This window comes from Puma concolor, chromosome E2 (assembly GCF_028749965.1).
Source record: "Puma concolor isolate L17-30 chromosome E2, mPumCon1.1.hap2, whole genome shotgun sequence".
Classification (NCBI taxonomy): Eukaryota; Metazoa; Chordata; class Mammalia; order Carnivora; family Felidae; genus Puma; species Puma concolor.
In genome coordinates this window covers 62731073-62868081 of record NC_141681.1, presented here as the reverse complement: position 1 = coordinate 62868081, position 137009 = coordinate 62731073, and the positions used below count along the sequence as shown (strand labels likewise).

Sequence of the window (137009 nt, the reverse complement as noted above, 5' to 3'; positions counted from 1 at the left end):
CGGTCTCCTCCCTCGGGGCTGCTCTCCCCGGTCCTCCAGGCCCGCGGCTGCTCACCCCGGGCCTCCTCGCCCGGGGCTGCTCGCCCCGGGCCTCTCGCCCGGGGCTGCTCGCTATAGCTCACTCTGGCTGAAGCCACTCCCTGTACCTGAGAGACAGTGTTCACAGAATCCCAAACAGCCTCCAGAACCTGGGGTCTCAGCTCAGAATCTCCCGGGGATTGTCCGAGAAATCGGAAGGACACAGAAACCCAAGCAGCACATCCAGGGCTGGGCAGCAAGCACAAAACCCCAGGGAGACATAAGCTAGAATCACAAAACCCTGTTGTCTTAGCTCAGAAACTCCCGGGATAGGTCAGATGGATGCGAGACACACTATCCCAATCAGCTGCTGCGAGCCCCGGCTTCGAGGCCTGGAGTCAATTACCATGCCTTTCCATGGCTGTAGCCGCTCCCTGTACCTGAGAGAATGGGGTCACACACTCACAAACACCCGCCAGACCCTGGGTTCCCTGCTCAGAAACTCCCGGGGTAGTTCCGAGGAATTGGAGACACAGAATGGGTAGCGCCCCTGCTCGCCCCGGGCCTCCAGGTCCGGGGCCGCTCGCCCCGGGCCTCCAGGTCCGGGGCCGCTCGCCCCGGGCCTCCAGGTCCGGGGCGGCTCGCCCCGGGCCTCAAGATGTCTGAGTTATCCACACACATGTCACATGGTCACATACACATATGTGAGCAATTGGCTGTGCCTAACTCTTGTTACCCAAAATGTTTATGTTACAGAGGCTACAGCCCTACATGCCAGGTGACATTTAATCTCCTGTGATTGATGACCCTGAGGAACAGTTGTTTCTGGGCCATCCCAGCTCTTGTGTCTGACTCACAGAATGAGAAGAACGCAGGGTTTGTTTGCTGCTTCCAGTTGCCTCCATAATTGCACGGTCCGTCGAAGGCAGGCAGGAAGTCTCCTTCAACCTCTGGAGCACTGGGAGGAGCCGTAGCTGAAGGAGGTGATGAAGACACCGCTTCGTCTCCTCCAAGTGCATTGCCGGACAAGCTTACCCCAGAGGTCATGGAAGACACAGGCTCATCAACCAAATTAGTATTCTGGAATCACAAAATTCCTTAAGTAAATTTGAATGGCACAGTGAGAAGCAGAGGGGATGAGACAGAAGGAGCACATTACCTGATACCAGGGGTGTAAACTGTCACATGTCCAGTCTCTCTCTGTCACATTAGCCTTTCCTGTTTGTGGGGACCAGAGCTCAAGTATGAGCAGAAGCCCCACATCTGGAAGGGCTCAGAGCAAATGGCATACACTGGCTCCATCAGACAGGCATGGGGACAAGGATTCCTGGTCACAGCATACCTGCACAGCCCTGAGTGCTCAGATGAACACCTGGCCTACATTGTACATGAAATATATGCCAGTGCAGCAGCTTTACCCCCAACAAGAAAGGTTGTGGCTTTGAAGACATGACTGCAGGGAACAGAGGACAGGTTCATCTGGGACTTCCAAAAGCAGTGTCTATGGAAGGTGGAGACCCCTTCGTGAGACAGCTGGAAATGAGACTGGAGATACCATACCTCTATGGTCTGAATGTTCGTATGCCCCTCAAACTCATGTTAGAATCCCAACACCCAAGATGATGGGGTTAGGAGAGGAGCCTGTGGGAGGCGCTTAGGTCAGGAGGATGGAGTCTCTATGGGTGGGAGTGGGGCCTTTACAAAAGAGACCCCACAAAGCTCGCTCACCCCTCCACCAAGTGAGGACATGACAAAGAGGTGCTGTCTGTGAACCAGGAAACATGCTCTCACAGACACCTGATTTGTAGGCATCTTGATCTGGGACTCACTACTCACTAAGGGCAGACAGGGGTAACAAATAGATATCTCCTGTCCCCATGAGGAGAAGATTGAGGGGTTCATGCAGCCCCTTGGGCAAGGCTCTGCACTGCCTGCACTCGGGGTCAGGCCCCAGCCTAAACCAGACCCTGCTCTCTACTGTCCTGGGGTGTGTCACCCTGGGCCAAGATGCCCCCTACACCAACATCCCACAGAACATGCAGATGGTGAGGTGGGGGTGGGGGTCTCCAGGGCCCAGGCCAAATGTCATGGTGGTGCGGCTCCTCTCCCCGACCTGGTCTGGGCAAAATCCTCAAACTTCCTGGATGTGGGCAGCCTGCAGGGCGCAAGCATCACAGGCAGCACGACATGCGTGGAAGGGCAGGTGCCACTGCCTGAGGACTCTGAGCTTCGCAAGGTGATCCCACAATGCAGTCCTGAGAGATTTTCCAGGGGCCTAGACACCCTTAAGAAGCAGTGAAACAAGAGACAGTGTGTGCCCTGTGCAGAAGTGGAAGGGGGTCTACGTGGTGATGTTTCTTCCCAGTGAGCACAATGCTGTGTGAATGCTCAGTCTCCCACTGTGAAGGCACAGGGAGGAGACTGAGGCTTTCAGAACTAGCTTCCTTCTCTCATGCTGCAAGCCCTCGTCCCATGCTCTGCAAGAGCACTTCCCAGCAAGCCTGTGAGCTCTGCCCCCTGCACCACAGCAGAGGGGAGGAAGGCCTGGAGGCTTCTCTGGTCAGGGCCCCACCAGCCCCTTCTGGACACAGTGCCACACTGCCCTGTCTCTGTTCCTGTGCATCCACACGAGGCTCCTGGCGGTCTCCTCTGGGGGCTTCTAGCTTCACTGTGCACGTGGCATCCAGCACAGGCACACAGCTAGGCAGGGCTCTAGAGAAACAGCACTCTGCTTCAGGAAGGACAGATAATTGTCTCATGTTGGCAGAAGAGTCAATTTTCTGGGTCTGAAGTTTGCAAACAAAATCCCTGTCTTTGAGAAGGCAGATTAGCAATGGAATACCTTCCACATGGTTATCTGTGTAAATGATTTGTCCTGAAATCAATCTCTCTGTGTGCCAAACAGCATTCTAGGTGCATCTGTGAGGTGCTTCTGGGTGAGATTCACACCTGAATCTGCCCTCCCTAGTGAGGGTGGGCCTCGTCCAGTGCACTGAGGCCTGAATACAGCAGAAAGGGTAGTAAACCCCTCTCCGCCTGGCTGCTGAGCGGGACCCGGTGTTCTCTGCCCCCGGACCAGAATGTGCACCTGCTGTGCTTGCGCTCTCGGGCCTCCTGGCTCAGGCTCTGACCCCCACCACCAGCTCTGCAGCAGGCAGGCTGCACATTAGGGGGCTCCCAGCCTCTATAATGTTGTGAGCCAATTCCTTATAGTACACACACAGGTATACACACACACACACACACACACACCAAACACACAAAGGTACACACACTACACACACACAAGTTCACTTTCACACCACACTCACACCACACACACACCCTACACACACACACACACACACACACACACACACACACACACATCACCAGCTCCCGGGTCTGCAGTGGGCAGGCTGCAGGTCAGGGGGCTCCCAGCCTCCATAACTTTGTGAGCCAATTCCTTGTAATAAATGTTATACGTTATGCTTCCCCGGAAAACCCACACTAAGACAACTGTGTTCATTATAAAAGACAAGAACCAAAATTACAGTTGTACTTTCCCAATTTTCACAATTTTATGTACACACATACATACATACACGCACATGACACAGTTGGGGAAGAAACACAGCAAAATAGTCTGGTGGTTACAACTGAGTAGTGGGACTCTGAAGAAATATTGCTTCTTTATCCTTTATTTTAATTTCTATGTGTGGTATGAGCATAATTTACTTTTTTCAGAAAATAATAAGCATCTGTTTTTTCTAAACTCGTACTATTCACAGTTAAAGGCATTGATTTACAACCATCACAAACATGGAAACCACCCAGTGTCCATCCACTAGTAAATGAATAAACAAGAGGTAGGACCGTGCATATGAGAGACCACACGGACATGAGCAAATCGCTGATGTGCGTCCCCTCGCATCACAGTGAAGTTCAGATGTCCTGCAGAAAGTGACTGTCCCGTCCCACGACCCCAAAGTCAAGAACAGGGAAAGCTGGTGGACAGGGAGGGAAAGCAGATGTGAACTTGTCTGGCATGGGGTGAGGGGGTTACTTTGAATGGACATGAGGAGACTCTGGGGGTGAAGGAAATGTCCTGGATTGTGGAGGTGGTCTCACAGGTGTGTACCTCTGTCAAAACTTACACAAAAGACACAAGAACAGTAACCATCTGTCTCATGTCAACATCTGGTGAGATTACATGTCAGCTGTGCATTTCATGCTAATGCCTATTCACTCGCTGGTTTGACGGGGTTTGGGGGTTTTCTGCTAACTATTGTTTCTCCTTTAATTTTATTCCTTCCAAAAATGATGATCTGTTATATGTACCAATATTAATATGTTCTTAAACAATACGAGGGTTAGGGCAGTCAAAAACCCATGAATAACTTATGACTTCCCCCAAACCTAACCGCTAATAGCTACTTTTTAGCGGAAACCTTACTGGTGACATCAACAGTCGATTAGTACGTATTTTGCATGTTGTATGCATCATATGCTGAATTCTTACAATAAAGTAAGTCAGAGAAAGGAAAATGTCATTGAGGAAATCATAAGGAAGAGAAAACATATTTACAGGACTGTATGGTATGATTTTTTTTTTTAATCCATACAAAAAAAACTTAAAAAATCAACGTCTAAGCAGACCTGCACAGTTCAAAACCCCATCGATTCTATCTGGATAGAGCCTCCAAACTCTCTCCAGATTAAGAATTACTATTTTATGGGTGCCTGGGTGGCTCAGTCGGTTAAGCGTCTAACTCAGGATCTCAGCTCAGGTCATGATCCCAGAGTCGTGGGAAAAAGCCCCAAATCGGGCTCTCCACTGAGCATAGAGCCTGCTTGGGATTCTCTCCCTCCCTCTGCCCCTCTTCCCTACGTATGCTCTCTCTCAAAATTAATAATAAACATTAACAAAAATGAATTAACATTTTAAGGGGTATCTCCAGACTTTATATACACTCTTAGCACAATGCTTATATAAAATCACTCCCAAACATGTTTATTTTATTATTGGGGAAAGAGATGGGACTCTTGGTTGCAAGTGACGGAAATTCAGCTCACAATCATGGCTCACTTACATCTAAAGGTGCTGCAGGTACAGCTAGACCCAGGGGCTGAGACGCCATTGTCGAGCTTCCTCCTCCCCTCTCTCTGATTGCCTCTGGTTCTGCTTGGGGTTGGTTTCCCTCTCCCGCCACAATGCACAATAATTACAAATACTCTCTCTCACCATACTGAGAGTCTAATGGGAGGACTACAGTTGGGTCTCATGTCCAACCTGTGAACTTATAACCCTGAACAGGATGGGGAGCCATGACCACTCAGACCTGGGCCACCTGCCTGTGCCTGGGAAGGGTGTGTCCATCACCTCACAGAACCTCGGGGCTGGGTGGGAACAACACCTTGGTGGAAGGATGGTGCTGAGCAGGCAGAACCAGCAGAGGTGTCGCTGTGTTAGAGCCACAGGTGAATGTCCAATCACAGTGCATCCTTTGGGGCCATGATTTGCTGCCATAATAAAGAGACCTGAAATGCAGTGGCTTAATGAAAGTGGATGTCTCTTTACTTCTAACATAACATTGCCAGAGGTGGACAGGCAGACCGTGGGCAGCGTGGCATCTGCGGGGAGGAAGGACATGCTCACAGATTCAGTGGGACAGGAAGTGGCACGCATCAGCTCTGTCACATACCACTGACCAGAACTTAGTCACGGGGCCACTTGCAGCTGCAAGGGAAGCTGGGACGTGCAGTCGCTACCTGAGTGACCACGAGCCCAGCTACAAGGATACTACATTATGGAAGGGGAAATAGGAGTGCCAAATTAGGAACTGCCCTCAATGCTCTAGTGTAATTAACACTGTAATAAACGTACTTTTTTTTTTTAATTTTTTTTTCAACGTTTATTTATTTTTGGGACAGAGAGAGACAGAGCATGAACGGGGGAGGGGCAGAGAGAGAGGGAGACACAGAATCGGAAACAGGCTCCAGGCTCTGAGCCATCAGCCCAGAGCCTGATGCGGGGCTCGAACTCACGGACCGCGAGATCGTGACCTGGTTGAAGTCGGACGCTTAACCGACTGCGCCACCCAGGCGCCCCTGTAATAAACGTACTTTTAAGCCACTCACCCACTAGAATTCTGGAATTGACAATACCCCATGCTGGCGAGGATGTGAAGCAGCTGGTGGGGGCAAGAAATGGTACAGCTGCTTTGGAAATCGGTTCAGCAGCACCATTCGAGGCAGATAGGCACATGCCCTCTAACCTGCCAGTCTCTCTTCTGTTTACGCAGCAAAACTGAGGGCAGATGTTCACCAAAAGGTGTGTGCAAGAATGCTCAGAGCAGCTTTATTGTAACCTCAAATTAAGAACCATCCAAGCGGACAAAGGAATCCCGGAGTGTTCACATGGTAGAACACCACTCAGCCACAGAAAATGAAGGGTCCACACCAGGAAACAGATGAATCTCTGAGACATGGTTCTGAGTGTCAAGAGTCCCACACAAAAGTGTGCAGTCTATATGTTCTGTCTATCAAGTCTGGTTAGAGGCCCCTCCCCGGAGCATTTCCAGTGGGCAGAGGTAGATGGCAGCCAGCGCTGTGCCCTTGACACCCCGGGGCTTGAGTTCCCCCCCGCCACCAACATGCAGGACGTGCTGGCCTCCTTGTCCAGACAGGTGATTGTCCAAACAGGGGCAGGTGGCTTTAGCAGGGGTGGGGGGCATGTATTTTCATTTGTCCCGGTTAATAGGCCAGGTGAGTGCTTCCCTCCAGGGGAAGCTGCCAGATGCTTGCCAGGTGGCCCAATCACTTACACTCACATTGGCACTCAGCTTCCGCTGCTGGGTCCTGCCCAGTGTGCATGCCCATCCATTTTGGGGCTGAATCCCGAGGAGATGCTCCTGGCATTTCCCAAATGTATATGGTGACAGAAGATTTCACATTTCTGGTGGAGGAACCACACCAGCCTGGAAGGCCCTGCAGATAGGTGGAGATGAGTCCCCAGACACATGGGCACAGGGTTCTGATCCAGATTAGCTGGAAGTCCCATGTGCGGGCTGATCCCCACTTTAGGGAGCTCCCGGAGAAGCTGTCCTTGCAGCTGGCCCTGCCTGCATCCACCTGGCCTCATCTTACCTGCTGGAGAGGATCTGCAAGGCCATCGATGCCTCAGCAGGGTTCTGTTGGGTGGAGACTGGGCATGAATTCCTTGGATCACTTTTGTTTCCAAGACAAAGTGTGAGAAGCAGGATTTAAATGATGGGTTATTGTTGGCTTCATTGCTCACATTTTCATGTTCTTCCTTCTCTAATCCAAACAGAATCGAGATTTGAACTTATTTAGGAGATCTGAACATAGACCTTGCTTGAAATTAGAAGCCATATCTAGAACCACCCCACCCACCTAACAGCACACTCATGGAAGACAAGGGACCTGGAGGGTGTCACATCCAGATGGAAGAGAGGTGGGAAACTGCCCACCGACCCTGAGGATTGTGGAGGCCACCTGCAGGCAGGAGGGGATCTGGCCAGGCAGCTGTGTCCTGGGGTGGTCGGGGGTTGGGCTTTGGACAGTCGATCTCTCCCTGGGCTCCCACAGTTCCCCAGGTGGGCTCTGTGGCCCATGGGACTCCTGAGGCTCCCACTGAAGGGGCCGTGCAGCTGTACCTGCTTCTCTTGGGACACCTGCTCAAGTAGTGTCCATGTGACAAGCTGGACTGTGAGGGTACCCAGCAGAGAGACCACATGGGGGATAGAGACAGAGACAGAGACTGAGAGAGAGAAACAGAGACAGGGCCTGACCTGTGCACAGCAGGTTGTTCAGACGCCACATTCCAGCCTCTGCAGCCCAAGTCTTGGCCACAAGCACTGATGGGCCCTGGGCTGGATCACTGAGGAGTATGGTGGCTGCCCCTGCTGACCAGGGATGTTGCGTTGCATCTCAGAGGGCTGCTGGGGCCACTGCAAAGAGAATCATCTTGGGCTGTTGGGGGTCCAGGGCCCTGTTGGAGCAAAGGGAGCAGATCCATTGCCTGGCCCTCCACCCTCAGGACACCCTCTCAACATCTAGAAGCTTTCTGGGGAGGGCAAGGCTGGCGAGAGAGCCACAGGGATGTATGCTGCCAAGGATAGCTGAGGTTGAACCACGGAACTAGACTTTGCTAGGGTCACCTACCACTGCATCCAAAACACAGAAATGCCCAGATGGAAGCTACAGCATGTATTGTTTTGCACAATTCTGTGCTTGGTAAGTGGGTCCCTGCTGATTTCCCTGGGCCCCGGCAGGCCTAAGTGGGGTGCCTGGGGCTCCACACATGTAAGACTCAACTTCTGCCTGTTCTTCAGATTCCACGTGTAAGTGAGACCACGCAGCCTTTTCCTTGTGTGTCTGGCTTATTTCACTCAGCATAACGTCCTCCAGATCTGCCTGTTCTTTTTTACAGCTGAGCAATATTCCTTCATATATGCATCACTCACTGGATGGACACTTAACCTGTTTCCATGACGGGCCATTGTGAACAATGCTGCCATGAATGTGGGGGTGAGGAGATCTCTTCCAGACAGTGATTTCCTTTCCTTCGGGTAAATCCCCAGGAGGGGATTTATGGTCCATCAGGTGGTTCTATTTTTAACTTTTTGAGGACTCTTCATGCTGTTCTCCACAGTGACTACACCAGTTTGCATTCCCACCAAGAGGGTTCCTTCTTCTTCACATCCTCATCAATACTTGTTATTTTAAAATAATGATGATTTCAACAGTGCCCTCATTGCCTCATTGTCAGTAAAGAGCCAGGATGCTTCCAGGGAGCTGGGCAGTCTTTTGGCCTGGGAGGAAATAGCCAGAATGTCCTGAAATTCATTGAGTGTGGTGAGGCTCTCCTGGCCACCCACTTCCCCCACCACCACCCCCGAGCTGAACTGCTGGCTTATAGGAATACTTGGCAGGAAGTTAGGGACAGGGGATGGAAGGCAGACAGAAAGAGATGAGAGGCTCAGAAACAGGGAAGATGCTGGAGAGCAGGTGCTGTGTGGGGTAGGGAGGCCAGGCTGGAAACGGGTCCCTGCCACCTGTGCTGCTCTGAGCAGGCGGGTTCAAGAGGTACTGTCACCGTCCGTCGGGTGGAAGCGATGACTTCCCAGCCACCGTGAACCTTTATGGGCAGAGGGGCCGTTAGACATGTTGGTGTGTCTCAGGAGGGCTAACCCTAACCTGATCGAGGCCCTGAAACTGCAGATTCTGTGACTGTTTGTAATGATTCATGCCAACAGCCTTTTAGTGTCCATAGGTGTTTCCTCTGTCCACACTCACAGTAGCAATCCCGTGAGCATCAGGTCTGACGGTCCCAAGCACGTAAAGGGACACGGCTTCTTCCAAGTTTCACCGGCTCTTCCATTTCTCTGCTTGTTTCACAGACACCAGGAGAAGGGAGGACAGGAGCAGAGCAGGGACACCGCTGAGGGCAGAGCAGCACCTGCTTGGAGGTCCCACAGCCGCCCACAGCCGCGTGGAAGAACCATCTTGTCACTCATGCAGACCTTCCCTCCAGGGAGGGCATTACAGGACAACAAATCAGAAGTTCCATTCTTGGGCTTTCTTCTGAGGTAAACCTCCAGCAATGGAGGATCTGAATCCAGAAAGATCCTGAGGGAAACTCTCCTCTTCATGTTCCAAGTTGGATTAGAGCTTCCCTGGCTCCAGTCTTGTCGTGCAGCCTCTCAGGGTGTCAGTGGCTCAGCTGCACCTGCTGTAGGCCTAGACACCCATTCTTCCTTCCAGGGAGGTGGTGCCCCGGGGTCCTTCCCTGCCAGTGCACCGGGTCTCCCCAGGAGGGCTCGGCCTCATCTCTTCCTTGCAACTTGCAGTGTCCTGTGACAGGGGCAAGGGGGTGCAAGATCTCCAATCCAGGGTCACCAACAGACCGGGTGGGGGCACTTGATGCCGACAGAATCCAAAGGCAGAGATGTGAGTGGAAATGACACAAGAAAGTAATTCATTTCAGTGATGACACCAGGAAGACAAGAGACCAACATCTCAGAGACTATATCCCAGGAGCTGAAAATACATCCTGGCTTATGTTAGGAAAATGTTAGACAGAGGCCCCCGGCTGCATGCAGGGGAACTGAAGATGGATGGGTGCACGCAGGGGGGCAGGTGTGTGCATGAAGGGGAAAAGTGAGTACGTGCAGGGGGGCCAGTGGATGTGTTCAAGGAGGCAGGGGCAGGTGGGTGCATGCAGGGAGTGGGAGGGAGCATGTGGGGCAACAGATGGGTGGGTTCAGGGGGGCAGAGGTGCATGCAGGGACATGTGGGTGTGGAGAGAGGGGCAGTGGGGTAGGGCTGTGCATGAGAAAGGTAGGTGGGTGTATGTGGGGACCATGTGGGTGTGCACAGGGAGGTGAAAGTGGTTGGGTGCATGTAAGAGGGCAGGTGGGTGCATGCGGGGGGAGTGAAGGTGGGTGAGTGGGTGCAGGGGGGAAGATGGGTACAGGAAGGGGGCATCGGGGTGAATGGATACATGCAGGGGACACACGGGTGCATGTAGAAGGGCTGGGGGTCAGGTGGGTGCATGTATTTTGGCAGGTGGGTGCAGGCACAGGGGCTGGTGAATGTGTGAAGGGAGGCAGTGGGGCAGGTGGGTGTATGCTGGGTGGTACTGAGCACACAACTGTGCAGGGGGGCAGGGGGGCAAATATCTGTGTGCAGATGTACAGGAAGAGGGGTGGATGTGCTCAGGGGGGCAGGTGGGTGAGTGGGTACATGCAGGTGGAGTGAAGGCAGATGAGTGCGTGCAGTGGGGCAGGGGGCAGGTGGGTGTGTGTAGAGGGGCAGGTGGGTGCATGCAGGGTGCAGGTGGGTACATGCAGGGGGCCAGGTGGATGCATGCATGGGGGTGGATGCATGCAGGTGGGTGGGGTGCAGGGGGCCACGTGGTGTTCGGAGCTCAGTTCTTCCGGTACAAACCCAACTGAACGGTGCCAGCAGGAATAAAGTGCTTCCTGGAAAGAAAAGCCTCGGTGTCATGACTCCCTGTGAGAATCCTGCTACAATAAGGGTGTCGCCCTTTTAGAACAGAAGAACGACTAAATCTCAAGAAACTCTTACCAAAAGAGAAGACACACACTTAAATCCTCATAACAACCATACCCTCACTTATTATGCTTGCCTGATAACAACACTAAACTGGCCTTCCCACCACCCAAAATGTTTTGGTCTTTAGCTGAAGATAGCATTTAAGGTGAGGACTGGGCCACATCGGGGAGTTACTCCGTTTTCCTGGGTATCTGCCATATACAGGACATATGCAAGTTAACTTCTGTTTGTTTTTCTCCTGTTAGTCTATTCAGCAATAAAAGTAAATGAACCATCACCCCATACAAAGACATGGATGAACCTTACCTGTATCCTTCTAAGTGAAAGACTCCTGTCTGAAAAGGCTACATACTATGTGATCCCATTCATAGGGGATTCTAGCAAAGGCAAAACTAGAGATGATAAAAGGATCAGGTGGTAGGGGTTTGAAGTATTCCATGGTATTTGAGTGATTTATACCTGCCACTATGCATTTGTCAAAACCCAAGCATTTTTACATCCAAAAGAGTAAATCATAATCCTCTAAAATAAAGTTATTTAGGATGTGGGAGTGTCACAGGATGGTGTAGGGGCCAAGGGTAGGTCACCCCAAATGTGCCACTTTGGCATATTGATTACATTTTTTTTTAATTTTCAAATTTATTCATATTTGAGAGAGAATGAGCAGAGGAGAGGCAGAGAGAAAGGAAGACACAGAATCTGAAGCAGGCTCCAGGCTCTGAACTGTCAGCACAGAGCCTGACATAAGCCTTGAACTCGGGAATGGCGAGAAGTCAGACACTTAACCGATAACCTTGCTGGATAGAGTACTCTTGGTTGCAGGGTAGTGGGGGGGCGGGGGGCGGGGGGCGGGGGACCTTCAGCATCTTCAATACATCATGCCACTCCCTTCTGGCCTGCAAAGTTTCTGCTGAAAAATCAGCTGATAGCCTTATTGATTTCCCTTGCAGATAACTGTTTTCTTTTCTCTTGCTGCCTTTAGAATTCTCTCTTTATCATTTTTTGCCATTTTAATACTATGTGTTTTGGTGTGGACCTCCTTGGGTTGATTTTGTTGGAGGCCCTCTGTATGTCTTGGATCTGGATTTCTGTTTCCTTCCCCAGATTCAGGAAGTTTTCATCTATTATTTCTTCAAATATATTTTCTGCCCTCTTTTATCTCTTCCTCTGGGATCCCTATAATGTGAATGTTATGATGCTTGATGGTGTCACTGAGTTCCCTTAATCCATTTTCATTCTTCATTATTCTTTTTTCTCTCTCCTGTTCAGCTTGATTACTTTCCACTACTCTGCCCTCCAGGTTGCTGATCCATTCTTCTGCTTCCTCTAGTCTACTATTATTCCCTCTAGTATACTTTTAATTTCAGTTATTGAGCTCTTCATCTCTGATTGGTTCTTTTTTTCTATCTCTTTGTTGAGGGTCTCATTGAGGTCCTCTACTCTCTTCTCCAGTCCAGTATCTTTATGGCCATTCCTTTTTTTTGTTAATGTTTATTTTTGAGAGAGAGAGAGAGAGAGAGACAGCGTGAGCAGGGGAGGGACAGTGAGAGAGAGGGAGACACAGAATCCGAAGTAGGCTCCTGGCTCTGAGCTATCACCACAGAGCCCGATGCAGGGCTCAAACCCACGAACTGCAAGATCATGACCTGAGCCAAAGTCGGACGCTCAACCAACTGAGCCACCCAGGCGTCCATCTTTATGAGCATTACTTTAATTTCTCTATTGGGCATATTACTTATCTCCATTTCACCTAGCTCTCCTGCTGGGATTTTGTCCTGTTCTTTTATTTGAGACATATTCCTCTGTCCCCTCATTTTTACTAACTCTCTGTGTCTGTTTCTATGTGTTAGGAAAGTTAGGCATGTGCCCTGCTCTTAAAAGTATTGGCCTTATGAAGAAGAGGTCCTGTGGGGCCCTGCAGTGCAATTATCCCTGTTCACCAGAACCTGGTGCTTCAGGGGTATCTATGTGTTGCATGTGTCCTACTGTTGTGGCTGAGCCACTTTTTCCTTCGGTCTGGTCATCTGCAAGGGCTCCCTTTGCCTGTTGTGGGCAGGGTTTGGTCTCTGTGTTGTTAGTGAGCCAGTCTGGAGCCACCTTAGGCTAGGCTTGAGTCAGACCAGGCACTTGCTAGAGCTGCAGTAGCACAAAACTGCAGGGCATGCTATCTGTCCTGTTCCCTGAGAAGGGGACATTGCCTACTGTCAGGTCGGATGTCTGCCCCCAGCCCACTGCTGGGGCTGCAATCTGACTAGTCTGTGTGGTTATCTTCCCCTCTCCCCAGTTCAGAAGTCACTTTGGAGTGGTGCTGGCTCCTGTCGGGGCCATTTGCACACTGCCAGGCTTGTGGCACTGCTTTGAATGGACTCCTGATGAGGGCAGGTCCACAGTAGAACATGGGGGTGGGGTGCACAGTGTTAGCAAGGTCTATGCCTGTCTGCTGGAGACACTTTTGAAAATTCCTGCCATCAGGCTGGAGGGGACAGGTCTGCATGGAGGTGGGGTGCACAGTGCCAGCAAAGTCCACACAGTGCTGCTGCGGGAGGGGACCTGCAGCTATCCGGGAAAACTGCCTAGGCTGAGATAGAGGGGGTGGATCCACAGAAGAGCATAGGGGATAGGGCACACTGTTGACAAGCTAGGTGGAGAGGGTTCATGCTATGCTGGTTCCCTCAGGTGTCCGTGTATCTAGGCTGGGGGGCAAGGGAAGGAAATGGTGCTTGACAGTTCTTTTGTTGTTGAAGTCTCCCAAAGATCTCGGCCCCTCCAGCATATCTCTGTGATTGGTAAGCAAACCTCCCTCCCTAATAAACTAGGCATTTTTCAAACTGCTGTTTCTATGCTGTATCTCAGTGGAACTGTTTGTTGTGCTAAGGGCAAGTACTCAGTTTCCTCTCACCCTCCACCTTTCCTAGAGCCAAAACCACTGTTTTTTAAAGTCTCAGATGTTAAGCCCAACTCATTGTAAGAACTCACGAAATTAGGACCCTCTGGTTTCCAAAGCCAAATGTTATGGGAATTCAACTCTCCTGTGTGGGTTCCCCAAGCCTAGGGTGCCTATTGTGAGGGTCAGTTTCTCTCCCTTCTCTGTGCCTGCCCACAGTGTCCCTTCCTCCCGCAGACAGTCTCACAGGTCAGTTTGGCTCCCAACCACATCTCCCCCCTCTTACCCTCTTCAGTGTGGCCTCTTCTCTACACTTAGCTGTGGAGAGCCTGTTCTGCCAGTATTTGGATCATTTTCTGGGTTATTTACACTGATGTGGGTGTTAGCTGTTGCATCCATGGGATGAGGTGAGCTTAGAATCCTCCTACTCCACCATCTTCCCCAGAAGTTGAGCTATTGTCATTTTTATAAAGGACTTTTAAAAGTGTACCTACAGGAGCATCTGGGTGGCTCAGTCGGTTAAGCATCCGACTCTTGATTTCAGCTTCGGTCATGATTTCACAGTTCGTGACATCGAGCCCTGCTTCAGGCTCTGGTCTGACAGCGTGGTACCTGCTTGGGATTCTCTCTCTCCATCCTTCTCTGCCCCTCCCCCTGCTCTCACTCTCTCTCGAAATAAACTTTAAACAAAAATAAAAACAAAAGTGTACATATAAGTAATTTGTGGTCTGCTACTTTAATTTTTTTAATATTTATTTGAGAGAGAGAGAGAGCATGAGCAGGGGAAGGGCAGGGAGAGAGGGAGACACAGAATCCAAAGCAGGCTCCAGGCTCTGAGCTGTCAGCACAGAGCCCAATGCGGGGCATGAATCCACAGACCACGAGATCATGAGCCAAAGTCGGATGCTTTACCAACTGAGCCACCCAAGCGTCCCTGTGGTCTGTGGTCTGTTACTTTAACCTAACATAAAAGTGGGCATCTAATTAGGCCACATTATTTTCAACATTTCTATGAAATAGAATGTTGGGGCGCCTGGGTGGCGCAGTCGGTTAAGCGTCCGACTTTAGCCAGGTCACGATCTCGCGGTCCGTGAGTTTGAGCCCCGCGTCAGGCTCTGGGCTGATGGCTCAGAGCCTAGAGCCTGTTTCCGATTCTGTGTCTCCCTCTCTCTCTGCCCCTCCCCCGTTCATGCTCTGTCTCTCTCTGTCCCAAAAATAAATAAACGTTGAAAAAAAATAAAAAAAAAAAAGAAATAGAATGTTACAACCATCGGACATTTGGGTTATTTCTGGGTTTTCTCTGTGAAATGAAGTACTTTAAAGCAACATCTGTGCAGCCAGTCTGCTTTTGTTCGTACTTTATCAGTGATATAACCTTTGGCAATTACATCAATATCATCATCTATAGGAGGGAGATAATGGTGTGACCTACCTCTGAAGGTAGTGGTGTGAATTAATTACACATTATGTGCTAGAAAATGTGTCTAGCCCATAGAAAGCATTTAACTAATATAAACTATTCTAAGTGTGGATTTTAATAACATAATAATGAACACCAGCAGGCATTAAGTTCTGATTTATTACCCCAATCTCATGATTGCCATATTAATTCCCAGCACAGTACTCAAGAGACTTTTTAATGGTTTGTATCTCCCAGACTGGAGGCTTCACAAAGAGGACACTTAGGGTAAGAACTCATCCTTACTCAGCAAGAACTATCTCCCAGATATCTAGGTGAATGAGGCCTGAGAGTGTCAGGGTGAGGGGGGGCGGGGGGGCGGTGCAGAAGGCAAACAAGGATAGAGATCTGGGTCAAGTGACAAATACCTCTTGGATATTAGTGACAGACAGAAAGGCTGCCAGCATTCAGAGTCACTCCTGTGTAGATAAGACTACCATACCTATAGGAAAGAGATTTCTGACATGGGATGCCCAGCCAGCTCAGGGAAGAAATTTTGGGAATACAGTAAATGTGGCAACAAATGAAGTGCCTGCTCAGCCCCCACCACCCCCCCCCCTTTTTTTTTTTTTTTTTTTTTTTTTGGACACTGCAGAACTCAAAATGGAAAGAAACCATGTATATGCAGTAAACATGGAAAAGCCTTTAGCCAGGGAACCATTCTCCTTTTGAAACATGACATAATTCATGCTCAAAAAGATCCTAATAAATGTGGGAAAGTCCCTCATCAGAAAACATTCTTTATTCAAGAACATAGTTGGTACCAGAAGGAAGTTTTTCTAATGCAATGAATGTGGGAAATTTCTCTCTTCACAATGTCTTCTCCTGTACACATTTTCAACTCTCACTGCCTCACGCACCCTCTTGCAGGAAGCCTTCTGTGGTAGATGCCTTTCCATGCCTCCTGAATACCTGCACTCCCTCAAACATTGATGTTTCCCTGCATTCCTCTAGGCAAGGATGCCTGCTGATTCATGGCATGGTCCAAGAGCCCAACATGAGCAGCTGAAAGAAGGGTTGGGCAGGCACCTACGCACTTGCCTCCAGATCTGGCTGAAGATGGACATCCTCACTTTGATGGACTTTATGGGAACTTCCTCTATCTTCAGGCCCTCCTCCGAGGCCCACACTACCTTCCTATAGGCTCACAAGTTCCACAGAGTTCTCTCTTCTGGCTGGATATCTGAAGGAAAGAAGAAAGGAGACTGGGGGAGTGGGAGCTCATAGCAAAAGCCAAGTCCAGGGATCCCTGGAGCCAAGATCTGCTCACCCTTTCCATGAGCCACCTGCCCTATTCATTGTACCTCTAGCCATCTGAGTCTCCTCCCGGAAAGCCATGCTCCATCTCTAGCTGGATGCCACATTCCAGGGACAGGCTCCTCCTCACTGAAGCTAGGAGTTGAGCCTCTCCTCCCTGTCCCAACACCATATTCATCCCTTGCCTGGTCCTATTACCCATGTGTCTCCTCCCAGATACTGGCTATGGCCACTCTTCTCCTGTCCCTCCTAGCTCTAACCCACAGATATGTCCTGATGAAACAAACTCTAGACAGAACCTAATATACACAGTCAAATAAAAACAGTTCTTTATTGAACACAGTTACGCTGAAGTCAACCAACCCCTGACCACAGATAAAGCCCATTTGGTGATCAGTACAACAATGCAAAGAAAGAAAGGCAGAGGCTCAGGTTCCAGGTTCCTCATGTCAGAAGTTTCTGATTCACAGAGAGGAGGGCTGCAGAGAACTTCATCAGCATCTGGTCATTAATTACAGCAGAAACTGAGATGACACTTGGAGGAACAGAGGAAACTGGGAGGCTCTGCAGGGACATTTGTTGGTCCCACACTTGACTTTTACATACGCACTGCCTGTGTCCCTTCCTGCCAGTGACAGACAGGACCCTTGAGAGTTCCCTCAGGGACCATTCCTCAGGTGAGACCTCCTTGATGGAAACCGAAGCCTCTGAAAACATCGTGAACTGTCTCCTCATGAAAAACTGCCCAATCGTTCCCAGTTTGTTGCCTAATCAATAAAACTGCCCATCTTTGATGGAAAGGATCACACACAGGATGTTTCTGAGCTCAGCCTTCCCTGTCTAAATCCAGGACGGAAATTCTGCCAGTGTCGCCAATACCAGGACCAGAAAGTGCTTTGACAGAGTCCAACTTCACTTTCTTAAATGGGAGTGACAGAGTCTTGAGGGAAGCAACAAGGCTCTCCTGGACGCCTGAGTCTCCACATTCCCAAAACCCAGAGTCTTTGCCACAGACACGTACACATGTGTCATGCAGGATTCATGTACATGGGCTTCCCCACAGCCCAGAGGGCATACACCACTCTTGGCACCTCCAGCAAGGGGACAGTGAGGCCACCGTGTTCATTCTCAGACCTCTGAGTATCTATTCTTACACTCTGCAGCAGCTCCTCCAGATCCTCTTCTGTCTCCAGCCTGCCGAGTGCTCCACTGGACAGTGAGGACACTGATAGATCTACTTTGATGTCACAAACAAATATCACCTCATAAGGTGAGCTCCAGATGCTCCAGTTAAACAATCTGTTCTTTGGGCCACCTGGTGGCTTAGTCAGTGGAACATGCGACTCTTGATCTCAGGGTTGTGGGTCCGAGCCACACATTGGGTATACACATTACTTAAAATAAAATCTTTAAAAATGAAAAATAAAACAAAACAACAAAAAACATTCTGTTCTTCATTACTTGGACAAAGTGCAGCCCCAGGATCCAAGTGCTGGTCCCCTCTGTGTGAACCAGGCACAAGCATGCTCTCCATGTGTCGGTGGCCCTTCTCTAGGCTGCCTGGGCTCTGGCTCAGATGGTGCTTTCTGGTCATAATTGTTAAGCCACTCCATGTGCCTTTAAATACACCATTCACCTCATTTGCAAAGTATCTTCCATTCCCAGACTGGAGAACAGCAGGGGCCCCATAGATGCAGAAGATGTCTGGCAGACATCTGGCCACATCCGCAGCACTACTGCTGGTCAGAGGCCTCAACTGGACAAATTTGGTTGTGTGTCCCTGGTAGACCATGATGAATTTGAATTGTCCGTTGGCCTGCGACTGCATGTCAATAAGGTCCACCTGGCACTGGCTCCTGGTCTCCACAAACATCAGTCTTCAACATACCTTTCTTCAGAGGATGCAACTCCTGCTGACAGGATTTGCATATAGCTTCAAGTATAGGAGTATGGCTTCCCGTGTCACATTCTTGTATCTCTTTAGCTCTGCCAGCATCCTAGGCTTCCCTCCATGCCCAATGCTAACATGGGCCTCATGTAGCACATCATACATGTTCTTGTTTTTAATACGGTAGCAAAAGCTCATGTTGCCTCTGACAGGGGGATAACTGGCATTTCCTCGTTCCCAATGCAGAGAACAAATCACTTCAGGCAGCGGAGCAAGAGGGTAGACTTCCTCTTTTGTAGTTTGGTATGTTTCACTTGTTCAATGATCTCACTGTACTTGTCACTTGTGAAATACATGGAATTATCCTCTCTCTTTTTAGACAGCAAAAGGTCAAAACAATGATAACACTGTTTGGCATCACACCCAAGATCCTCCCTGGATGCAGTTGGGAGCTGTGATAACAGTGGGGAGCAATACCAGGTGGAAAGTAATGCAGGCACAGTTTACCAAAAACGCTCAGCCAGGTCTCCCTGCCGGGGCAGTTGGGCACTCACTGACCAGCAGGCTTGGACTCCTAAATGGAAATGGGCCACATGCCCCACACCCCATGGCAAACTAACAGCAAGTGACTCTTCCCTTATCTGATTAACATATCCAAAAATGGTGTTTAAAATCAATCTTTCATCTGACTCTGATTGTTGTTGTTGTTGTTGTTGTTGTTCATCTGACTCTGATTCTACATTGAGTGGTGCAGACACCCAAATGGGAGTAGCTGACCGGCAACCCTGGGATCTCAAGATACACCCACAGCAGCCACTCCCAGGAGAAGCCAGAGCTCTGGGTGTCCAGGATGGCCCAAGTTTTGGGATAGAAGAATTTCCTGCTCAGGTGTGATAGGTCCAGCCAGCAGGTAGTACTCATTTCATGTATGTAATATGAGCTGGAGTCTGGACATATGCCCGCCAGGTGTGCACAGGTGTGTACAGGAGGCAGATGGGAGATGTGTGGGCATCTAGGCTTGACAGCAAAACCTTCAGGCCAAATTTAAACAATAACCAGTCCTCTAGAGCAGCCCTCCATCTCCCGACTCCTGTGGAAAGAAGGTAGTCTCGAGTAAAGACCTTCTGCAGCAGGAACCCATAGCTGGAGACAGACCACTCACCTGAGGGCCTGTATGTCCAGCAATAAGGCCAACCCACTCCCCAAAATCCGCATCCTTACCCAAACAGGTCACATCCCCAAAGGTCACCTTCTGCAGAGCAATGGGTGGCCCCCAGCATTCCCTTGTGGGATCCACAGCCTTTTCTCCAAATGCCACCACTGTCTGGAATGAGCCGTGTCCACAGGGAGAAGAAAGTCAAAAGGGCATGGCAGGTATCAAATGGAAACCGGTAAAGAGAGGAGTGCAAGGCAGAGAGACCAGGGGAGGAGACAAGAAGAAAGGAAGAATTAGCATCCAGTTCTGGCCAAGGGACACCTGCAGCCATGAGGATGCCCCTTGCTGGGGGCTTGGAGATCTGGTGAGTATTCTACCTCTCTAGCTCACCCACCAGTCTCTCCTCTCTCTCCCCAACCAATCAGATGGGGCACAGCATCATTTCAGAGAACAGGACAGGGTGACAATTAGCATCCAATTGCTAATCAGTTCCTCGTTGGACAGGTCTGCCCCAGGGCTCTAAAGCAACTCAACCACAGCTGCCTCTGCCACCTCTCTGAAACCTGCAACATGTGTCAGTGCCAGGATGTCCTGCTGGATCTGTAGTAGAGTTTCCACATGCAGCCTGCTGGCCTCCCGCTTGACGCACTGAGGCCACAGCTTTCTCCACCCCCTACTCAGCGTCGCTGGTGGGACCTCCTCCCAGGACTCAGAGATGTTGTAGACACCATCAAGGATGCTGTGTACTTGCCGGAAGTCAAAGACCACAGACTGCTGGTCCCTGCCTCCCACCCTCAACGCCAACAGGCAGAAGACCCTCCATAAGCAGCAGGCCTTGAAGGTGGCAACAATGCCCTGGTTCCTGGGCTGGATGAGGGCTGTCGTGTTCTTGGGCAAGTACTCCACACACACATGGTCGGAGAGGTTGTCCAGGTTCCCAGGATGGCCAGGGACACTGTCCAAGACAAGCAGTGATGGGCACAGAACCTCTCCACAACTGGGCAGAAGAAGTGCACAAACCACTCCTGGAAGATGCTCATGGTCACCCAGGCTTTCTTGTGTGAACGCCACACCACAGGCAGGTTGGGCTTGGAGAAGCCCTTGAGGGTGTGAGAGTTCTCTGAGGGATACACCAGCAGCAACTTCAATGAGATCGCCAGCCGCACTGCCACTGAGTAGCAGCGTCAGGATATCTCAGGCAGCTTTGCACCCAGGGGCTGATTTCTCCTCCAGGGAAAGGAACGTCCTGTCAGGCAGTCGCTTCCAGAAAAGCCCAGTCTCATCCACGTTGAACACCTACCATGGTGTGTAGCCACCCTCCTGGATCACTCTCTGAAGCAGGGCAGGGTACCTGCACACAGCTGCAGCAGTTGTGCCCATGGCCTCGCAGCCCCCAGCCTCACCACCCACCCCAAGGCATGCAGGCTTTGGCATGCCTTAAAACACGCGAACCACCCACAACTGCCCCGAAGGTCTCCAATTGGGCACCCGCGCCCTGCTCCCACTTGAGGTCCTCGAACAGGCTGCAAGCCTTCTCCTGGACAAGCATGATGTTGATGGGCACATTGAGCTCATTCTGGTCATTGATCCACACGCTTAGCTTCCACTCCATATTCTCCATCACCAGGCTGCAGCTGTGCGTCAATTTGGTGGCCGCCTGCAGTGTGGCCACCTGGGAACTGGCTCGGATCTTCTCCTTGTTGTCACGAATGGTAGCCATGGTGGAGGTGGAGAGCCCCAGCGCATTCCTGATTCTGCTGAGCTTCTCTCCGGCTTCAAAGAGCCACAACACCTCAAGCTTATCCTGCAGGTTGATAGCCTTGTGGTCCCACTTGGTGCATGGGCACTGGCTTGTGCTGGGTGGCCTCTTCAAAGAGATCTTCAGCCCAGAAATGGTAGAGGAGGCTCTGTCTGCATCACTCTCTCCAGACACAGCTAAAGAATAAGTGTGTTCCCACCCTGTGACTGCTGATTTCAGTGCCACTGCCACCCTGGCCCTGACCCTCTGTAAAATGGGAAGAAAATTTTACTAGTGGGGAGTGCAGACAAGTTTGGATAAAACCTGCTAAAGGCCATTGATAAATCTCTTTCATTTGGCCACAGAGCAATGGATGAACTCTGGTCCCATAGACTAAATTAACTTACCCTCAGTAATGGAGCAAGCTTCTGAAAACCCATTACCACTTTACAACAATGCCTCCCAATGGGCACACTGTTCCAAATCACCCACTTCAACCCACCTCCTGAAGGATCCAGTGTGATACAATACATAACACACTGATGTCAGACCAAACACAGAAATCAGAAAGTAATGGGGGAGAGGTGGGGGGGGGGCGCTCAGCACATTGTAGCAGGGTACAAAAATTTACAACAACTGTACATAAAACTGAACTCTGAGCTTCCAGGCATCCAAGGAGGAAAACAAAAACCTGTCCTGCTAGAATAAACACATTTCATGGCTCTGAGCTTGCAGAGACCGTGAACAACGTAATTAAGGATATCAAAATGCATGGTTTTTGTTCTGTTGTTGTTTTGTTTTGCTAGAGGGAATAGCTAACCTTTGAACAACAAACAGGTTTGGGGCACCAACCCCCCTCCAAGCAGTTGAAAATCCACTTATAACTTCTGACTCCCCAAAAACTTGATCACTAATTAACTACTGTTGACTGGAAGTTTTACCAACAGCATAAGCAGTCAATTAACACATATTTTGTGTATTTATTAGACACTGTATTCTTACAATAAAGCTAGAAAAAAATGTTATTAAAAACACAAAGAAAATACATTTACTGAGGTATACTCTATATATAAAATAAAACCCACGTATAAGTGGACTCAGGCAGTTCAAGCCCATTCTATTTAAGGGTCAACTATACATGGGCATGGTAAAATGACCCAGACAGGCTACTGTGGAATCAGGCAAGGGGCCTAGAGGCAGTAGGGAAACTCATTTCCCTAGTAGCCTTCCACAACAAGGCCGACCAGTTTCTTTCAGGAACAGCATCTCTGACAGTTGAGCTTTGCACTACTGACTTGTGACTGGAGTTTCACAGTGAAGCATCCTGGCTATTCCCAAGAGCTACCAGCATGTCAGTGACTCACAGAAAGTCTGTTGAGCCCAGCTTGGGTACATGTGGACAGGGCAACTGTAGGAGTTGTCAGGTTTTGCAGTCTCTCAGGAAGCTCCAGGAATGACAGTCAGGGGTGGGGAGGGCCAGGGTGTGGCCCACTCACCTGGCAGGAGACCCTGGGCATGCTCCTTGGCTGATCTGCTCTCCTTCCCATGTGGGCTCAGTCCATGTCTGTGAGCAACACCCTCTCTCCTCCTGGAGAAGCCCCTGGGTTACCGCTAGGACCACAAACACACAAGTACCCTGTGACACAGAAGCAAGCTTTGGTCCCTATCTCATGGGGCAGAGCCATCCCTGGGGAGACTGTACAATGCCCAAGGACCAGAAGGTCCCTCCACTTCAAGGCAAGCCTGACCAAGGAATGGAAGGTCAGCTATTTGTCACAAAACACCTCAGCTCCCTTTCCTGCCCAAAAGAGACAACCATGCAGGGCTACCATGAGGACTGAAGGTGAAACAGCCCTCCACAGTGCTCAGCACCAAAGCAGGGGATCCAAGGACATCCATGTGCTGAAAAGCCATAAGGGCAGAGGAGGCAAAGAGGAGTGGCAGCTAGGACAGGTGTGGGTGTCCTGGGGTGGGCAAGATAAATGACTCCTAAAAAGCCACTAAAAGGAAAGGGTCAAGCTGCTTCTGACACTGGAAGGGTCCCCAATGGGAGATGGAGTGAAAAAGCAGGTGCAGAGCATTAATGGGGCTTTCTTTAGAAGTGTCTATATACCTACACACACACACACACACACACACACACACACACACACACACACACGTGTGTGTGTGTGTGTATGCTGCATATGTGTATTTAAAACAAGGGAGGAAGGACACACAAAGGTTAACAGTGGCCATCTCCAAAGAGGCAGATCAGGTGTGAGGCTTGACCTTTATATATTTTGTTAAGATTTGAATTACTTTAGGGGCACCTGGGTGGCGCAGTCGGTTAAGCGTCCGACTTCAGCCAGGTCACGATCTCGCGGTCCGTGAGTTCGAGCCCCGCATCAGGCTCTGGGCTGATGGCTCGGAGCCTGGAGCCTGTTTCCGATTCTGTGTCTCCCTCTCTCTCTGCCCCTCCCCCGTTCATGCTCTGTCTCTCTCTGTCCCAAAAATAAATAAAAACGTTGAAAAAAAAAAAAAGATTTGAATTACTTTATAATGCATATATGTTACATTGTTAGATTTAAAACATAATGGGAGGATAAACTGATAACGATCAGCGTATTGCCTTCTATCTCTTTGCAACAAAAACCATGACTAAATTAATAAGAGAAAACTCACTTTGGGGAAGTCAGGCAAAGACAAGTGGTGGACAGTGAAATGGAGAGGAGAAGCCTGCTAGGGTGGGGACCCAAGAGAAGCAAAGCCAAGATCAAAGCCAACCTAGGAGGCACAGCCAAAGCACCCCAGACACAGGAGAAGAATCTCAACCCCCATTACAGGCCAATGCAGTCAGTCCTGCCCAAAGATATGTCCTCTGGACCTACCAAATGCTGTTTTAAACCGGAAACTGGTGGAGCACATGGCTGGCTCAGTGGGAGGAGCATGCAACTCTTGATCTCAGGGTGGTGAGTTCGAGCCCCATGTGGGGGGTAGAGATAACTTGAAAATAAAATATTAAAACAAAAATTTTTTAATAAAAAATAAATTATGTGGGAATGCAAGCTGGTGTGGCCACTCCGGAAAACAGTATGGAAGTTCCTCAAAAAACTAAAAATAGAACTACCCTATGACCCAGCAATTGCACTACTAGGCATTTATCTACGGGATACAGGTGTGCTGTTTCGAAGGGACACATGCACCCCCATGTTTATAGCAGCACTATCAATAATAGTCAAAGTATGGAAAGAGTCCAAATGTCCATCGATGGATGGATGAATGGATAAAGAAGATGTGGTGTATGTATGTATATATATGTATATATGTATATATATGTACATATGTATATATATGTATATATGTGTGTGTGTATATATATATATATATACACACACACATATACACACACAATGAAGTATTACTCAGCAATCAAAAAGAATGAAATCTTGCCATTTGCAACTACGTGGATGGAACTGGAGGGTATTATGCTAAGTGAAATTAGTCAGAGAAAGACAAAAATCACATGACTTCACTCATATGAGGACTTTAAGAGGCAAAACAGATGAACATAAGGGCAGGGAAACAAAAATAATATAAAAACAGGGAGGGGGACAAAACAAAAGAGACTTATAAATATGGAGAACAAACTGAGGGTTACAGGAGGGATTCTGGGAGGGAGGATGGGCTAAATTGGTAAGGAGCACTAAGGAATCTACTCCTGAAATCATTGTTGCACTATATGCTAACTAATTTGGATGTAAATTTTAAAAAATAAAAAAATAAAATAAAATAAATAAAAAATAAATTATGAACTGGCGCCAACAATAAAAACCTAGATTCGGGCTTTCCTGATGGCAATGTTTAGCCATACCCAAAAGCAGCAGAGACCAGGCAACCCCATCTGGTCCCAGACTTACTCCTGTGTCTTTGGGTTTGAGCACTGGGGACCTGAGACTTCAAGACAAGCACCTACTCCACTATTCAGACAGTATAAGCCTGGGGAGACTCCACACTGACAACCAGAAGCTGAAAGAGGCTGCAGGGCAGGCTCCAGGGCCAAACCTGGGGGTGAGGGGAGGTGGGGGGAGGCTGAGCACAGCTGCTGAAGTGACCCTCCATGGTCTGGGGTAAGGGAAGGTTGTGGGGGTGGGGAGTGGTCACCAAGATGTGGCATCTTTGACTTTGGAAGACTCACAGCTTCACAGCTCACCTGAGCTCCATCTGTGAAGAGTTTGGCTGACTCTGCCAGGTCTCCAGACCACTGGTCCTCGGGATGAGACTGGGCCAGCACTGAGGGGAGAGGAAAGTGTTAGTGCCCTCAGCCCCACCCTAAGGACACAGAGGTCAGGCACCCAGGCAGTTAACATGTACCCAGATGCTGGCCCAGGACTCTGAGCTGAATGAGAACAAGGACTGCCATCCAAATCACACAGAACACCCTGCCCTGGCCAACATGCACCTCCTCCTTTGGTCCACATACACATACATACCTTAAGAGTACATCCAAGGCCCCTGAAACCCAAATCACTGAAACACCAAGGAAACAGTCATGAGAGCCTTCCTTTGGCTGCAGCCAGATGTTCAGGAAAGGGTTGACTCAGCAAGCCTGGGTTGTCCAAACCTTGCACATTCCAAAAGTCTGGCCCTTGACCTGCTCCTGAAAGGTAACCTCTTAAGCCCTTGGAATATTCTGTCTCTTAAAGGTATCTCTGTTTACCTAAGGACTTAGGCCAAACCAGATAGTTCATGCTAACAATGTGACTTACAGTGGTGACCCTGGTCCACATTGTACCAACCTGACCTCTGGGAGGAGTTGAGACTGAGTAACTATGGTTAGTATACTCCATACCTATGTAACTGAACCCTCAATAAAAACCCTGGATGCCACAACTCAGGTAAGCATCCCTGGCTGCTACACTGTCACATATCATTGCTGTGAGAATTAAGCATTGTCCACATGACTACCCTGGGAAAGGTCATGTGGAAACTTATGCCCACTATCTCCCAGACTATGCACCTTTTTCCATTGCTGAGTTTAATATGTATCTTTTCGCTATAATAAACTATAATCACGAGTATAACAGCCTTGTTGAATTCTGAGACTCCTTCCAGCATATCATTAAGACTAAAAGTGGTCTTGGGGACCCACACACATACCTTGACATTGACAGCCAAGGAAATAGTTTGAGACATTTGGCTTCTGGAATCCCTGACAGCATCACAACAATCATCTCCAAGGCCACCCACAGAAAGCAAGGGCCAGCCCCTCTACCCTCTCTCACGTGGGGGCATTGGAGGGGCCAGCAATAGGCCGAGACCAGGTAAGGGCATGGAGCAAAGGCAGGAGTCTTCATGTAAATGTGAACTATGGCAAACTTGAAACTGTGTTATTTCAAGGATGAATGGATGTAACCATGCACATCCCACAAGATCCACATGAGTACCAGGCCTGAGTCCATTTAGTGACCTACTAGTAGGCTGCTATTCCAACATCCACAATGTTATGATGCAAAATCTTTCTTCTTTTTAAGTTTTTTTTCTTAGTAATCTCTACACCCAATGTGGGGCTCAAACTCATGACCCCAAGATCAAGAGTCACATGCTCTTCTGACTGAGCCAGCCAGGTGCCCTGCAAAATCTCTTTTTATAGTGTGTAATCACCTAAGCATCTATTCAGTGAGAAGCTTGGAACTGGAACTAAGAGACCTCTAACGAGGAGGCAAACAGTCAGGAGACAGCCCGCCTCAAAACACCAGCAACAGGCTTAGAAAAGAGCACAGTACCACAAGCAAACACCCCACAAAAACTACAGACACATTCATCCAAAATGTCTTGCCTGCACCTCACGTTCATGCCTAGGTGAAAACCTGCATTATCAAGGTTTTCCTTAACAGTAAGTGAATCCAGTTTGCAGCCTTTCCAGCATGTACAGAACTAGCTTCATCATGTCCCCTTCAAAGAGCCCAGCACCACCCAGCACTGGCCCTCTTTTCAGTTTCCAATTGTCTCAATTCCAATCTCTTCCCTTTGTTCCTACATCTGTAGGAGGGTACTATTCCCTGCAGTCCCTACAGCCATGACACCTTATTTTTTCTATACTTTTCTCTTCCTTCAATACCTAGGTTAAATTATTTGCATTAAAATCCTCTCTGTTAAAACGAGTGCTATGTTAGCATTCCTCAAAAGGTCAAACAGCCTCACCAGTCATTCCACCCCCAGGTATATAACCAAGAAAACATTTGTCCACATAAAAACACATAGACATACATTCACAGCATCATTATACATAATAGCCAAAAGGCACAAACATCCCAAATGTCCATTAATAGATAAATGAATAAACAAAATGTGATATACTCATAGTAGATATTATTTAACCATAAAAATGAGACAATTACATGCCACAACATAAATGTACACTGAAAACATTACACTCAATGAATGAGGCAAGTCATAAAAAGCTACATATCATATGATTCCCTTTAATGAAATGTCCAGAATAAGCAAATCCATAGAGACACAAATATTAGTGTTTGCCAAGGCATTAGGAGTAAAATGGGGAGTGACTCCTCATGGGCACAGTTTCTCTGAGATGTTTAAATTATGGTATGAGGCAATGGTAATGGTTATATAATCTCGCAAATATACTAAACCCAGGGACTGTATACTTTTTTTGTATGCAAATTGTAACTTAGTAAACCTGTTTTTGTTTTTCATCACTAGGTTTTCTACTTCTTGATATGGAGGATCAAGAAGACAAAAGACACTGCATAGGTATCTGTGAGCAAATGAGTGAACAAATGCCAGGATGAATGATGGCATCCTATCCAACCATCTCTCCAGCCGGTTTCATGATTATCCCCTCCCCACAGGCATACAGACACATGTTGCCCAAAGTGAAGATGTCACATGGCATGAACTGCAAAGCCATCCCTGGCGAGGCCAATCTCTGTTCACCTCCTCGTGCCCCACCCCCTCCAGAGAAAACAGGATACCCTAATTATGACTGGTGGTCTCACCATCCAACTCTCTAAACAGACCAAGTTCCAATAGGGCAGAAACCTTGCTTGTTTCCTTCCTTGATTGACTTAGATGCCTGGAACATGGCATGCATCCAGTGACATTTTGAGTAAGGAAAGAAGGAAGAGAAAGGAGGCCTGGTGCACCCTGAGAGGGTGAAATGTCATACCAATGTCAAGCTCACATCTCTGGGAGGCTCACAGGCTACAAAATGCTCCAAACATGTTGCAGCTTTTGAGTCTTCTTCCCAGTGATAAGAACACTGGGTCAGGGTGGTAGGTTGTGTCCCCTTCTGCATTCCCCAGCCCCTGGGCCTCCCAACCAGGCCCCTGAGCCCCTGTGGCTCACCAGTTTCCTGCATCATCTGAGCAAGGCTCTCCACCAGCACCGCAGCCTCCTCAGCACTCTCAGGGCACTGGGACTCCACCCAGACCTGGGTGTCAGGTGGCAACACACCCAAGAACTGCTCCAGCACTAACAGCTCCATCATTTGCTCCTTGGAGTGTGACTCAGGCCTCATTCACCAGCAGCAAAGGTCTCATAGCCTGGCCAGGGCCTCTCAGGGCCCTGCTGCCTCTTCATAGCAGAAGCTGCAGAAGCACTGTCAGGGGTCCCTACAAAGCCTGGACAGCAGGGTGGAGGGCTGAGGGTTAGAGAGAGGTTCAGGATCCCATGAGGTGGCCTCATCATCCTCCCTCTTGATGACCACAAGCTCTTCTTGACTGAGGGGTGCTGGGTCTACTGCCATGGCAAGACCTTGGGAAGCTGGTCTCACCTGCACTCACTCAGGCCACACACTGTCTTCCTGGGACAAATGCCCACCCAATCAGGGCCACAGACCATGCACGCCCTTCCAGCCACCCATACCCTCAAGGTCACTTCCTGTTGCAGAAACTGTCCCTAAGTCTGGCTAGCTGGCAACCTGGTAGGGGATATCTCCAGCCTGAACTTCCCCATCTGTGCCTTCAAGAGAACACCTGGCACTGGGAATCTGGTCAAGAGAAGAGTGAACCCACCCCTGCAGGGGGAGTTTACAGTAGCTCATATCAGGCTAGGTAAAGGTACAAGAGTTGTTCCTGGAGATAGAGGGCATGGATATGCCATATCTCAGTGAACTGAGAGAACTCCACCAACAGCCAAGCAGAAGTGCTGGTGGGAACTAGCAGAGGGTCTATGCCCAGGGAGGGTCAGAGCAAGTGAAGGATACAATCTTCCAGACACTAGGAAGAGTGATGTAGGGTGATGGGGGCACATAGGGCAAGCTAAGGGCAAAATACAGGCTGGCATACTGCCCCCTGCCCCCAGGTGGAATATGTGTAATATTCCTGGGCTGGGGACACTCCTGGGTGCCCAAGAACAAAGGAAAGGGGCTTAAGTGCTTGCCATGGTGATGTGGGAAACTAAGGCAAATGAAAAATTAAATTCCCTTACTGCCTGTAGCCCATTGACAGGTCCTTGAGACTGGCAGAGTGACCTCCCTCTAGGAGTTCAGCTACCTCAAGGATGACACTTTGCTGGGAGCAAAAGAGAACCTTGGCTTCACATTATCCCAACCTCAAGGATCCTATAAGTCAACTTCCTTTATTTCAACTGCTTCAAGATATATGCTGGCAATCATACTCCAAGCTTATGGTTCCCCGATATGCATCTAAAGAGTCTCGTCACTGAGGCTTTATTAAACGCTGATAAATGGTGTTTCCCTAGCAACAGCTAGCCCCTCAAGGTCCTGGAAACCTTGTTTCCAAAATTCCTTAAAGACATACTCTATCCCTGACCCCCTCCCAACCTGAGGGTATATAATGAGTTACCAGTCACAACCTCAGTGTAGCTCTTCCTGCCCACAGGTCCTGTCCCCATGCTTTAATAAAATCATCTTTTTGCACCAGAGACATCCTCAAGAATCCTTTCTTGGTCATTGGCTCTGACCCCACGAACCACCCCCCCCCCCCCCGCCATCACCCCAAAACTTCATCATAGAGAACAGACTGGAAAAGAAAGATGGAAACTAAAAACAATTGCAGGGCAGCCAGCATGGGTCAGGTGCAGGGATAGCAACAGCTGACACCTACGTTGGGAGGCCTTCCTTTCCCCCATGGCAGATTCCTACAGAGCCCGAGAGGCTCAGCTCATACCAATTAGCCAAGATCAACAAATGTCAAGTAGAGATGTCCACTCTACAATGTTCAACAAGAAACTAATCTGTGGTGGTCCTCACACAATGTGATCCCACTAATGTTAACATACTTTAAAGCAACAAAATTTTGAGGTGTATGTGTGTATGCATGTATGCAGAAGCTACTGTTATATAATAAATGTTCAGAAACAGGTCCTGAAAAACAAACTCCCAGCAAGCAAATCTGGGGAAAGTAACTGGAGGAGGAGTCCACTTTTTCTTTCATAAATCTCTACACACCGTCTCAATTTTTTTGGCAATGACCATTTGTTACCATTGCAACTTTAACACATAATTTCAGTGCCAGCACATGTTGTTATATGGGTTGGTCAGGGTTCCCAGACTGGGGAACCTCCATCCTCCTCCTCCACCACCACCACCACCACCACCACCCCGCCCCCCCGCACACCCACCTAACCACCAGGTGCCCAGAGGCAGTGGCTAGAGAACATTCTGGCCAGCAGGATCAGCACAGGCAAGGGCCATGTGGCCAGGGCGATCCTACACAGAGTTTGGCAGTATAAGGGTCTGGACTTCAATCGCCATGTGCGGGGAGCACCCCTCCCCATCACTCTCACAGATGAAAGCACAAGTAGTGGGAGCAAAAAGGAACTCAGGTCTGGACTGAGGAAATCCAGAGACTCCCCAGAGGAAGTGAGAAGTTTTGAGGGTGCAGGTTGGGTGTGAATCTAAAAAGGAAGCACCCAAGGGAAGCCCAGAAAATTGGCTCGTGTAGGATAACAGCGCCAAAAGGCTGATGGAACCGCGAAGGGTGGCGAGAGCTGACCTCAGCCCGGAACCACTTCCGGGCCAGGACCCTCACACACAAGACTCTAGGGCCAAGGGGCCCCTGAGCCGCCTCTCCCGGAGGACTAGCTGGGCTCCCAGGGAAACGGGTGGTGCTTCTCTGCACCACCTCCCCTGCTGTCCTCCACCGGCTGCGCACCCTACCTCAGGCCTTTCCGACACTCCTGGCCGGATTGCACCAGGACTCACCGCCCCAAGCAGCCACACGGACCAGTCCCACCGCGCTTGAACAATGACCAACCACCCTGGGGACAAGAACCGGGAGCTTCCGGGCCCTCTACTGACTGCTTCCGGCGCCTTGTATCCCCCCAACACTCCCCAACTCTACTCGACAACCCACGCAAGCAGGCCAAGAGGTGAGGGACACGGGTGTGTTGCTCCTGCAGGTCTATGGCAACGGCCCGCTGCCGGAGTTGAAAGGCGTAGGAGGCCGCCTCTGTCGGCTAGGTTCTCTAGGAAACGTAGTCCCCAACGCGTCAGAGATCCAACCTGTAGAGTTGCAGACAGTGCATTTCACAGGAGACACGGGGCTTCCATGTGGCACCACCAGGGCCCCCCGGAAATGTTCAGGGACCTGCTAAAGGTTGCTAGTTGAACGAATCCAGGGCTCTCCACTCATTTGTTGAGGGCCAGGCGCTGTCCCTGGCTCTGAACAAACGAGCCCTGGAGCCAGACGGGCACACGCATGCCTAGTCTCCGCTATGCAATGTCTGCAAGATCTCCAGTGGCTGCTCATGCAACTACATCTTCCACCCACTGGGCTTTGGCCTCAACGACTCCTGCCTGGTCACCTGCCTCCTTCAGCTGCTGCACCGCATTCAGCCTCCGTTGAGGATATTCCTTCCTCCCATTCCTTAGGCCCTTACAAACCACCCTACCACACTGGGCTGTGTCTGTCAAGCCCTTCTGTAACGTGGCATTTTGAAATGATGGGTTTCCTGATTGTCAACGAGGTCCCTGAAGATGAAGACTGAGACACCACTTCCCCAGAAAGCCTACCCTATCATGTCCATGTCCCCAGCTTGGTGGGGTCCCTCCTGAGTGACCTGTCATAGCCTTGTCACATAGAATGTAACAACCTCCGGACTGGCAGCTCCTGAAGTCAGTCTCACTCACCCTGGAATCCACACCTAGCACATTATAAGTGCTCATACATTGTGCAACCAATCCAGTCTGCCACCAGAATCCTAAGAAAAGCTTCCCTTCTCCTTCTCATCCCCCTTACCATTCTCCCCAGGAAAGCAAGCAAGGGACCTCATCTCACCTTTCTTCCAGTAAGGCTGATCCTTCAAGCCACTGGTCCCAACCCATGTGATGAGTTCACAGCAAGCCCAATAATGCAATGTTAGCTGAGACAGAGGTAGCAAGAATCCTTTCTCCCATCTTTATTTCTTGGCACGCGTGTGCGTGCGCATGTATGCAGACATATGCAGATACCTGTGTTGAAAGGAGTCCAGGAGCCCAGACATCCCTGTCCCACCACCTGTGGCTCATCCAGCTAGAGCACAAGAACACCTTCCCTTGCTGACTGACTGTGGTTTGCTGGCCCAAGCGGTGTTTCGGCAATCAGATGGACACCCCATGATGCCTGTGATTACAGTTTGGGGGGACAGGAAAACAAACTGGAATGAAGGGAGACAACAAGACTGTCAGGAGGTGGGGCAGTGTCCATCAGAATTAGAGCTTTGGGTCTAACATCTGAGAGGCTAGGCTATAACCAGTGCACTGGGAGCTAACTCTGAGGTGACCACTGAGCTCTTAGGAGTGGATGGTATTTTCCAAAGAGCACCAGAACCAGGAGACTGTCAGAATCACAAAAAGCTCAGGGGCGCCTGGGTGGCGCAGTCGGTTAAGCGTCCGACTTCAGCCAGGTCACGATCTCGCGGTCCGTGAGTTCGAGCCCCGCGTCGGGCTCTGGGCTGATGGCTTGGAGCCTGGAGCCTGTTTCCGATTCTGTGTCTCCCTCTCTCTCTGCCCCTCCCCTGTTCATGCTCTGTCTCTCTCTGTCCCAAAATAAATTAAAAAAAAAACGTTGAGAAAAAGAAAAAAAAAAATTTAAAAAAAAAAAAAAAAAAAGCTCAGAGGCTGGAGGGAAACCAAGACACCATGCCACAGAAATTCAGAGAAGAAAACATTTCCAAACCAAGCAAGTGATCCCTGGTATCAACAGTCACAGGGAGCCAAAGTGCTCTGGCACTGAGACAACAGAGGCCGTGGAAGCCAGAAGAGGTAAGGATGGCATGGAAAGTGAGAAAGGACATGCCGAGAGCAGGAAACCCTCATCTAAAGTTGGCTAGGAAGGGTAACAATGGTGCAGGGAGAGGTCAGGTTTGGAAAATGGAAGAGGCTGGTCTCAGTTCTGGCCCCCCACAAGGAAAACCACCGTGGCAGACTGTGCAGGGCAACTACCATACTACAGGGTGTATCTCTGTCATGGGTGAGCACTCCTGGGCCCTGCATCTCATCTGCCAATCAGAAGACACCACCCTTCTGTTCCCCAAGCCTAGAGTCGTGGGTCACTATACAAAGACCACAGAGCATGAGATATGAGAACCATGGGGAAGAAGCAGCAGTATCTGACCTCCAGAAACAAAACACCATCAGACAGAACTCATGTGAGGTCAAGTCCAAGCCCCAAATCATATAGGACAGCCAGAGGTCTGACCTTCAGGACCTGTGCCCTTAGCCACTTGCCCACCCTCTATGGGACCCACTTGGAGCAATGGCAGGCTTCCTGCCGACTCCCTTGCTGCCACCACCACAGGGCCTCCTGAGGATGCAGCTGCCCGAGACTGTCGCCTCCTTTCCCGGTGTAGCTCCCGGAGGCGAGCAAGGGCACAGTGGACACCCCGGGAGACCCGCAGGCTGCGCTCCCGGTTTGGATCATTCTCTATGAGGACCTGTAAACCAGCAGCAAAGTGAGACAGAGCCTGGGCGAGATGCTCAGGGCTCAGAGCACCCACACCAGCTTCCTCAGTGCCTGCACCCACCACAGCCTCTGTGAAATCTGGCTCTTGTTTTCTAGAGACCAGGCCATTCCCTGTCTCCCAGGGCAGCCCAGAACCACTCATGTCCCCATCCTTTGCATCCTGGGGGATGCTGTGGGGTGGGGGCTCCCCATGGGCCTGCAGCAGGCTGGCAACATCAGCCTCAGCTGCATCTCCAAGGCCCACATGCCGAGCTAGTGCCACAATGCTGCGGCGGAGCTGAGGCACAGTGTCAGGCTCAGGGGTGCCAGCAGGGACACACTCAGGCCAGAGCTTCCTCCAGGCGCTGTTCATGGTGGCAGGCTGCAGCTCTGCCCAGGCTTCAGCTATATTGTCCACAGCAGTCACGACAGTATAGCTGCGCCAGAACTCCTGCACAGAGGGTCGGTCTTCACCAGTCGTCTCCTGGACCAGCTGGCTGAGCGTGCGGCGCAGGTAATAGGCCTTGAATGTGGCAATGACACCCTGGTTCATGGGCTGGATCAGGGCCGATGTGTTCTTGGGCAGGAACTCAACCCTCACGTGGGCTGAGAGGCCACCCAGGTGAGCAGGGTGGCAGGGTGCACCATCCAGGAGCAATAGGGCACGGTGTGGGAGGCCATGGCTGGCACAGTAGCTCTCTACAGCAGGACAGAAGCAGCCAGTAAACCACTCCTGGAAGATGCTGGGTGTCAGCCAGTCATTGCGGTTGGAGCGCCAGACCACAGGAAGGCTAGCCTTGGAGCAGCCCTTGAGGGCACGTGGATTCTCCGAGGGGTACACTAGCAGAGGCTTCAGTTTAAAGTCACCAGCTGCGTTGCCACCAAGCAGCAGGGTCAAGTGGTCCTTAGAGGCCTTGAGGCCAGGCCCGGCTGCCCCCTCCAGTGCCAGCAACATGCGCTCTGGCAGCCGCTTCCAGAACAGGCCTGTCTCATCCACATTGAAAACTTGGTGTGGTGAGTAACAGCCCTCCTCCAGAATGGTGCGCAGCACTGGGGGATAGTGGGCAGCAGCCTGGGTGTCAGCCACAGCTGGCTCATCTGTCAAAAGCACATTGTTGCGAGCCTTGAATCGGGCAAACCAGCCATTACTGGCCCCAAAGGTCTCAGCCTGAGTGCCACTGCCCTGCTCATGCTGCAGCTGCACAAAGAGCCGTCGTGCCTTGTCCTGGATGAGCAGTGTGCTGATGGGCAGGTTCTGCCGCTTCTGCTCCTCAATCCATAGGCTCAGCAAGCGTTCCATATGGCCCATCACCACACCCCGGCAGCGGGTCAGCTGCGTGGCACTGACAGGTGTGGCTGCCTGGGAATTGGCCCGGATCTTGTCCTTGTTGACACGGATTGAGGCGACGGTAGAGGTGGCCAGCCCCAAGGCCCGGGCAATCTGAGTCAACTTCTCACCTTCCTCAAACCTCCGAAGCACCTCTAACTTCATATGCAGGGTGATGGACTTTCGGTCCCGCTTGGCACTGTGGCGGAGGCCAATCCCACCAAGGGGTGCCTTCCCCGACACCTGCAGGCGGGAAGTTGTCTTCATTCCGCCTCCCTGAGCCACACACCTTGATGAAGCCTCTCCGCACTGCCAGTTTCCACAGTAGCTACCAGTGTGCCCACAAGGGCAGCCTCTTGGCCTCTCCTGCCACACCTGCTTCTGCCTGTAAGACAAGGACACGTGGGCATTAATGTGTAAGCATATGGAAGTCCCAACCATCAGCTGGCCTTTCCGTGCTCCGACACAGAGCACCCAGCTCTGCTGACCACTGCCTCAGAGGCATGCCCAGTCCCTTCTTTCCGTACTGCTAAAAACACTGCACACTCACTTCCAAGTATCCTTTGCATCTAAAGGAGCATGTCACTTAGTTTTAGCTTATGAGATCAAGAGATGTCTGCTAGGAGACTCTGCTCTCTTCCCCTAGCAAACCTCTTGCAACAAGATAGTCTAGAAACCCTGGCCCACCTCCCAGACACTAATGAGCAAATGAGGTACCCACTTCCATGCTTCTCACCCTTTTCATGCTTCAAACATCAGTGTGGGTTGCTGAATAATGGTTCCTAAAGACATTCACGTCCTAATCCCTATGAATAAATTACCTTACCTGGAAAAAGGGACATTGTGGGTATAATTAAGTTAATAATCTTGAGATGGAAAGATTATCCTGGGTTATCCGAATGGGCCCTAAATGTAATCAGAGAAGGCAAAAGATTTCACTCAGAAAAACGCAATGCAACCACTGAAGCATAGAGGATACAGAAGGAACCAGGGGCGCCTGAGTGGCTCAGTCGGTTGAGCATCCAGCTTCAGCTCAGGTCATGATCTCACAGTTTGTGAGTTGGAGCCCCGTGTCAGGCTCTGTGCTGACAGCTCAGAGCCTGGAGCCTATTTCAGATTCTGTGTCTCCCTCTCTCTCTGCTCCTCCTCCGCTCATGCTCTCTCTCTCAAAAATAAACAAACATTAAACAAAAAAAAAAAAAAAAAGGAACCAGCCCTGCTGATACCTTGATTTTAGCCCACTGAGAAACATTTCAGATTTCTGACCTCCAAGACTCTAATACATCTGTGTTGTTTTAAACCACTCATTTTTCAGTAATATGTTACAGCAATCATAGGAAACTAACACAGAAGAGAACCAACCTAATTTATGCCACAAACTATGGAGTACCTGAGAACAGAAGAGGATGGTGGTTCTCCACACGGCAGCCACAAAGATCCAATAAGAACTAAGATCCTATCTCCCCTCTGTTCAAGCCCTCCCAGCTCTGAGTAAAAGCCACAATCCTCACCAGATTCTTCAAGTGTCTTAGAGCCTCTTCTTTTATTTTGTTCACTCCTGCCCACATCCTTGGGGCAGACTAAGAGTGCTCCTGACTCAGGGCCTTTGCTCCTGTTTCCTTCAGCCCATGCAGGGCCTGGGCACTTCCCTTATCTGCATAGCTTGTTCCCTCTCCTACAGATCTCTGCTCAAATGTAACCTAATCAAAGAGGCCCTCTCCACCTACATTTTATTATATATCTGTCACACGCTGCCTGAAGGCAGGAGCTGTGTTGGCTGAGCTCTCCCTTGTGTCCTCAGACCCAAGAATAGTGAATCCAGTAGTCGCTAGCTGATGAAATTATTAAATTAAGTACAGCGGTGGAAGGCATGCTTTTCACCTTGTCCGTTTTGCATTTTGAATCATGTGAAAGTAGCACTGGATCAAAGAGTATACACACACACACACACACACATATATATATATATATATATATATATATATGTATGTATGTATATGTATATGTGTATATATATGTATATATATATATATATATATATATATGTGTGTGTGTGTGTGTGTAGTGCGTGCAAAATACAAGGGACAAATGACTGGCAGGTTTGTTTCTGCCGTGGCTATGGTATCGATACCTTCAAGGATCCATGGACTACACATGGCTTAAAATAAGGTGGCACATGCCACAGGTCCCCCATGCCTGGGAGGCAGGGAAATGTAGGTGGACATGAGAAAGGCTCCTCTTGCTTACTGAACCACTCACGCGCTGCGCCATTGTTCTTTCAACATCCATGCCTTCCTCTGCTCACCCACAATTTTAAATTAATTCACCCACATGCTCATTCATTCATTCCCTCCCTCCCTCCCTCCCACCCTCGTGCGAAAGCCTCCAAACCCGCCGCCGGTGGAGGCTCGCTGCCCAATGTCTCGGTGGAGCCAAGGGCTCGTCCCCTTGAGACTACATTTCCCACAAAGCCTCGGGACCGCCGGAATCTTCGATTGGCCCATTCGCGCTTGTCCCGGCCTGCGCGCGCAGCGGCCTCTCTTCCTTCTCGCCGTTTCGGACCGAGAGAAACGGTGCCCAAGCCCCCGCCACCGGAGCCCGGGCCCCCGCGCGGCTGACTGCCCGCACCTCCGGACCACGACGCGGGCCGGCTGCTTCGGCTGGGCGGCTGGGGCTGCGGCTCTTCTCCATCTCCTGCCTTACAGCGCCTCTTCCCAGGGGCGGCTGAGCTCAGCCTCCATGTTGTCGGCGGAGGCGGAAGATTGCCGGCGACTATCGAGATTGGACTAGACCGCGCGGGGCCAGTCCCCGACGGCGCTCTAGGCCCTGCGCCCCGCGCTCGCAGGCCAGCCGGGAAATGTAGTTCGACGACGAGGATGCTGCGCGCAGAACCCAGGCGGGGGCGCCGTTGGCTGTCTCTACCCAAAGCTGACTTGCTTTCTGTTTAATTTCTCTCGAATTTTTCCCGCCGCCTGCTTTCTTTCCATTATCCTCCCTACCTCCTTCCATTCCTAGCTTTGTCACCTCTTTCTCCCAATTCGTTCCCCATCCTGGAGAATTAATTCCGCTCAGACTGTCAAATCCTTTTTTTTTTTTTTAAGTTAACAATAAACTCAAGGAGTACATGCCAAACAGTTATTTACCTCATGGAGGGAACTAGCAGGATGACATAGGTGGTTCCGGGAAGATGAGAAAGAACTGAAAGGGTGAAAGAAATAAAGGACACTGAGGGGTGACTGGGTGGCTCAGTCAGTTAAGTGACTTCAGCTCAGGTCATGATCTTACTTTGTGGGTTCAAGGCCGGCGCCTGGCTCTGTGCTGAACGCTTGCTCAGAGCCTGGAGACTGCTTTGGATTCTGTGTCTCCTGTCTCTGCTCCTCCCCAGCTGGCACTGTCTCACTCTGTCTCTCAAAAATAAACATGAAAAAAGAAAATTCTTTAATAGAAAAGAAAGAAATAAGGAACACTGAAATAAAAGCCCAAAGTCGAATTGGTGCCCTACAAGCGAGCAGGCCTGGGTGTCTCAGTGTTGTAAGGTTGATACAACTCTTAACGCCAAGCATTTGCAATCTGGCCTCTGAAGAGTTACTTCTTATAGGGAATCAGATAAGCTGAAGTGGGCTTGGTAGACAATGCTAGGAAACGCAGAGAGGGTCCCCAGTCATCCTTTTTTGTCCTATTGTCAATTTTTGGATAAGTTTCCCTAACAAGTCTCCCTCCAACTGTCTCTACTTGCCGTCTGTCACCCTTCTCTAGGTCTTTGAAAACTCTCAATCCATCTCTAATTTCTGTCCCTTCCTCTCCTCTTGCCTCTGTATGTCTGTATTCCTTATCTGTCTCTTGAATCTCAATATCTGCACTTCTTGTCTTTGTGAATCTATTCTCACTCTCCCACTTTGTCTCACCTTTCATATCCACCCCTTCTTGATCTCCCTCCCTCTTGCTGACTTTACTGACACTCCTGTCTACCTGGCCCTGACTCTCTGATCCTCTGGCTTCTTAACCACATTCTCTAGGTCTCTGAAAGGAGAAATACCTCCCCGTTGACTTTCTTTCCTACCGGTGTCTCGGTCTCTGTATCTGTTCAATTACTTTCACGGTCTCTCCTTGAATCTCTCTGCCCCCGAGTGGGCCCTCATAGGCTTTGGGTCTCTCCCTGCCCGGAAGTCTTCGCGTCTGTCTTTCCTTACTGTCTCGCTCGGTTTCTCTGCTCCGGCCCGCTCCCCAAGCCCTTACCCCACGTCCCCCATCGCCTCTCAGACGGCCAGCGTTTCCCCTGGGTTGAGCTGGAGACCTACTAGTCAGCCCATCCGGTTACCATGGAAACGCCCGGGCCCGCCACGTACACAATGGGACGTCGTCTGGCTGCGCGTACGCGCACGGAGGTCTCAGCCAACTACACTTCCCAGAAAGCACGCGGCCAAGCCTCTCCGAATCTGCCGTCCGGGCGGGCGATGAAGGAGGTGCCCCTTTCGAGGCAGAAGGTTGCCATGGAGACGTAGGTTGCCGGCGCCCTAGCGAGGACGGTGATTGGTGCAGAACCCTGCTAATCCCAGGAACACCCGTAAAGAATTGAGGAAAACGTGGTGGGGGGCATGCGCGGTTGGGAAGGCGGTGCTGCTGTTCGAAGCCCCCAGAGAAGCTTACGCACGTCGACAGGGCATGGACGCCTGGATCTGAGGCGGGGAGCGCGGAAGAGGCGGCCGGGCGTGTGATCTGATCGTTGCGAATGCTACACCGGGGAACAGGGGAGGAGGGTGGAAAACGAGGCGAGGGTGGGGGAAGAGCCAGGTGGCACTCGGGCTGAGTGCGCGGAGCATTCTGGGAGACCTAGTCCGTCCGGGGAGGGGGAAGCCGGCGATTGCGCATGCTTAGGAGCGCGGAGCGGCCCGCTGAGCGTGGAGGTGAGGGCGGGGACCTCTCAAAGAGGAAGGCTTGGGCGGGGACCCGGGCGGCGACCGGGAACTCTTGGATTGCGGCTACCCTGCGGGAGTGCGGAACAGGGACCTAAGCACTCCCTCTCGGTGAGCCCGGTGCTGTCGGCGACGCTCATCTATCACTGAAATGCCACAGCGACAAGCTCTCGGAGCCCCGCCCCCCCTTCCCGGTTGCCCTGGCGGCACTAGACCAACCCTGGGAGTGGGAAGAGGGCGCTCTCCCAAGTGGAAGTTGCCCTCCAAGATTTCTGGTAAATGTAGTGCAGAAACCTTCGCAGGGGCTGGCCGGCTTAAAAATGGTCCAACCTTTTCCCAGGGTTTCGGGTTGACCTGGAACCTTCAGGAACGGAATTTGACTCACGGGATCAGGCGACCCTGGAAATCGATTCTTACTCACGTAATAAACTCAGATTTCTTCACAAAGCCTGCACATTAACACCAGCTGCAAAAGGAGCAGCAATGGCAGGGAGGGGGGAGCGCCCCCACTTACAGGGGATCGGTAAGGATGGGGAAACTGAGGTTCACAGAAACTTGCCAAGGTTATGTAGCAAATAGGCCAGATTAGAATCTCCAACCTTGCTTGCAGGCACCCGGTCCAGTGGTCTTGGGGCCTTTGTGGGCCCCCTGGAGCTACCCCATCACCTCCTAACCCTGCCTAAATCAGGAAACTGAAGAGATGATGGGGCATTATGTGGTGTGATAGTAAGTTCAGCTGGTTCAGAATGGGGCTGAATTGGGGTGGGGGGGATGCTACCTGGAGGCTTGGCCACACAGTTGACTTTGCCCCGGGGCGGGGTGGGGGGGGGGGTAGAGGTGGAGGGAGGCTGCTCTGTAGCAACAAGTTGAGAAGGGAATGGTCTGAGAGACTAGATGGGAGTGTGGGTGGTGCAGTGATGGACTGGTGTTGGAGGCTGAATGGGGGGGGGGGGGGAGGGTAGTGGATGTTGTAAATGTCATTTACCTGACAGCCACAGGGCAAGGATGAGGTGGTGCACATAGAAGGACAGGATTTAGAGGAAAGGGGGTGCCTTCTATTCCTAAGAAGCACCTTGTGTTTGGAGCAGGGAATACCAGAGACTAGGTCCCAGCTAGAGACCAGAGACTCAGGTGCCTGGCTTGTGACCATCTCTCTGTGCCCGTTTTCTTATCTGCCTTCCACTCGGTGCAGGTCTGAATATGGAACACCACAGCATACAGTAGGTGCTTAGTAAGCATTTGCTGTTTGTCCTCCTCCCAGCAGCCTCATCCTATTCCTCCCCCAGGGGAAGACACTGTCCTTGGAGCCCCCAGCCCAGTCTTTCCAATGAGGCCTGCAGCACTAGGCTCCCCAGGTCACACATCCTTGGAAGATGAGCGACCTGTCATGGTGAAGCTGGAGGACTCAGATGAGGAGGGTGACGCTGCCCTGTGGGATCCGGGCCCAGAGACTGCACGCCAGCGTTTTCGACACTTCCACTATGAAGAGGCAGTGGGTCCCCAAGAGGCCCTGGCCCAGCTCCGGGAGCTATGCCGCCAGTGGCTGCAGCCAGAGGTTCACTCCAAAGAGCAGATGCTGGAGCTCCTGGTCCTAGAGCAATTCCTGGGTGCACTGCCCCCTGAGATCCAGGCCCGCGTGGAGGGACAGCGACCAGGCAGCCCTGAAGAAGCAGCCGCCCTGGTTGAAGGGCTTCGCCAGGAGCCAGGAGGGCCCCGAAGATGGGTGAGTCTGTGGCCCTGAGCCAGGGTCCAGGCTGGAACAGTATCCAGCTCTGCCCCACCCTGGGGAGTGCCATGCTTAGCCAGACACCTATTCCTTGTGGTTTAGAAGTGGTCACTTGCAGCAGACCTTGTGTGAGCATAGATGCGTTTCCAGGGCCAGCCTCATTGATCTATCCCTACATCACCTGGAGTCATGGACATGGGAAGGGATGCACGGTGGGGAGAGAGGGAGACCACCGGGCATTCCTGGGTGCCTGCAGCAGGAGAGCAACTGCAGATGGTCCCTTCACTCCTGGCTCAGTCCTGGAGGGAAGTGGGTCCTTGGAGAACAGAGTAGGTCAGGACCCCTGGGGTCCTGTGATGGGGTGGTTGCCCATAAACCCCCCTGCTTGTGCAAAACCCAACTCTCTGCCTGGGCCCTTGATGTTTGGGGGCACCTCCCCAGGTCACAGTCCAAGTACAGGGTCAGGAGGTGCTATCAGAGAAGATGGAACCCTCCAACTTCCAGCCCCTCCATCAAACCAAGCCACGGACTCCAGAACGTGGACCCGGGACACCATCTGAAGCCACACACGAGTCACCGCTGGGCCTTCAGGTGAAAGAGGAGCCCATGGTTACAGAGGACCCAGGTGAGGGCACGCAAGGTATGCATGGCCCAAGGCCTGATTGGGTGGACCAGAGGGGCCTGGCCTCAACAGCCTAAAGGTCCCCTGCTGGATGGAACTGTTCATATGCCCTAGTAGCCCCCACAACCTGCCTAGCTAGTGGCCATCACTACTCCTCACACACCAAGTCTGACTGTTACAACTATGTTTCTCTGCTCTCCCCTAGCATGGAGTAGTAAGCTATTGGGGTTCTGTGTGTGAGGCACGTGGGATTCACTCCCCAAGGGGATCCCTTAGGAGATAATAGCAGTTCTCTGGAGAGCAGGCAGCAGGCTTGAATATGGGTTGGTGTGACTGAGGGAGGACCCCAGGGTGCTGGAAGGCATACCCCTCCCCATTTTACTCCTTCCAGGCAGATGCCAAAGTGGGCTTCCCACACCATCCATCATTCCTGTGTGGACCCTAGTGCAGTGCTTCTCTCCACCCTCACTGGCCATCCTACCCAGGACTCATGCAGGGGTACAGAGCACAGACCTGAGCTTGTCTCATCCTGCTGTAACTTCTCCTGTGGTCTTCGAGGGGGCTTTGCTTTACTCCACCCCCAGGCTGAGCCCTTAGAGATGCCCAGCCATGTCCAGCTCCAAACTTGGATTCCAGCATTTGGCATACCACTGAGGAGGGCAGTGGGGTGGGGACACCCTTGGGCCACCTGACCCCAACCTTCCTCTACAGAGCTTCTGGATTCTGGGCCTCTAGCCAATCCCCAGGAAGCCACTTCCACTCTCCTGCCTAAAGAGGCCCAGGTGAGCCCCATACAGACCATGCTCCCCACCCTGTCTGGGGAGCCTCAGTGGGTGGGGGTCAGATAGGTCCCTCCCTGGACCTAGCTGGGCACAGACGAACAGTGACCACTATGGTTTCAGGATTGTGAGATAGTGCTGCACCAGGCCTCTCCCCACAGCGAGACTGGGCTTGAGGGGCCTTCATGGAGGGAGCATCCTGGGTCCCTGTGGCAGGAGGAAGCTGGGGGCATCTTTCCTCCAGGTGAGTGAGATGGGACATGGTGGGGCAAGGCCCTCTGCATGGTAGCGCCACATCAACCCATCCCACTCCTGGCCCTGCTCAGGTGGCCCTCTCATTCCAGCATCTCCAAGCTTCTCCATTCCGTGGACCATCCCTTGCAGCATGTAACTTTCAGCATCTCCTGTCCTCATAAGTCAAGCCCGCAGCCAACTTCATGTTCCCTCCAGCTACTGCTCCCCACCATAGTAAAACCTCCTTAGAGCAGGGCCTGTATTCCCCACACCCCCGTCCTTTCCCAGCCCTCCCATCCTGGATGGATTCTGGGTTTGCATCCCACTGTCTGGATAGTCAGGGAGGGAGGGTCTGGATCTGGCAAGGATAGTAGGTTAGTAGACAGTGGGCAGGAGGGACCTTGACACGGGTTGACGATCAGGCAGGACAGAGCAGGAGACTAAAGGCCTTCTGCTGTCCACCTCAGCTTTACCACTCTTGGTCTGCCATCATCCAGTCTCCCTGCGTCTTCTTTCTTGTTTCCTGGACCCCTTCTTTTTCTTGGTTTACTCCCTTGTTCTGGGGGACCTTTCTGCGAACTATGGTATGGGAGATAAAAAGTTTTGACATGCTACATCTCTAAAACGCACTGGTCTAACATTCTATATTAGGCTAGTTTGGCTGCTTGAGGAATTCTTTTTATTTAGATTCAAAGCTTTTTCATCATCATTGGTGAGCCCTTTCAACTTGAAATCCATGTCACTCAATTGTGAGAAACTACCTCGAGTAGTTTCTCTCCTTTTTTTTTCCTCTCTATTGTTTTGTTCCCTTGTTTCTGGTATGCCTGTTACCTGGTTCTTGGTTATATTGCTTCCTCAACCCAGCCTTTTGCCAGGAGGGGGGAAGAGATCCAGGAATCAGAGCTACAGCAGTGCCCACTATTTGCTCAGAATTCTGTGCAGACATCCCAGGTCTGTTCCTTGCAGCAGTCCAACCCAGCTGCTGCTGAACAGCCTCCCCATCCTGCTTGGTGGCCCTGCCTCTTCACCTCCATGGCCAGAGCTACCTGCTACCTCCAGCTCCTGAACTTTTCAAGCCTTCTTTGGGGTCAAACAGGGTTTGGGTTTTTTGGGGTTGGTTTTGTTGTTGTTGTTTGTTTTTCCACTTTCTTTACTACTAGTTTAATATGCACTTTCTCCAATCTGCTACACAGTTACTATTTGCCCCTTAGCTTTCTGAAATAGAAAATGTTACGGGGTTTGTTTGTTTCCTTTCCTCTCACCTTTGTGGATCTTATGCGTTAAAAAACAAAAAATGTTGTTGTGGTTTTTACTGTTATTTCAGGATAGAACAAAGTTAAAATAGATACCTTTATTACTTGTAAGTCTCCATTTGCTATGTTTTTTGTCAATAAGGATCCTAATTCATCCTTTTTCCATAATGTCCTTGTTTCATGGATGGTGATTCCTCCTTTGAGGATTTAGACATACTTTAGTGTCCTTTCCAGGCTGTTTAGCTAGTTTAGTTTCTTCAAGTGTGAATTCTCCAGCTGGTTGTACTGTTGACAGTCTGCCCTTCATAGCTGTAGGAGCTTCTCATTTGTCCCCGCCCTAAGCATCATGCTAGGTGAGAAGACTCATAACCTTGAAGTGGAAGTATCATCTGGGCCCCAGGACATTCAGTGAAGATACTTCTGGAGCCCAGCCAAAAGCAAGCACCTTTTTCCTGGTCAGGTATGTGGGTGGACTGAGCTAACCCAGCCCATGTCCTCAACCCCCAGCTTCGTGACAGAGCCTGGCTTTAGACCTGGGGACTAAAGTCACAGGGGCTTCAGAGCTCACTGTGCAGGCTCTGGATTCCTAAGCCCCACCAACTGTCCTTTCTTTCCTTTGGAGCTGTCCAAAACATTTTTAAATATTTTCTCAGGTTCTGTTGTCATTTCTGCATGTTGGAGCTGAGAGAGTAGGATCTGGCACATCCCTAATCTGCTGTTTTAGTCTTAAACTGGCTGGCCAGGCTGGGCCTCGTACTTTGTTTGACCACCACCTCTAACTTGGACCTGCTTCTCTCTCAGTTCAGAACCCCATAGTCTTTCAGCTTTCTCCATCCACACTGGCACCACCACCTCAGACACTTTGGCGGGTTCTTTCTTTGTATCCACACTCTCTCTGTAGACAACCACAGTTCGCATCTTCAAATAACTGATTCCTTCAGCTACCTTGGTCTCCATTCAGGACTCCTGGCTGCTCCTGTGCAGCCAGTGTTTTCATCGTATTTTTTTTTTTATTTTTTTTTTAACGTTTATTTATTTTTGAGACAGAGAGAGACAGAGCATGAACAGGGGAGGGTCAGAGAGAGGGAGACACAGAATGTGAAACAGGCTCCAGGCTCTGAGCGGTCAGCACAGAGCCTGACGCGGGGCTCGAACTTACGGACCGCGAGATCATGACCTGAGCCGAAGTCGGACGCTCAACCGACTGAGCCACCCAGGTGCCCCTTCATCGTAGTATTTTAAATAGCTAATATATTCCCATGTTAGAAAATTCAAAAGGCACAAGGGAGTGTACACTGGAATGCCCCTCCCCTGCCTGTGTTATACAGTTCTTGTCCCTCAACAGCCAGCACTACCATCTTGTGTGTTCTTCCAAAAAGATTTTGTGCATAAAAGAGCAAACACAGATTCAGATACATACTTGTTTCTCTTTAAAATACATGTGAATGCCTAATCACCATGTTTCACACCTGACATTTTTCCTGCATCTTCCCACTTCAGCACACAGCAGCAGGTGCCCTCCTCTCTGGACAGCTGCATGAAGCCCCCGTGTGGCTCACTGTGGACACACTTGTTTATCCATCGCAGCTCCTACTTACATTCCTTTGTGTGGATTTCCAGTGGTGAACTGAAAAATCCCATATATAGGTCATTTTGAACAGTGGGGAACACAACTGTTGAAGTGCATAAAAGTGAAATTGCTGATCAGAGTGTGAGAAATTTGCTATTTTAATGTATTTTGCCACACTAGCTTCCCATTTCGCTTACTAGCAAGGCATGCAAACACTTGGGTCCCTCCAGGGAGGGTGTGAGAATGAGAGATGACTGCAACTCTAATATTCAGTGTTCTTCTCAGGAGTGAATTGAGCATATATTATGGGATTTAGTATTAGTTACATTTCCTTTCCTGTTCACCTCCTTTGCCCGTGTTTTGTCAGGTCATTGGTTTTGTTGATTAATTGGAGCTCTTTATTTAGAAGCTTAATTACCCTTTTGCTTCTGGAGAATCTGTCATTCATTTTTTGGCTCTAAGGTTATCAATGCTGTGCATGAACGATTTCCTTTGACACGGTGTAATTTATGACTTTTCTTTGACAACTTACTGGATTTTCTGTCACCCACTGAAGTCCTTGCTATTCTCTTAGTCTCCTTGCAGCCTTCCTCTTTTTCTAGTCCCTGCTTCTCAGTTGCATTTGCTTACACCTCCTTCCTCACACAGCATCTAATGCTAGAGTGCTCACAGCGTGGCTAGGACCTGCTACTTCTTTCCATAGACACCCACTCTTATTTGATCACACACAGGGCCAGGGCTCTGTGTGCCATGCATATGCCACAGCTGCCATGGTCACACTTCCCTGCAGACTGAGCCCCAACTCCTGAACTCCACAGCTGCATGTAGTCTCTGCCCCTCAGATGTCCCATGCACATCTCAGGCAAGGCACATCAGACCAAAGTCGTGCAGCCTGGCCCACTCCCCTCCAAGTTACCTTCCTGTTGGCTCCACTTCCAACCTCCCTCAGACCCACCCACTTCTGTGTATTTGTGGAAACCATCACCACCTAGTGCAAGGGCCACCTGACCCATTTTTGCCCTAGAGCCCTTCCAGAAAGGCAATTTTTGCAAACTTAAGCCAGGCCTAGAAAGCTTGTCCCCAACTTCTGAATCCTCCTCCTCATGCAAGGTTCTGTGCCCTTGTCACCTCCTTTGGGAAACACAGATAGAGTCCTTGCCCCTGCCCTTGTTACCTCTGTCTGCCTCACTGGCTAGTTTCAGGCACCTCTAGTTCACACTCTTTCCCACCGGCCGGAGTGGGTCGGGAACAGTTCTCTTGGCATGCATGACTGGATCCCCTTGTGCAATGCAGGGTTTGCACTCCAGATGGAAAGTGTCTCTGCTGGCCCAGGCACTGTGAGCCCCCACCTCCATATGCCCTGGGACCTCCGCATGGTTGGCCTCACGGACCAACTCCGGTCACCCTCCCATGAAAGTGGCTTCTCACGTGCGCTCCTGCTCCCCAGTGGCCCAGGAGGTGAGCAGAACCCCACGAATGAGGGTTCCTGCCAGCTTATGAGCCCTATGCTAGGCACAGCCCGCTGGCGTGCTCCCAGGGGCCGGGGCCGGGGTCGGCCCAGCACAGACCCCGGGGCAGGGAGAGGTGGCCACTGTGACGTGTGCGGGAAGGTGTTCAGCCAACGCAGTAACCTACTGAGGCACCAGAAAATACACACGGGAGAGCGGCCATTCGTGTGCAACGAGTGTGGCCGGAGCTTCAGCCGAAGTTCGCACCTTCTGCGCCATCAACTCACACACACTGAGGAGCGGCCATTTGTGTGCAGCGACTGCGGCCAGGGCTTCGTGCGCAGCACCCGCCTGGAGGAGCACCGGCGTGTGCACACAGGCGAGCAGCCTTTCCACTGTGCTGAGTGCGGCCAGAGCTTCCGACAGCGCTCCAACCTGTTGCAGCACCAGCGCATCCACGGCGACCCCCCCGGCCCTGGCGCTGCACCCGCTGCACCTCCCGGTGCGCCTGAGCCCCCAGGGCCTTTCCCCTGCAGCGAGTGCCGCGAGAGCTTCGCGCGGCGCGCTGTGCTACTAGAACACCAGGCAGTGCACACAGGTGACAAATCCTTTGGCTGCGTGGAGTGTGGTGAGCGCTTCGGTCGCCGCTCAGTGCTGCTGCAGCACCGGCGAGTACACAGTGGTGAGCGGCCCTTCGCCTGCGCCGAGTGCGGCCAGAGCTTCCGACAACGTTCCAACCTTACACAACACCGTCGTATCCACACCGGCGAGCGGCCTTTCGCCTGCGCCGAGTGTGGCAAGGCGTTCCGCCAGCGGCCCACACTCACACAGCACCTGCGCGTGCACACAGGCGAGAAACCCTTTGCCTGCCCCGAGTGTGGCCAACGCTTCAGCCAGCGTCTGAAGCTCACGCGCCACCAGCGGACGCACACCGGGGAGAAACCCTACCACTGTAGTGAGTGCGGCCTGGGCTTCACGCAGGTTTCCCGGCTCACCGAGCACCAGCGTATCCACACGGGTGAGCGGCCCTTTGCCTGTCCTGATTGCGGCCAGAGCTTCCGGCAGCACGCCAATCTCACACAACACCGGCGCATCCACACAGGCGAGCGGCCCTACGTGTGCCCAGAGTGCGGCAAGGCATTCCGCCAGAGGCCCACGCTCACACAGCACCTGCGTACCCACCGGCGTGAGAAGCCCTTTGCCTGCCAGGACTGTGGCCGCCGCTTCCACCAGAGCACTAAGCTTATCCAGCACCAGCGCATCCACAGTGCCGAGTAACCAGCGCTCACGGTACCCTTCCTCTACGTCCCTCTCTTTTGGCCTTTTGTTGGGGGGAAGGAGTGTGTGCGTGTGCACGCACGCCCACGCAGAACACTTACCTCACAGGGTTGTTGTGAGGGCTGTGATCAAGCTTAGGTACAGGCAGGTCCACCCAGGACCTGGATCCCCAGTAGGTGCTCAATAAACAATAGACAGAACCTGGGTCTGGTATCCACCCACTCAATGCCTCCCCAGTAGTTGGGCGGGTCCCTCCATCCACCCCACCCATCTACTACTTCTGCAACCACGCAGTCTCTGTGAGAGCCATGGCCCCCTGCAGGGGTGACTCCTAACAGCATCTTGTGGGTGCTGCCTTGTACCATGCCTGCTGTACTATTTGTCTGTGATGCCTTCAACCTGAACAACCTTGGGTCAGGTCAACTACCAAGTGAGGACTGGCCCAGTTTTCCCCAGCCAGCCAAGATCATCAGGTGCAACAGAAGTAGCAAACTGGTGTCCAGCAGGCCAGAGCTAGGGATATGTTTGTAAAACTTTAAACCAAGGAAGCCATTTCTTAGGCATAAAAGCTGGAAGGTTTTATCTAGAAATCTAGATTCTTTCACGCATGTTAACTACCAGCAGGTGCTCAGGTTAGGTTCCCTTTAGGATAGAACCCCAGCCAGTCTGGAAATTGAAGTCAACTGGCCCCAGGCCAGTTCCCCAGCCCTCTAGTAATCATTCACATTCCATGGGCCACAGTCTCCACCAACCCTGGCCAGGTGCACAACCCCCAAAGGCTCCCCCACACTGGATGGTCTCTATGAGGAATGTGTTCAGTGGCAAGCCATAGGAAACACAGCCAGCAGCAGCTTACATGAAAATACAGTTGCTGCCATTACGGGTTCAATGTCCTGCAGATTGTGGGCTGGCATCTCTGGAACCCTCTACTTTTCCTCTTGCCCTAGTTATCTGCCCCCTCCGTCTGATTGTAGGCCCTTGACCTAGCACCCCTGCCCCCCAAACGGTGGGTATACTGGGCGCCAAAAACAGAATGAAAAGCAGTGCCAAATAAAGAATATTCATGCATCACGATCTGGCTTGGGACTTAAACCCCACTCTGGGCAGGCGTCATCTTGCTCTCGTTCTGAGGGTTTCAAACTCATGAACCAGGAGATGACCTGAGCCAAACTCAAGAGTCGGACACCTAACCCAATGAGCCATGCAGGCACCCCCAAAAACAACTTCTTGAGGCTCATGTCCAAGTTTCTTCCAGAAATACACCTGGACTTTCCTCTGCTGCTACAAGACTGGAGTCCTGAAATCAGGGAAAGAAGACAAGCCACCTGGGCCACAGGCTTCCAATAGCCATCCCAGAGAAGGTGTGTTTCCTGCTCCCTTCCCTCTCCTACTCTGCCCCTCTCCCCATCTCCCCCTGGCCTAGCCCCAACCAGGACTAGGGCCACTGTGGAATCTACATCTGGCAGAGTCAACAGGTCCCCATGTAGGGACACTCCCATGTGACACAGTTGGGGGTGGGGGGAGTCCCCTGGGCCCTACGCCAACACTCATTGTCCTCTCCAACTATAAATGGAACTCTAAGGACTCTAATCTGGGATATATGAATCAGAGGGGAGGAGGGCAGTCACTGGTCCCTAGGCGGAGGCTGGGAGTCAGATTAAGGAAGGCACACAAACACTGAGATACCTAGTGCTCTGAGGGTGAGGGGTACTGCCACAACTTCATAAATCCTGTGACATGGATTTTTTTCAAAGCCTGTGTGAATTTTATAATCAGAAACAAAGAGAAGAAAGGCTGCTCTCATGTTTTGATCATCTTGGTTTAAGAAGAACATGATGAGAAATCTGCACACATGACTATTTAACAACTTGAAATTCCACACAAGAAAAATTACAACACACACGAAAAGCATGCAGACATCAGGCCAAGGCCCCATGCCCAAAGTCATGAGAAGTCCATGGACCCAACCTGCTGAACCAGTCCTCTAAGAAACAAACATGAAAAGTGATGTGAGAGCCCCAACACCCCCCGTCCCACAAAAGGCTATTTCTACAGTTGGCTGGGGACAGCTCTGCAAGCCAGGCTGCGGATTGTGAACCCAACGGCTGCCATACTGTCAGCAGAGCTGAGGGCTTAGACAGGATGACCACTTGGCCTCACTCAGCCAGAGCCACAGGGGGAAGCCAGGAGGGGAACCCCTAAGGCACTGGCATCTGGGGAAGCTACAACAGTGCCCAACCAGCCTGTCCCTGGATCATCTGTACCTGAGCCTATACTGTTTACTCCCAAACACAGTCTCCCTATGCTGCATGCATCCATTTATTCTTATTCCCAACCCCAAGCCTTCTAAACCTGTCCAATTCTCTCCATTGGAGAGAACCACTCCTCTGATCCCAACCACCAGCCTGGAGTCCCACAATACTCAGCCTCCCTTCCTTGCCCGCTCCTGCACTTCCTTTCCAAAACCAATCCTATCTTCCCAGTTACAGCTCCCAGAAGCTGTGCTAATACCCCAAGTGCACTTCCACTCTCATTCTTCACCTGCCATGTGCTGCCCAATCCCTCCAAATGCCAGGCCCAGAGGATACAGGCACCCTCACCACCCAAACCACCTGTGCCCCTCTGTCACTGTGTGGCCATGAGAATAACAAGGGAAACACAGCTGCACCACTTCCAACCCAACCCCCAGCCTCAGCACAGCCATCCCCTCCTTCCTGGTCCAGATCCCATGACCCCCTTTACCCAGCATTTTGTTTCATGGCTCAGTGTTCCCCACTGGATGGTTAGGAAGCCATAAGGTCACAGACCACATGAGTCTAGCTTTGGCTAGTGCAGCGCCACCTCTCCAGGGAACCATACCCCATCCTCAGATGGGCCTTCAGCTGATGGGCCTCAGAAACTGGCCTGAGGATGGACACATGGTTTAGTGTGACCAACAGGCAACACCCCTGAGACTGGCTGCAAAAAGAGTGGTCATCAACCTTTGGCTGGAGATAGCCTGTACAATAAATCGGGAGAGCAGAATGGCTGAGAAGAACAGAGAGAAAGGGATAGAGGAAGAGTGAGTCTGGAGGGGCCATGTGAGTCCTGAGACCAGCCATGTCTGAAGCCTGAGAACGCTGGTATGGTTGCAATGTCAGCCCCCAATTTGAACTGTTTGATGCTCCTGAGTCCCTTTCCTCACCCTGGCACCTCTCCAGCACGCAACGCACAAAGGAATTAAGAAAGGATGCTGAGACTGTGAGGCTGGCATAAGGGCACAACCAGAGGAATGAAAGGGGTGTCTGGGAGGGTGACATTGAGAATGGAAGGGCCTAAGAGGAATCTGTTGCAAAGACGCGACTGGGATCAGTCCATGGAGCCCGAGGATGTCAATGGTACCAGAGAACCCACAGAGCAGGGCCTCTAAGGAGGCTGGGGCCAAGATGGACGCCAGCCCAAGATCCGAAGAGGTGGAGGCGACTCCCTGAGGTGAGGATGGCTGAAGTGGACGCCAGGTCGGGTCTGAGGAGGCGCTGGGGATGAGATGGCGTCAGGGCGACTCCTCTTAAGTCAGGACTGCAGGCCTGGCTCCGGGGTCGACGGCTGAGAGGAACCCGTAAACACCCCTATCCAACCCCAGCGCCGGCCCAACTGGACCGCCAAGACCTCTTCCACAAAGCCCCAGGCGATGACGGTAGGTCGCCTTAGAGACGCAAGGGGACGTACAGCGGGAGCCGCACTCGGTCGCAAAAAGACCAAGCTGCAGAGCTCCGGATGCACCCATCTGCCCTGCCCCAAACCCGATCCAACCCTCGCCGCGCAGCTCACCCGCCTGACGGTTTCCGTGGTGACAACCGGAAGTCGCAGAACCGCCCCGCGCCGCTTTCTCCCGCCCTCAGAGAAACGCTGAGCTGTGATTGGAGTGGAGGCTGACCATACTGAGAGCTGAAGATCGTAAAGCGTCCCCACTGGAACTCGGGACCCGCTCTGAGAACACCCCTGCCCCACATTCCCATCTAAGTGTCCACCTATGTGAACCTCCAAAGTGCTTACCACTCTCTAGCGCAATACACGTTTTATTTGCTAGTTTACCTCAGCCAGGATCTCCGCGAGCGGGTTGCGTTTGCGGTGGGACATCGAGGGTACTAAACCCCGCACTCCTTGGGCAACGCCTATGGCCTTGCCGTGGCTCTGGCCCGCCCTGGTCACCCTGCCTCTGTGACCTCCAGGGGCAAGGACCTCGTGTGACGCACCCACTCAGCCGTCTGCAAGGGTGGACTACGAGCGAAGCGACCTGAATCTGCCCCACTTAAAGATGGCGGCGGCACCGCCCATGCCTGGACCCGCGAGCGTCCCCGGAAATGACCGAGCTTAGCCGAAAGTGTCCGAACACCAAGACCTATCGCTGAGCAACGCGGGGTGGCGGCGGCTGCGCAGGCGCACAGCGCAGGCCAGGCAAGAAAAGCCGAAGTCGGCGAGCGACGGAAATATCCGAAGCGGTGGGGCGCCCGAGGCCGTTGCGGACCTCCGCGCCGAAGCCGCTGCTGCCGCGGAAGCCGAGCCTCCCTCAGTACGCGGCCGCCGCCACCGCGGCCGCCGCCTCCTCCTTCCCCTCGAGCCGCACCCCCTCGCGGTGGGAACGAGTGAACGGACAGGCGGCACGGCCACTGCTGGGCCTGAGGGGACCTAGGCGGACGAGGGGGAGGAGGGAGCGGCCGGGTGGGGGCGGGGCCTAGCGGGCCCGAGAACAGCCGAGTCGGCCCGAGCGCCGCCGAGCGAGCCCGAGGCGCTGGGCCAGGCCGGAGCCGGACTACGGGAGCCGACGCGGGCCGCGCGGTGGGCGCGGAGCGGCGCGGCAGGCCGGGCGGGCGGCGGAGGCAGCAGCAGCGGAGGAGGCCGCGGCGGCGGGTTCGAGTGGCGGCGGCGGCGCGGGTGGCGGCAGGGGGCCGGGTGGCCGGGGTCCCGGGCCCCGCAGCGGCGGCAGCGGCGGCGGCGGCAGGATGATCAAGCTGTTCTCGCTGAAGCAGCAGAAGAAGGAGGAGGAGTCGGCGGGCGGCACCAAGGGCAGCAGCAAGAAGGCGTCGGCTGCGCAGCTGCGGATCCAGAAGGGTAGGGGTTCGGGGGATGGGGGTGGGGGTCGGAGGTCAGCGCCTGGGGTGGGATGTTATAGGTTTCGGGAGTGGAATTATGCAGTCATTGGGGGTCAGAGATGTGGCCACAGAAGTGGGGGGCTGGAGGTTAGGGCCTTAGTTTGGTGTGATGGGGCATTAGGGGTGAGTAATGTAGTCACCGGAGGGGTCAGAGACAGGGGTCCAAATGTAGAACATTTAGGATATTTAGAAAGCCAAAGCCAGGCATCTTGCATTAGGGACCGAGAATCAGAGAGTCCGTCAATGGAGGGCGGGTAGGAGGCGGGGGACTCTAGAATATAGGGGTCAGCAGGAATATGGGTGACAAAGAGGAGATTGGATAGTGGGGGACCAAGGATTGGGGATAGGAGTAGGAGAAATTTTAGGGAAGTATGTTGGGATCATTAGGAATCTGAGAATCAGATGGGGTGCAGTAAGTTTTGGGGACCGATTTGTGGGTCTGGGGGTCACACGGCTATTTTCGGGCTTGGGATGACACATGGAGGGGCGAGAGTGTGTGCTAGGAACTGGAGATGGGAGTAAGGTTGCAATTAGACTGTCGTGCTGTAGGCGGTGGGAATCTTAGAGGGGTACAGCAATGAGAACGCATATGTCTGAGGGTTAGATGGGTACCTGAATTTGGGATGACAAACAGAAGAGAGGAGAGACATGGGGACAGGATTGGTGAGGAGACAATGGGGGGCAGCATCCTTGAGTTTGGGTGGATAGGTGGGGACCAACAGTGTCCGCTAGAAAATGGAGGTCATGTTTGGGGATCCTGAGGTTTGGGGTAGTTGGAGGCTCTTGGAGGCCACATGGGAGTGGGAGCATTTGGGAGCTGGGGTGGGGGTACCCCGCTCTCAAGTGCTGAGACATAAGGCTATAAATTCAGAAGAATTGGAACTTACCCTGGGCCAGGAAGTATTGCATAGTACAGTTGAAAATGCATGTTTGAAGTATGCCATGGATCTAGCACCTACACCTGCTCTGAGTGCCCTCGTCTCTCCCTCTTTTTGTTCCCTTTCTCTGCTGTGCAAACCCAGACATAAACGAGCTGAACCTGCCCAAGACGTGTGACATCAGTTTCTCAGATCCAGACGATCTCCTCAACTTCAAACTGGTTATTTGTCCTGATGAGGTAAGGGCACACTAAGTTGGACTCCCAGGCATGGCTGGGGGGGGGGGGGGGGGGGCGGGGGGGCACCTTGTGTTGGGAGACCTGGTTTACCCGCCAAGCCCTGCAGGATGGTGCCCTAACACACCTTCCTCTTTCTTTTCACAGGGTTTCTACAAGAGTGGGAAGTTTGTGTTCAGTTTTAAGGTGAGTCCCAGGTGGGCAGGGATGGCTCCCTGGCTGAGGAGGCAACAGCTGAGGACCCAACCAGGCACTGCTGGGGCACCTATTTTCTCTCTCTTTTTGGAGCCAGGTGGGCCAGGGTTACCCACATGACCCCCCCAAGGTGAAGTGTGAGACAATGGTCTATCACCCCAACATTGACCTCGAGGGCAACGTCTGCCTCAACATCCTCAGGTGAGGGCCCTGACTTTGGACTGCACAGATGTCTGCCTTTTCCCTCTCTCCTGTGCTCTGTGGTATTCTATCTCTTCATCTCCACATTTTCTTCAAGTCTTGCCCTTAGCTTTCTCCTGGGCCTGACCTGTTCAGTCCCAGCAGGCTCTGTGGTGGCCACTCACCAGTGTCTGACCCTGATTCTTTGTCCACAGAGAGGACTGGAAACCAGTCCTTACGATAAACTCCATAATTTATGGCCTGCAGTATCTCTTCTTGGTGAGTAGGGGTGGGGGTGAGGCGGGGGGGGGGGGGGTGGAGGTTGGCCCTCTCTGCTCTTAGGGCCTGTTGACCCCCACCCATACCGGCCACAGGAGCCCAACCCTGAAGACCCACTGAACAAGGAGGCCGCCGAGGTCCTGCAGAACAACCGGCGGCTGTTTGAGCAGAATGTGCAGCGCTCCATGCGAGGTGGCTATATCGGCTCCACCTACTTTGAGCGCTGCCTGAAATAGGGCTGGCGCACGCCCACCCCTGCCAGGGCCACCAGCCCCGGCGTCCCCTGCAAATATTTATTGGGGGCCACAGGTGGGGGGCATGGGGTGGCTGGTGGGGGAATCCCATGCCCTGGCCTTGCCTCCCCTCCTTGCCACCCGCTCCTAGTTATTTTTTTTTTTTAACCACCATGTGATTAAGGTCGGCGCTGCCTCCCCCCGACCTGCTCAGCGATGGGAAATGAATTGGCTTGTCTAGCCCCCAGCTGGGTGCTGTCCAGCCCCCCACTCTGGGCTCTGGGGTGGGTGGCCAAGGGGACCGGGTGGCTGGGGCTTGGGAACCCCACCCCTCCACCACTGGAGGTCCCACCAGGCTATTAAAGGGGAATGTTACTGCATGGCCTCCGTCTCTTCCTTCTCTGGGGGTGGGAGGGGGAGGTGATGTCCACCAGGGCTCCCGCAGTAAGCGTGGTGGAAGATGTATGGTCACAGGTGGCACTAGGGTACCCCTCAGTACGCTATCCAGTGCCTGGAACCAGCCCTAGGGGAGGGAGGGGTAGTAGGGAGACCACACCCCAAGCTTCAGGCTAGATGGAATGAATTCCAATCTGGGACCAGCGAGGGGCAGGATCCAGTAACCACTTGCTTCCTGGCTGGTAAGCCAGCATAGAGGAAAGTCCGTGCCATCTCCAGCTCTGCCCCCTCCTGCTATGGTTGGGCCTATTAAGAACTTGTCCCTGGTGCTACCAGGTGCCTGAGGTCCAGAAATATTAGGGAGACGTCAGGGTCCGTCGGATGAGCTGGGCCCTCTAGTGGGTGAAGTGGTGGGGTGCGGGACCTCTGGGGTGGCCAGGCAGAAGGCGCCCGATGATGCACCAACCCGGCGGGAACTGGGATCCCAGACGTGGCTCGGCTGGAACCTATGGAACACCCTCAGGCAGGCCGTAGAGAGACGAAAGGTGGTGCGCATGCGCCTAGGTGCCGGGCCCCTCCAGAAGACGTACGCATGCGCGCTCTTGTCCCCTCCCATCGTTCCGGGTGCCGGCGGAACGTGTGACGTCAGATCATCTTTTCCGGAAACGGCGACGACGGCAGAAAGAACCGAGGGGCTGTCGTTGGTGGGCGCGCCTGGAATCCGAGTGAGGAGAGTGTGACCCGGAAGCGGAAGCGGATTCCCGTCCCAGCTCCGGTGAGTGGCCCCTGCCGTGCCGAGGGTCCCGGGTGGGTGCGTGGGCGACGACATACGAGGGCCTCTCCACCTGGGCGTCGATTGCCTTGCCCCTCCCCGGGACCCTGGCTTCATCATCGGGCCAACTTGTTCTCGGTGTGCAGGCTTCCCCACGCCCCTCCCCGATTCTGTCCTAAGTGAACAGGGCGCCCTAACGCCCGTCTTCCCTCTCTGGGTGTACAGGGATCCCCAAGGACCCCTAACTCTCCTAGGTCTACAAAGCTCTCCAGCGTCCATCACGTCCTTAGCGTACCGGTTTCTCCCACGCCCCACAACCATATTCTCCTCACCCAGGTTCCTTCTCCATTTGGACCCTCCAAATCCGAATGCCATTCATACGCTGTCAGCTTCAGAACTCCCTGTATCCACTTTGTTATTGGCACTCAGGCCCTCCACTTATCCTTCCATCCCCAGTCGGTTCCCCACAATTGCCCTGTCTTAGGCGCTCAGCGTCCCAATCCAGGTCCTCACCATGATCTGGAGAGAGGCTGAAGCCTTGAACCTCCTTGGGGGCACTATGATGAAAGGCTGGGGTGGGTATATCGTGGAGGACTTTCAGATATTGCTGGCCCACTTGTATCCATGGGGCTACTGTGGTGTTCCAGACTACGTTTTGGCCTTCTGTTATCGCTTCCTCTCCCTACTCACCCCTTCCTTTTTGCAAGACCAACTATCACCCCTCCCCATACACATTGTGATCCCTGCTCTGCTTCTTGCCCTTTTTCTGGGCCCTCCCACCACCTTGCAGCTAGGCTTCACACTTGGCACAGGCCCACTGGTGGGCTCCTGCTACCATGGACCTGTTGTTTGGGCGCCGGAAGACACCAGAGGAACTGCTGAGGCAGAACCAGCGGGCCCTGAACCGTGCCATGCGAGAGTTGGACCGTGAACGACAGAAGCTAGAGACCCAGGAGAAGAAAATCATTGCAGACATCAAGAAGATGGCCAAGCAGGGCCAGATGGTGAGCTCAGTTGGGCAAAGGCTGGGACACAGGATTAGGTGCTGTTTGGTTAGACATTGCTCTAACCATAGACCATGTATGACAGGACACCAATAGATAGGTGCTTTGAGTGAAACAAAGGGCAAGCAGGGCTTCCCTATTTTGGGGATCCAGAAAGACTGCCTCCCAGAAGGTGACATCAGGGCCACAAACCTTGAGTAATAGAGAGTGAGCCTGTGAAAATCCAAGCAACCAGTGCGTGAAACAGATGAAGCAAATGTTCCATGAGTGAGTGATAGGTGAGCTCAGGAGAGAGGATAGGCCAGACCAGTTGAAATCAAGGGCCACAGTGGGAGTGGAGTCAGAGGTGTTAATGCAAAGAGATGTGGCCTGAAATACACCGTGCCCTGGAGCTCAGTAAAAGAGACAGAGGGGCACCTGGATGGCTTAGTTGGTTGAGCATCCAGCTTAGGCTCAGGTCATGATCTCACAGTTCATGAGTTCTAGCCCTGCGTAGGGTTCACTGCTGTCAGTGCAGAGCCTGCTTCATATCCTCTGCCCCCCACCCCTCAAAACTAAGTTAAAAAAATAAAATAGCCTGAAGCACTAGGGAGCAGAGCCCATGACAGGTGATAGAGCTTGAACCTGAGCAGTTGGGTTGAAGACGTGCCAATTCCCAGAATAAGCAAGGCAAGGAAGAGATTTAAGGAAGTCAGGAGCTATGGATAGATTTACATGTGATGTGGGATAAAGAGCTTGAGGTATGAGCCTATGTGAGGTGGAGGGAGAGGCAAATTCATCAGCCAGGAATAGACATCCTAAGTCAAGGGAGTGTGACTCTAGATATGGAGGGAAAAGGATGACTGAATACAGTGAGCTCAGCCTTCCTTCCAGCGTTTGTGGGTCAGAGAAGTAAGCTACAAAGGAGCCTATGGAGTGGTGACCCAAGAGACAGGAGAATGAGGTTGGGAGGAGGGAGGGGGAAGTGACCACTGGGTTTAACCACATGTAAGTTGCTGAAAACATCAATTGGAATGGTGCAATTGGAGCCTCTTCCCTCAGCCCACTCTCCCTGCCACCTTTGTCCACTCCCTCAGGATGCCGTGCGAATCATGGCAAAAGACTTGGTGCGCACTCGGCGTTATGTGCGCAAATTTGTGTTGATGAGGGCCAACATCCAGGCTGTGTCCCTGAAGATCCAGACACTGAAGTCTAACAACTCAATGGCACAAGCTATGAAGGGGGTCACCAAAGCCATGGGCACCATGAACAGACAGGTGCGCCTCTCCCATTCCCCTTCCCTCCGCCCCCAACTAATGTCAGGGACCAGACTCAGACTCACCCTCCCCACACCCCACTTCCAGCTGAAGTTGCCTCAAATCCAGAAGATCATGATGGAATTTGAGCGGCAGGCCGAGATCATGGACATGAAGGAGGAGATGATGAATGATGCAATTGATGATGCCATGGGTGATGAGGAAGATGAAGAGGAGAGGTTAGGGGACACCAGGTGTAGGGAGGGTGGGAATGGATGCGTGGTCCTCATACAGGCCTGGCCCTCATAAAATTCTTCTCTCTTCCCAAGTGACGCCGTTGTGTCCCAGGTCCTGGATGAGCTAGGATTGAGCCTGACAGATGAGCTGTCAAGTGAGTGCACCAAACCTTGGGCCCTGTCCCACCCAACGGTCCAGCCACAGCCCGACCCCTCCCCTCCCAGCATTATTCCTTTCTACAGGAGCTGTCCTATTCCCCCCACTCTGTAGACCTCCCCTCTACCGGAGGCTCACTCAGTGTGGCTGCCAGTGGGAAGAAAGCAGAAGCTGCAGCCTCAGCCCTAGTAGATGCCGACGCAGACCTGGAAGAGCGGCTCAAGAATCTGCGGAGGGACTGACCACCCTATACCACCCTGGTGGGAGGCAGGCAACAGATGCCCGGCAGTTTTACTGTACTTCTTCTGTAATAAAGGATTGGACACTAATTCCTAGGCCTGTGTGACTGGCCTGATGTGGGCCAGGCTGGGGTCCCTTGGGACAGAGGTCACATACAGGCTTGGTAAAGGGGTGGTTGGCATGCATGGCAGGCGGCCAAGTGCCACATTAGGGGGGGGTGTGAGATAAAGAAGGCTGGACTGCTTCCCTGTTTGTGGCAGTGGTTGACAGGTCAAGTGTCCGGGAATGTTCAGTTTGGGAGCGGACGGTCAGCTGTGAGCCCTGCTTCAGCACCCCTCCCAAGGTCTCCAGTGCCTATCACCTTGAAGACAGTGGGTTTCCCACATACCCTGGAAGTCTGGGCTCATCTGCCAGGGATCCTCAAACACCCAGCTCAGTATGGTACCATCTGATTATGAAAAATAGTTATACCCAAGTCTAGGAAGCACTCCGGAAGAATGGCCACCATGCAGGATGTATCTGGGGCTTCACCCTGCCTGCCCCACACATCAGCCTGGACCTTCCCACCTAGAGGGCACCCAACAACCTCCAGCATGTTCACCATGCGACCCTTCCCCCAATCTGAAACACTCTCTCCATTGGGAAGGGCCCAAGAAGGATGCTCTTCCCTATCCCATGGACACCAAGGTGGCTGAGGGCAAATGCCCCCACACCTACTCTGTCCACCAGGGCATGGTGAGGGAATTGAGACAAGGCCCCAGGACCACGGCCCCCACCAAAAGAGGCCTGAAGAACTGGTGAAGTTTTTATTAAATCCACATAAGTAAAAACCATATTGTGAAGGACTGGGGGATGGGGCCACCAAGAAGTAGGAGCCAGGCCACCAGAGGGGGGCGTGGGGGAGAGGGGATTTGACAGGACAGAGAACAGAGCCACGTTGGGTTGGCCTGAGAGGCCACAGCCTCAGGGGCCATCACCAGGACCACTGGATAGCTCCTGGGCACTCAGGCCAGCACCAGGCAGGCTCAGCGGTGGGGGCTCCACCAGCACAGCTGAGAACTTGGTGTCACCAAAGGCCTCGTTCATGCGAGTCTCGAAGAAGCGTTGCAGGCCGATGATGGACTGCACATCTGCCTTGTCCTGAGCCAGGCATATTGCAGTAGGTGGGTCCTAGCTCTCCCTCCTCCCACCTACCCTCCCCCTGCCACCAGCCCCATTCTCCCCAAGCTCACCTCTGTCAGCTTGTTGAACTGCTTAAACATGCGGCCCACATCCTGGGCAAACTCCTGGGGGGAGCTATAGGGAGGTGACAACTTCTCCTGGAGACGGGCGCGGATCAGGGTTAAGTCCAGGGTGCCGCCAGGCTGATCCTGTAGACAGAGGCCAGGCTGAAAGTGAGGCCAGGCAGCCCCACCCCCCCCCCCACCCCCCCCCCCCCCCCCGCTGAAGTCCCAGGACTCACCAGGGAGAAAGTGGAGTCAGTAGCCAGCTGGTGCAGGGGACGGCAGGGCTCGTGACAAAACAGGGCCAGCAGGACACGCTCACACTTCTATGAACAGGACAAGTGACATCAGAGCCAAAGAGGGGTAAGGCTGCTGAGCAACTCTTAAAGGAGCAGGCCCTCACCCTCACCTGCTGGTTGGCTGGCGAGAGCTTGGCCACCACACCAGCGCTATCACCACCATCCAGACTCAGGCTGCCATCTTCCTCTTTCAGATCAGGTAGCACATGGCAGAGAGAGCAACTCCACTCCTCCCTGGATGGAAGGAGAATGAGGGGCTGCACAGTAGCCAGCCAGCCCAGCCCTCCACCCGGCACAGACCCTACACAAGCCTCGCACCCTGGCACATCCTGCAGGGCAGGCAGGTGGCAGTCCAGGTGGAAGCAGAACTCGCACTGGTTGCACATGACCAGATCGCCTGGCTTCTGGCAGACGCGGCAGATGGTGGCACTGTCATCCAGGGCACCGGGGCCACCTGCTGGGGCTGAAGTGCCCTCTGGAGCCACCACCTCTAGACCTGAACTAGTACTGCCACTGGGTGAGGCCAGGCGGGGGCCCTCAGCGCCAGGGCCCTCCGCCAGGGCCATCAGCACAGGCTTGGTCTCAGGGCCTTCAGTGGCAGCAGGTGGGGCTCCAATGGCCGCCTCTGTCTCTTCCTCCTGCAAAGAGATAAGGGGTGTTCAGCAGGATGCTGATGTGGGCGTTCATTTCCCAGCCAGTCACTTGGGGCAGACTCACCTTGACAATGGCCATGCCAGGCAGTGGAGGGGCACCAGGAGCCCCAGGTGGAGCAGTCCCAGGCTGTCCAGCAGCAGCAGCTGCAGCACCACGCTCAATAACAATGAGATTGTAATCTTCAGTGGTGCTGCCTGGGAAGACTTTGAAAACTGGTGGCTGGCTATCAGCCGTGAGATCCAGGTCCAGGCGCTCAAGGCTCACCCGTGGCACCTTGCGCATGAGGCCACTCACCTCGCCCTCACCTGAGCGGGACCTGTGGGTGCGGCTTGGTGTTAGCACACCCATCCCTATCCCCATCTGGCTCCACCAAAGGATAGCCAAACTCACCGCTTCACACCTGACACATGGGGCTCTGCACTCGAGTAAGGATCGTCTGCTCAGAAAATAGAAAAAAGAAGGTTGGGGATAGACCTAAAGCACTGGAGCTCTCCCACCTACAAGGCACTCACCTGAGCCAAAGCCATAGCCTTCCTGCACCTCCATGGGCTGTGGGCAAAGCAGGTGGACCTCAGTGAGCAGGTGTCCCATAGGACCGTTGCCCCTACCCTACGCTGCCAGGGTCCCCCCTCCCCTGCTCACCTGGCTGCTGCCAGAACCCTGCTTGCTCAAGGGCCCTGGAGCCCGAGGAGGGGCCATGGGCGTAGGGCCTGTTGAGTTGGTGCCTGGACGCTCTGCCACGATCTTGCCTGCATAAAGAAAAAATTAGCATTAAGAAGACAATGTCTGGAATGATTGCAATATGTAACACAGAAAAGAAAGGAACACACCGAAAGCCTCTGCACTCTTGGTCCAGGCATTGAGGTCCCACTGGAACTTCATCTCGCCATGTGGCTCCACAGGATCCACAATCATCTTGAGGGCCCGATGCAGCTGGAAATAGATCTGAAAAAGGGGCAGTGCATGAACATACAGACAATAAACAAGGCTCCAGGGTGCTGAGCGGCACCTGCCTGGATCCCATCACCTGAGTGTCCACCAGCACACACCAGCTTCTTGGAGAGCAGCAGAGCTGTGTTGTTGTCACTCTCCAGAGCCCATGAGGCAAAGCGCAGGATATGTTCCTGGTGCTTCTGGATCTTGGTCATGGTCCAGTGTTGTCGCTCCAGGCGCTCCTGCTGCCCCTCTGTCACCTTCTGCAGGTAGAGAAGAAGACCAAGGAAAGAAAACACCAAGGATGGCATCAACAGCCAGCACAAAGTGCTAGTCCCCAAGACCCTCCCACTGTAGATAGGGTTGGCAGCCAGCAGATGGGACCCAGAAACCCTCCCCCCTCAAACGGGGCATACCTGGGCATCGTTGACCAGCACACGGCCCCGCTTGTTCAGTTCCTTCATGATCTGCAAAATGGCCATCTTAACATCCACCTGCACACGCTTCTGTACATCAGACACTTGGCGGATCCTGGGGGAGCAGCAGAGTGAGCCAGGTTAGGAAGGTGCTCAGCAGGAACTGCCCCCAACTATAGCCCTGGCTTCCACACTTACGAGCTGCGAACCTCCTTGGTGTTCTTCTGCAGCGTCGCATGCTTGTCCCCAAGGCGTTTTACCAGTGAGGCCAGGAGCTTGCGCTGGTTCCTCACTGCATCCTCCAGAAACTGATATCTGAGGGCAAACAGAAGTGGGCCTGGGTGCTGAACATGGGAACGGGCAGCACCCAGCCATCCTGCTTCAGTACTCACTGGTGGTCCTTGTGGGTGTTGAGCTGGCAGTCCCTACAAGTGAGGGTGTCACAGCTCTCACAAAACAGCACAAGGGGCTCGTGCTTGTGCACGTTGCAGTACACTGTGCGCTCACCGTCCCTGGACTTGGCTGGCCCTGGGGAACAGAAGAAACCATGAGGCTGAAGCTCATCCTTTAGCTATCTCCAACTCAAGTGGTAGACAGAACTTAAGGCCTCACTTCCTGCCTGTCCTGCAACCATAGGCTGTCTCCTGGGAAAACCCAAAGGCCCTGCATCAGTGGCCAGGAAAAAAGCACAGGCCTGTAAGCCTAGATCCTTCCTCTCAAAACCCTCTGCCCCAACCCTGACCCAGAGAACTACCCCTGCTCCTTCCAGCTTCTGACACTGACAACAAACTCTAAAGACTTTGACAGAGACCTCCCATCTGCTATTCCCTTTACTAGAACCTTCCCTGGGTAGACACTCAGGAGAGCCCCTCCACCTTGAAAACCTCCACCGGGCTCCATTTCTCCTCTCTCACAGCAGGTTCTGTCCAGCAGAGGAGAGATTATGGCTACTGTGGCATCCAAGCACACAGAATGTTTGCTTGCTGGCACACACAGAAGCCAATCAGGGACTAGAGACACTGCTCAGGTGCAGCTTCCTCAGAAGTCATGTCTTGGTTGATCTCTCTTCAGTAATTAAGAAGTCCACAAACCTTTTACAACCCATAGGCCTATGGAAGGTTCTGGCCTCACAAAGCCTTGTCAGGATAGAAAAGTGAAAATGTCAGACCAAACCCCTCACTGAGAGATCAAGTCTCCTCTCTCTGAGAAGAATCTTGGTGATTAAAGTAATACTGCAAAAAGGCCAATACACCGCTACCCCACTCCCAACTTGTCACCACCAGCAAGCTGCTTGAGACCATCTACCCAATCTCAATTACATCTTGGCTACACTATTCCAGCCTAAGACATACAACACTGGGATACAAGTCAACCAGACAGACCACAGTTCCTCCAATATTGCCCCCCTCCTGCACCCTGCCTGACTAAACCCAGGAGCCCTTTGCTCCTGATTCCTCATGCCCCACAGCCACCACCTCCATCCTTATTTTCTTGCCAATGCTATGCTATTCCTCTGTGACTGAGAAGTCACAGTGTAACTACCAGAAGGCCACACATAGTGAGTTCTGAACCAAAAACCAGGCTAGACTCAAAAAGTCCTTTTATGTGCCACTACCAACATTTACAGAAAAGCCTACAAGTACTTTAGCTGAACTTTAAAATGCGTATGATCCGAAGATGAAAGATTTCTAAAACTCACTCTCCGTCCACAATGGCCTTGAAGGTTCTTGCAGTTTATCAACACACTGTGGCTCAGAGGCCTCACTTTCCCATACAGAAACTTAACCATGTTGCCAGTGAATTCTTCAAAAGGCCTCATACCCTTTCTCCAAACTCCCTGGGCTTCCCTGTTGGAATAAGCTGGCCTGTCCCACTGGAGCTTTTCCCCTGAGGAGGGGGTGGGGGTGGGTCCCTGATGAGCTTCCTTGAACCCTCAGTGCAAAAGGCCCCCTGGCATACAGAGCACCCCCCTCCAAACCCCCCGCTGTCCGGGACTCTGCCCACTCCCTGCCTGTGGCCTTTTCCCTCCCACCTGGACCAGCAGGCAGAGACTGGCACACCTGAGCCCCAGCCTCCCCATTTCTGACTGGTGCCCTAAAACCCTTCAGGTCGTACCCCCTAAAAAAAAAAAGAAAGAAAAGAGAAGAAAAAAACAAAAAGCTCCTTGGGACCCATCCGCCATCTGTAACCAGCACCACAAACAGCTGAGAACAGATGTAAGGTAACCAAGGCTTTTCCCCTCTGCCTTGCATACCAGTGGAGCGCACAGTGTGGTCCTTGGTGTACTTCACCCGCTGGTGTGCCTCCACACACGTCTCACACAGCGGCTCAGAGCACTCCACACAGTAGCTGGTGGCAGGGGCGTTATCCTCACAGCTAGTGCAGCACTGCTGGGCAAAGGCAAAGTAAGCAGAGACAGAACCACCAAATAGGTCCTTACATACACCCCAGGTAATACAACCTGAAATAGTGTCTTTACCTAGCCTATGCAGTCTGCCTAGAGCCTTGCAGTATGAGAAAAATAAAGTCTAGAACTAGTACCATGTCCCCAGGCCTCCTAGGGTTTGCTGGAGCAGGACATACCTGATTTGCATCCTGGGAGTCTGTGGCAGCCTTGCTGCCACTGTCACGCATAAAATAATTCTCCACAATGTCTTTGGAGAAGCATTGCTGCTTGCACACAGGACAGTCAACCACTGGGGGCAAAAAAAAATTCCTTTTTGAGACTGTTGCAAATTCACCTCCAAGCTATAACCCCATGGTCCCACTGAGCCTCAACCTCCATCCCAAGGAGGGCCGGATCCTCTCCTCAGGAAGGAGGCCAAACCCTTCCTTCATCGAACTTGAAGCAGACACCCCATGTGAGCGCCAAGCCCAGACTCCAATGCCCATACCCAATTCCGACACGCACTATCCAGGTCCCTATCCTCTCACCCAAATGATCCCCCGCCATCACCACGCTGAGAACCCAATCCCCACACCGAGTCGGGAATGCGGTGGGGGATGGGCTACTTCGGTCGGACCGTACTCACCGGCGCCGTCGCCCGCCGCACCGCCATCCCCCGAGCTGTTGGCGGCGGCGGGCGCCGGAGGCCCGAGGCAGGCACTGCAGGCCGAGTGCAGGCAGGGCAGCAGGCGCGGCTCCCTCTCGGGGCGCAGGCGCTCCCGGCACACACCGCAATGCTCCAGGAGCTCCAGCGCCTCGCCACCGCCCCCCGCGGGCGACGACGCCGAGGCCGAGGCCGCAGCCGCGGCCGAGGAGGCGGCGGCGCGCTTTTCGCCGCCCGCCGAACCCTCGCCCGGACCCGGGCTGGCCGAGGCCGCCGCCGCCGCCGCGGCCGAGGCCGCCGCCGCCGAGGCCGCCATTCACACGCCGCCGGGGGCGCCCAGGGGGGAGGAGGGGCGCGGGGCCCGCCGCGCAGGCGCAAACGCGCTCGCCACCAACGGCTGGGCCGCCGCCGCCGCGAGGCCGAGCGCCGCCACGCGCCGCCTGGGCTACTGCCCGCTGCGCGCGGGGCGCTGCCGAAGCCCGACCGGCCGCCGCCCGCTAGCCTTCCGCCGACGAAGACCGCGCTTCCTCTTCACAGGCCGCCCCGAAACCGAGCCACACGCCACGCGAACAACCGCTCGCCCGCGCGCCCGCTCGCAGAAAGAGCCGCGGCCGGGGGGCGGGACAGAAATAACTGGCGCCGACGCCGTCGCGCAAGCGCGCTGGGTGCCTTGCGCCCGGGGGCGGGGCCCGGGTCGGCCGCCTGAGGCGAGGCCGCGAGTACGCACGCGCCTGAGCCGGGTCTTCTTACCTCCGCCTACACTATCCCGGCGCCGCCTGCGCGGCGGGGGCGGGGCGATTGACATCACCGCCGCAACAGAGTACGCGGGCGGGGCGCGCGCACCTTTAACTAGATGGTGCTCCCCCTCTAGCTCTATCCCCTGGCCGCGAAACTGCGCAGGAGATTTGGCAGTCCAGGCCACCACCTCAATCCCCGCCCCTTAGGCCAGGCCGGAGAAGTCTCCAGTCGCTGCGTCCACAAGCGTTGGGGAAAGAGGCGGGGCCAAAAGCGAAGGGAGACATTGGGTCCAGGGAGCGGGGCGGTGGGTCCCATGCCAGGAGGAAGTCCCCTTCTGAGCCAAGTGGCTGACTTTTGCGTTTTAACTGTTTTATTGTTTAACGTGACAAACACTGAAACCTGCCTAAAGCAAATAGATTCCAAGGGGCTACAGAGCAACGAGTCTTGTGAAATCCCGCCTGACCCCCCAAGCGTCCCCTTCGCATCTTTTAGCCAGCCGCTGCGCTGACTTGGATGCTTTTCCAGGTGGGAGAACTGAATGAACCTCAATAGTGGGAGAATTCTAAGGACGGAAGCACGGTCGGGGCGGGGGGACGGTGAATCCTGTCTGAGAAGAAAACAGAGTCTGTTTAGGGAGAATCCCACCTAAGGGAGGAAACAAGATTCATCGGGGAAGGAATCCTGCCTCAGTTGGGAGCAGGATCTGTGCGGGGGTGGGGGTGGAGGGGTGGAGGAGTCCTGTCTGAGAAAGGAAACAATGTCTGGGGGGAATTCTATCAGATGGAGAGAACAAGGCCTGGGGGCGGGGGGGGGGGGGGGGGGGCGGAATCCTGTTGGAGAGAAACACGGCCTTTCTGTGGATCCTGAGGAGGAAGCAAATTCTGTGGAGAATCCTGGAGCTAGGCAGGGTCTCCTGGGGAGAAAGAAGTCCTGTCCAAGCTGGGCCTTTGGCGGAGGCAGAGAGCTCCAGTTTGATCCAGTTTGAGGTGGGAGCATAGTCTGGGAGGGGATCCTGTCTGAGGACATTACGCACGAAGAAAACTCGAGGGATGGATGCCTCCGAGATGGTCCTTGGGGTGGCCCTTGACCCCTTTTGCAGGGCTCCTTGGTGCTGAGATCTCTAGTTTCAGGACGAGGCTAAAGGGGGGGGGGGGGGTGTTCAGCTTTTGAGAGGATGGAGAGAGCATGCCGGATGGCCGTGAGTCCGGCCCTAAGACCCTACTAGGCGTCACCGAGTTCAAATGCAAAAGCTGCGGGCTGAACCGGGCGCCCACGCGTGGTGGCGGTACAGGCAGGTCTGGCCCCACCGGGAGGGGTGTACCCTTTGTTCCCGGGGGGGTTGGGGGACCGCGGGGCTTTGTCTCTGTGCCTGCCTTTGTTCCAGCCTCGCCGCAGCCCCCAAATCCAGGCCCCGCCCCTCCCCCTTAGATGTATCCGCGGGCCACGCCCCACGATTGAGTGGCCCGCCCTCTCCATGCAGCTAACCCGAGGCCCTTGCCTCAGACTCTTACTTACTTAGATAACAGGGAAGGAAAGTTGACTAGCACGCTGGGTGAGGTGCGAATAGTGATACGTGCTGAGCATTTTCCATAACCCCACCCCTCACTGTGCCCCAAAATCACTGGGAGGGGGTGACTCATACCTACCCTAACCTCTGGGGCAGACACCAGGGTGTCAGGGCCAGTCAAAATATAAAGGTGATAGTAGGAGCGTCTGTGTGGCTCAGTTGGTTGTGTGTCTGACTTTGGCTCAGGTAATCATATCACAGTTTGTGAGTTCGAGCCCTGCACCGAGCTCTCTGCTGTCAGCACAAAGCCCCTTTGGATCTGTGTCCCTCTCTCTCTGCTCCCAACCCCCTATTGCTCTCTCTCTCCCAAAAATAAAAAACATTGAAAAAAGGAAAGTGATGGTAAAGAGTGTAGGAGTGGACTTTCCTAAGCGCTACCCCAAACACCTGTGGGAAGGACAATTCTGGGCAGAAACAAGTGCAGAGGTCCTGAGGCTGACCAGGCACTGAGAGATCAGTGAAGTCAGGAATGGTAGGAGATTTCTGGGGGATCCAAGAGGTTGCTGAACAGCTGCCTAGGGATAGGTTTAGATTGGGTCCTCTGGTATTGCCCTGCAATAGACTATGGCAACTGACCCTGTGCTTTCAGTGATTCCTGCTTTTCTCTCTAAACAGTACCTCCTTCCTCCTGGGCCTAGTACTTTCCTTCCCAATACATGGCAGCCACACAATCAGAGTATAACCACCATATCAGGTACTGGGCCACTGCCAGCTCCATTGTCCAAATGCATAAACCAAGTCTTCTGTAAGTGCTGGGACCATACTGGGGGAGGGGGAATCAACAGGAAACTAGGCTCGGACAGACTGAGAGAAGCACCAGGGGACACCCCAGGCCAAGACAGAACCTTTGCTCAGAAGTCCAGAAGTACATGGCATGACATGGGTACATCTTGGCTCCATACCCCTCAATAGGCCAGATCAAGTAGTCAGTGGCACCTTATATTCTCATCCTCTGTGCTTGTTCACCCTTTATAGCATTTCACACTTCCCAGTCCTGGACCACTGGAAACTGTCTATATTCTGGCCTTGCAGCCAGAGCTCAAGGGATAAAACAATGCGTAAGAGTCACTCAGACTGCACCCATGCCAGACATGGCCTGCCCACTGCTTCTTTGGGGCACCTACTTGCAGACAGCCACTCTCTGTCTTACCCAAATTCCACACCTACACCTGGCTTGCCCTGTAAACTTCAGGTGTCACTGCCAAAGCCACTTCCTGGGGAGGTCTTCTGGCTGCATCATTCCAATCTCTTTCTCCATCTTACAGATCTCATCTGGGAACTAGGTAGTTGTGACAGTTGTACAACATCATGAATGTACTTAATGCCACTGGAATTCTTTTCTTTTCTTTTTTTGAAAGAAACAGAACATGTGAAAGTGTGAGCAGGGGACACGGGCAGAGGGAAAGAGAGAGAATCTTAAGCAGGCTTCACACCCAACACGGAGCCTGACTCAGGGCTCGATACCACGATCCTGGGATCATGTCCAGAGCTGAAACCAAGAGTCCAACGCTCAACCGACTGAGTCACCCAGGTGCCCCTGAATTGTATACTTTAAAATACAATTGTATACATAAAATACAGCACCTGGGTGGCTCTGTTGGTTGAGCATCCGACTCTTGATACCAGCCCATGGTCATGGGATCAAGCCCCACATCAGGCTCCACACTGACAGCGCAGAGCCTGCTTAGGGTTCTCTCTTTCCTCTCTCTGCCCCTCCCCCTGCTCACTTGTGCACTCGCGCTCTCTCTCTCTCTCACAAAATAAATAAACTTTTTTTAAAATAAATAAATGAATAATAAAATGCAATTGAACCTTGGGACACCTGGCTGGCTGTCCATAGAGCATGCTATTCTTTATCTTGGGATTGTGAGTTCAAGCCCCACATTGGATGTAGAAATTACTTCAAAATAAAATCTTAAAGGGGAGCCTGGGTGGCTCAGTCTATTGGGCATCCGACTTCGGCTCAGGATATGATCTCAGTCTGTGGGTTCTAACCCCACATCAGACTCTGTGCTGACAGCTCAGAGCCTAGAACCTGCTTCAGATTCTGTGTCTCCCTCTCTCTCTCTCTCTCTCTGCCCCTCCCCTGCTTGTGCTCTCTCTCTCTCTCTCTCTCAAAAATGGACAAATATTTTTTTAAAAATTTTAACAAGAAAAAATACAGTTACAGTACTATACTGTATTTATAAAAAAAAAATTCACATGTAAATGGGCCTACCCACACAGTATTTTACCACACACATAAAAATCATTTTTGGGCACACCTGTGTAGTTCAGTCAGTCAAGTGTCCGACTTTGGCTCAGGTCAAGATCTCACGGTTCATGGGTTCAAACCCCTCATCGGGCTCTGTGCTGACAGCTCAGAGCCTGAAACCTGCTTCAGATTCTGTGTCTCCCTCTCTCCGCCCCTCCTCCACTCATGCTCTGTCTCTCTCTCTCTCTCTCCTTCAAAAATAAACATTAAAAAAATTTTTTTTATAATTTTTTGGTGAGAACACTAGACTGTCCCTGCTGATCTCCAACCTCACCACTTGACCCCAGCCACACTAGCCAACCTGTTGTTCCCATCTCAGTGCCTTTGCAGGTTCTGTTTATTCTGCCTAGAATATTCCTCCATACCTCTTTCTCACTGATTCCTTCTCTCCCTTCACATTTCAACTAGAGCAAATCAAACTGCTGCATCTACCATGCTGAACCCAGGGCCTGCCCCATAGTAGACACTCAGTAAATGTGTAAAAGAACAAAAAAAAAAAAAAAAAAAAAAAGGACAAATTAATGCATGAAGATGATGACTGTCTTGACCCTGCCAGTTTTGTGAGCTACAAGATGAGGTTAGGGTTTACTGTTTGTTTTTGTTTTTTTTTATTTTAAGTAGGCTCTATGCCCTATGTGAGGCTTGAACTCATGACACCAACATCAAGAGTCACATGCTCTACTGACTGAGCCAGTCGGTCACCCCTGGGCTATCTTACTTTTTAATCTTTTTTTTTTTTAATTGAGTTACAATTCACATAACATCAAATTTATCATTTTAGCTTCTTTTTTTTTAATGCTTATTCACTTTTGAGAGAGAGAGACAGACAGAGTGTAATCAGGGGAGGGGCAGAGAGGGAGACACAGAATCCCAAGCAGGCTCCAGGCTCTCAGATGACAGCACAGGGCCCGATGCCAGGCTCAAACCCACAGACTGCGAGATCATGACCTGAGCCCAAGTCAGATGCTTAACCGACTGAGCCACGCGGGTGCCCCTCATTTTAGCTATTTTAAAGTATACATTCGATGGCATTTCATACATTCACAATGTTGTACAATCACTACTTCTATCTAGTTCTAAAATATGTTCATCACTTCAAAAGAAAACCTTGTATCCATCAGCACTCACTCCCCATTCGCTCTCCCATCAGACCCTAGCAACCACTAATCCACTGTCTCTATGAACTCTTTAATCTTTTGATAAAGGCTTATAATATGGAGAGAAAAGCTTTATTTATTTTTGAGAGTGCAGCAGGGGAGGGACAGAGAGAGAGAGACAGAGGATCTGAGCTCTTCAGCGCAGAGCCCAATGTGGGGCTCAAACTCACAAACCATGAGATCATGACCTGAGCTGAAGTTTACTTAATGGACTGAGCCACCCAGGCACCCCATGGTGAGCATTTCATCACGTATATAATTGTTGAATCACTATGTTGTATACCTGAAACAAATATAATATTGTATGCCAATGACACAAGTAATTTTTTTTAATGTTTATTTATTTTCGAGAGAGAGAGAGACAGAGCACAAGTGGGGGAGGGGCAGAGAGAGAAGGAGACACAGAATCGGAAGCAGGCTCTGAGCTTTCAGCACAGAACCTGACATGGGGCTAGAACTCACTAACCATGAGATCATGACCTGAGCTGAAGTCAGACGCTTAACCAACTGAGCCCCCCAGGCCCAATTTTAAATGAGGGATGGGGCGCCTGGGTGGCGCAGTCGGTTAAGCGTCCGACTTCAGCCAGGTCACGATCTCGCGGTCCGTGAGTTCGAGCCCCGCGTCGGGCTCTGGGCTGATGGCTCGGAGCCTGGAGCCTGTTTCCGATTCTGTGTCTCCCTCTCTCTCTGCCCCTCCCCCGTTCATGCTCTGTCTCTCTCTGTCCCAAAAATAAATAAATAAATAAATAAATAAATAAATAAATAAATAAAATAAAAAAATAAAATAAATGAGGGGTAACTGGGTAGCTCAGTTGGTAGAGCATGCAACTCTTGATCTCAGGGTTGTAAGTTCAAGCCCCATATTGGGAATGGAGCCTATTAAAAAAAAAAAAAAATTTTTTAATGTTTTTAAATGAGACACTAGAGAGCTTGCTGTGGTGACAAAGAAGAGCTTATGTGAGCACACAGTGATATAGCAGCCTCCTACCAGCCAAGAGAAGAAGCCTAAGAATGACATCTACTTTGCCAGCACCTTTATCTTGGACTTCCCAGCCTCCAGAACTGTGAGAAGTAAGTTTGGGTTGTTTAAGCCACCCAGCTATGGTACTTTGTAATGGTAGCTTGAGCAAACTGATTGTCAAATTTCCCTCTGCCTCACTCTGATAAGGATGCGTGTGATTTTACATTAACAGCCCACCCGAATACCTCAGGATAATTTCCCCATTTCAAGATCTTTAATTACAATTGCAAAGATTCCATGGCAACGGATGCAGCAGATCCAGAACCACGACTTCCGCCCAAAGTGGAGGAGCAGGACGTCAGCGCGCTGCCGGTGTCCTGCGCTGGGGAGAGCAGATGAAGCTCCCCCGGCCGCCTGGATTTAACGTGTAGGTGCCGCTCCTGGAGCTGTTAACTTCGAGTCTAGCTTGAATTATGGGATTTGGGGGGACCGTTTAACTTAATTACCACTAGTTTTGAAATGTCTTTGTGAGTAGGGTTGGCACGGATGCACCAATACGGAAGGAGAGGGGTCACTTATCTGTGTTCCTATGGAAACTATTTGAATATTTGTTTTATATGGATTTTTATTCACTTCACTAAAGAATGCCCCTCAGCTGCTGGGCAAGCATTTGTAGCTTGTGCGTCAGCAGAATGGGCGAAAGCTTAGTGCTGTGACTTGTTTTAAAAATAAAGTATCTTGGGGGCGCCTGGGTGGCGCAGTTGGTTAAGCGTCCGACTTCAGCCAGGTCACGATCTCGCGGTCCGTGAGTTCGAGCCCCGCGTCGGGCTCTGGGCTGATGGCTCGGAGCCTGGAGCCTGTTTCCGATTCTGTGTCTCCCTCTCTCTCTGCCCCTCCCCTGTTCATGCTCTGTCTCTCTCTGTCCCAAAAATAAATTAAAAAAGTTGAAAAAAAAAATTAAAAAAAAAATAAATAAATAAATAAAAAAAAATAAAGTATCTTGGGGGCACCTGAGTGACTCAGTCGGTTAAGCGTCCAACTATGGCTCAGGTCATGATCTCACGGTTTGTGGGTTTGAGCCCCACATGAGGCTCTGTGCTGACAGCTCAGAGCCTGGAGCCTGCTTTGGATTCTCTGCCTCCCTCTCTCTCTGCCCCCGCCCCCCCGCCATCTCTCGCTCTCAAAAATAAACATTAAATTTTTTTTTAATAATAAATAATAATAAATAAAAATAGAGTATCTTGAAATAATTGGGGGAAAAAACACAACAATTGCAAAGATTCCTTTTCTTAATATATAACACTTCAAGGGGCCAGGGATTAGGATGTATATATTTTCAGGGACCATTTTTCTGCCTCTTGCAGTCCACATTTCACAGATGGGAAAACCAATCTTCAGAGAATAGGAGTTGTCCATAGCCCCACGGGCTGCAGGAGTCCAACCCACTTTGGTCTCAGGGTGCCCTCACCCTTTCCATCTGCTTCCTTCCCAAGGGAATCTGCGACTCCCAAGCAGGGCAAGGAGGGAAAGGACAGGAGACTTCCACAACCCAGAATTTCATCCCTTTTCCTGCAGAAAGGAACCAGGGCTCCTGGGAGAAATGATTGATTCCAAAACTAAACAGAGAAAGTCCCAGGTGAGCCTGCAACATCTTGTTATGCCACAAAACAAACACCCAAAGAATAACAGGAATATATTAAGAGGACACAGAAACCAAACCTGATGTCACAACTCAAGTATCAGAAAAATACTGATGGTCTTTGGCTGACATACAATGAATCCACCCTACACGAGTCCTTAAGTGTTCTCAAAAAGGAGAGAGCCAGGAAAGTAAGCCCATCTGTCACCATATGATACCACTTTTGACTGGCCCCTTGCTCTGGGAAATCAACACTGATCCTGCCTTTCCAAGGGGAACTGTATTTGATGGTAACACATGGCCCCAGTTCTTGCTTAGATAATTAAATTCTGGAATTCATAAAATATCATTTTCCAACCCATTGTGAGATTCCTGAGCAGGTCAAGATTATCAATTGTATACAATATGAGGTGACTAGAGGGTGTGGTATGAATATGATCATCTGGGAGGGGACACATGAGTGGAAGTAGACAGTCAGGCTGTCACTACCCCCACATTAGGGTCAGAAACACTAAGATTCTTCATGAGATGCAATGGGACCCATCCATCATGCTCTGACAGGTTGTAGCCAGTAATGTTTGGCCTGAAACCCAAATCTCTAGATCCAGTTTCTCATCTATGAAATACTGGAAGAAGGGAGAGAAGTAGCCAGTGGGCCCATCCAGAAGCAAGAGATGTCATACCAGAAACTGAGGTCCACTGTCCTCTATTTGTTTTCACAGAGGGAGCTGTAAATCTCTAGCCAGACACCAGATCAATGGCTTCCAGGGTGGAACAGAAATGGATGCAGACTGTACAAAGGAAGTTTTAAGGTGAAGGATAACGTTCTAAACCTGATTGTGGTGGTGTGCCTGGCTGGCTCACTTGGTGGAGAATGTGACTCTTGATCTCAGGGTTCTGAGTTCACGCTGCATGGTGGGTGTACAGATTACTTAAAAAGAAAAAACTTGGAGTGCTTGAGTGGCTCAGTTCTTTGGGCGTCTGGCTCTTGGTTTTAGGTAGGTTCATGATTTTACAGTTTGTGAGTTTGAGCCCCTCATCAGGCTCTATAGTGACAGTGCAGAGCCTGCTTGACGTTCTCTCTCTCTCCCTCTCTCTCTCTCTGCCCTTTTCCTCCTCTCTCTCTTTCAACGTTTATTTATTTTTGGGACAGAGAGAGACAGAGCATGAACGGGGGAGGGGCAGAGAGAGAGGGAGACACAGAATCGGAAACAGGCTCCAGGCTCTGAGCCATCAGCCCAGAGCCTGACGCGGGGCTCGAACTCACGGACCGCGAGATCGTGACCTGGCTGAAGTCGGACGCTCAACCGACTGTGCCACCCAGGCGCCCCGTCCTCTCTCTCTTTCAAAATAAATAAATTATATAAATAAATAAGCAAATAAATATAAATAAATAAATAAATAAATAAATAAATAAATAAATAAATAAATAACTTTGGTGTGGGGCACCTGGGTGGCTCAGTTGGTTAAGCATTGAACTCTTGATTTTGGCTCAGGTCATGATCTCACTGTTCGTGGGATCAAGCCTTACATCAAGCTCTGTGTTGGCAGCACAGAGCCTGCTTGAGATTGTCTCTCCCTCTCTCTGTGCCCCTCCCCTGCTCGTGCATGCAGGCACACACTCTCTCTCTCTCAAAATAAATAAATATAAAATATTTTTTAAAAAACTTTTTAAATAAAAATAAATTAAACTGGATTGTGGTGATAGCTGCACCATGATGAATATTAATTTGCTCAGAAGCTTTGAAGGCTACCTGCAATGGGTGTATTTTATGGCATATAAACTATACTTTATGGGCATCTGGCTGGCTCAGTCAGAAAAGCATCCAACTCTTGATCTTAGGGTTGTGAGTTCAAGCCCCACATTGGGTGTAGAGATTACTGAAAAAAAAAATTAATTAATTAATTAAAAAAATAGTTTAAACTAGGTGCGCCTGCGTGGGTCAGTCGGTTAAGCATCTGACTTTGGCTTGGGTCATGATCTCATGGTTTGTGAGTTTGAGCCCCATGTCCGGGCTCTGTGCTGACAAACGGCTCAGAGCCTAGAGCCTGCTTCAGATTCTGTCTCTCTCTCTCTCTCTCTCTCTGCCTCTCCCCTGCTGGTGCTCTGTCTCTTTCTCTCTCTCAAAAATAAATAAACATTAAAAAATTATTAAAAAATAGTTTAAACTATACATTAATACAACTTTCATACAAATGGCATGGACAATAATAACATGAAAAGAAATTCTACATTATTCGTCATAAGGGAAGTGCAAATTGAACCAGTTCACATCCACTTAAAAAAAAGAGAGAGAGAGGGGTGCCTGGGTGGCTCAGTCTGGTAAGCATCTGACTTTGGCTCAGGTCAAGATTTCATGGTTTGTGAGTTCAAGCCCCGCATCGGGCTCTGTGCTGACAGCTCAGAGGCTGGAGCCTGCTTTGGATTCTCTGCCTCCTTCTCTCTCTGCCCTTCCCCAACTTGTGCTCTCTCTCTGTCTCTCAAAATTAATGTAAAAAAAAAATTTTTTTTAAAGGACAATAGCAAGTGATGGAAGGGATATGGAGGACTTGGAATACTCCTTTATTGCTGGTGGGAATGTAAAATGGTGCACTACCTATAAAAAAAAAAGTTTGGCTATGCCTCAAACAGTTAAACATAGATTTACCATATGATCCAGCAATTAACTTATAGGTATATACCTCCCCAAATTGAAAACATGTTCAAACATGTTCCTTGTACAGGAATTTATAGCAGCACTACATAGCCAAAGGTATAAACAACTCAATGTCCATCAAACGATGGCTGGAAAAATGGATAAATAGATGTATTTCCATACAATGGAGTCTAATTCAGCCATAAAAAGAAATGAATTGATACGTACTACAACATAGATGAACCTTGAAAAGATCACACCAATTAAAAGAAATCAGACATGGGGCGCCTGGGTGGCTCAGTCGGTTGAGCCTCCGACTTCAGCTCAGCTCAGGTCATGATCTCACGGTTTGTGGGTTTGAGCCCCACATGAGGCTCTGTGCTGACAGCTCAGAGCCTGGAGCCTGCTTCAGATTCTGTGTCTCCTTCTCTCTCTGACCCGCCCCTGTTCATGCTCTGTCTGTCCCAAAAATAAATAAACATTAAAAGAAAAGAAAAGAAAAGAAAAGAAAAGAAAAGAAAAGAAAAGAAATAAATCAGACATGAAAGATCACATATTATACGATTCCATTTATATGAAATATCCAGAATATGCAAACTTATGGAGACAGGAAGTAGATTAGTCATTGCCAAGGGCTGAGGAAGGGGAAAATGAGGAGTTACTGCCAATGGGTACAAGTTTTTATTTATTTTTTTAAGTTTATTTATTTATTTTGAGAGAGAGAGTAGGGCAGGGGCAGAGAGAGAGGGGAGAGAGAATCTCAAACAGACTCCATGCTGTCAGCACACAGCCTGATGCGGGGCTCAAACCCACAAACCATGAGATCATTACCTGAGCTGAAACCAAGAGCCAAATGCTTAACTGACTGAACCACCCAGGCTCCAAAACAAGTTTTTATTTTGGATTGAGCAAAATGTTTTGGAATTTGATAGAGATACCATTTACATAACATGTAACTATACTAAAATCCATTGAATTGTTCACTTTAAAATGGTTAATTTTGTGTTATGTGAATTTCACCTTAATTTTAAAAGGGTGAGGGAGCTTCTAGACCAACAGGGAGCAAGGAACCTGAGCAGTTCTGAATGGGTTCCTGGCAGAGACAAATGACCTGTCAAAGCTCATTTGTGAATAGTTGGTGACTTGGGGATGGGGACCAAGCATGCTAAGGAATGAGGAAGCTTCCAAAGACAGGCAACTAGGAAACCACCCTTGTTTTTAAAAGATGCATCCTGACGTTAAAAGAGAAGGATAGATACAGTGTCTCAAGCACAAAGAGGGTAGCATGGAGAATAGACCAAGTCATGAAGGAGAGCATGGGTCCAGCGGGAGGGCAGCTGAAAGAAACAGGGCTAGAGACTTTTCTGCCTCAGTTGCCTACCGTGACAGGGAAATGCTTTTTAGACCAAAGCCAAGGGCACAACAAAAAATCCAACTAAACAAATTTAACAACATCTAGGTGGCACAGAAGCCTAAAGCAAAGTGACCCAGACCTCGTATTGTGTGATTTCATTGATGTGAAATGTCCAGCACAGGCTAATCTATGGTGACATTAGATTAGTGGTTGCCTGGGACAGGGAATAGGGAATCACAGCAAATGGGTGGAGGTATCTCATTGGGGATGATAAAAATGTTTTTTTTTTTTTTAATTTTTTTTTCAACGTTTATTTATTTTTGGGACAGAGAGAGACAGAGCATGAACGGGGGAGGGGCAGAGAGAGAGGGAGACACAGAATCGGAAACAGGCTCCAGGCTCTGAGCCATCCGCCCAGAGCCTGACGCGGGGCTCGAACTCACGGACCGCGAGATCGTGACCTGGCTGAAATCGGACGCTTAACCGACTGCGCCACCCAGGCGCCCCGATAGAAATGTTTTAAAACAGTAGGATGCTAAGGATTACACACATGGTAAATTTACTAAAAATGACTGAATTTTAGGGACACGTGGCTGGCTTGATCAGAAGAGCATGCAACTCTTGGTCTAGGGGTGGTGAGTTTAAGGCTCATTAAAAAAAATAAGTAAACTTGGGGTGCCTGGGTGGCTCAGTCGGTTAAGCATCCAACTTCAGCTCGGGTCATGATCTCACAGTCTATGAGTTGGAGCCTCCCCCCTCCCCTGTTGGGCTCTGTGCTGACAGCTCAGAGCCCGGGGCCTGGTTCGGATTCTGTGTCTCCCTTTCTCTCTGCCCCTCCCCTGTTCATGCTCTGTCTCTCTCTGTCTTAAAAATAAATAAACGTTAAAAAAAATTTTTTTTTAAATTGTTACACGTAAATAAAAACATATTAATCTGGATTCAGTGGATCCTTTAAACTGGGGGTAGGGGTGCCTCATGGCTCAGTCAGTTAATCTTTATGATCAGGTCATGATCTCAGGGCTGGTGAGTGAGTTCGCATCAGCAGTGCTGACAGCTCAGACCATGGAAACTGCTTCGGATTCTGTCTCCATCTCTCTCTGCCTCTCCTATGCTAATGTCTGTCTGTCTGTCTGTCTCTCTCAAATACAAATAAACATTAAAAAATTTTTTTAACTTGGAGTAAAACAAGAGGCCTTTAAGGGACAGAAGTACCCAGGTGTGCCACCTCGAGGGGCTTTCTTCTTTGCCTAAAGGCTTTACTTAAAAAAAAAGAAAAGAAAATTTTAACTTTTGTTTTCTTGTGTGTGTGTTTATTAAAAATAAGACCAAAAAAACAAAAAACAAAAAACAAAAAAAACAAAAAAACCCAAAAAAACAAAAGGGACAAAACAAGAACATTGCTAATTTGGGGATGTGAGTGCTCCAGTGTAGGAGCGCTATATTGTATACGCTATATTGTACTGTAAACGCTATATTGTACTCTGCATTTCTTGTTTTTTGTTTTGTTTGTTGTTTTGTTTTGTTTTTAATTTTCAAAATTAATTCAAAGGCCCAGTACAGGACCCGGTTAAGGGACCCAGAAGAAGTGACAATGGTAGTTGGGTTATTATGATTATTTAGTTTAGGTCTCCTACTTCCTACGTGATTTCCTCAGGCTTTGGTCCACAGACTAGTAGGATGTTCTTGTTTTTTTACATATGAAAGCAAATTAAACTTTTTCTATGTTGCAAATATTCCTCACCCCCATCTCCACCTCCACCCCCTCCTCAACGGTCCTTGATCCTTGTCCGGATGTTTCTTTTTTGGTAAGTCCTATAGGCACCTTGCTTCATCTGACCCATTGCTCCTATCACCTTTATACACTCCACCAAGGCCTGGGTCCGGGTTTCCTGCCAGCCCTCATCCAAGCTGCAACTTCCAAGACCTTATTGGTTTAGAAATGGGATCCTGCCACTGCCCTTCCCCCATCCCAAAAGGCTCCTCATTTCCTCTCAGTCCTGTCAGGAGAGCTAAATCCCCCACTGCTGGTACTGACCTTGCCTGGGACGTCCCTCAGTCTCTACCCTATCTGCCTTGTACTGGGAAGCATTTTTCCAGAGACGAGCTTTATGGCTGACCCCTGGCAAGGGGAAGCTCCTGACAGATAGAAGTGTGTGAATTCAGGTGAATCTTGGGGCCTGCATCCCACATCTGGCACTATCCAGCCCCGCTAGCACTGAGCACTGGGCTTTACCTGGGGGCAGTGGCTGCCACAGAAGGAGGCCCCTGTGTGAGAAGCTGGCCTAGTAGTAATGGAGGGTGGAGGGAGGTTGGGAACTCTGAGCTGGGAGTAGAGACTGAGCCTTCTGGCCTAAGCTGTGTGTGTGGTGGTAAGGGTGTGGTAGGGGGTGAGGGGCAGGTCCTGCCTCCCCCGGGCAGCTGATGAGGCCCAGTCAATTAGGAGCTTAATATCTTCTCCTTTCATGTGTCTGTGACCATTGCAACCTTACAGGTTCTTCCCTTGATGGTCTGTCAGCCAGTGTCACCTGCCTCTTCTCATCACCTACTGGTTCCAAGACTCTAGGACCTGGCTTAGGATTTTCAATATTTGCAGGTCACATTGACCCCTCCTTGGCTTATTAAACCTGTGTCCTTTGATTTACTATTTATTCCTCCAATTGCATGCACAACTACTGAGACAAGGTCTTTGGAGAGGAAAGCAAAATAGATGTCTTCTTGAGGCTTGTGTCACTGGAGGCTGCAGCTCCCACCTCCCTTGCTGCCTGAGCAGTGTCAGGGTTTGTGTTTCTCCCTTCTGCCTCCTACTGGGCCAGTTACTCCATCTCACCCTCAACACTAAGACCTTCTCTGAAACCACCATGTCCTCTCCTTCCTACTCTGTATCTGTCCCCTTCTGGCCTTCCCACTGAGGTCTGAGCAGCCATTGCTGTCTTTTAAGCCTCCTGTTTTGCTGCCCCACTAGATCCACTACCTTCCCCTCAGTCCTTCAAACCTGCAGATGGGACTTTGGTCCTCCCCGCCTCCACTCTCAACATCCGCAATCTCCATAGCAACTCCCACTTGCCTCACCCTAGGGAAGCCACCCTCCCTCCTCAGAGACCTCATACATGCTTCTCTACTGGCCTGATGCTGTTCCAGCCATGTGTCTGGATGTTTGTTTCCCTCTCTCACCCCCAAGTGCCTCTGCTTGTAGGATGGAGTAATGAGACCACCAAGCTGGATGATAAATGCTGGTGAGGCAGAAATGAAGCATTCAGCAAGAGAGAGGCAAGGGAGAAGGATTCATCAGATAGGAAAACAGTGGCATTATCAGACACTTACTGTGTGCAGGCCCTAAGTCTCTGGCAGCTGTATTCATTTTCTGTTGTTACTTAACAATTACCACAAATTCAGTAACTTAAAATGACACCCATCTATTAGCTTACTGTTCTGCAGGTTAGACACCCAGGCAGTGGCCTCTGATCCAGGTCTCACAAAGGCTGCAATCAAGTTTGGGGCAGGGCTGGGCTCTTATTCAGAAGCTCTAGGGAAAAATCAGCTTCCCAGTTCATTCAAGTAGTTAGCAGATTGCAATTCCATGCAGTTGTAGACTGGGGCCCCTATTTTTTTTTTTTTTTTTTTTTTTGCTAGCTGTCGTGTGGTCCTCTTCTCAGATTCTAGAATTTCCCCCTATATTTCTTGTCACATGCCCCCCTCCAGCTTCAAATCCCCTGGAATCCTTCTAACTTCAACACATCTATAGATGTGCCCAATACAGTTGCCCAGCAGCTGACCAAGGTGGGAGGCAGGTCCTCTGATCTTGTCCCCATTCTGGAGGCTAAGTCAGCATCCCTCCCCCCATGCTGGACCCCACACCTGCTGCATAAGGCATGGGGTCCACTGAGGTCTCAGGGAAATCTTCTGACCTTTATGTCCTCCTGCCTTGCCTCTAGACCCCAGGAACAAAGCATAAGGCTAGGCCAGCCCACCACTCCAGTCTCACCATCCAGCCTGGTTCATAGGTGTCCTGGGTAGCTAGCCCCATCTCAGGGTCTTTGCAGACCAAGTCTGTTTCCTCTGCCCACACAACTCTTCCCACATATTCTGTCCCCTAAAGTGACTTCTGATCTTTGGAGTCTGGCTGGACACCACGGTCTTGGCAGATGTACTATCCATCTCACCCCCACTTTCCTTTTATTCTGAGGTGTGTCCCAGAGCGCTGAGTGCAGAAGGCATTCAGTTCAATATCCATTCATTCGTTCGTTCGTTGCTCGCCCTGGGGCGGGTGGGCCTGGTGGGTGTGTGAGGAGGTAGGGGTCATAGAGACAGGTTGCCTCCACCTTCTACCTGGGACACAGGCTTGAGGGGCGGAAGGGGTGGAAGATGGGAGCCAGGGCCTGGGGTGGTGTCTGCTCCCTCATTCCACTCGTAGCTACCTGCAGGTGTGGAGTTCGGCTGCAGGAATATCTCTTTTGCAGTCCACGCAGGGCTGGAGTCCGATGGACCAGGGGTGAGCCCTACTCCTGCCTCCACTCTTGCTCTGGGGAGAAGGCCGCCACCTGGGGTCGCAATGGAGTCTAAACCAGCCGAGACCCATCTAGGGCTTCAGACCGCCTTCCCAGCCTTTGTCGCCTTGCAGCAGCTCTACACAGCCGGGAGCGCACGAGGGCGTGGCCCGCAGATTGACAGCGCAGGCCCCGGCGCATCCCAGTCCCTAGGGCGACGCCGGAAGCGTGTCCTGGCCGAGACATTCCTTGCTGCCCCGCAGCCCGAGCCTCGGCGACTTTAGTTGCGACTCGGTCGAGAGCAGGAAGTTCAATACCTACCGGCCTGAAGCGGCGGCTGATCGCCATAGAAACACCGGAAACGTGCTCCGACCTAGCGCTTCCCTGCGCCACAGCGGCTGCGGACTTCGGTTCCGCCGGCGTCGCAGCCTGAAAGTGTGGCCTTGGCGGTGGTGAGCGGGAGAAGGCCAAGTCCCGGCCTGGTGCCTGAGAAGGAGCCGGAGGTGGGGTCGGGCGGGCATCCCCCTGCTGCTGGGCCGGCGGGCAGGCCGGGGCGTGCCCAGGGGAGGGCGCCGGCGCTAGGTTTGGAGTGCACGCTGTGGACGTGAGGGGGCGCTGCAGGATGGGGGCATGGCTCTGGCTAGCGCGCGGAGGCGGGAAATACAGGTTGGCCGGGTCTGGAGCGGGGGCAGCCCGAGCGGATCAGAGAGGGGGCTTTGGGGTTAGGGTAGGGAGCGAGCAATGGAGCAGAGTATGGGAAAGAGTGCTTGGAGCAAAGCGCATGGCGTGGGCAAAGGCGTGGCAGCGAGAATGCGGCGCCATACCCGGGAGGGTGGGCCTTTGTTCTGAGGCGCCAAGAAGACCCTGCTGCGTCTGGACTGAGAGATCACAGACCGGGAGCAGGGTGGAGGTGGGTCGGAAAAGGCAGGCTTCAAGCCGTATGGGTTGATGCGCAGGTTTCTGCCCCAGTCGCCCAGACACAGATTTGAAGGTCTTTAGACGGTGGGTGAATAAAGACGGGGAAAAGTGCTGTGGCATAGATAACGATATGTGCAAAGACTTGGCTTTTTTGACCAATTGCCAAGAATTAATTCATCACCATGGAGGGCTCTGAGCAGAGGAGGGTCCCGATCTGTCAGGTCTGAACAGGCTCCCTCTGGCTGTCGCGTGGGGGAATAGACCGGGGGGGGGGGAGGGGGGGACACAAGGAAATGACTCCCATCAGCCTCCACCAATGGTACCGGGGCAGTGGAGGTGTGCGAAGTGATTTGAGGGTAAGATATAGAACATGCAAGAAAGGGAGGGGTCTGGACCCAGAAGAGGAAAGGTGGTTTGGGTAAGAGGAGCCAGAGGGGGTGAGTCTGAGACCCCATTAGACCAGGAAGGTTAAGAGAAGCCACACTCCAGGGCTGTGTGAACCGGCCTGAACTAGGCTGGTGGAGTGAGAGTGAGTGTCAGGGTGTGGCCTGTGTCCCGACTGTCCTCCCCTAGACTGGAGTTGTGTGTGGCTTGGGTACAGGATGAGCCAAACCCATCTTTGTTTGGTAGAGGGGAAACTTAGCCTAGTGAGCATGGTGCCTACTTGATGAGTGATGACGGGTGAAATATCAGAGCTTCTCAGATTCCCAGAGTCCCCTGGGGAGCGGTAGCCCCTCCCCTTTCTGGTGTCTGAGCGTGGGCAGTGCTGAGATTAGGAAGCTAAAGTTTTGACAAGAATCATCCGGGTTGCTCAGACATGCTGATCTGGAGGCCGCTGCTATTCCACCTTTCCCTTCCCAATCACACACCCTTCAAAGTCCACACAAGCCCCCTCTCTACACCACACCCACACCTTGTGCCTTCCAGGCTATATCAAGATTCCAAGATGCACCAGGCTAAAGGGGGCACCTCCCTACCTGCTGCGTTGGGGTCTGCCAGAGACCTTGTATTTTTTCTTCTGTGGAATGCCTGCCAGGCTAATGCCCAACTTACTCTCAACCCTTTGTGACCACGCACACCCTGAAACGCTTAGCCCAGGAGGCAGGTCGTGCCATCCCGCCCCTGCGAAGACCTCTGTATACACTAGTTAACATAACCCAATTCCGAGGCAACAGACTTTGGTCTCCACAGGGTCTTGAATGCTCCAAGGTTGGATGATGTAGTAAAGGGAGATCAAAAAGAAGCTGAGAGTGGCAGGAATCACAGCCAGCCCTGATGCGGAGTGGATAAGGTGTGACAGCCAGTTCGGGATGGGCATCCCTGCCCTCTTCTCCACAGAGCTGCTCCCTGGAAGGGGGACATGGGGAAGGTTTATGGATACTGGAGTTAGGGCGAGGAGGGTGTGAACCAGTATAGGGGAAGCTGAGCTCTGGACCCTCCGCTGGGCAGTAAGCAAGACTGGGAGGGAGCCAGATATTTGGTATTCCCAACCTTCTCCCAGGGGTGTGCTGGGAGTTTCCTAGGTGGAGCTGCAGAGGTCCTGGAGTCTGGGGGTGGGAGTTGGGGGTAGTCCTGTATATGGGAACAGGGCTCGAGGGGCCTTTTGGGAAGGGCTGGGACTGTGGTGCGCCCATGGGCCTTGTCCCGCAATAAGGGCTCAAGGGGCAGGGACAATGAGGCGGGGAGGGGGGGGCCCTGGCTGATCTTCCCCCCCCCCCCAATCCGGTGCAGATGGCTGCAGCAGAGGCGGTGCACCACATACACCTGCAGAACTTCTCCCGCTCGCTGCTCGAGACCCTCAACGGGCAGCGGCTGGGTGGTCACTTCTGCGACGTGACTGTGCGGATCCGTGAGGCTTCGCTGCGTGCCCACCGCTGCGTGTTGGCTGCTGGCTCACCCTTCTTCCAGGACAAGCTGCTGCTCGGCCACTCCGAGATCCGCGTGCCGCCAGTGGTGCCGGCGCAAACGGTGCGCCAGCTCGTCGAGTTCCTCTACAGCGGCTCGCTTGTAGTGGCACAAGGCGAAGCGCTGCAGGTGCTCACGGCCGCGTCGGTGCTGCGCATCCAGACGGTCATAGACGAGTGCACCCAGATCATCGCCCGCGCCCGAGCCCCGGTCCCCGGCGCGCCCGCGCCCCTGCCCACGCCCGTGCCCCCACCTCTTGCACCTGCGCAGCTACGCCACCGCCTGCGCCACTTGCTGGCCGCGCGCCCTCCGGGCCACCCCGGTGCCGCGCATAGCCGCAAGCAGCGCCAGCCCGCGCGCTTGCAGCTACCGGCGCCCACTGCGCCCACCAAGGCGGAGGGGTCGGAAGTCGACCCCTCCCTACCCGCGGCCACAGACGACGGCGGTGACGGCGAGGAGGACACCGATGATGAAACCGACGGCGAGGACGGCGAAAGCGGCGGCCCAGGAGAGGGCCAAGCGCCCCCTTCCTTCCCAGACTGCGCTGCCGGCTTCCTCACCGCCGCCCCTGACAGCGCGTGCGAGGAGCCGCCCGCACCCGCCGGCCTTTCGGACTATGGCGGCGCCGGCAGGGACTTTCTTCGGGGCGCTTCGGCGGCCGAGGATGTGTTCCCCGAGAGCTACGTCTCCGCTTGGCAAGATGAGGATGGCACCGCGGCGGAAGCCTGTCCCGCCGAGACGCCGGCCCCGCCTGACTGTGTCCTGTCTGGATCCCGAGCCCCAGGCGTGAAGACCCAGGGGCCACCTGTCTCACTTTTCCCCTTTCATCTGGGCGCTCCTGGGCCACCTGCGCAACCTCCTCCCGCACCCTCGGGGCCTACTCCTGCGCTCCCTTCCGCCTTCTATCCCACACTCCAGCCAGATGCGGCCCCTAGCGCTCCTGCTCCTCCGGGGGAGGCCCCAGCCCCGCCCACCGCTCCCGCTGCGGCCCCCTCGGCCACCCCTGCCAGAGCCCCGGGTTCCGAGCCGCCGCCTGCCTATGAGTGCAGTCACTGCCGAAAGACGTTCAGCTCGCGGAAAAACTACACCAAGCACATGTTCATCCACTCGGGTGAGCCAGGATGGGTCTCTGAGCCCTTTGGTCATTGGAGATTCAAGCCTGAGGGGTGATTGGGCACTAGGCAAGTGGGGTGGAGGCTCTCATGTAGTTATGTTGCTTTTTCTTGACCCCAGTGGAACCTGGAAATTGAGCCCCAAGTGCGATGTGTGTGGGGGAGGGGAAACCCCATCCACATGGAGAAGCAGGTTCTCCTGCCCAACCCCTATTTCAATGTATTGGTGCAGGGAGAATCCTCAGGCTAGGTTAAGGAGCAGGAACTTGCCCAGAGCTTTTGGAAAGCTCGCAGTGGAGCTTTTAGTCACCACGATGAAGCTTGGGATGGGCAGGAGGGATGGAGCCTTGGCAGGAATATGTGGCCAGGTAGGGGAGTCTCCTTGGTCTCCCTGGCTGTCAGTGGGTCCTGTGACTGGCACTGGATGTGAGGGGAGAGTGGGTTTGCTGGCATAGCCTTCGGAGCTGGCAGAGAGGTGGCCTGATCGCGGCTGGAGGGAGATGGGGCTGCAGTGTGGAGACCCCACAGCTGCAGAGGGAGGAGAAGGGAGCTCCTCGAAGACCACTGAGAGTACCCCTAAACCCTTGGAGTGTCTGGGAGGTGGCTCTTTACTGGCTCAGGGAGAGGTAGAGAGTGTGCTAGATGGTGCACTGGAGATTATGGAGCTAGGGGCTGAGGTGGTGGCTGGCAGTTCCTGGATGTGTCACAGGGTGTTCAGGGTGCTCCCTAGAGGCTCAGGTAGAGGACAAGAGTATGGAATGTCAAAGACTGCTTGCAGGGCCAAACTGGATGTTGTTAGGAAAAGCAAAGGTTTGGCTGGAACACCTGTAGGAGTGGAGTGGGGAGTTCTGCAGGGCCAGGAACTTGGGATTTCACTGTGAATGTTGGAGAAGGCATCAGTGATCTGAAGTGGGAAGTGAGTGAGATGTGATTTAGTTTTAAATCCCTACCTGGCTGTCTTGGGGTTGAAGGAGAGAGGATATAGATGTAGCCTGTGGAGAGCTGTCAGGGGCCCCAAGGTAGTACCAGCCAAGATTTGCCAGCTTCATGTGGCCTTAGCCAGGTGCAAGGCCTGGTCTGGGGGAACTCCCTGCCCAGGCACTGCCCTGCAGCCCTCTGCCGCTGAGATAGGTGGGTTTTTTGTTTTGTTTTGTTTTTCTTTGTTAATACCTGATGAATCTAGGGGCCAATACAGCCAGCCTCCCCCTTCTCTGATCAGGGTAAAGGGGGCAGCCTACTCTGGCACCCCAGGTACGTTATAGCTGCCAGCAGACAAGGGTTTTCTGGGCAACAGGGCTTCCAGCAGGAACCGGGCAGGTATGCCTCGTCCCTCACAGTGTAAGTGTGCTGGGCCTTGCCAGACTGTTACCAGAATGGTGGCCAGCGATCAAAGTACAGAATGCTCCATGGGCATGGCAGGAGTTAGGGGAAGGGAGGTTCCTGGAGGTGGGGGAGACCTCAGTGGTCAGTCCTGTCAGGCAACGATGTCCCAGACCAGCAGGATTCCCTGTTGGGAGGATACCTGTTAGAGTTGAGGGCCCCTGACGGTGGTATCCTGGTATTACGGTAAGGGTCCGGGAAAGCGGCATCCCCGCTGAGTGGGGAGACATACTGGGTCATGGCCGGGTGGGGGGGGTGGGGGCGGGGAGGGGCGGGGGGGGGAGGGGTTCCCTGTTGGGCCGGAAGGTCCAGGAGTGAGGAATGGTCCGGGAGTGGAAGGGGTGTCCCTTAAGGGCAGAGGGATTCAGGGTTGATGGGCAGTTTGGGAGGAGAGGGGAGTCACTGCCCGTCAAAGGCTCCCCGGGGCTCCTTCCCAGATGACATACGTGCGCGGCATGCCCTGTCGCCCACAGGGGAGAAGCCCCACCAATGCGCCGTGTGCTGGCGATCTTTCTCGCTGCGCGACTACCTGCTGAAGCATATGGTCACGCACACAGGCGTGCGCGCCTTCCAGTGCGCTGTCTGCGCCAAGCGCTTCACGCAGAAGAGCTCACTCAACGTGCACATGCGCACGCATCGGCCCGAGCGCGCGCCGTGCCCCGCCTGCGGCAAGGTCTTCTCACACCGCGCGCTGCTGGAGCGCCACCTGGCCGCGCACCCTGCACCTTGATCCAGGCCTGGGCCCGGCCACACCTGCCGCGGGATTGACCACGCTCCCGCGCTGTAGGCCAACCCCTTCAGGTCCGCGACCTCCTGTGGAACTAGGCCACTACCACTGCGGAACCGGTAACACCCCTGCCGAGCCGCTTCACACCTGCCTAGACGCCTTGACCACGTTCCCACTACCAAACCACGTTTTCCCCAGAGCGCAGGCCCTCCCTCTGCTACCACCCTTCTTTCCAGACCTGACCAGTGGTTCAGCCTGCCTTACTATTGTACTCCTTCGTACTCGGACCCTCCTGATAGTGGCAGGCTGGGGATGGGGTTGGTCAGAGACCCGACCATCCCTGAGAACTGGATCATCTCCAGCCTAAACTGGGCTCTCAGACCCTTGGGCCAGGCCCAAGATTTGTGGCTCTGACTCCTTGCGTGAGTGTGGGTTCTGGAGCTGCTCCTCTCTGCCCCAGTGTCAAGCTGGGTAAGAACCCTGGCTCCCCACCCCGAACTACCCCTCCCTCAATCTGGTGTCTAAGGGGGCTCAGTGGACCCATCATGGACTGGGGTCGGGCCTCGGGACTCCTGCTCTCTAATAAAGAACTGTGGGCCATGGGTCCGAAACCCGGAAGCTCTGAGCTCCCAGATGGGTGCGTTTCTGTCGGTCACACACTGGCTGTGGCAGTCAGGACTCAGTGCCCCCGGCTCTGGGCAACACTGCTGCCACCTACTGGGCTCCCTGGGCAGAGACAGGACGGTAGGCTTGGCCATTTCAGGGAGGGTGTGGGATGCACAAATGACTGGTGCTTGACTCTTCTAGAGCCCTTGCCCTGTGGGGAGAGGTGTAGGCCAGGCCTGAGATGGGTCTGGGAGAGAGAGGCCACATGTGGGAAACCCTCAGAATCCCAGCTGCTGCTGTCCAAGATGCAGAATTGAGGCCCTTCCCCCTAGATCTCGCCACCCCCCCACCTCCGGAATCTCAAGGTCCTTCGGATTTGAGTCTTCCCCTCCCCCATTCTGATGGGCACGATGGTTGAGCACCTTACTTTTGAGGGGGTCCAGGGAGTCTTTGGGGTTAGGCTACCATGTGGGGATCTGAGCCCCAGGATACCTGCCTCGGCCAGTAACTTCTGAAGTGCCAGGCAGGAGGTAGGAGCAGCAGCCAGGACCGTTGGGCTGCCCACTGGGCAGCTGAAGATACTGATACCCAGTAGTGAAGCAGTGTCACAAGACCCCGCATCAGTTCAGCTGCCAGCCAAGAAAGCGGTCACTCCTCTTACTCCAGAGCATTGGCGGCACCTGTCAAGGATTTGAAGCAGGTGGAGAGGGGATTGAGCTGGAGGGTGGTGCTCCGCCCTGACCTGTAGGCTCCTGGGTCAATGGCAACGCCTTTCTGAGCTCCCCCTCTGTGACTGCCTCCCAAAGGTGAAGGGTTAAGGCTTTTCTGTCCAACCATTCATAAACTGCCCTGCCCATGTTCCCCGGGGGGAGGGGGAGTTCAGCCTCCTGAACCCCGAAGACAGTCCCCATCCATGCCAGGGGGGTGAAGCACAGTGTCATAGGGCCCAGCCCATGGGTGGGGATGGGGACATCAGAACTGGGTTTGCATTCAGGCACTGGATTTGTTCATTCAAGTATTTACTCGGTGCCTGCCATGTACCTGGTAGGAGGTAGGCACAGTGAAACAAACAGGTCCAAAATGGCTGGGGGTAGAGTCCGGAGGGCGGGAGCATCGCAGTCAACAGCTCCTGGGCTACCGCTAGGGGGTGGGGCTGAAGGGTCAGAGATCAAAGCCAGGCAGCCCCTGGCAGAAGTTACCATTCTGTGGAAGCTTCTCTGAGAAGGGAGCAGGTGCGATGGGCGTCTGGCTGCGACTGGCCTTTTTACTGTTGCTGCTGCTGGGCCTGGGACAGTCCGCATGGCCTGCTGCGGTGGCCCTGGCACTGCGCTGGCTCCTGGGGGACTCTATCTTCTGTGTGCTGCTCGGCCTGGCCATGCTGGCGCGGCCCTGGCTCTACCCCTGGATGCCCCACTGGCTGAGTCTGGTGGCCGCGGCACTCATGCTGGCTGTGTTGCCCGCACGGCCACCCCCAGGGCTGCGCTGGCTGCCTGCAGACTTGGCCTACATCTTCGGGATCCTCCACCTGGGGCTAAACATCAAGGCGCGCATGAGCCGCCGGCCGCCCAACACCTTTGTGGATACCTTTGAGCGGCGAGCACAAGCACAGCCGGACCGGGCGCCCTTGGTGTGGAAGGGTCCGGGGGGCCGCTCGGTCACCTTCAGGGAGCTGGACGAGAGAGCATGCCAGGCAGTGTGGGCCCTGAAGGCCGAGCTGGGCAGCCTCACAGGCTTGCTTGCTGGGGAGCCTGCCGCCCTCCTAGTGCTGCCCTCCCAGGCCATTCCGGCCCTAGGTTTGTGGCTGGGGCTGGCCAAGTTGGGCTGCCCCGTCGCCTGGATTAATCCGCATGCCCGGGGGGCACCCCTGCTACACTCCGTACTGAGCTCTGGGGCTCGGTTGCTGGTGGTGGACCCAGGTGAGGACCTCAGAGGCTAGTAGAGGACAGAGGGGGATGGAGCAGGGGACAGACTTGGAGAACTGCTGTTCAGTGGTCCTGGTGGGGGCTGACTTTTTTCTTCACCACGTCTGTTTTGATCCTTTTTTCCAACAAATACTAATTATGGGGCTCTTTACATAAGAATGCAAAAGTTCTTCTCTGGGGGCTGCTTTCTGTATTGCTTGCAGTAGACTCTTCTCCCCTATCTTTGGGTCTCGGGTCTCCCCTCTTGATGTCAGATATGGGCCTTTCCCCAATTTCTTTTCCCTGCAGACCTCCAGGAGAATCTGGAAGAGGTCCTTCCCAAGCTACAGGCAGAGAACATCCGATGCTTCTACCTCAGCCACTCCTCCCCAACCCCAGGAGTGGGGGCTCTGGGGACTGCTCTTGACGTTGCACCCACCGACCCTGTGCCCGCTGACCTACGTGCTCGGATCACATCAAAAAGCCCTGCCCTGTTTATCTACACCTCAGGGACCACTGGTGAGGGTGCCCAGCAACTCTAGCCCTGACCTCTGAACCCTTATGCTGCTCTGACCCCAAGTTGATATGTGCCTCAAACTTGACCTCTGAAACCCATCCTGCCCTTTGATTGTGACACCTGGCCTGAACTCTGATCCCCAGTGTGAATTGAATGGTCAGCACCAGAATCCTGCTTCTGCCCAGTAAACAGCCACTAAATTTGGAATTTTTCTTCCCTGAGCCCACCCTCAAATCCCCATACTAGACCACCTTCTAAGAGCCTCAAGCCTCTCACTGCAGACCTGACCACAGAGACCCACTCCTGTATGCTGGTCCCTCTTGTACTGTCCTTTCACCACCCACCCTTCCCACTCCATTTGCCAGGACTCCCAAAGCCGGCCATTGTCACACAGGAACGGCTGCTACAGATGTGCAAGATGCTGTCCCTGGGTGGGGTCACAGCTGATGATGTGGTCTACACAGTCTTGCCTCTGTACCATGTGATGGGGCTTGTCCTTGGAATTCTTGGCTGCCTGGAGCTTGGTAAGACCTTTTCTGAAGACCCCTCCAATCCATGGGACCTCCAGACTCAATATCAGAGTGGGCTTTCAGGGTGACAAGTCCCCACAGGTTACCCAGCACCAAGGTTCTCACCTTTGACAAGGGACACACAATAGCAGGCCCCAGGGCTACTTGGACAGAAACTTGGTCACTTAGACAGTCCCTAATGGCTTTGCTGTGGTCCGAAGGTAATGAGGTGGTATGAATGCTGGGATAGTCAGTGAAGGGTAGGTATTCACCAAGAATTCCACTGGGCTATCAGCCTGGACACCTGATTAGCAATTCAGACTGGGACCTCTCTAATATTTTCTTTTCAATTTTTTATAAAAATTTTGAAACACATACAAATTTTTAGATATTTCTACATGATCCTCATGTACCCAACCACCCAGCTTTGGCCACCATCAGCGTTTTGCTTTCAAACATACACAGTAAGCAAAAGTAGAGAAAATAGTTTGATGATATCCCACATATCCTCATCCACCCTTGACAATTGTTAACATGTTACTAGTTTTATTTCATATATAATTCCCCTCTTCATTTCTGGATTATTTTAGAACAAATTTTAGCCACTGTATCTTTTTGTTTATAAGTATATCAGTATGTATCTCTAACATATAATGACAAAAACTGTCACCATAGAGGTGGCTGGGTGGCTTAGTTGGTTAAGCATCTGACTTTGGCTCAGGTCATGATCTCATGGTTCATGGGTTCAAGCCCCGTATTGGACTCAGTGCTGACAGCTCAGAGCCTGGAGTCTGCCTCAGATTCTGTGTCTTCCTCTCTCTCTGCCCCTCCCCTGCTCGCACTCTATCTCTTTCTGTCTCTCAAAAATAATACATAAAGCTTAAAAAAAAAAAAAAAACCTGTCACCATAGTGATATCACACCTGACAAAATTAACAGTAACTTTAATATCATCTGATGCACAGGTCATGTTCAAATCTTCCAATTGTCTAATTGTCTTTTTACAGTTAAAGTCCCTTCACAGTACTTGTTTGTTCTTTGCTCCTCTTTACCCTGCAGATTTTAAAGTTTTATTTATTTATTTATTTATTTATTTATTTATTTATTTATTTATAGAGACAACAGGAGTGGGCAGGGGCAGAGAGAGGGAGAGAGAATCCCAAGCAGGCTCCACACAGCCAGCACAGAGCCCGACGTGGGGCTTGAACTCACAAAATGGGGGATCATGACCTGATTCAAAATGAAGAGTTGGACTGTTAACCAACTGAGCCACCTAGGTGCCCCTCCCCTGGAAATTCCCTCTAGAGATATTAGATTCAGTTCAATTATTAGATTCAGTTCAATTATTGTTGGAAGAACCTTGGTGGGGTGCATTGTACTTCCTAATACATCACATTGAGGGCAGCCCATAACTATTATCCTACCTTAGGGAGGCTAAGATAAATAGGGGAGATTGATTGATTGATAGTTGGCACAATGTTACACTAGTTTCAGGTGTACAACCTTATGATTTATATACTGGGGAGCTTTATTTGGAAAACTCCCTATCAACGTTCCCCCTGGTTTTACCAGTTCTTGAAGACCTTTATGACATTCATAAAACATTTCTAATCATCATTAATGGTTAATATCCATAGCCCTTACTTAGCAGTGCTCACTTTGTACCAAGCATTGAGCTTGGTACACATTCTGAAGATAGGATTCGAACCCATGCCCATCTATGCTCGTCTCATGCAGGTAGTCCTGACTCCACTAGGGACACACAGATCAGCTCCAAAACCTGTGCTTCAGAGGGTCACAGTCATATGATCAGAGCAGCTTATCACAGTGGCATGGAAGCATGACCTGAAACCCTTTCTTCTCTCCCCTCTCAGGAGCAACCTGTGTCCTGGCGCCCAAGTTCTCTGCTTCCTGCTTCTGGGATGACTGTCGGCAGCATGGTGTGACTGTGATCCTGTATGTAGGCGAGGTCCTACGGTACCTGTGTAACACTCCACAGGTGAGGTGCTAAGATTAGGGCTCCATGGTGAACACCTAGGGTATGAAATCCCAGATGTCATACCAGGTAAAGGTTTCAGGTAGATTCACATACAGGAGTCAAGCAAGGTCCCTTAGGTAAAACTCCCCAGGTAACAGCCACAGATGATGAATCTCACACAAAGTTTCCAATCATGGCTCCTTTGATGATCAGCCGTGCTACCTTGGGCAGGTGACTTCACCTCTCTCAGCAGCCTCAGTGTCCTCATTTGGAAAATGGGGAAAATAATTCAAAGGGAATATTTGTGAGAATAAAACATATATAAAGAGCCTAGAACAGGGGGTGGCTCAGATGTGAACTTATACAGCAGTGAGGTATGGATCCCAGGTAAAATGCTCCACATAAGGCCCCCAGGTATCACCTTCCCCAAGGTGAAGTTTCAAGTCACTCCCCAATTTACCTCTAAGAAAGGCCCCTGAGTAACCCCTCCAGATAACTTCCCCCAGGTAAAAGTTCCAGGTACTACCCCTATATAAAAATCCCAGATATTTCCTCTAGGTAAGGACCTGGATTAGCCCTGCAGTCACCCCTAGGTATCTCTCCAGGTAAGGCTTCTAGGTAACTTCCCCCCAGGTAACCTCTGCAGGTAACCCTCCAAGTACAGACTCCAAGTAAGAACCCTTGGTAGATGCCCTAGGTATAGACCCTCCAATCACCTCCCAGGTAAAGACGGAAAGATGGAAAGGTAGCCTTTGTAGGTAAGGGTTCCTGGGCACACTTGAGGTCACTTCCTCTTCATTCTTCTTGGGATGTTCCTGCAGCGACCAGAGGACCGGACACACACAATCCGCTTGGCAATGGGCAATGGACTCCGAGCAGATGTGTGGGAGTCCTTTCAGCAGCGCTTTGGCCCCATTCGGATCTTGGAAACCTATGGCTCCACGGAAGGCAACATTGGCTTCGTCAACTATCCAGGGCGCTGTGGGGCCCTGGGCAAGATGAGCTGCTTGCTTCGAGTGGGTTGGGTGGGACAGTGGCCCTGATTGAAGCTGAGCTCACAGGACCTCTGCTGACCCTTCTCCATCCCCCACTCAGATGCTGTCCCCCTTTGAGCTTGTACAATTTGACACGGAGGCTGAGGAGCCTGTCAGAGACAGTCAGGGATTCTGCATCCCTGTGGGACTAGGTACGAGGGTCAGGAAGCCTTCCCTGGGTGTGGGAAGGACGGGGATCATCTGCTTCTTGGCTGGAACAAGTTGCCCAAAGCCTTGAGTTCAGTGCTCTGTGGTGGTGTCTACTGCCTCACCCAGAACCTGTCCTTGGCCTGTCTGACTACTGCCTGGGACCCTCTACCTCTCAGTTCTGCCCAGCTACCCTGCCTCAATCTCTTTTTCTGCTGGGTCTCTGGGTGTCTATTTGAGTTGTTCTCTTGAGCTCTCAGTGGAAGTCATGTCTTCCCAGGCATCAATCTCTTGTCAATATCTTCTCCTAGGGTCTTCTCTCTTGGGGGTCTTACACAGTCCTGGCTATATCTCTTTCTTCCCAGCACCATTTGTCTCTGTCCTTCCTCCACCCCTTGTTATCCTTTTTCTTTTTTAAGATTTTATATTTCATCTCATCTTATCTCATTTCATGTATCCAACATGGGGCTGGAACTAACCACCAAGATCAAGAATCACATGTTCTACTGACTGAGCCAGCCAGGTGCCCTGCTTGTTATCCTTTGTCTAGGCATCCCAATGCCTCCTTCTGTCTCTCCCTCCCTCTGTAACTCCAGGTCTCTTTCTGTCTCTTCTCTGGCAGGATCTCGATGATGGAGTCCATCAGGGTTGGAAACCTCCTGGCGGGGGGCTAGTGGGCTCCTGAGGTTCTTTACCATTGTTAATGCCCTAATTCCTGCTTCTACCCCAGGGGAGGCGGGGCTCCTGTTAACCCAGATAGTGGGCCACCACCCTTTCCTGGGCTACCGCGGGGCACGAGAGCTGTCGGAACGGAAGTTGGTGCGGAATGTGCGGCGCAGGGGCGACGTTTACTTCAACACCGGAGACGTGCTGGCTATGGACCAAGAAGGCTTCCTTTACTTTCGGGACCGCCTGGGGGACACCTTCCGGTAGGGTCCCCAGGGAACTGGGAGGGCGGATGGCCTGGGTTCCCCGATTCTTTGAGGGAGCCAGGCCGAAGAGGCGGGATTTCCGGATTCCAGAGGGGTATGGCTTCCCGATCCTGAAGGGGCCAGAGTTGGGCAGAGCCGGCAATCAGATCTCGTTGGAGGAGGGGCTTGGTGGGCAAGAGGCGGGACATCCTGTTTGCCAGGGTTGTGGTCACAAGCATTGGCTTCAACCCCACAGATGGAAAGGTGAGAACGTATCTACGCGGGAGGTGGAGAGCGTTTTATCCCTTGTGGACTTCCTGCAGGAGGTGAACGTCTACGGCGTCTCTGTACCAGGTGTGGAGGATTCGACTCATTAAACCTCCAAGAGCTTTATCCAGATTTTATCTGGATTTTGTCTGTGGGTGTTATCCAGATTTTAAAGGTGGGGGAGCTGCAGGGGCACAGCCAATGAGAAGAGATGGGCCAAGGAAGAGGGTCAGCCATGAGCACTGTGAGGTGGGTGAGTGGAGAATGATTGTTGTGCTTCTCAGGTTGTGAGGGCAAGGTGGGGATGGCTGCTGTGCGGCTGGCCCCAGGCCAGACCTTCGATGGTCAGAGGATGTACCAACATGTCCGCACTTGGCTCCCTGCCTATGCTGCACCCCATTTCATCCGTATCCAGGTGAGCTCAGGGTGGTGGAAGTGGGGGGGGGGGGTCTTGGCCAGGGATTCACAATAGGGATTATGCTTACTGTCCCTGCAGGATGCCCTGGAGATCACAAGCACGTTCAAACTGGTGAAGTCCCGGTTGGTGCGTGAGGGCTTCAATGTAGGCGTCATTGCTGACCCTTTGTTCGTGTTGGACAACCAGGCTAAGACCTTCCAGCCCCTGACACCGGAAACGTACCAGGCCGTGTGCAATGGAACCTGGAGACTCTGACCATCTGGCCTGTCCACATCTGAAGTGGCAGTGCCCAATGCAGACTACCACTCATATTGGCAGGATCCTCTCCACCACAAATCTGTTGAGGGTTATCAAGAATCGCAGCCTGGCCATAACCCCAGTTGAAGAGAGTAAGATAACTGTGGGCCCAGTAGTGGAGTGAGAATAAACTTGGATGTGTACACATATGTCTGCGTGTGTAGGGCTAAGGGCAGGCAGCCCTAAGATGGGCCATTTTGGCATAAAGATGATTTTATGATAAAAGCAATAAAAACCCGGCAGATTCAGGAGTTCTTTATCTCTCCCACAACTGTCTAAAAGGATTTGATAGAGGATCTGCTCTAAGAGAGCTATCACCACAGATAACTACATTATGACAGGGAGGAACCAAGGAAGGCCTTTTTAATCGAATTCTTGTGTCCTGTTTCTGAATGCCCACCCCCCAAATATTTACTTTTTCATCTTCCTTTTAAAATTTTTTTTGAGAGAGAGAGCAGGGGAGAGGGGCAGGAGAATCTCAAGCAGGCTCCACTCTCAGTGCAGAGCCCAATGCAGCACTTGATCAAGAACCCTGGAATTGTGACCTGAGCCAAAATCAAGAGTCAGACGCTCAACCGACTAAGCCACCCAGGCGTCCCTTTCATTTCCTTTAAATTGCATTTCTTCCTATTGCAGTCATGGACCCCTACACCTTTCTCTGTTTAGTATGATATATGCCTCCTTTTGCCTGTCTTTGGAATTTTATGGCTGTGTGCACACTGTATATATACCAAATTAGATTTTCTCCTGTTAACATATCTCTTGCCAATTTGATTCTTAGACAAGCCAGAGAGACCTTGAAGGGCAGAGGAAATTCTTCCTCCCCAACAGTGGATGGAGATACAAGCGAGGAATTCAGGGCCTACTGTCCTCCAGAGACCTTACTTCAGGGTTCCCCCTGCTTCCCTACCAAGGATCTTGACAAGCCTCAAGGAATGGCCCTGTCTGGGCAAGGCCAGAAGTGTGATAGGATTCAGCAGCCTTGAAGCCATTCCAGGGTTGAGAGATGAGGCTAGCCTCAGGCAAAACAGATAAATATATGGTCTGTAGGATGTAAGATGTGCTATCATGGCAGTATGACAAGGACATCAGGCTAAGCCAAGAAATGTGGGCAAATAACTGGAAAAAGAGCATCCATGGAAGAATGCACCTGCAAAAAGGATGTGGAACAGGTCCAGAGCCCTCTGGTAAACGAAATCCAGTGTCTTAGGGGCCAGAAGAGCTCTCTGGGCACTGTAGGCAGGTACACGCTTTTGCTAGTTTCAGAAAAGAGTAGTGCATGCTGTGTTGGGGGCTTTAAATGTTACTTGATCATTATGGGAACTATGAACTGTAGGCCAAGGGAAAGATGTTGTCATGAGTGGCAAAGCCTAGGGGAAGTGTAGTCCTCACTGTCTGAAGAACTGGAAGGGCTTCTTTGGAATTAGGATAAATGCAGATAGGAATTTGAGGGCACTGAACCTCTGGTTAGTACATTCCACCCGTGTCAGGGGCTTTAGGTGCTGCCCAGTGATGTTAAGACCTGTAGACCTGGGAAAGGGGAATAGCACATATTAATCCTCAGTGAAGTGGTCTGTGCCCTCTCCATGGCAGGAATCACACCTGACCATTATGGGTGTTGTAGGCTGGGGCACATGTGCGTGTCAAGACTGAGATGACACAGGCCATGAGAGGTCAGATACTGCAAGTGACACCCGGGTCATTGTGGGAGCTGTTAGGTATAGTCTAGTGGTCATGAAGAACTCTATGATGTATATAGTCCAAGTGGGCTCAGGCCTTGAGCTGCTGTCTTCAAGTCCTCTGGAGTTCTGCAGCATAAGCCTGAAGGGACCACCCTCCACTTCCCCCAGTGCCAACTTTGTATGTGGCTTTCACTAAATCAGTGAAAGCTCACCCATGCCCATCTGATTCTAGCTTCAGAATGCCATTTCCTGACACCTCTTACTCCATCCTCCTATTTGTAGGTTTGTGTTCTGAAGACTCTCCTCCCTGTGGATTCATTGGGTTTCTGAACCAAGTAAGATGTGTTTGTTCTATCCATCTTGCACCAGAAAGCCAGGGAAGCCACAGCCAGCTCTAGGTTAAGAGCAGAGGGGTAAGCCTGGCAGCATAGGGCCCAACATGAACACATTAGTTTGGAAGAGGGCAATGTAAGGGCCAAGACATGGGGGAAGGCAGGTGATCATAGTTGTTTCCATAGGATCCAGATGGGAGCCACTGACCAGACCTGGGCATTGGGAGGCGTGGATTTGAGGAGGGTGGAGTAAATGAGTGATAGCAGGAGCCAACCACACAGGTGGGAAGGAGACTAGTGGGGAGATGGGCAGGGAACAGGCTGAGCTCAAGGGATCAGGAGGGATTAGGTTGGAAACAGCTCCAGGAACTTCAGTTCAAGATGCAGAAAAGCTTGGGGCTACCTACATTGCTCAGGTGGTTGAGCGTTTGACTTCGGCTCAGGTCATGAACTCATGGTTTGTGACTTCAAGCCCTGCATCGTGTTCACTGCTGTCAGCACAGAGCCAGCTTCCAATCCTGTCTCCCTCTCTTCAAAAGTAAACCTTTTTTTTTTTTTAATCTCAAAAAAAAAAAAGATGCAGAAAAGATTGTATATGACTTGCTGAATACCCACTAGGTGTTTGACACATGCCTTTGCTCCTTTCCCCAGAAAGCTCTCTATCAGTTAGAGTGGGGGATGTGTCTGCATTTCACAGCTGTGCAGACTGAGTCTGTGACCTAATCAAGGCTCCCTCATGGTGGTGAATCTGGGGGAAGGTGTGGAGGGGATAAGACCAGAGTGTGCACTAGAAAAGAGAGGATGAGTACAGCAGAGGTGGGCAGTTCCTCAGAAGCCTACAGGGTACCAGGAGGCTTCCTTCAGTGGACTTGCCCTCCAAGGATCTCGGAGAGCCAGATGCTGCAAGACAGCTCTCCCTGCCACCCTATCTCCCCTCCTTGTAGGACTTGTGAGGCTCCAGAAGTGGAAGATGGGTCTGAAACTGTTGGCAGGTGGGGAGTGAGGGAAATGTCATGTCTGTGCTCACTCTGTGTGGCAGATGGCTGCCAGACCTTGCAGGTGATGGGACTACAGAACCACCTTGCCTCAGATTCCCAAGCCTGGATCCATAGACTCCTCTCCTGGTAGAGCTGAGACTTGGGGTAGCCTCACGATGTCCACCTTGCCCAAGTCTCCTAGAACACTCCCCCCCACACACACCTCTGGTTGCCAAGAAGATACGTCCTAACACCTCACTGGGAAATAGGCAAATTTCATCTCTACCCTTTGGACTCTCAAAAGGACATGAATTGAAGCCAAGGCTTCAAAGTTCTGTGATGATCATACTTAAATTGTGTTGTTAGGTGCACCTGGCTGGCTCGTGATCTTGGGGTGGTGACTTAAAGCCCCATGTTGGGTGTAGAGATCACCTAAATAAATAAACTTAAAAAAAAAAAAAAAGATGATATTGTTAAACCCTTCTGAACCATGACTAGAGGCTTGGAGGAGAGACTGAGGTTGTGGATTTCCACAGTGCTGTGCAGGGATTTACACAATGTACATCCACTCCAACTTATAATTTTTGGTCTTTTCTTTTTTGTTCCCAAGAAAAGAGACCACTAACATCCCTAGGGGTGAGGCCTGAGGTCAAGACAGGGCCTGCTCTGCTGAGGGCCACAGGGAGAAACCTGGGCGTCAGTCCACCACGTGTCCCAGCCACGTGGAGGTGTCCCATGATGGGAGGGCATCACACACACGTGGCCTTAGGTAACAGCAAATCCTCTTTCCAACTGAGGGAAGAGAACAGGTGGGCACCTGCCCACTGACCCTGCAGAAACAATAGTCCCATCTGGTCTCCTCCAACCTGTTATCGTGGTCACCTCTCACCAGGGCAGTGGGGATATAAACACCCCTGTAATGGTGACTTTGGTAACAACAGGGCATGGCCAGGGCTGAGGCTTGGGTGAAACCTGAATGAACACATTGATGTTTGTCTCCCTCCTCCCACCCCAGGGACCTCCGCCTCTACTTCCTCCACGTCCTGTGGGACTGCCATGTGCAGGAAGCCAGGCCTGGCATCGCCCAGCCTTCACACTGGCAGACTAGAGCACGAGTGCCAGAGCATGGGGGCAGAGAGATGAGCTGGGCCTGTGACCTGGATTTAAGTCCTGGGCTCTGCTCTGTGCAGCAGCACACTCCCACTCTCTGCCTCAGTTTCCTCAACTGAGAAGTGGGGCTACCAGCCATAGTAGCCATCTCACAGGGCTGGCAGTTGGCACATGTTGGCCCTTATCGAGATCCTGCTTGTCACGGTGCTGCAAACACCCTCTGTAGCCTGAATCTCTTTCCCTCTCTCTTCCTTTCTTTTCCCCAGAGGTGGAAACTGAGGCTCAGAGCCCAAGGCCAACACCAGACCCCAACCTGACTTCCTATCCACTGGGCCTGCTCCCAGAAGCCTCTGATGAACGGAGGTCTTGAGAGAATATCCTGAGGGCCAGCCTGTTGGCCAGTATGTGCGCGGGTGTCAGAAATTTCTAGGACTGCCTCCCCAACATTCCAGCATTCCCCTCCTCACCTGAGTGCTCACAGTCATAACAGGCATGAAGCGGCACTCTGATTGCCCAGTCTCTGCCCACCAAAGTCCCAGCCTCGACGTCCATGCCCCTGATCTTTCTGTAGTCAGATCTCTTAGAGTTGGAGTGAGCTGGTGCTGAAATGGCAAATATTGTCACCATGTGCAGACGGCACCACAGGGCACGCACAGGGCTTCTCCAGAATGTGCAGGGCACAAGGGCATTTTCCCACAGCCTGGGGGAGGCTGCAGCTGTGAGCTCAGGCGTCAGCAGGCTTCGAAACTGCCGGTGGGCCTGAGGTGGGATTGGGCCCAGCTACTCTGCCCAGCGTGCCCTCTGACGGTGCTCCTGAAGAAGGCCTGGCCTGGGGGCACAGGCCCGCCCCACGCCGAGGTCGCCGCACGGGCTTCTCTCCCGTGTGAATCCTCTGGTGGTGGAACAGGGCCGGGCGCTCGCGGAAGGCACGGCCACAGTGTGCGCACACAAAGGGCTTCTCACCCGTGTGGATGCGTCGGTGGCTGAGCAACACTGCGCCCTTGGCGAAAGCCTTGCCACAGTCCCCGCAGCGGAAGGGCCGCTCCCCAGTGTGCAGCAGCTGGTGCTGCGTGAGGTTAGAGCTGTGGCTGAAGGCGCGGCCACACTGTGTGCAGGCGAAGGGCTTCTCACCCGTGTGCACGCGCTGGTGCTTGAAGAGGGAGGAACCCTGGCTGAAGGCGGCACCACAAAGGGCACAGGTGTAAGGCTTCTCACCCGTGTGCGTGCGCTCGTGCTGGATCAGGTACGAGTTGCGGCAGAAACGGCGGCCACACTGAGCACATGCGTAGGGCCGCCCGCCCGCGTGGATCTTGCGGTGCTGGCTGAGGTTGGAGCCGTGGCTGAAGGCCTTGCCGCACTCGCTGCAGCGGAAGGACTTCTCAGCGGTGTGTATGCGCTGGTGCCGCACCAGCGAGGAGCTATGCCTGAAGGCCTTGCCACAGGCCGGGCACGCATAGGGTGTCTCACCGCTGTGGATGCGCTGGTGCTGCGTCAGGTGTGATGTCTGGCTGAAGGCCTTGCCACACTGAGAGCATTCGTATGGCCGCTCTCCAGTGTGGGTGCGCAGGTGCTTGAGCAGGTCGGAGCTCTTCAGAAACACTTTAGTGCACGCCCTGCATTCGAAGGGCTTCTCCCCGGAGAGGAAGCTGGGGCCTGTGTGGAGGGCCTTGCCCAGCTGATCCCAGGTTGGGGGCTCTTGGCTAGTAGGGAGCCCATGAGGCTTCTCACAATCCACCCCTGCTTTTCCTCCCTACCTAGCACAATTAACTTCGAGGTCTGGGATGCATGGGAGGACTCTGCTACTGGCCTCCTATGAGTATGGCTTCTACCTATCAGATGCCCTCGGGTGCTGGCCTGGCGAGAGGGCTTCTATGATGGCCAAATACCTGGGTTGGCCATACTGTGGAGTCCTAAGTGATGAGGTCAGCTACAGGTTAACAGTAGCCTCACCAGAGCTCTGGATTAGGAGAAGTCTATCCCCAAAAATACAGACACCCCTGTGGTCTTTTTCTCCTGAGAGAGGGAGGTGCCCTGCCAACCCACTGAGCTTTTCCCACGTTCACAGGTGCCTGTGAAGGTAGGTGCTGGAGGGGAGCCATTCTAGAATGTCACTGGCAATGCTGCTTCTTCAAGAACAACCTGTCATATGCAGATGAAGGCATAGAAAAGATATATACTGAGTCATCCTGGCCAAGAGGAGGTGATCAGGGAAGGCCTAGTGGGCAAGCAAGGGGGATTCTAAGGATGAGGTATGCAAGCCAGGGAGAAAAGCCATGGCCAGACACCTTTCCTGTATGTAGTTCACTTCCATCTCAGGGCACTCCTCAAGCCTGCTTTTGCTTGAGGCTACCTACTCCTATAGGCTTTACTCACAAACCCTATTTCCCCACTGCCTCTTCCCTAGCATGGTGAACTCTATGAGGGCAGGAGCAGGAGAGACCTGCTAGATAGAGGCTGTGCCCCAGTGCCTGGAATGGGGTACCCTGGGAGCTCCCCCTTGAATGGCAAGCCAAGGCCAGAGCCGCCAGGAGAGGCTGATGGTAGAAAACAGGAGGGAGTCAGGCCGGAAGCAGGAGATGAAAGTGTCCAGGAAAGCAGGGAAACGGGGGACAGAAGCCTGGCCATTGGTTAGCCCCAAGCTCACACCCTCTGAGCCCCCACTCACCAGGGCTGGGCTTTCTCTGAGCATTCCTGGCTGGTGTCACAACTGTCCCACTGAGAACCCAGGGCTCCTCGCCACGCTCAAGCTGCAGGACCACCCGGGGTCGTGAGGCAGAGAGTCCTGTGAGAAAACACAAGCAAGTGAGGGGCCAGGCCCAGCTCAGGACAACCTACTGCCCAAGAGATGGCAGGGGTGAGGGGCTTTGTGGGACATAGATGGTGTCATCTGATGCCTCACTGCAGGGCAGGACTCACAGGAAAAGTTCAACGGTCCCTGTGAGGAGAACCATGTTGGAAGCACCAGATGAAAGGGGCCGAGCCTAGACACAGGCACCACAGTGGCACAGGGACACTCAGCCAAATGGTGTGAAGCTGCTCACAGGCCAACAGGAGAGAAGGGGTTAGTGCTGGCAATGACTGAGCTTCCCACGGAAAACCCAGGGCCTTACCCAGCGAGGACACAAGCGCGAAGTTCTCTAACATCACGTGGCAGTTCTCTAACGTCACGTGGGCTACGTCCAGGAGCTCCCACTCCTCCTGGGAGAAGTACACGGCCACATCCTCAAAGGCCATCAGGCCCTACAAGAGTGGGCAGGGGAAGGCAGACACAATCTAAGCTCTGGCTGTGGGACCCAGGACCCGCCTCCCTGTCCCAATGGCTACCCCAACTAGTGTCCCTCAGATGCTTACCTTCCCCCCCGCCCCACCCCAGGGCTCTGCAACTCTGCAGACGAAACTTCCCTCCCCTCCCCTCCACCCTACCTGTCTAGGGCATACAGGTCTTCTCAGACTCCCTACTAGCCACTCTATACAAGGCAGCCAGAGCAAGCCCATGGCCTTCAGATGGCTGCCACTCCAAAGGCAGGCCCAGGTGTCCACTCGTGCTCCAGTCCTTGCACAAGTTGACCCTCTCCAGACGTGCCACGCCCTTACGTGTTCTTGTAATTAGCAATTGTACAAGTCCTAACTGTGGACCCACAAGACATGCCCATCCCCGTAAGGATGCCCGCCTCTGCTGACCTGCCTGACATTCCAAGGCTGCTCCTTCAGCCTGAAGGACCGGCTAATCCCCTCCAGTCACTATAGGACTGGCCCCAAGAGTCTGGTCGCCACACAGGAAGCCAGTTCCCCTCTCCCTCCATAGCCATGTGCTCCTCGCCCCCCATTTCCTTGGCCAAAACCCTCCCTTCAGCCACTTGCCAGACCTCCCCTGAGAGCCCCAGGGACCACCAGCCTCTTTGCATCTCCCCGGAGCACTACCCATCCCTGGCTGAATCTACGCTATTCCCTCCTCCTAAGTGTGATTCCCAGGCCCTGCCTTGGTTCCGAATACCAGGACTCTGTCCTTGGACACCTACAATTCCAGGTCCACATGATACCTCCACTCTGGGACATCACAGACTCCCTGATTTTACTCTGAAACCTGTTTTCCCTTCAAATTCCTGTTTCTGTCTACAGCAACTCCATTCTTCTGGGTGCTCGGGCTTAAACACTTGGGACTGTGCTCCACTCCGGGCACTCGCTCACACGCCGCACCTGAGACATCAGATCGTTCCAGAATCCAGCCACTTTCCCATCTCCACTGGCCCCCCGTGTGCAGCGGGTGCCGTCTTCGGCCACCTGGACTGTGGTGCTGCCTGCTCCCTGCACACAGCCACCCGCTCTGCGTCATTTCTCCGCCAAGCAAACGGTGGGTTACTTTAAAGTCTCTAACTTAAAGCATATCCGGGCTCTGTTAGAATCATCCCATGGCCCCCGATGCAACTCAAGCCTGCCATTTCTCTCCCGTGCCCACGTCAGGAAGCTCAGCTCCGGAACCACCTAGGCTCAGTCTCCCCTCCCAGCTTTTGCACGTGCGGGACCCTCTGCTTGGAGCTTCCTTCTACACCTCACTCCCTTGGCTGCCAGAAGCGGGGATCGCACACGTGCACGCTCCACTGGCCTGAACGCCGGGGCCTAGGACGAACCGAGAGGGGAGACACAACGTGCAGGTAAAGTCTCTCCCTGCGTCGAGGATCGGGTCCTTCGAGGAGGGATCCGGGCGGATGGGAGCCTTACGCTTCCTCTACTCACCTGGGCCCGGTCTGTCAGCGCCGCGGTCGCCATCAGAACCTGTACTTGGGGACTCGCAGAAAGAGACGGACAAAACGGACTCGCCGGCTCCTGGTCTCAGCCTCCCGGGCCGTCTAAGGCAGGGTCGCTCAGGGCGCCGCCTCCCCCGCCGTCCCGGGGTCGGACAGCACGTGACTCGGGGCGCCGCCCCACAGCCCCGCGGAGCGGCCCAGGCTCCTCACGGGGAAGCCTGGGCTCGGGGCGCGACCGTCGCCCGCAATCAGGGCGTGCGCGAGACGGTCCACCGCTCGGGTCTTCCTCCCAGCCCTCGCCTCGGGTCTCCAAACCTTCTAAGAAACCGGCCTGGGGGCTCGCGGCGCTCCAGTTCACCAATACCGGTGTGGCCCAACGCCCGGTAGCAAAGTGACAGTCCGGGACGCCGGAAGTCCAGCCCCCGAAAGTCCTCATAGGCCCAGTGCACGCTGCGGACGCACGCGCGGCGGCTTCTGGGAAGCGCAGTTCCCGTCCCGCGTGGGCGGAGCCCTGCTTGATATCCGCGGCAACGTCTAGGCATCCCCGCGCGGCGCGCTGGGAAATGGAGTCCCGCAGGCGCTCCCCAGCTTCCGTGGATCCCGGGGAGTGAAGTGTGCGATCGCCCGGCTCGGCGTCCTGCGCTCGGGGTCCTGGGCTCTAGACACTCGCCCACGCGGCGGACTAGACTTAACGCGGGACGCGCAGAAGCGGAAATTGCTGAGGTCCCAGGAGGCGACCCCGGCACCGGGCTTTAAAGACAAAGCGTGAAGGGGGGGAAAAAAAAAGACAAAGCCTGATAGGGGCCCCTGGGTGGCACAGTTGGTTGAGCAGCCGACTTCGGCTCAAGTCATGATACCGGGGTTTGTGAGTTTGGTCCGTCGTCCGGCTCCTTGCTGACAGCTCAGACCCTGGAGTCGGCTTCAGATTCTGAATCTCCCTCTCTCTCTGCCCTCCCCTGCTCGTTCTCTCCCTCTCAAAATATATAAACATGTATATTCTCAAAAAATATATATCCCTCTCAAAAATAAACATTAAAAAAAATTTTAATGAATAAATAAATAAATAAAAGGACATAGCCTGATGAGAGGGGCGAGTTAGGAGGGACGGTGCTTTGGCACAGGGCCTGGCTCTACCTCTGGAGGCCTGTGCCCTGGATTGACCTCTCCGTGTTTCGTAAAGGGGTTAACATCAGGATTGCAAGCCCCTAGGCTAAATTTTTCTGGAGTCTGAATTGTTTTCTGACACTTTGCTAAGCCATCTGTTTTCCCTGCTAAACTGGACCGCACAAAATGTACTTTCCCAGACTTGCCTGTCTTTGGGTCGTCTAGGTGTGGCTGGCACATCAGGATATTGATGCCTTGGTCCTGTCTCCTGGGGACCAACCTGAGTTTCTGCCACACGTGAAAACAAAAGGAAGGGCAGTCTGAGTACACGCCCACGACTGCTGGAGAACGAGAGCTTTCCTCTTTGTTGCTCTAGTTGAGGGTTTGTTTTAGGTTTTGTTGTCAGGATCCTTCATCTTCGCACATGAAATGGTACAATGACGTTACCCATCGTAGAGCTGTTATAAGGAAATACGGAATTAATCTGTAGAGTTCGTTCATTCTTGCCGCCTTCCTTCCTCCCTTCCTCCCTTCCTCCGTCCTTATATATGCATCTATGTCAGCAACACCTGTCCTTAGAATTAACACTATTTGTAAATCGTCGTAATGCAAGAGAGCACGGTCATATAGATTTAAATAGGACACATCTAGCAATATTAATGAGCCACATTATACAAGTGAGGTCACACAGTTCATATCTGATTACTCCCACGAAAAGAAAGGCAGCAGCCGATGTAAAGGTGCAGCTAAACCAAAGGCCGATTCTTAACCACCAAAACCTGTTTATGTGCTTTCATTTCATACTTGTGTCTAAGTATTTAGGTGAGAATTGATGTAAATTCACATGAGATAAAGAAATGTGCTCTCCAGATAATCACAATGCAAGAGACCACAACAATTTTGGAATATTTGTGTGTAAATGTTGCTCACTTTGAAAGAATTTAAGAAAATGTAAGTATTAAATTTGTGATTTTATCCAAAGCTTAGAGGCATTAACATTTCAAGCACTCTTTGAATGTTTGGAGACATTTAATTTCTTATTTAAAAAGTATCCCTATGGGGGCACCTGGCCGACTCAGTCACTAGAGCTTGCAACTTTGGATCTCAGGGTTGTGAATTTGAGCCCCATGTTGGGTGTAGAGGTTACTGACAAATAAAATCTTGAAAAAATAAGATAAAATAATATAAAATCATCCCTGTAATGTGGAATTAGTTAGACTACAGGGATCTTGATGCCTAATATTGAGAGAAATGCTCATTGTTTGATAAATTCATAATTTAATGAATTGGAAATGAATAGCAGCAACAAATCTTCCTCTGTACACAAAATAGCTCCAATACATATACCTGGCTCCCATTCTACCCTGAACAAGATGGCACGGGAGATGGGGGGTTATGGGGGGTGTTGTCTGTGGCAGGTGCTTGGACCCTAACCACTTGGTTGGACATCTGTGAGCTCCTGTTCCCCTATCAGTAAAAGCAAAACAGATAGTAGCAAACACTCGCCTTGGGCTGAATTGTGTAGAGCCTGATTCTTTCCTTGGCTGGGTTGAGCCTACTGATGAGCTCATTGAAGGCACTCTTTGTTTCTATTACAGTGTTTTTTATCTCTAGCCCTAACTTTTGATCTTTTCTTAAGAGTTTCCATCTCTTTGCTCACAGTATCCGTCTATTCCTGTATTTTGTCAATTTTTTCATCTAGAGCCCTTAACATCTTAATCATTGCTATTTTACGCCCGTCTGATAATTCCAACATCTGTTCACATCTGAGTGTCATTCTGATGACTGCTTTGTGTGTCTTCGGGCTGCCTTTTTTCTTGCCTTTTGACCTGCCTTGTCATTTGTTGTTGAACACCAGACACGTTTGTTAAGAGGAACTAAGGCGACAGGAGGTTTGTATGAGGATTTATGGTAATATGGATAGGAGGAGGGCTGTGTTTAATGTTTGCTGTAGCAGGGGGTGCTGGAGGCTTCAGATTCCTCTAGTGCCCTAGTTGTTGTCTCTTCTCTAGACTTTGTGCTCTGGTAAGTATTCTTTGGAGAGAGTCTGTGTCTTGCATCTGTTTTAGTTATAGTGCACTGTTGTTACACTGGAACTCCACTGATGTGGTGTATGGGTGACAGGGGAGAGGAGCATACTAAATCTTCCAATGAATACTCGGTCTTTAGTGGGACTGGGCCTCAGGAGTATATCTCCACTCCTATAGTTTTCTTCCCTTCTTTCTTTCTTCTTTTCCTTCCTTCCTTCCTTCCTTCCTTCCTTCCTTCCTTCCTTCTTTCTTGCTTTCTTGCTTTCTTGCTTTCTTGCTTTCTTGCTTTCTTCTTTCTTTCTTTCTTCTTTTTCTTGACCCCAACTGCCTTCCCTGGCATTTCTCAGTGTATTTCCTTGGAGCCCTGGCCCCTGTTGACTATGACCTCTCTCACTTAGGTGAAAGAAGAAGGCTAGTGGGACCTGGAATGGGAGCACTGTCTTTCCCAAATGGAAATGGCTCCACAGTCTTTATTCCTGTAGTGTATGGAAGTATAACAAGGGTTATCTCTCTGTTCATATGATACCTCCTCTTTCTCTGCTCCATGATAACAACTTAAAAACAGGAAATTCCAGTTCACTGAGTGCATATTGGACATACCCAGTATAGAGTCCATGGGGTCACTGTCAAGTGGCCAGGAATTAGGTTCACTGCAGGCCTGGACAGCCCAGACTTGGGGCCCCTCAACAGGTGCGACTACAAAGTGATATGGTAATTCTCTTGCTCACTTATATGTTTGGGGGATTTGGTACAGCCTTAACCTCTGGTCACAGGGGAGCACCATGTTGGGTGGTAGGTCTTCGTGCTAGTTATACCTGGACCCTAACCCCTTGGAATGCACAAGTGGCTGTCATCCAATAGCATGTTAATAAGACATTTCAAAGATGCTTGACCAAGTCAGGACACACTAAGGGGAGACTGGTGTTGGAAGACCTGAGATAAAGAGACCAGGGAGTGAGGGGAAAGGGTGAGATATGAGCCTCAGAAGGTGGGCACAGCACGGGGCTGGAATCAGGAGAGAAAAGGAGAGTGGGAAGACAATCTGGAGTGTCCAGTGTATAAAAAGACACAACAAGCCCTAATCGGGTAACTTGCCCCCATCAAGACAGCACACATAGACACAATTGAACCAAAGTGTCTAAGTAATAGGATATGTATAATAGAATAATAATGGGCCACCTGGGTGGCTCAGCCCAGTAAGTGTCTGACTGTTAATTTTGGCTCAGGTCATGATCTCGCTATGGATGTGCAGATTTACAGGTTCATCAGCACCTTATACAAATCCCTGCTCCCCCAAGCCCAGACAGCTTGGGGCATTCACTCTTTTTGCTATCATATTTGCAAGGTTTAAAACATAATTATCTACTTTTCTTATTCCCGTCCCAGACTAGAAACACAATGAATTAATATTTATTTGATAGATCACACACATATTTTTTTCTTTTTCTTTTGTTTTTTAAAGTAAACTCTGCACCCAATGTGGGACTCAAACTCAAGACCCCGAGATCAAGAGTTGCTAGCTCCACTGACTGTACTAGCCAGGTGCCCAGATCATACACATATTTTTTTCTCCCCCACCCTAATCACACACATATTTTATTCTTACTTTATTCAGTTGATGTTTCTGGGTTTTTTTGTTCCACTCCACTCTAATTAGCATGGCTTAGTAATAAGTTTTAACACCTGATAAGGAATTTTCTCCTTACTTAAAAAAATATTTTTTAAATTTTTTGAAGTTTATTTATTTATTTGGAGAGCAATAAAAAGTGTGAGTGGGGGAGGGGCAGAGAGAGAGAGGGAGACAGAGAATCCTAAGCAGGGTCTGTCCTGCCACCACAGAGCTTGATGCGGGGTTCGATCCTATGAACTGTGAGATCATGACCTGAGCTGAAACCCAGAGTGGGTTAACCAACTGAGCCACCCAGGCGCCCCTAAAGTTTTTTCTAATTAAAATTTATTTATTTATTTTGAGAGAGAGAGAGACAGAGAGAGAGAGGGCCTGAGCGAGGGAGTGGCAGAGAGAGAATCCCCAGCACGCTCCACACTGTCAACACAGAGCCGATGTGTGGCTCGATCACATGAGCCATGGGATTATGACCCAAGCTGAAAACAAGAGTAGGATGCTCAACAGAATGAGCCACCCAGGTGCTCCTCTCCTTACCTTTTTTTAAAGTTTATTTTTTTTATTTTGAGAAAGACAGAGAGAGTGAGCAGGGAGGGGCAGAGAGAGAGGGTGGAGAGAATCCCAAGCATGCTCCGTGCTCAGAGGGAGGAGCCTGATTAGGGTTCAGTCTCATGAGCCATGAGATCATGACCTGAACCAAAATCAGAGTTGGACTCATAACCAACTGAGACACCCAGGCGCCCCATCCTTACTTTTATTTCAAAATATGCTTAGGTAGTTTTCTTAGTCTGTTTGGGCTGGTGTAACAGAATGCCACCAACTCAATGGCTTATAAACAACAGAAATTTATTTCTAACAGTTCTTGAGGCTGCAAGGTCCAAGATCAAGGCACTATCATATTCATTGTCTTGTGAGAGCCTGCTTCCTGGCTCATAGAGGGCCATCTTTCCACTGGCACAAGAGGAAAAGGAACTTTCTCGGGTCTCTTTTATGAGAGCACAATTTCACTCACGGGAGCTCTGCCCTCATAACCTAATCACCCCCCAAAGGCCCATCACCAAATACCGCCACATTGGGGATTAGCCTTCAATATGAATTTGGTGGAGACACAAACATTCAGACTAGAGTAGCACTGGTCACGTGTCAGAACTCTTCCCCAGTTCTTCCTTCCATCCCCCAACAAAAACCCCACTGCTTAAGTGAAAGGTAGTAGAGACACCATGCTTTTGTTCTGTTCTTATAGGGTGGCTGCTGTGGCAGGGATCCCTGTACTGGGTGGTAGACGCCCTTGTAGTTGGGCCATGAATCCCAGGAACAACAGATCCTGGCCTAGGGAATAAATCATGCCTGGCACATAAGCATGTGAGCTTTCCAAATACAGTCAGAGGCTATAGTGATGACTTAGGTGGTGAAGTTTCTTAAAGACTACCAAGTCCACAGGGTCTTCTTGTCCCATCTTTCCCTTACTATTCACTCCACCCCCTTCCCTCTTTGGGCTCCACTTCCACCCCCTTCCCTCTTTGGGCCTCTGCTTTCAGGTTTAATGATTCAAGATGAGATTTTCTCTTTCAGTAAATGAGCCGTGGTGATAAACAATATTGATAACTAGAGGCATCTCATGTTTGTCTCCCTCCTTCTTCTTTGGCTCTTTTCTCTAGACTGCTTGTCCCTGGGGAAGGGTTTCTGAGGAGATGTGGACATGGTTGCCGGCTGCCCTGGAGTGAGACCTCACTGAGTTTGGGTCTCCTGTGTTTCCTGACATGCCACCCATCCAAGGAAGGCCAGGCAGAGCCACATGGTTTGGAGTTGTGGCCAGGTCTCTGCTGTGAGAGGTTGGGTGACAGGAGGCCCACAGGGAGAAACTTCTGAGAATGGTGTGGTGCAGGGGAAAACCTTTGGAAAGGGTAGGGTGGGAAGTTCTTCTGGGAATGGTGAGGTGGGTGGGACTTCTGGGAAGGGTAGGCTAGGCAGAACATTCTGGGAAGGGTATAGGGTGGGGGGATCTTTGGGGAAGAATGTGGGGACTATTCATGGCTTGAGAGGCCAGATCTGAGGGGACAGCAGATGTGGTAGGAGAGGTCTCCAGGGTGTGTTTAGTGCTGGGGAGTAGGAAAGGCAGACATGGTCCAGACAGCCCACTGCAGAGTCAGGACAGGATGGGTGGGGCCTTCACAGAATGGGAAGTGGGGTGGAGCACATACTCGTGGGCAGACACTTGTTCAGATACCCTTAGTATTTCTGAGACCATGGGAAAACACAAGTCTCCTGTAAAAGTGAACTGCCTCGTTGAGTACCCATGGCTCATTAGGAGACAGGTTCACCCATAGGCATCTGCCATTGTGGGAAGAGACTGTGGCCTGTGCAGACCCCAGAAAAGCCTTTGAGTCTCCAAAAGATGGTGCTCACTTGAGGGGTGTTGGAGTTGGTGATGGGCACGGGTGGGTGAGACTTCCCAGGTGTGGTTTAGGTGGTAAAACAGGATTATGTGGATGAACATCTGTCAATTTAGAAGTTCTCTATTTTAAAGTGACTGGAAGAGTGTTTATTTGTTTATTGTATGATGTGAGTTTGCTTTATAATTAATGTATGGATCTTTTGAAAGAAAAGTATGTCACAAACAAAGCTGCTGCTCCAAGGAGAAGGGGATGGGTCCACCGGTATAGGGCATAGTGTGTATCTAGCCCACTGCCCTCACACAGAAGACCTGACCTTTCTTGGGCTGTGTCTCCTCATCTGTCAAGGGGATAGTTGTGCTTCTGGTATAGGGAAGGGTGGGGGGGGTGTTGAGTATAGTGCTCAGAGCAGGCCTAGCATGTAGATAGTACTGGAGTGCCATCTGCCCTGGTGTAGCATCTGTCAGTCCTTCATTCCTTGTTTTTGCTGAATGCTATTCGCTATTCCACTGTATGTTTATCCCACAATTTATTCATCCATTTCTCTGTTGATGGACATTTGGGTTGTTTCCACCTTTGGCTATTTTGAGTATGAACTTTTTTTTTGTTTTGTTTTTTTGGGGTTTTTTTTTGGATGAACATTCTTTTAATACATTTAAATTTTTTTACCTTTATTTTTTGAGAGAAAGAGTGAATGTGAACAGGGAGTTGGAGCAGAGGGAGAGAGAGAATCTTAAACAGGCTCCATGCCCAGTACAGAGCCCAATGTGGGGCTCAACCGACTAAGCCACCCAGGTGCCCCAAGTATGAATAATCTTGTACATGTACTCGTTTTGAGTACCTGTTTTCAATTCCTTGTTGTATATATCTGGAGTACTGACTAAAGCTTTAGCAGGACCCCTTTAGCTGTTGTGGGGCAAAAAGAACATGGAGGAGAGGATGTGGTGAGAGAGAAGCCAATTCAGTTAAGGGACTAGTGCCATGATATGGGAAACAAGGATGGCAACAGTGGGAGAGTGAAGGGTGATCAGATCGTGGACCCCAGATGAAGATTATGGGGGCCCCCTTTGTTTCAGCTCTGAGCAACTACAGGGAGAGAGAGTTACCACTGAGATAGGAAGTGGCTGGAGGGGTAGGTAGCATTGAGCCAATAAAGTCTAGGCTGTCTAGGGACTTCTGGGTGGGACTGGAGGGGCAGTTGGCCTGGGGAATCAGGAGCTGAACATAATGTGACTGTGGTATAAGGGCTGGCAAAAGTGGAGGGGAGGGAAGAGCATGTCCCCAAGGCAGGGATAGACCAAAGGTGCAAGGGATGAAGAGCAGTCTTGTGGGTGGGATGGAATTCCCTGGGAATGTGTGTCCACTCTTCCAGTGCCTCTCTCTTTGGGCTGGGGTCCCTCTCATCTCTGGGCACTATGGAATCCTGCCTGTTCTGCCGCCTCCCCTGAATCTGCTCAAAGCAAGGATGGAGAGGAGATGACCTAGGTCTGGCTGGACAGATGTGTCCCAGTCCCAGGGACCTGTGACTTTTGAGGACATGGCCTTCACCAAGGAGTGGGGGGACCTGGGGGTTGCGCAGAGGACCCTGTACTGGGAGGTGAAGCTGGAGAGGCTTTAGAACTCTGCGCTGCTGGGTGAGGCCAAGCCCTGTCCCTCCCTTCCATTCATGCATGAGATTCAACAGTGTTGCATGTAGCAATCACTTGTTTTTGGTCATTGCTGTCTGCATAGTATTTCACTGCATGGATATCCAGTGTAATTATCCACACTGCTATTGGTGGGTATATCAGTGAGTGTCCATTCAGGAGGCAGAGGAAATTTTCAAACAGTAATTTGAACAGGGTAAATTTCATATAAAAAGTTATTAATTAGGGGCATCTGGGTGGCTCAGTCAGTTAAGCATCTGACTCTTGATTTCGGCTCAGGTCATGATCTCCTCGTTTGTGGGTTCAAGCCCCATGTTGGGCTATGCGCTGGCAACGCAGAGCCTACTTGGGATTCTCTCTCCCTCTGTCTCTGCCCCTTTCCCCACCAAAATAAATCAGTAAACTTAAAAAAAGTTATTAACTCTAACAGGGATAACTCTAAAAATTCTAGGGTTGAGAGAGAGAGAGAGAGTGCCAAAGGTAAGAATAAACTTTCAAGGTGGGAGCTCTGTCCTCAAGGTTGGGGGTTGGGGTTCAGACTTTGTTGGGGAAGGTGTGTTTGGAGCGCACTGGGTGGCAGAGAAATTCTCCGGGTTGCCCAAGCCAAGCAGGAATCACCACCTTGGTGTGGCGGTAGGCCAAGGCTACAAGCAGGCATGCAGAGGGAATTAAGATGCCACTACAGGTATGAGGCCTACAGCATGATGTTATCTGTTGGGAGAGGCATTGGGAATGTCCTGCTAGCAGGGCACCTTGGGGTGCATGGTATCCACATCAGGAGGGCCGTGGTGAGGTGGTTACTAGGTCAGGACAAGGCTTGGAGCTTGCCCAAAGAATGCCTACTTTGGGCAGTCTTCCACACGTACCGTGGCTGTTGTGCAGTTGCAGGAAGAGAAACAGACACTCTTGTGGTTCTCCTCCAGTGCCCTCTGCTGACAAAGCTTAACAATGTGCTTTCTGCAAAGGAGAAATGCCTACAGGGTTCAGCCCACTACTGCAGAGCAGGTAAGAACATGGAGCTGAGAGGCAATAAATTGATAACTGCAGTGGGCTTGGGGCTGTTTTCTGATCTTTTACTTTTATAAATAGTTGCTCTAAATGTTTTTGTACACGTGTTTTGGTGCTCATAAGCATTCATTTGTTGGGTGCATACCCAGGAGTGGAATTGCTGAGTCAGAGTACACATGTATTTAGTTGTAGTAAATACGGCCAAAGTTTTCCAAAATCATTATGTGCTTCATTTCTTAGTCTTAAAAATTTTATTGAAAAACACTATCACCATTTCACTCCATGCTCCATTCATCACTGGATACAGGCCCGTTTTCTACCTTTGGCTATGAACAGTACTAAACCCATTAATTATACATTATTGTATTAGTTTTCTATGCTGTTTAACAAATTGCCACAAACTTGGTGGCTTAAAACAACATCCATTCATTAGCTCACAGTTCTATAAGTCAGAAGTCTGGGAGATAGTGGCTGCGTTCTCTGCTCAGAGTATCACAAAGCTGAAATCAAGATGTTGCCTGGGCTAGGCTTTTACCTGGAGGACCTGGGAATTATCTGCTTCCAAACTCATTCAGGTTGTTGGCAGACTGCAGTTCCTTGTGGTTGTAGGACTGAGGTCTCTGTTTCTTTGCTGGCTGTTTAGCCAGGGGTTGTTCTTACCTTCTAGAGGCCACAATGTTGTTCCCCTATCTTCAAAGCCAGCAATGCATATCAAATTCTTCTCATGCTTCAACTCTTTTGGACTCTTTTCTGCCACCAGCCAGAGAAAACTCCATGCTTTAAAAGGGTTCATGTGATTAGGCCACACCTACTGGAATCATTTCCGTATTTTAAGGTCAACTTAACCCAATGACAAGAGTGATAGCTCATCATATTTACAGGTTCCAGTTCTGAGCTTCCTCACCAATATTTGTTATTGTCAGGGTTCTTATTTGCTATTTTGAAGACTGAGAAACCCATCATATTATTTAAGATTTGTATCTTAATTATTCACAGTGGCCATGCTGCGAATACCAAGCATAATGCCAGGAGCAGGTAATTAAACACAGCAGGCCAGGCCCTGCCTTTTCAGCACTGGTATTTCTCTGATTACTTCTGAGCATGTATGTCTTTTCTGGTTTGTTGGTCCAATCAAGTTTTTTCTGATGTGAATTACTGATTCACAGCTTTTATCCACATTTCTAATAGGTTTTTAGTCATTTTCTTATTGATTTAGAATTAAAAAATATTTTTTGTTGGAGAACTTCTTGGTGTTGTGGGGGGAGGAGAGGACTTGGAATTGGGGCAAGGAATCCAGTGTTGTTTCAAGGGAAAAACAAAATGAAACAAAAATCCCATGTTCCTAAAACTCAACAATCCCACTTTGAGAGATTTACTCTAAGGAAATAACCAGAATTGGGGCGCCTGGCTGTCTCAGTTGCTAGAGTGCACAACTCTTAATCTCAGGGTCATTAGTTCAAGCTCCACATTGGGCACACTTAAAAAAAAAACCAAAAAACAAAGAGAAAACAACAACAACAACAACAAAGAAACAAAAGAAAATAACCAGAGTTGCATCCAAAGTGTATGCTCAGGAGTGTGCATCACAGTATTGGACACCATGAGGCAGAAAATGAAATATCTGGGCTTGGTAGAAATGATAGTGCTGGACAGATGGGGAATTTTCACCCACGCATTAAAAAACATGTTTTTAATAACAGGGAAATGAGGGAGTTAGAAAAGCATGACACACACAGTATCTCCACAAGAAGCTTTATCAAACACCCTTGGAGTGCCCAGGTGACTCAGTCCCTTGAGCATCAGACTCTTGATTTTGACTCAGGTCATGATTTCACAGTTCCTGAGTTCGAGCTCCAAATCAGGCTCTGTGTGGACAGTGCAGAGCCTGCTTGGGATCTGCTCTCTCCCTCTCTCTGCTCCTCCCCTGCTCACTTGCTCTCTCTCAATATAAATAAACATTAACAAAAACACTCCTGCAAACACCTGGAATAAGCACTGCTATCAGACAGTGGAATTAGGGGTCATTTTCATCATCTTTGCCCTCTTATAGATTTCAAATTTTTCTAAGTGAACACCAACTACTTTAAAATCACATGGCCTATGGGACATCTGTTAGTGGACCCTTTTCTCAGAGACCACCCTCCTTGTCCATCCATACTTGCAAAGGAGGTCCCCTTAGTGTCCACTCAAGCTGGGACTCAAGGGCTCAAAGGACAAGGACAAGGAGGCCAGGGAGTGATGTGGGTGGCTCAGGAACAAGGTGGGGCAGGATACCAGGACTGCTGGCCCTTCTGGTGAGTACGGCCTGCTCTGTGGCTCCAGCTGCCAGGCAGGAGAAGTGCCATTGCTGATATTATGGCCAGCAAGAAAGCAGAGATCAGGATTCTTATGCAGAAACTTCCCATTATAAAAATGCAATTTGTTACAAACCTAAAATGTAGAGGGCCATGAGTTTTCCATCTGTCTGCAAACAAAGCAAGGCATGCTTTCCTGAGCTTTCTGGACTGTCTACGCCAAGACATCAGGCCCAGCAGCTTCAGAAGGGGTAGAAAGGGCAGTTTTTGATCAGCCACCTGGGGCCAACAAGGTCCCAGGGGTAAGGAGAGTCCTTAACCTGTCCACCTGCATCAGGTCACAGCTGGGGACCTCGGAGCTTGGAAGTCACTCAGCTTAGGCAGTTTATTGCAGCCCAGGCCTCGCTAGGCTATTGAGGGAGCAGTGGCTTCTTTTACTTACACCCAGGTGGCTGTTTTGGGGAGACTGAACTGGGGTCAGGGGACTCTCCTGGGAACTCTGATTCACGAATGTCCTCTGTTGCCTCCACATGTCTCACACAGAGACCAAGCAGCCCAAGGAAGGCTGGAACCAGATTGCCAGGAACTGTGTCCAGGACCTGGAGACTGCAAGGCTCCCAAGACGAGGCTGCCTTCTGGAGCCACTCATGGGGCCTCCGGCCGGTGGCTCTTCCTGTGGATGACCAGCTGGGACTTCCAGTCGAAGCTGCGGCCACAGTCGCCACAGAAGTGGCGCCGCTGGCCTGCGTGGCTCTTGCGGTGGATGACCAATTGAGACTTCCAGCTGAAGCTGCGCCCACATTCCTCACACGCATAGCTCCGGGGGCCTGGGAGTGCACGCCGGGGGTGGCGTGGTGTGCCCGGCTCCCGGGAACCTGGTGGCAGCTTCTGAGCACCCCCAACAGCCAGCACCGGGGCCCGCGTGGCCTGCCCATCCGCATGCGTCCGGTGGTGGATGACAAACACCGATTTCCAATCAAAGCCTCGGCCGCACAGCTCACAGGTGTAAGGCTTCCTCCGCGGGGTGCCGGCCTCCAGCCCTGCTCCCGGTGTAGCCCTGGTGGAGACGGAGGCCCCAGATGGGCCCTCCCAGGTGACAGGCCTGGGGCCCTGGGGTGGCTGGGCCTCTGGGCAGCGGGGTGGACCCTCACAGTGACTCTCACTCTCATCTCCTGGGGAAGGAGAGTTGGCAGTCCCAGGTAGCCCAGCATCCTTGACATTCCCACCCCCTCCCACCAGGTGTGTGGGGGCAGACAAGCTCCCACTCCACCAGGCAACAGGCGGTTCAGATCGCATGGAGAAGCACTCACCCGGGTGGAGGCTTCTTTGACCCTCTGTCCCCAAGCGCAGTACCCCTGGCTCCGACTCAACCCGTGCCTCTGGCAAGGGGGCCGGTAACCCTGCTGGGGTGAGGGACAGTCAGGTAGCAGTCCTGGCATGGGGGCCGGTGAGGGGTTCTCATACATTAGGGGCAGGGGTGGGGATCCTGGCAAATGACAGGGTGCCCCTAGGTAAGGAGGGCAAACATGAGTAAAAGCTGGGAAGCGTGCACAGGAAAGGGTCGGGCAGGGAGCCCTATAGCCAAGGTGGTACACAGGCACCAAAGGAGGGGCTGTGGCTGGTCCTCACCCAGGGAGACCACCGTGCCATACTTCTCCAGCATCGCGTCCCAGTACAGTTCCTTCTGTGACCGGTCCAGTAGCCCCCACTCCTCCTGCCAGGATGCAGCCCATCACCCTTGGTGCCTGTCCACCCCCCATCCTCTTCCCTGCTCTGCAGTGCCCTACCCTACCCATGTTCCCTGGCCACAACCTTACTAGTTACCTGGGGAAGCGGCCAGGTTACCTAAGGCTCTTTTGCTTCTTAAGGATGAAGCTGAGAAAGGCGTATGAAGGTTGGGAAATAAGGCAGAGAGAGTTGTCCTTCAGCTCACTGGGGGGTGGGGTGGGGATGCTACTAGCACCTGTCCCCCTCAGAAGCCCCACGCCATATTCTAGTCAGACACTTTGAAGCTGAGGACCCCTGGATGGGTTTTGGAGGAAGCCTAGGTGGGGACAGATGTGGCTGGCCTCACCCTCTTGCCTTGAACAGTGTGTGATGCACTGAGACCAAAAGGCCTGGGGACCCAAGAGGACCCAGCCACATCTCACCAAGCCTCTGGTTACAAAAGTAACAGAGATCCTCCCTGGGGGAGCTGCTGAGGGCTGTCAGCATTCCTAGATGTGTCGACCTGGCTGTGGAGAGGTCGAGGGCAGGAGGACTCACATTAGGAGGTGCAGCCAAGCATCTCAGGCTCAGATGACGTATGTGGGACAGGTGGTGGGCTGGCTCCTGCCTGTTGCCAGAGGGTGAACTCTGGTAGTTGAAGCTGGACCCTTGTGGGCTTTACCAGGTGATGCACTCTCTGTTCCCAGGTCTGCTCTCCTTGCCTCCCCAAATCCCATCATCTGGGGCTTTGCTGGGGTGGGAAACAAGCCTGACAGATAAGCCACTGCAGCTCCAGGGACAAGAAGGTGGCAGCCACTGCTGGAATGCTACCGGAAGTCAAGAGGCTTTGGAGGGAGTGGCCTTCCCACCCAGTTGTTTCCCACTGTCCATCAGGCTGTGGAGGGCCTGGAGGGACTTTTTAGCCTTGAAGCACATCTCAACTAGCTCTTCCCTTGGGGACGGTCCCCAATGGAATGGCTTAGAAGCAAAGTTGCTAGGAGAGGACAGGACCCCTGCTGTCCACACTCAGGAACCAAGCATTCCAGGTAGCAGGGGCCTCAGTGGAGTTTCTGTGCCCAGCTGGCCACAGCCCAGGGCTGGTTGGCCTTTTAGAAAAGCCCCAGGAAAGAAGTGGCTGCAGGTTATTTCCTAGGTATCTCCATTCTGATCTCAGGTGTGCAGGGGAGGCCAGACTGCTGTGTGAAGCTCAGGCTTTCCTGCCAGGGTTCGTCATCTTGACCCCTCACCACCTGCATATGAGGGTTCAAATCTCCAGGGGCCAGCTTAAGACTGCTGGAAACATCAAAATCACCATTTCCCTGTAAGTGAGGAAGCCAACCCCTACGAATTTCAGTCACTCTAAACCAGATTCCATGGCCCGAGGTTCAAATCCTTTCCAATTTTAGAGACCACCAGCCTGTCCCTGTCTCCCAGGACCCACAGGAGGGACCCTGACAGCAACTCCACTTCTGGGCAGCAAAGAGCACAAAAGCTGCTGGCCAAGAAGCCTGAAAAACTGACAGAATAGAGTGTCCACCAAGGACATGCTCCTCCCACTGGGGGCCTGTACCTCCCACCTGGGGCTGCTCACCTGAATCCTGGGTGGGTGGAAGGAGGTGGCGGCTGGTTCCCGGTGTCCTGGGTACCCCTCGCGGGACTGGGATGGATGTGGGGGGCTGGAAGGTGCTAGGAAATGAGGCAGGCGAGGATCAGGTGGGCCAGGGCAGGTGAGCTGGTGTTGGTGCTGCAGCTTTGGCCTTCCTCTGCCAGCAGGCAGGAGGCTACTCTGTGTGTCAGTGCCAGCCAGTCCTTTCCTCCTGCTTCCTGGGAACCCATCTCTGAAGTCTGCAGTCCCTCCTGAGTCCCATCGAGGACATTCACATTCCCCCTAGGAAACCCCCAGCCCCAGCACAACCCCTCCTAGAATCCCCTACCCTAGCTAGCGATGTCCACATATCGTCCAGGAATCCCCTGGACCTAATGTGGCTCCCACTCTCACCCATCTCCTGCCCATCAGCATCAGGCTCCTCCTTCACACTGCAGCTGAGCTGGGGAGACCCCTCCATCTGGGTGTCCTGTGGCTCCTCCCCAGAGGTTGCCCTGAGAAGTTCCACTGTCCCTGAAGGCTGGGGTCTCCCCAAGGACTCCTCTATCTTCTGTGCCGCTGGGAGCACCACTTGCTTCAAGACATGGGCTGTGATCTGAGGGGGAGAGGCAAGTCACAGAGGCTCTAGTCTTGCTCTGTCCCTCCAAGAAGTCAATGCTGGCCACACTCACCCAGCCCAGCAGCTGCCCAGGGTTATGCTGTAGGCCCTCGACCAGGGCTACAGCCTCCTCAGGGCTGCCTGGCCGCTGGCCCCGCACCCAGGCCTGGATCTCAGGGGGCAGCGTGCCCAGGAACTGCTCCAGCACCAGCAGCTCCAGCATCTGCTCCTTGGAGCATGCCTCCGGCCGCAGCCACTGGCGGCACAGTTCTCGCAGCCGCGCCAGGGCCTCACGGGGACCTGCCACCTCCTGGTAGCAGAATCCCCGGAAACGCAGGCGTGCTGCCTCGGGCTCCTCCAGAGTGGCCACAGGGTCCACAGAGGGCAGGCGTGGGGGGCCCAGTGGGGATGGCATTGTTGTACTGGGTGTCTTCTTGTAGCCAACAAAAGAGACCTGCAGGAAAGGAGGGGTCAGGGTGGGGGCCAAGAGGCCATGGCTAGGGTAAGGCAGACAGGCCCAGCCCAGGGGGCTGGTTCAGAGAGGACTCTTGCCACAGGGAAGCATGAGGCTAGGAAAACTTCATGGAGGGAAGAGTCACGGGAGCTGGCTGCTGAAAGGAACTGAATGCAGAAGAAAGCCTTGTGGATGAATGCTTGGAGGCAAGTTGTCCAATGGCATTTCCAGGAAACTGCAGGAGATGATGGTTAAGAGGTAGATAAATGAATGATCATCACAGGCTTCCAGGGTCTGACTCAGGAGCAAGGGAAAGTGAGCAGCACAGGAGGAAGGGGAGTGGTCAGTCAGGCAGGAGGCCAAGGGACAAGCAGCCAGGGAGGGTCCTGGTAGTGCCTTAATCCCTGGTGAGCAGGAGAAATGAAGGTGGGAAGAGCCATGCTAGGTTATGGTGGAATGTATGTCCCCACGATCTCCAGGACATCAGGACATGTTGACTTAAGTGGCACGTCTGCGCCATGGATCGAGGCGGGGGGTGGACTCTGAGACACCGTGCTCGCTAACCACAGAGAAATGTGAATGACTCACGCCGCCTGCACTAAAGCAAAACAAAACAAAACCACGAGTTGCAGTTGCGTGGAGTCGTGAGCGGACACCGTGTCCCGGCCCTCAAGAGGTTCTAAATGAAACACGCCCACCTGGGCGGCCTGTCAGACCAGCTAACACCAAGGCCTGACCCCCCGGAATCTATCTTCCAAAAAGGATAGGAGAGAAGACGTTCTGCCCAAGGACGGGGAACCTGTTGTGGGCGGAAAGGCCTAGGCCTAGGCTCGGAGGTGGGGCGCGACGGGCAGGTCGGGAGGTAGGCGGGCACTCTGGAGTGCAGACAGCATCTAGCGGCCGGGTCCCCAGGGGGTGGAAAAAGCCGCGCCCAATCCGGCCAGGCCCGCGCTCACCTCAACCGTTGTGTCCTGGCCGGGAGGCCACTTCCGGTAAGAGCCCCCGCCACTCCCGCCCCGCCGCGCGTTGCCATGGCGACTCCGCCCTGGCCAATCACATGCCTGCTCGGCAAGTACAGCCCCCCCCCGCCCCCTTCGGACTACGTTTCCCGTGAGACCCAGCAAGCAAGGACGGGCGCGGCCTCCGCCAGCGGATGCTCATTTCCAAAGGCCTCTCAGAACTGAGAGCTGTTCCTCTTAGAGGAATCTGAAGAATCGCAGAGTTTGGGGGCTCCCTCCCGTCACTAGCTACCACTCTTCCTTTACATCCGAGCCCTAGACTCACCAACAGCCGTGATGGAGGGTACGTTAGGATCCTGCGCATGTGCACAGCGGACCCGGCTCCTATTGGCAAGTGAGGTGGGGGGGAGGAGCGTGACCTTATGGCCATTCAGAGCTAGCACCCCACCTCCGCCCCTCCCCAGCCCCCTCTTGTGGCTTAGTTCTTGTCGCGGAGCAATCCTCTTGGTAACCGCTAGAGGACACCAGCCCGCCTCCATCTGTTTCCAAGGCAACAGCCAGAGCGTCACCCTGTCCTCCTGGGAGGCCGGAAGTGATGGCCTGGGTAGTATGGTTTGGCAGAGACTCGCCTCCCGGCGGTCCCTGAAGGAAGCCGACTCCGACCCATTAAGACAGCCTGATCTGTCGACCTCTGCCAACTCTCGAGCATGACTCCAGTGAGTCCCCTGATGGGGTCCTCCATTCGACCTCTGCTGGGGACATGCGGGAACAAGGAACGGGGAACACTCATTTACACATCAAGAAGCTGTCCCATGATTTATATACCCTCAGAGTCTCAGACGTGTCTTCAGATGCCAGTACTGCAAAGTGAGGGATGATTTCTATCCAGTTCTGGGACGCTAACTTTTTACTTTGGGTACCAAAGCTAGTAAGAATGATCTTTAGTTTAAATCTCAGTAGGCAAAGTTAGTTTGTTAAAATCACTGTGGAAAGGGGTGTTTTGCTTCCAGGAATCAAGTAGTTGAACAGTGACTTATTCAATCCTAATTTGCATATGCGTGTTTTGATTTCTTGTGATACCTAGTAATCCCTGGCTACAAGCACTCAATAAACAGCACTGGTCTTACACACCAATTGGAAGCTCTGACCATGTGCATGGCTGGGACTTGTCAACTCTTCTAAGTAATGTCATCAGACTGGGCTGTCTTGTGGGGACTTAGATCGTTTCTCTGTGTGGATTCCCCAGAAACGACTCTTCCACCAACCACTCTACGGGGAAGAACTGGTGTTCTAACAGCTTCAGTAGTTCTCTTTCTAGTCCTGTTTTAGGACTCCTCTCCCAGGGGGCTGCTGGTTTTCAAGCCTTCTGGAGTTCTGCAGTATAGGCCTTAGGGGACCTCTGTCCATTTCCCCCAGTACCAAATCAGTATTTAGCTTTCTCTAAACCAGAGATAGATCCCACATCCACTTCTGGTTTCAGAATGCCATTGCTGTTGACCTCTTCCACCATCCTTATACTTGTGGGTTTATGTTTTTAAACACTCTCATCTCGGTACCTTCAGTGGGTTTCTGAACCAAGTGAAATGTATGTGTTCAATTCATCATCTTGACCCAGAGAGCTCAAGGACACTTTTACACTCAGCCTGTTCAGGATAAAGAGCAGAAGGATTAGCCTGACAGGCCAAGGTCCAACATGACCACAGATGTTTGGGGGAGATAAATGTAAAGGCCAAGACAAGGGGGAAAGCAGGTAATCATGGTTGCTGCTCCTTAAGGACCTGGGTGGAGGGCACTGACCAGACCTCAGTACTAGGAGGGGTGGATTTGAGGAGGGTGGAGGAAGTGAGGGATACCAGGGGCCAAACACACAGGTGAAAAGAATGGTTAAGTGGGGAGGAGACCGGTGAGGAAATGGGATAGGGCATCAGGCCCAGCTCAAGGGGTCAGAACTCCAGGAGCTTCAGTCCAAGATGCAGAAAAGGTTGGATAACACTTGCTGAGTACCCACTAGATGTTTGACAGATGCCCTTGCTCCTGAATACCATGGGCTCCTGAGAAGAGCTATCAGAGTGGGGGTTGTCTGCATTGCACATCTGGGCAAACCGAGGCTGTGACCTAGGGACCCTCATGGAAGCCACTCTGGGGGAAAGTAAGATGGGGGTGACGCAAAAGTGTGTACCAAAGCAGAGGAGAAAGAATGAGTCCAGGAGGGGTGGACAGTGGCTCAGGGGCCTGTAGGATACCACGAGGCCTGGCACAGAGGACCTGGACCCAAGGATCTTTGGGAGTGGGTCCAGCAGGACTCCTCTCCTTGCAAGAAGTGAGATTCCAAAAGCAAATGACAGGTCTGGCCCTGATGGCAGGGTGTGAGAATGGGAGGGTGAAAGGTCTGTGTTCATTGTACATGGCAGATGGCTACCAATCTTGGAGGTGGAGGGACTAGAGACCACCAGGCTGGAGTCAATCTTTCTGGCCACCACTGGTGAACCCTGCCTCAGATTCCCCAACCAGATTCACAAAGACTCATATCAGATAGAATTCCTGCTTGGGGCAGCCCCATGCTATCTACCCTCCTGGCTGGTGCACACCCATTCTGCCTGCCAAGGGGCACAGGTATTCCAGCCCCTCAGTGGATCTCAGACAGGCTACATATGTAGCCTTTGGCCTCTCAAACATGTGGAACAAAGCCAACCCTACAGCTCAATGACAACACACAGAAGGCATGACTACAATGTCCTAGGATGAAACAGGCATCAGACTGTTACACCTCACGTTTGACAAATAAATTTTTATCAGGAAGCCTCTCTACACTGTGTTGTTAAAGCTGTCTGAACCATGACCTGGAGGCTGGGAGAAGAGACTGAGGTTGTGGATTTCCACAGTGCTGTGCAGGGATTTACACAATGTACATCCACTCCAACTTATAATTTTTGGTCTTTTCTTTTTTGTTCCCAAGAAAAGAGACCACTAACATCCCTAGGGGTGAGGCCTGAGGTCAAGACAGGGCCTGCTCTGCTGAGGGCCACAGGGAGAAACCTGGGCGTCAGTCCACCACGTGTCCCAGCCACGTGGAGGTGTCCCATGATGGGAGGGCATCACACACACGTGGCCTTAGGTAACAGCAAATCCTCTTTCCAACTGAGGGAAGAGAACAGGTGGGCACCTGCCCACTGACCCTGCAGAAACAATAGTCCCATCTGGTCTCCTCCAACCTGTTATCGTGGTCACCTCTCACCAGGGCAGTGGGGATATAAACACCCCTGTAATGGTGACTTTGGTAACAACAGGGCATGGCCAGGGCTGAGGCTTGGGTGAAACCTGAATGAACACATTGATGTTTGTCTCCCTCCTCCCACCCCAGGGACCTCCGCCTCTACTTCCTCCACGTCCTGTGGGACTGCCATGTGCAGGAAGTCAGGCCTGGCATCGCCCAGCCTTCACACTGGCAGACTAGAGCACGAGTGTCAGAGCATGGGGGCAGAGAGATGAGCTGGGCCTGTGACCTGGATTTAAGTCCTGGGCTCTGCTCTGTGCAGCAGCACACTCCCACTCTCTGCCTCAGTTTCCTCAACTGAGAAGTGGGGCTACCAGCCATAGTAGCCATCTCACAGGGCTGGCAGTTGGCACATGTTGGCCCTTATCGAGATCCTGCTTGTCACGGTGCTGCAAACACCCTCTGTAGCCTGAATCTCTTTCCCTCTCTCCCTTTCTTTTCCCCAGAGGTGGAAACTGAGGCTCAGAGCCCAAGGCCAACACCAGACCCCAACCTGACTTCCTATCCACTGGGCCTGCTCCCAGAAGCCTCTGATGAACGGAGGTCTTGAGAGAATATCCTGAGGGCCAGCCTGTTGGCCAGTATGTGCGCGGGCGTCAGAAATTTCTAGGACTGCCTCCCCAACATTCCAGCATTCCCCTCCTCACCTGAGTGCTCACAGTCATAACAGGCATGAAGCGGCACTCTGATTGCCCAGTCTCTGCCCACCAAAGTCCCAGCCTCGACGTCCATGCCCCTGATCTTTCTGTAGTCAGATCTCTTAGAGTTGGAGTGAGCTGGTGCTGAAATGGCAAATATCGTCACCATGTGCAGACGGCACCACAGGGCACGCACAGGGCTTCTCCAGAATGTGCAGGGCACAAGGGCATTTTCCCACAGCCTGGGGGAGGCTGCAGCTGTGAGCTCAGGCGTCAGCAGGCTTCGAAACTGCCGGTGGGCCTGAGGTGGGAGTGGGCCCAGCTACTCTGCCCAGCGTGCCCTCTGACGGTGCTCCTGAAGAAGGCCTGGCCTGGGGGCACAGGCCCGCCCCACGCCGAGGTCGCCGCACGGGCTTCTCTCCCGTGTGAATCCTCTGGTGGTGGAACAGGGCCGGGCGCTCGCGGAAGGCACGGCCACAGTGTGCGCACACAAAGGGCTTCTCACCCGTGTGGATGCGTCGGTGGCTGAGCAACACTGCGCCCTTGGCGAAAGCCTTGCCACAGTCCCCGCAGCGGAAGGGCCGCTCCCCAGTGTGCAGCAGCTGGTGCTGCGTGAGGTTAGAGCTGTGGCTGAAGGCGCGGCCACACTGTGTGCAGGCGAAGGGCTTCTCACCCGTGTGCACGCGCTGGTGCTTGAAGAGGGAGGAACCCTGGCTGAAGGCGGCACCACAAAGGGCACAGGTGTAAGGCTTCTCACCCGTGTGCGTGCGCTCGTGCTGGATCAGGTGCGAGTTGCGGCAGAAACGGCGGCCACACTGAGCACATGCGTAGGGCCGCCCGCCCGCGTGGATCTTGCGGTGCTGGCTGAGGTTGGAGCCGTGGCTGAAGGCCTTGCCGCACTCGCTGCAGCGGAAGGACTTCTCAGCGGTGTGTATGCGCTGGTGCCGCACCAGCGAGGAGCTATGCCTGAAGGCCTTGCCACAGGCCGGGCACGCATAGGGTGTCTCACCGCTGTGGATGCGCTGGTGCTGCGTCAGGTGTGATGTCTGGCTGAAGGCCTTGCCACACTGAGAGCATTCGTACGGCCGCTCTCCAGTGTGGGTGCGCAGGTGCTTGAGCAGGTCGGAGCTCTTCAGAAACACTTTAGTGCACGCCCTGCATTCGAAGGGCTTCTCCCCGGAGAGGAAGCTGGGGCCTGTGTGGAGGGCCTTGCCCAGCTGATCCCAGGTAGGGGGTTCTTGGCTAGCAGGGAGTCCATGAGGCTTGAGGCTAGTTCCACCCTTTTCTCTTTCCCCAGAGGTGAGACTAGCCTCAAATTCTGGAATTTTGGGGCAGCCTCTTCCAGAGCCATCCTGCCCAAATGGCTTCTGGCCCCCATATGGCCTCGGCTGCTTGTCTGGCATGGGGCGGTTCATGAGGGCTTTCTCCCTAGGCGGGCTATCCTCAGGAGTCCTCAGTGGAGAGGTTAACCGCAGACTGACATTGGCTTCCCCGCTGCCAGGACCCAGTAGGAGCCTTTCCCAATATATTACCGACACGCCTGTGGACTTTTTCTCCTGAGAGAGGGAGGTGCCCTGCCAACCCACTGAGCTTTTCCCACGTTCGCAGGTGCCTGTGAAGGTAGGTGCTGGAAGGGAGCCATTCTGGAAGGTCACTGGCAAAGCTGCTTCAGGAACAACCTTGTCATATGCCAGATGACAGGGACCTGAAGGCATAGAAATGGTATATCCTGGGTCATCCTGGCCAAGAGGGGGTGATCAGGATGGGCCTAGTAGGTAGGCCTTTGCTGGAGGCTACCGAATCCTATAGGCTTTACTCACAAACCCCATTTCCCCAATGCCTCTTCCCTAGCATGGTGAACTCTATGAGGGCAGGAGCAGGAGAGACCTGCTAGATAGAGGCTGTGCCCCAGTGCCTGGAATGGGGTACCCTGGGAGCTCCCCTTTGAATGGCAAGCCAAGGCCAGAGCCACCAGGAAAGGCTGATGGTAGAAAACAGGAGGGAGTCAGGCCGGAAGCAGGAGATGAAAGTGTCCAGGAAAGCAGGGAAACGGGGGACAGAAGCCTGGCCATTGGTTAGCCCCAAGCTCACACCCTCTGAGCCCCCACTCACCAGGGCTGGGCTTTCTCTGAGCATTCCTGGCTGGTGTCACAACTGTCCCACTGAGAACCCAGGGCTCCTCGCCACGCTCAAGCTGCAGGACCACCCGGGGTCGTGAGGCAGAGAGTCCTGTGAGAAAACACAAGCAAGTGAGGGGCCAGGCCCAGCTCAGGACAACCTACTGCCCAAGAGATGGCAGGGGTGAGGGGCTTTGTGGGACATAGATGGTGTCATCTGATGCCTCACTGCAGGGCAGGACTCACAGGAAAAGTTCAACGGTCCATGTGAGGAGAACCATGTTGGAAGCACCAGATGAAAGGGGCCGAGCCTAGACACAGGCACCACAGTGGCACAGGGACACTCAGCCAATTGGTTTGAGGCTACTCACAGGCCAACAGGAGAGAAGGGGTTAGTGCTGGCAACGACTGAGCTTCCCACGGAAAACCCAGGGCCTTACCCAGCGAGGACACAAGCGCGAAGTTCTCTAACATCACATGGCAGTACAAGGCCCGCTGGGCTGCGTCCAGGAGCTCCCACTCCTCCTGGGAGAAGTACACGGCCACATCCTCAAAGGCCATCAGGCCCTACAAGAGTGGGCAGGGGAAGGCAGACACAATCTAAGCTCTGGCTGTGGGACCCAGGACCCGCCTCCCTGTCCCAATGGCTACCCCAACTAGTGTCCCTCAGATGCTTACCTTCCCCCCCGCCCCACCCCAGGGCTCTGCAACTCTGCAGACGAAACTTCCCTCCCCTCCCCTCCACCCTACCTGTCTAGGGCATACAGGTCTTCTCAGACTCCCTACTAGCCACTCTATACAAGGCAGCCAGAGCAAGCCCATGGCCTTCAGATGGCTGCCACTCCAAAGGCAGGCCCAGGTGTCCACTCGTGCTCCAGTCCTTGCACAAGATGACCCTCTCCAGACGTGCCACGCCCTTACGTGTTCTTGTAATTAGCAATTGTACAAGTCCTAACTGTGGACCCACAAGACATGCCCATCCCCGTAAGGATGCCCGCCTCTGCTGACCTGCCTGACATTCCAAGGCTGCTCCTTCAGCCTGAAGGACCGGCTAATCCCCTCCAGTCACTATAGGACTGGCCCCAAGAGTCTGGTCGCCACACAGGAAGCCAGTTCCCCTCTCCCTCCATAGCCATGTGCTCCTCGCCCCCCATTTCCTTGGCCAAAACCCTCCCTTCAGCCACTTGCCAGACCTCCCCTGAGAGCCCCAGGGACCACCAGCCTCTTTGCATCTCCCCGGAGCACTACCCATCCCTGGCTGAATCTACGCTATTCCCTCCTCCTAAGTGTGATTCCCAGGCCCTGCCTTGGTTCCGAATACCAGGACTCTGTCCTTGGACACCTACAATTCCAGGTCCACATGATACCTCCACTCTGGGACATCACAGACTCCCTGATTTTACTCTGAAACCTGTTTTCCCTTCAAATTCCTGTTTCTGTCTACAGCAACTCCATTCTTCTGGGTGCTCGGGCTTAAACACTTGGGACTGTGCTCCACTCCGGGCACTCGCTCACACGCCGCACCTGAGACATCAGATCGTTCCAGAATCCAGCCACTTTCCCATCTCCACTGGCCCCCCGTGTGCAGCGGGTGCCGTCTTCGGCCACCTGGACTGTTGGTGCTGCCTGCTCCCTGCACACAGCCACCCGCTCTGCGTCATTTCTCCGCCAAGCAAACGGTGGGTTACTTTAAAGTCTCTAACTTAAAGCATATCCGGGCTCTGTTAGAATCATCCCATGGCCCCCGATGCAACTCAAGCCTGCCATTTCTCTCCCGTGCTCACGTCAGGAAGCTCAGCTCCGGAACCACCTAGGCTCAGTCTCCCCTCCCAGCTTTTGCACGTGCGGGACCCTCTGCTTGGAGCTTCCTTCTACACCTCACTCCCTTGGCTGCCAGAAGCGGGGATCGCACACGTGCACGCTCCACTGGCCTGAACGCCGGGGCCTAGGACGAACCGAGAGGGGAGACAAAACGTGCAGGTAAAGTCTCTCCCTGCGTCGAGGATCGGGTCCTTCGAGGAGGGATCCGGGCGGATGGGAGCCTTACGCTTCCTCTACTCACCTGGGCCCGGTCTGTCAGCGCCGCGGTCGCCATCAGAACCTGTACTTGGGGACTCGCAGAAAGAGACGGACAACACGGACTCGCCGGCTCCTGGTCTCAGCCTCCCGGGCCGTCTAAGGCAGGGTCGCTCAGGGCGCCGCCTCCCCCGCCGTCCCGGGGTCGGACAGCACGTGACTCGGGGCGCCGCCCCACAGCCCCGCGGAGCGGCCCAGGCTCCTCACGGGGAAGCCTGGGCTCGGGGCGCGACCGTCGCCCGCAATCAGGGCGTGCGCGGGACGGTCCACCGCTCGGGTCTTCCTCCCAGCCCTCGCCTCGGGTCTCCAAACCTTCTAAGAAACCGGCCTGGGGGCTCGCGGCGCTCCAGTTCACCAATACCGGTGTGGCCCAACGCCCGGTAGCAAAGTGACAGTCCGGGACGCCGGAAGTCCAGCCCCCGAAAGTCCTCATAGGCCCAGTGCACGCTGCGGACGCACGCGCGGCGGCTTCTGGGAAGCGCAGTTCCCGTCCCGCGTGGGCGGAGCCCTGCTTGATATCCGCGGCAACGTCTAGGCATCCCCGCGCGGCGCGCTGGGAAATGGAGTCCCGCAGGCGCTCCCCAGCTTCCGTGGATCCCGGGGAGTGAAGTGTGCGATCGCCCGGCTCGGCGTCCTGCGCTCGGGGTCCTGGGCTCTAGACACTCGCCCACGCGGCGGACTAGACTTAACGCGGGACGCGCAGAAGCGGAAATTGCTGAGGTCCCAGGAGGCGACCCCGGCACCGGGCTTTAAAGACAAAGCGTGAAGGGGGGGAAAAAAAAAGACAAAGCCTGATAGGGGCCCCTGGGTGGCACAGTTGGTTGAGCAGCCGACTTCGGCTCAAGTCATGATACCGGGGTTTGTGAGTTTGGTCCGTCGTCCGGCTCCTTGCTGACAGCTCAGACCCTGGAGTCGGCTTCAGATTCTGAATCTCCCTCTCTCTCTGCCCTCCCCTGCTCGTTCTCTCCCTCTCAAAATATATAAACATGTATATTCTCAAAAAATATATATCCCTCTCAAAAATAAACATTAAAAAAAATTTTAATGAATAAATAAATAAATAAAAGGACATAGCCTGATGAGAGGGGCGAGTTAGGAGGGACGGTGCTTTGGCACAGGGCCTGGCTCTACCTCTGGAGGCCTGTGCCCTGGATTGACCTCTCCGTGTTTCGTAAAGGGGTTAACATCAGGATTGCAAGCCCCTAGGCTAAATTTTTCTGGAGTCTGAATTGTTTTCTGACACTTTGCTAAGCCATCTGTTTTCCCTGCTAAACTGGACCGCACAAAATGTACTTTCCCAGACTTGCCTGTCTTTGGGTCGTCTAGGTGTGGCTGGCACATCAGGATATTGATGCCTTGGTCCTGTCTCCTGGGGACCAACCTGAGTTTCTGCCACACGTGAAAACAAAAGGAAGGGCAGTCTGAGTACACGCCCACGACTGCTGGAGAACGAGAGCTTTCCTCTTTGTTGCTCTAGTTGAGGGTTTGTTTTAGGTTTTGTTGTCAGGGTCCTTCATCTTCGCACATGAAATGGTACAATGACGTTACCCATCGTAGAGCTGTTATAAGGAAATACGGAATTAATCTGTAGAGTTCGTTCATTCTTGCCGCCTTCCTTCCTCCCTTCCTCCCTTCCTCCGTCCTTATATATGCATCTATGTCAGCAACACCTGTCCTTAGAATTAACACTATTTGTAAATCGTCGTAATGCAAGAGAGCACGGTCATATAGATTTAAATAGGACACATCTAGCAATATTAATGAGCCACATTATACAAGTGAGGTCACACAGTTCATATCTGATTACTCCCACGAATAGAAAGGCAGCAGCCGATGTAAAGGTGCAGCTAAACCAAAGGCCGATTCCTAACCACCAAAACCTGTTTATGTGCTTTCATTTCATACTTGTGTCTAAGTATTTAGGTGAGAATTGATGTAAATTCACATGAGATAAAGAAATGTGCTCTCCAGATAATCACAATGCAAGAGACCACAACAATTTTGGAATATTTGTGTGTAAATGTTGCTCACTTTGAAAGAATTTAAGAAAATGTAAGTATTAAATTTGTGATTTTATCCAAAGCTTAGAGGCATTAACATTTCAAGCACTCTTTGAATGTTTGGAGACATTTAATTTCTTATTTAAAAAGTATCCCTATGGGGGCACCTGGCCGACTCAGTCACTAGAGCTTGCAACTTTGGATCTCAGGGTTGTGAATTTGAGCCCCATGTTGGGTGTAGAGGTTACTGACAAATAAAATCTTGAAAAAATAAGATAAAATAATATAAAATCATCCCTGTAATGTGGAATTAGTTAGACTACAGGGATCTTGATGCCTAATATTGAGAGAAATGCTCATTGTTTGATAAATTCATAATTTAATGAATTGGAAATGAATAGCAGCAACAAATCTTCCTCTGTACACAAAATAGCTCCAATACATATACCTGGCTCCCATTCTACCCTGAACAAGATGGCACGGGAGATGGGGGGTTATGGGGGGTGTTGTCTGTGGCAGGTGCTTGGACCCTAACCACTTGGTTGGACATCTGTGAGCTCCTGTTCCCCTATCAGTAAAAGCAAAACAGATAGTAGCAAACACTCGCCTTGGGCTGAATTGTGTAGAGCCTGATTCTTTCCTTGGCTGGGTTGAGCCTACTGATGAGCTCATTGAAGGCACTCTTTGTTTCTATTACAGTGTTTTTTATCTCTAGCCCTAACTTTTGATCTTTTCTTAAGAGTTTCCATCTCTTTGCTCACAGTATCCGTCTATTCCTGTATTTTGTCAATTTTTTCATCTAGAGCCCTTAACATCTTAATCATTGCTATTTTACGCCCGTCTGATAATTCCAACATCTGTTCACATCTGAGTGTCATTCTGATGACTGCTTTGTGTGTCTTCGGGCTGCCTTTTTTCTTGCCTTTTGACCTGCCTTGTCATTTGTTGTTGAACACCAGACACATGTTTGTTAAGAGGAACTAAGGCGACAGGAGGTTTGTATGAGGATTTATGGTAATATGGATAGGAGGAGGGCTGTGTTTAATGTTTGCTGTAGCAGGGGGTGCTGGAGGCTTCAGATTCCTCTAGTGCCCTAGTTGTTGTCTCTTCTCTAGACTTTGTGCTCTGGTAAGTATTCTTTGGAGAGAGTCTGTGTCTTGCATCTGTTTTAGTTATAGTGCACTGTTGTTACACTGGAACTCCACTGATGTGGTGTATGGGTGACAGGGGAGAGGAGCATACTAAATCTTCCAATGAATACTCGGTCTTTAGTGGGACTGGGCCTCAGGAGTATATCTCCACTCCTATAGTTTTCTTCCCTTCTTTCTTTCTTCTTTTCTTTCTTTCTTTCTTTCTTTCCTTCCTTCCTTCCTTCCTTCCTTCCTTCCTTCCTTCCTTCCTTCCTTCCTTCTTCCTCTTTCTTTCTTTCTTTCTTTCTTTCTTTCTTTCTTTCTTTCTTTCTTTCTTTCTTTCTTTCTTTCTTTCTTTCTTTCTTTCTTTCTTTTGTTTTCTTTTCTTTCTTTCTCTTGACCTCAACTGCCTTCCCTGGCTACAGCATATTCAATATATTTCCTTGTAGCCCTGGCCCCTGTTAACTATGACCTCTCTCACTTAGGTGAGAGAAGACTAGTGGGACCTGGAATGGGAGCACTGTCCTTACCCCAAATGGAAATTGCTCTCGCAGTCTTTACTCCTGTAGTATATGTTTTTGTAGGGAAATGGTTCTGGGTATATTTCACAAGGGTTATCTTTCAGGTCATAGGACACCTCCTCTTTCTCTGCTCCATGCTAACTGATATGATTTGATGTGGGGTTCTGGAGCACATAGTCAAGAAAGAATTCTTCAGACATTATCAGTGCAAAAAAGGTGGTTTTCTTAAAGCACAGGGACAGGACCTTTGGGCAGATAGAGCTGTCCCAGGATTGTGTGAAGTGATTCGCTTATACTT

General features: G+C 52.2%; 8 protein-coding genes, 2 long non-coding RNA genes and 1 pseudogene across 34 annotated transcripts in view; 6 read left to right on the top strand and 5 right to left on the bottom strand.

Annotated features, from left to right (window-relative positions):
* Positions 1–6332: 6332 nt before the first annotated feature.
* Positions 6333–14606, bottom strand: LOC147573934 (uncharacterized). 3 transcript variants are annotated; one of them, XR_015245116.1, is made up of 5 exons: positions 8503–14606; positions 7812–8011; positions 7147–7317; positions 6827–6987; positions 6333–6777 (listed from the first exon to the last, which is right to left on the bottom strand). It is a non-coding gene; the product is annotated as an uncharacterized LOC147573934 (long non-coding RNA). The 3 variants fall into 3 exon arrangements; XR_015245115.1 differs by having other exon boundaries at positions 7812–14606; XR_015245117.1 differs by having other exon boundaries at positions 7147–7312; positions 7812–14606.
* A 25204-nt stretch (positions 14607–39810) lies between these two features.
* Positions 39811–50593, top strand: MZF1 (myeloid zinc finger 1). Of its 7 annotated transcripts, XM_086688445.1 has the most exons (7): positions 39811–40603; positions 40953–41135; positions 41899–42335; positions 42780–42963; positions 43672–43742; positions 43863–43983; positions 48090–50593. In XM_086688445.1, the coding sequence occupies exons 1-7, from the start codon at positions 40567–40569 to the stop codon at positions 49520–49522; spliced, it is 2466 nt and encodes an 821-aa protein (XP_086544571.1). In that variant the 5' UTR covers positions 39811–40566; the 3' UTR covers positions 49523–50593. The 7 variants fall into 7 exon arrangements, with proteins under 7 accessions (XP_086544571.1, XP_086544576.1, XP_025770012.1 ...); XM_086688450.1 differs by lacking the exon at positions 40953–41135 and having other exon boundaries at positions 39811–40197; XM_025914227.2 differs by lacking the exon at positions 40953–41135 and having other exon boundaries at positions 39811–40263.
* A 3728-nt stretch (positions 50594–54321) lies between these two features.
* Positions 54322–57035, top strand: UBE2M (ubiquitin conjugating enzyme E2 M). Its single transcript, XM_086688525.1, has 6 exons — positions 54322–54613; positions 55677–55771; positions 55916–55954; positions 56061–56164; positions 56359–56422; positions 56518–57035. Exons 1-6 carry the CDS (start codon positions 54505–54507, stop codon positions 56656–56658), a joined length of 552 nt encoding a protein of 183 aa, XP_086544651.1. The 5' UTR covers positions 54322–54504; the 3' UTR covers positions 56659–57035.
* A 639-nt stretch (positions 57036–57674) lies between these two features.
* On the top strand, positions 57675–60784 carry CHMP2A (charged multivesicular body protein 2A). Of its 3 annotated transcripts, none has more exons than XM_025914233.2 (6): positions 57675–57826; positions 58614–58827; positions 59904–60083; positions 60171–60301; positions 60392–60453; positions 60570–60784. In XM_025914233.2, the coding sequence occupies exons 2-6, from the start codon at positions 58660–58662 to the stop codon at positions 60695–60697; spliced, it is 669 nt and encodes a 222-aa protein (XP_025770018.1). In that variant the 5' UTR covers positions 57675–57826; positions 58614–58659; the 3' UTR covers positions 60698–60784. The 3 variants fall into 3 exon arrangements, with proteins under 3 accessions (XP_025770018.1, XP_025770017.1, XP_086544650.1); XM_025914232.2 differs by having other exon boundaries at positions 57676–57826; positions 58618–58827; XM_086688524.1 differs by lacking the exon at positions 57675–57826 and adding an exon at positions 57942–57961.
* A 703-nt stretch (positions 60785–61487) lies between these two features.
* On the bottom strand, positions 61488–67887 carry TRIM28 (tripartite motif containing 28). Its single transcript, XM_025914476.2, has 17 exons — positions 67253–67887; positions 66804–66916; positions 66475–66607; positions 64613–64748; positions 64419–64535; positions 64221–64335; positions 63921–64067; positions 63702–63816; positions 63514–63620; positions 63384–63420; positions 63262–63307; positions 62935–63187; positions 62536–62855; positions 62328–62451; positions 62158–62244; positions 61928–62065; positions 61488–61835 (listed from the first exon to the last, which is right to left on the bottom strand). Exons 1-17 carry the CDS (start codon positions 67584–67586, stop codon positions 61659–61661), a joined length of 2499 nt encoding a protein of 832 aa, XP_025770261.2. The 5' UTR covers positions 67587–67887; the 3' UTR covers positions 61488–61658.
* Positions 67888–67981: 94 nt separating this feature from the next.
* LOC147573932 (uncharacterized) lies at positions 67982–76684 on the top strand. Of its 2 annotated transcripts, none has more exons than XR_015244502.1 (5): positions 67982–68533; positions 73912–74057; positions 74180–74374; positions 75441–75583; positions 76309–76684. It is a non-coding gene; the product is annotated as an uncharacterized LOC147573932 (long non-coding RNA). The 2 variants fall into 2 exon arrangements; XR_015244501.1 differs by having other exon boundaries at positions 73905–74057.
* Positions 76685–84229: 7545 nt separating this feature from the next.
* ZBTB45 (zinc finger and BTB domain containing 45) lies at positions 84230–90720 on the top strand. Of its 4 annotated transcripts, none has more exons than XM_086688484.1 (3): positions 84230–84512; positions 86710–87994; positions 89849–90720. In XM_086688484.1, the coding sequence occupies exons 2-3, from the start codon at positions 86710–86712 to the stop codon at positions 90103–90105; spliced, it is 1542 nt and encodes a 513-aa protein (XP_086544610.1). In that variant the 5' UTR covers positions 84230–84512; the 3' UTR covers positions 90106–90720. The 4 variants fall into 4 exon arrangements, with proteins under 4 accessions (XP_086544610.1, XP_086544607.1, XP_086544608.1 ...); XM_086688481.1 differs by having other exon boundaries at positions 84230–84726; XM_086688482.1 differs by having other exon boundaries at positions 84231–84563.
* Positions 90721–91891: 1171 nt separating this feature from the next.
* On the top strand, positions 91892–98937 carry SLC27A5 (solute carrier family 27 member 5). Its single transcript, XM_025914228.2, has 10 exons — positions 91892–92624; positions 92919–93128; positions 93492–93650; positions 95509–95633; positions 96434–96628; positions 96708–96798; positions 97524–97722; positions 97961–98058; positions 98256–98386; positions 98468–98937. The coding sequence occupies exons 1-10, from the start codon at positions 91946–91948 to the stop codon at positions 98642–98644; spliced, it is 2064 nt and encodes a 687-aa protein (XP_025770013.1). The 5' UTR covers positions 91892–91945; the 3' UTR covers positions 98645–98937.
* Positions 98926–109037, bottom strand: LOC147573930 (uncharacterized; annotated as a pseudogene). Its single transcript, XR_015244462.1, has 4 exons — positions 107522–109037; positions 105898–106027; positions 105405–105569; positions 98926–104910 (listed from the first exon to the last, which is right to left on the bottom strand). The product of XR_015244462.1 is annotated as an uncharacterized LOC147573930 (transcript).
* An 11088-nt stretch (positions 109038–120125) lies between these two features.
* Positions 120126–125385, bottom strand: ZNF446 (zinc finger protein 446). 5 transcript variants are annotated; one of them, XM_086688490.1, is made up of 7 exons: positions 125281–125385; positions 123616–123996; positions 123338–123539; positions 122930–123024; positions 121261–121345; positions 120942–121034; positions 120126–120803 (listed from the first exon to the last, which is right to left on the bottom strand). In XM_086688490.1, the coding sequence occupies exons 1-7, from the start codon at positions 125383–125385 to the stop codon at positions 120277–120279; spliced, it is 1488 nt and encodes a 495-aa protein (XP_086544616.1). In that variant the 3' UTR covers positions 120126–120276. The 5 variants fall into 5 exon arrangements, with proteins under 5 accessions (XP_086544616.1, XP_086544618.1, XP_086544615.1 ...); XM_086688492.1 differs by having other exon boundaries at positions 120942–121031; XM_086688489.1 differs by having other exon boundaries at positions 120126–121031.
* A 2342-nt stretch (positions 125386–127727) lies between these two features.
* Positions 127728–137009, bottom strand: part of LOC112850704 (uncharacterized) — a 39029-nt gene continuing 29747 nt past the window's right edge. For 3 of the 6 annotated variants that reach the window (XM_086688476.1, XM_086688477.1, XM_086688475.1), the window contains exons 3-6: positions 133047–134619; positions 131425–131551; positions 130980–131096; positions 127728–130572 (exon numbers count right to left, since the gene is read on the bottom strand). In XM_086688476.1, the coding sequence (XP_086544602.1) occupies positions 129134–130572; positions 130980–131096; positions 131425–131551; positions 133047–133079 (1716 nt within the window). In that variant the 5' untranslated portion in view covers positions 133080–134619 and the 3' untranslated portion in view covers positions 127728–129133. Of the gene's footprint in view, positions 130573–130979; positions 131097–131424; positions 131552–132508; positions 132577–132768; positions 132930–133046; positions 134620–137009 lie in introns of those variants that run through there. The other 3 variants (XM_086688479.1, XM_025914230.2, XM_086688478.1) reach the window with 3 other exon arrangements.

What these genes read in the sequence shown, in the direction of transcription:
- MZF1 (XM_086688445.1), top strand. Translation starts at nt 40,567, where the DNA reads ATGCTTAGGAGCGCGGAGCGGCCCGCTGAGCGTGGAG. An exon ending in GCGGCCCGCTGAGCGTGGAG is followed by an intron (nt 40,604 to 40,952) that starts GTGAGGGCGGGG and finishes ACCTTTTCCCAG; the next exon opens with GGTTTCGGGTTGACCTGGAA. An exon ending in TCCTGCCTAAAGAGGCCCAG is followed by an intron (nt 43,743 to 43,862) that starts GTGAGCCCCATA and finishes CTATGGTTTCAG; the next exon opens with GATTGTGAGATAGTGCTGCA.
- UBE2M (XM_086688525.1), top strand. Translation starts at nt 54,505, where the DNA reads ATGATCAAGCTGTTCTCGCTGAAGCAGCAGAAGAAGGAGGAGGAGTCG. An exon ending in GCAGCTGCGGATCCAGAAGG is followed by an intron (nt 54,614 to 55,676) that starts GTAGGGGTTCGG and finishes GTGCAAACCCAG; the next exon opens with ACATAAACGAGCTGAACCTG. An exon ending in GCCTGCAGTATCTCTTCTTG is followed by an intron (nt 56,423 to 56,517) that starts GTGAGTAGGGGT and finishes TACCGGCCACAG; the next exon opens with GAGCCCAACCCTGAAGACCC.
- CHMP2A (XM_025914233.2), top strand. Translation starts at nt 58,660, where the DNA reads ATGGACCTGTTGTTTGGGCGCCGGAAGACACCAGAGGAACTGCTGAGG. An exon ending in TGGGCACCATGAACAGACAG is followed by an intron (nt 60,084 to 60,170) that starts GTGCGCCTCTCC and finishes CCCCACTTCCAG; the next exon opens with CTGAAGTTGCCTCAAATCCA. An exon ending in GAGGAAGATGAAGAGGAGAG is followed by an intron (nt 60,302 to 60,391) that starts GTTAGGGGACAC and finishes TCTCTTCCCAAG; the next exon opens with TGACGCCGTTGTGTCCCAGG.
- TRIM28 (XM_025914476.2), bottom strand. Translation starts at nt 67,586, where the DNA reads ATGGCGGCCTCGGCGGCGGCGGCCTCGGCCGCGGCGGCGGCGGCGGCC. An exon ending in AGGGTTCTGGCAGCAGCCAG is followed by an intron (nt 63,421 to 63,513) that starts GTGAGCAGGGGA and finishes CTTTGCCCACAG; the next exon opens with CCCATGGAGGTGCAGGAAGG. An exon ending in AGGCTATGGCTTTGGCTCAG is followed by an intron (nt 63,308 to 63,383) that starts GTGAGTGCCTTG and finishes TTTTCTGAGCAG; the next exon opens with ACGATCCTTACTCGAGTGCA.
- ZBTB45 (XM_086688480.1), top strand. Translation starts at nt 84,842, where the DNA reads ATGGCGTGGGCAAAGGCGTGGCAGCGAGAATGCGGCGCCATACCCGGG. An exon ending in AGACCGGGAGCAGGGTGGAG is followed by an intron (nt 84,971 to 86,709) that starts GTGGGTCGGAAA and finishes AATCCGGTGCAG; the next exon opens with ATGGCTGCAGCAGAGGCGGT. An exon ending in GCACATGTTCATCCACTCGG is followed by an intron (nt 87,995 to 89,848) that starts GTGAGCCAGGAT and finishes TGTCGCCCACAG; the next exon opens with GGGAGAAGCCCCACCAATGC.
- SLC27A5 (XM_025914228.2), top strand. Translation starts at nt 91,946, where the DNA reads ATGGGCGTCTGGCTGCGACTGGCCTTTTTACTGTTGCTGCTGCTGGGC. An exon ending in CTACACCTCAGGGACCACTG is followed by an intron (nt 93,129 to 93,491) that starts GTGAGGGTGCCC and finishes TCCATTTGCCAG; the next exon opens with GACTCCCAAAGCCGGCCATT. An exon ending in AGATGAGCTGCTTGCTTCGA is followed by an intron (nt 96,629 to 96,707) that starts GTGGGTTGGGTG and finishes TCCCCCACTCAG; the next exon opens with ATGCTGTCCCCCTTTGAGCT.
- ZNF446 (XM_086688489.1), bottom strand. Translation starts at nt 125,385, where the DNA reads ATGGCCATAAGGTCACGCTCCTCCCCCCCACCTCACTTGCCAATAGGA. An exon ending in ACCCTCCATCACGGCTGTTG is followed by an intron (nt 123,997 to 125,280) that starts GTGAGTCTAGGG and finishes CCTTTCCTGCAG; the next exon opens with GTCTCTTTTGTTGGCTACAA. An exon ending in TCCACCCACCCAGGATTCAG is followed by an intron (nt 121,346 to 122,929) that starts GTGAGCAGCCCC and finishes GCATCCTGGCAG; the next exon opens with GAGGAGTGGGGGCTACTGGA.